Raw genomic sequence first — 113981 nt, 5'->3', positions numbered from 1 at the left:
ACCATTAATGTACACAGCAAAGGAGTGAAGTGGTGCTCTGTTTAGAGTTATTCTGCCACAAAGAATAACTCAATTTGGAGTTATTCTCTGCGGCACAAATGATTCTGTCAAGAGAAACACCTGTTAGCCCTGAAAAACACATTGTCTTTGTCTGGTTCCCTGCCGTTCTGTGTGGCAGAGCTACCCACAGTGCACAGCTCTTTAGCTCAACTGGAGAGCTAGTTTGAGTCTTTGGTGAATTATCTTTTGAGTTTTTTGTTCCTTCACACAAGAAGTCATTGGCTTTATTTAGTTTTAATTGTTAAAAGGTTAATATATTAAAAAACTGCTGAACGTAAACTTTGGTTTGCTAAAAGGATATGAAGCAAAGCACGACATTCTATCTTTGATGCATCATTTTGGAGCTGTTTTTCAACCTGGACTAAATGTTGAGAAAAGGCTGTAATATTTGTAATATTTACCGGGTAAAAAAAATTGTATTGCATCTTTATTATGAGTAAAACTGACTTCCAAAGATCATCCCATTATAGTATAAATAACTGATAAGCAGTCTTTATTCTTGGAGTCACTTGAAGCTTTATTATGAGTGAAGTGATAACAATCCTTCATGTGACTCACACAGCTCATTAAGGGATTATTGTCAGGGGAAATGCAAAGATAGGATTTTGCAATAAACACTAATGCTGCAAGGTGTTCCCTTGTTGAAGCCTGGAGTTATCTTCATTTGAATGTAAGAGGTAAATTGATTATCCACATCAGTGACTCTTTAAATAGACATATGGAATGAGAGTCCTGTGCAAATATTGGTATTAACACACATTTAATTTAGCAGATTTTCTGCTCCATATATTAAGGAAATGTTTATAAAATAACAGAGCATTGTGAGTTCTTTTTTTTCTCCCTTCTTTGAGCTCAAGTCAACTGAGAAAGCCCCTATAAGTTCACATTACTTACAACTTTCCTTAAAGGCCTTAATTACGTTTTAAGCATTTAAAAATGCATACGTCTGAGCTTATCTCTACTTTATCTCTTTTGATCAAAAACTACAACAAATGCATTGATCAATCAGAATAATTGTGAACAGTTTGCATTGATTTTGCAAACTGTGAAGAACTATTCACATGTAAAATATCTAATTAGTGGCACAATTAGTGGGATTATTTCAAACTATCATTCTGTTTCATTGGTTTAATGATATTTTACTCTCTCACTAATAAACATGAATTTACTCTCCATGAAAAATTGTCAATTAAACATCCAGAAATACAAGTTTATTATTATTATTATTGTTTGAATATGTTTGCTGTTAATGGAAAGATAAAGGAATGAACAGGAAAATGCCATGTACACAATTATGAATGTTTAACATCGACTAAATAAAGTTTTTGTTTTCATGTGTGTGTTTTTTAATATCTGTGTTTGAAGGTTTCATCAAATGAAATGAGAAACAGCAACGAGATTTGAAGCTGGTCCTGCTATTCTGTCATGATAAATCCTAATGGAAGCGCTAAGATAACGCATTCAGTTCCGTTTCCGTTTCACTTCAGTTTTATTAATATAGCAAAACATCACAGCATTCACTTTATATTGTAAAGAGTACAGAGAAAACCCCAAAGCAATTGGTGACAGAGGGAAGGAAAAACTCAATTTTAACAGGAAGAAACCACCAGCAGAACCGGGATCAGAGAGAGACTGCCATATAACGCGAATGGTTAAGGGTTAGACGAGTGAGACAAGAAAAAGGACATGCTATGAAAGTGAGCCAGAGAATAATGATAACTAAACACACAGAGCGAAAAGAGGTGAGTAAAGAAGAAACACTTCATCATGGGACGCCCCCAACAATGTGGGCCTACTGCAGCATGACTAAGGGAGGATTCAGTCACCTGATCCAGCCCTAACTATAAGCTTTATGTAACCCTTAGTGTGTAACAAACGATAGGTTTGATTCAAACCACTGCAGCCCAGTATGCTCTACTCTCTGTTATAAAATGTTATGGTAAACCAGTAAACCGTATCAACTATTGCACTGAGGTCTAGATTGCAACTAAGTTCATTTAAACCCCCTTTAAATCATTCAGTTCATCTTTTACTGCTGTGTTTACTGAATTTAAAAAAGTGCTTATATTGTTTACATGAATACACTAATGTGTTTTACAGTGCAGAACAGAAATCCAACAATTGACAGGAAAAGCAGTTAACTGCTTTGAATTTATGTGAGTTTTCCTCCTTCACCAGAGTCAGCACAGGTCAAGACTGTAGCTTGAGGCATGAGGCTCTCTCCCAGACAATTTCCAGCTGCCCTAGGACCAAAACACCCTGCGATACTCCTCAAAGTCTGAAATCTCACTAAGAACATGTGCCATCCACAAATAGTTATGTTTAAACAAATAATAGTATTGCATGCATGAAAAGATTAATTCATACATAATTTAACAGGCTGTGTTACACAAGTTTAATATGCAACACTTTTTTATGCAGTATATGTGTGGGGGTACCCATTTTTTTAAATCTTTTAGCAAAAGTGTCTTTAGCGTACTGCTAAAAGAGTACTGCAATAGATATTATGGCTTCAGAGCCATCAAAAATTGATTGGCATTTTAATAAACTGGAATTGTATTTCCAGTTCCCTTGTGCTGCAAACACCAGGAGATTTAAAAATCAACTTAATAACAAAGTGATTTGTGAGCAGCACTGCTGACATGCAGCAATCAGAAACAAAGTACATCACAGAGAGAAATTATCAGAAATCAATTTTTGGACTTTGCTGCAAAATTTGGTTTGGGCTAGGAATCGTGCTTGCTGCCTTGATATTTCAATCACCAGGAGTCTAATAAGTTGTGAAATGGGATAGAGTTATCGAAGACGTATTGAGATTTTTTGAGGAAAATGATTAATCCATTCATTATTAATTACTTCTAAGTACCAAAGAAAGTAATGTCCCTTAAATATGCAATATTCCTAATGAATTATAAAATATATTTCATAGAATAAAAAGACCCGATTTAATCATTGACTGTGTAGATATTCTTCTATGTACATCCAGCAATAAATATTTGATACTTGCATTTTGCAGCTGCTCTTGTTTCTTGCATCTTTGATCACACATCTACTGTAGTGAAATTGAAAATATCAGAATTTTAGCAGGAGCAACCTTACATATATCTTTACCTTCTTTTTCCTATTTTACCTTCATGCTAAACTTTTAGTGCCACTCATTGTTCAAGTTATGGGACCACTTCTATAGTTCAGGTCTTTGATCTCTGCTTTAACTCAGCTGCCACATCTATGCTGTCCAGCAGGTGTGTCCGCCTTGTCAGTGAACTGCTTTAATGCTTCTAAGATGGCATTGCTTCCTAGTACCTTCCCTTTGTTCTTTTATTTGTCAGTGGGTTCTTTATTGGGGAGAAAGGATCTTATCTTCAGGGATCTTTGCAAAAAATTCCATCATTGGTAACGTAACAGTCAGTTACCCCTTTGCGGTGCGCAAAGTTCTATTTTCTCCAGTTTAAATACTGCAGGGAATTTCAAAAGGATATAAAATGAGAATGTGTAGTAATATAGTTGTATAAAACTGGGACAGGCAAACAGAACTCCAAACATAAGTTGCACCTGGAGCCTACCTTGACATGAATCCTACCATGCCAAACTACGGTTAAAACAGTGAGCATGCAAAGTTTTACGCCTCACAGACAATATTTGTCTGTGAGTGTATTTTGCCTGTTTGCAAGTAGTTTTAATCAAGTTAACCAATGCTATCTATTGATAAAGCATAATAAGCACAAAGTGGTGTGGAGTAAAAGGGAGGAGAGGATGTCTGTGACGTAAAAGGGTAGCTGGTAGCATACATAGCTTTATCTGTGGCCTGTATCCCATGGTTACCATATGCCGAACGCCACTGGGAACCTGGGCCGGAGAAAGCAGGGTGACGCACTAGACACACACTCACACTGCAGGACAGCTGGCATCCAGCACAAATGCACGCAAATGCAAACGCACTTGTGTAATTTCACTGCACCTTAATCCAGCACTAATGTTGCTCACTCAGAGGGTGGTGTTTCTAATTCCATCTTGGGTTAGAGAGAACACAGAAGGCTAATATCTGCAGGATCTCCAACTGGGAGAGGTTATGCACCTCTATCCCCATGAGACCATCCTGACAGAGAAAGATAGAACGAGGGAAACCAGCAGAGAGAAAGAGATCCATGTAGAGAGAGACACAGACACACTGGGTAGGTGGGGGTTGGGGAACCGAGAGAGACCGAGTCAGAGACACAGGCAGACAGAACTGAGAAAAAGGTGGAAGAGAAAGCAGAGCATTATCTGTGTGCAGGGTCCTAGGAGGAACAGCCTGTTTGTAGAGTGATACCTATCAGCTCCCTGGCTGTCTTGGGAGATGTTACTGCACTGTGGTGTACTTTACCCAGATAAAGCATCCCTGTGTCGCTGATAGAAAGACTCAGACAGATAGTGGCAAGGTGAAAGGGAAAGACACAGAAAGACTGTCAGACAGATTGACAGACTAAAGATTGGTGCAGTAACAGACGGCCTCTTTTAAATTCACGTTTCCGGATAATGGACAAGATTCTGCTGGATATATAATTTGGAAAAATCCTTGCATCAACACTGACACTATATGACAGACAGTGCAGGCACTGCTAGCATCTGGTCCCAGAAGAAATCAAATATTTTTTGCTGTGTTGTACAGAACTTTAAAGTGTATTATTTGAAGTCTAAACCGGGTATGTGTACAAAGCATACAAGAAAATCCAAATGCATGGGATTAAGGATTTAAACACACATATTCTACATATACTGTGTGTTGCTTGTGTTTTTTTTCTGCTTGTGTAGTTGCCCTCACATAGAATCTTGACCCTGTTTTTCAGCAATGTGCAGCAGGCAAGGAGAATCTCATAATCAAATCAGAAAATGCACAGTTTTTTTTTTAAATATGGAAAGTCATTTTTGATGTGAAACCTCTGGGCATAAACCTGGAAGTTGGTTGTCACTTTGAGACTTTGTGATCTCCCAGACTATACTGTTTAATGTCCCCCAGCCTTTTCCCCCCTTCTGATGATTCACCCTGCTTCGTGTCTGCCTTCCTGCCTCTTGCTTGTCTGTCCCTTAGTCTGTCATGCTGCCTCCTGTGGTCCTGGTTGAATAACCCCAGATTAATATCAGCACAGCCACTGCCTTAGCAACTGATTTACCATATCCATTGATCCAAACCTTGAGATGTCCTGAAATTGCTGAATTAATGGCATGAAAGGCTTATGAAACTACATCATCTAAGCTTCACAATTTGTGTATGCTGGCAAAAAAAAACAAAAAAAAAAACAATGCTCAAGGCAAAACTTTTAAAATCTGTTATCTAACAGGGTGCATTTTTGATGGGTTTTTTTTTTTTTTGAGAATCAAGTAAACATGTGATGATATGATATAATAAATTAAAAAAAAAAAAACACTGAACTGGAACTTCTTATTCATTTAGTTAGGGCCTGGTCTTGTTAGGCCAAAAAGAAAATTCCCTGTGACTTTAGCAAAGACGACTGGGAAGTGTCAAGACTTGCTTATTGAGGGAAGCAGTTGCTAAGCAAAAATAGAGCCTTTGTCAGATTTCTCAATAAAAAATATGAAAGACAGTATCTGGATATTAGCTAACTTTTCTAAACACTGTTGTGTTGCCGCACTGATTTTGCCACTGTACAGTTTTAAAACATTTGTGATCACAATTATGAAAACTATGGATGCTTAACTGGTTCTAATGGTCCTGGTTATACAGACATTGTTGCTCTCCTTTCATTTCTACAGATATAATTAACACATTATTTAATGGCTCTAATGGCACTACTAATTTTAGTGTAGTGAAACTCTCCAACAACACTGTCACTGTCCATCTAGAACAAATCCAATCATTACGCCAATACAATTGGAAAGCTGCACACACAGACAAACACTAAAACATCAACCACCCCATAAATAAAATGACTTTTTTACACATTCAGCAGCACACAATCGCTGCAGTATTATTTCATGTTCCTTGTAAGTCTATTTTGGTTTCCACAAATTCTTTGGAGGGGTAGCTTCCTATTAGCTGCTAAATGCCTCATTGTTTTCATCGGTTGATGCTAATTTTATCAACTGTGTCAAACTGGAAAGGCGAGGAAGAGTGGAGCTAATTTGTTAAAAATCAAACTGAACACAGGTGAGAAGTAATAAAAACAAAGCTGTAGGTAGGCTGGAAACTGTAACACCAGGGCTACGTCCACATGTACCTGGGTCACTGAAAACTGAGATTTTTAAAAACTCCTCCCAGGGTGGAGATTTTCGAAAACTCCGTTTTACGTGTGGATGAGGAAAACTGAGAAAACGCAGCGTCAAAGGTGTGCGCCTTTTTTGACATCACACTGTGCGCCACGTTATTGTTTCGGTGAAATTAATTTCTACAATGGCGGACTTAGACAAAACACTGTTACTGTTAACTTTACTCTCTGCAGTGTTTAAATGCTTACATATACACACCCACTTTCTGTCACTCCACACATACAACTCAGTTCTGCTTCAAAGCGCCATCCTTGTTTACTCTTTCCCACCCAGGCTTCTAGACTTCTGATTGGCCAACATTTCTACACGGTTAGGAATATATCGCCACCTGTTGCTTTGGCATGTTCCTAGCAACGTTTTCCTTCGTTTTTGCGTTTACGTGTGGATGGGATTTTTTTTTTTTAAATGAAAACGGAAAATCACTGTTTTCAAAAATACCCGTGTACGTAGCCTAGGAAGAAATGCAGCATCAGGTTAAGGTTCTCTGTTCATTGCCACAAGTCATTCCTCTCAGATTACACATAATCATATTGTTGTTAATAAACGGTGTTGGGCTAGTTACTTTGAAAAAGTAATGAATTATAGTTACTAGTTACTTCTTCAAAAAAGTAACTGAGTTAGTAACTGAGTTACAATATTCTAAAAGTAATTAATTACTTGAAAAGTAACTATTGCGTTTCGTCATTTTGACATACTGTATTAACATAATTGATCTAAAATCAGACAAAAAACATAAAATCCAAGTAGAAAAAGTTATATTTTTACTGTAACAACCACAAACATTTTTCTGCTCTCTCTCTCTCGACGTCACTCTTTTTTTCTTTTTTTTTTGGCCTGTCCTGTTTGGCTCTTTTGCCATCAGAATTATTGTCTGAAGGCGAAGAAAGATGCCCAACGGATTTACTTTACCAAATGGACCATCCCAGCCTTACTGTAATGGCCTTGTAATCGTAAGGTTGCCGGTTTGAGCCCCGGCTCAGACAGTCTCGGTCGTTGTGTCCTTGGGCAAGACACTTCACCTACCGCCTACTGGTGTTGGCCAGAAGGGCCGATGGCGCGACATGGCAGCCTCGCTTCGGTCAGTCTGCCTCAGGGCAGCTGTGGCTACAACTGTAGCTTGCCTCAACCAGTGTGTGAATGGGTGGATGACTGGGTGTGTAAAGCGCTTTGAGGGTCCCTAGGCAGGACTAGTAAAAGCGCTATACAAATACAGGCCATTTACCTTTTATTGTTTATTTTATTTTATTTTCACTTGCTAAATACGGGACAGACTTGACTGGGGAAAAGAAAGGGGAGAAAGAAAAACAGCGGGGAAGAGGAAAGGTGATAAAGGGCAAACAACAAAAACCAACAAAATAAGCAGACAAAAAATACATATATCAATCACCTGGATCACCTGTTGAGAAAGAAAAAAGCGAAAACAAGCAGAAGAAAAAGAAAAGAGCAATATAATAAACAACATCACGATGATCTATGGGAATATAACAATAAATACTAAATATTAAACATTATTGTGCAGCACGTAAGATCGACAGCGCTTAGTGCTTTGAGGTAGGAGCCAAAAAGGCTAACAAGATTGTGTACTTGCTTTAAGAAGGAAAACACTTGAGAGAATAACACTTGACTAAATTGATTGAAAAATAATCTGCGCCTTCTTGTAGTTTGCTTGCTGCTACCTCTTCTCGCTCATTTTCAAACATTTCTACAATAAGATGTGAATCAAACAGTTATTCAGTCAGTGTCTAGAAGATCAGAAGCTGAGCTGATGTGGAGAGTTAATTTCATGGGCAATGTGTTCTGCTGTGTTTGCTGATTGTTTGTAGACCATTGTACCTGTCAGAATTTCTGGAAAACTCAATTGCATCCCATTTGTTATTGTTTCTTATATTATCTTCTTTTCTTTTTTTTTAAATGTGGGACTCATAACAATGGGAACTTTCCAGTTTTAGTAATTAAGTAAAAATTAGCTTTATTCAAATTTATTTGACAAAGATGTATTTGACTATTCGCTTTGCTATGTATGGCTGTCCAGTGTGGGTGCATTTGTGTGTTTTTTAACTGAACATACTATGAAAAGTATCAGGTGGAGTTGGTGTTGAGATGGAAAGGTGTGTCATTTTACAAGGTGAAATCCTGATAGGAGAAAGATACTTTTCAAAAGCTCGGATATGATCAGATTTCCTCTCTACACTCTTGTAAGCCTACACTTGGAAATCATAATAATCTGACAATTGGAAATGGGCACACACGCGCACGCGCGCACAAGCATACTCGAATACACACAGGTATAACAGAGGCCCAAAACCGACGACTCCACAGAGAGAAGTGAAAGTGCCTAAAAAGAGGTTAAATGACATTACAAAGACAACCCAATTAGATTATGAAAGATATTCTTAACTAAATCTGAAACATAATGATCTGTAATGGGAGTCTTGTGGCTTATAAAAGCCTTTCTCTGGAATAATCAGTCCCTCTCTCATTTTCCATCTTTCTCTTCTTGCCACTCCCTCTCTTTCATTTAGTCGCATACGTAACACACACATACAGAGGGATTGAGAAGCAGATCTCTGCCTGGAGTCGTCAGCCAACTGTGGCAGCATGTGAGACTATCCTGCTACTGTGTTTGAATTTCAATGGCCAGCCAGATAGAGAGAGATAAAAGTGTCTCATTTTACTCCTCAAGTTGTCACATCGCAGCACTGTCGACAACTAATCGTTGTTTGAAAATTGATTATTGCTCTTAATCATTTTCTTTACCCTATGTCTTGTAGACTGTGCTTCCATGCCAGGGTGAACAGCCGTGACACAAACCATGTTCAGTGGATCATAGTCATAGCCTCCTGCATGCTGTAGCACAGAGGGGGTGAGCGGAGAGGGGACCGGTGTCCTTGTGTTTATCTGCTCGTTTATATCTACATTTCCATGTCTTTCCGTTCACCCTGCTGACCTGCACATGAAAGCAAACTTCTTACACGTCATATTTCTTTGATACCGCTACAGTATGCATTATCACAGATACTGTACTGTCCCAGCCATAAGTGCGAGTGTGCGCGCGTGTGTCTGCGTGTGTTGTCTCAGCATCAGCAAGCAGCACACACCTTGCAACGGAAAGTGTCGATCCCAGTGCATTTTCTGCTTGCTCCATAAGTTTCTTAATACAGCATCAATGGATTCAGCGTTTAATCTCCAGCTCGCAGTAGCTGCTCTCTTTCACCTTTATGCGTTCTATTTCTAACACTCGCATTCACACGTATACTCTCGTGCCCCCTCATATTTATCTCACACTCCCACTCTATTAAACTCTGAATGTGGTGACACCAAAATTCGGCTATTTTGGTGTAGTGTTTTTATCAGGAACAGCTACGTGGCTGGAACCAGTGGTGTGTGTGGGTATATGCCACTTTGTGTGTGCAATTGAAAGTGAATGTGGCTGTATGGATTGTGTGTGTCTGAGTGTGTGTGTGTGAGAAAGAGGGAGAAAGAGAGATTAGCAAGATTACAAATTCGTCCTCATAGTCTCTATGCTACCATGGTGCCATCTTCTGGTAGTGAAATACAACAACCGACCTCTGTTCTATTAATTATGCAGCAAACTGACTGCAATTATGCACGTTTGCACTCAGAATGCAAAGAATGCAACATTTAAAACATGAAATTAAAATTCAATTCACAGATAAGTAGAAAAAGAGTTTAATATAATGACAGGCATCATTTGAAAATAATGCTGAAACTGGGTGTAACATTTCACGCTCATAGTAAATGCACTCAATACAATACACGTTTTATATTATAAGGCATTGCTGTACAGTCTGTGGAATATAGCAGCTTGCAGAATCTTTTAGTGTGCACACATTCACACGCGGACCATTTTTCTCACTCATGCAAAAATAATGTAGCTGTAAAGCCATCTCCATCACTGACACTGGGAAAAGAAGTGTGTCAAGTTGTTTCAAGGGCTGTTCAGTCATCACAGTGAAACCCATCACAGACAGTAATGTTAAAAAGACCACATCCCATCCACAAGAGTTGGAAACAGCAGACTCTGACACGCTAATATCTAGGGTGGAATTAAAATAAGCGTCTGCCAAGGTATGCGAGTGGGTTCGGTTCTGGCTTAAACGTGCACAGGCTCACAGGCAAAACTCACTCTCCCTCTGCACATACACAGACATAAAAAAACAAACATAAAAAACAGACATACCGATGACTATTCAACTTTTTTTTAAACGAAATATTATATTCTGTACAGAAAGAACTTTTGTGCACACATAAAAGGAAAAAAAATACATGTTTTTCAAATCCTGTGAAGACTGGGTAACCATACACTCATTTTTTTTTTACACAGAAAGAAAACAGCATCTTTCAGTCAGGTGTATTGTGTTAGGAGAAGAACACTGAAGATGCAGTTTATTTAGGTATTTCTGTTTATTTGACACCACAATGAAACAGAAATGTGGCTAAAAGCTAAAACACAGAGATAGCACACTTTATATCCACCGCAACATCTGAGTTCTCTTATAATAGATCTATAAGACCTAAATGAATTAAGAGTGTCACAAACACACTCATTAAAATAGTATGTACAGTAAGGACCACTTTATCAAAGCTCATTGTAGTGTCCTTAACGTTGCCCTACCACTGGATAGTTTTCTAAGTGGCCCATTGACGTACTCTACAAAAGCAGCTGCTGAACCACCGAATTTGGTATTTAAAATATTCAAGTAATGCCAGGAATCAAGAGTAACTACATACACACATACACAATTATGGTGGAACTGCTACCCAAAGGAAAATGTGAATTGGATAAAAAATATATATATACATATATGTGTATGTCTGTCTGTTCTGCTCCCAACTCAGTCAAAGCCATACTTTGTTGTTTCTTGACTTTCTTACCATATGTCTAAGATAAAACATCCACTCAACTGCCATCAGTGCCTTTTAGAATCAGAATATTCTTGTTGATACTTTAAATATTACATCATAGTGTAAGTACATCCTTGGATCAATTTCCTATTGATCTGGACTGTGTAAGTATGCAAAACATATAAACCAGGCATCCTGCGTGCACCACTGGCTCTTGGTCAGATTTAGTCCCCCAAACTTTTTTTCATTCTCGGTTACGTTTCTAGACGGTGTTGGGGTAATATTTGAAAACCTTGTAGATCCATTGCGTGTAGAAGGGCACGTTAATGAAGATGCTAGGCTGGTTGGCCCGAGCACAGCCTCTGCCATGTACACTTAATCCAACAATAACCCTGATATACCCATCCTGACACACCAGAGGGCCTCCATAATCCCTCTGCGAAAAAAAAGAAGAAAAAAAAAAGAAAGAAGAAATTTATAGCACATTTTTCTTTGTCCGTAGTTTTAAACAGCTAACGTCAATGTTTTACGTTTCTGACACTCAAATGAAATTGTTCTGTTATGGATACTATATCCAAACATGGGCAGCTCTTTTCTAAAGCCAGAAACCACAAAATCAAGTCTTTGATAGCTGATGAAATTTAGCGCAACAGTCTCCAGCTGCTCTATTTACAACTGACTGAATACTAAGCCCACGGATTCACATAACATTTGTTTGAGATTTAGATCAAACTGGGCTTTGGAAGCACTGTGTTAAACAAAGGCGCTAATACCCACGTAGATTCACACTGGGAACAATTACTTTATCCATAGGAGTAAAAGCCTGTTCTTGTTTACCAACACGGTTTGAGTGCACTGTATGAATTCTAGTGAGCACTTTTCCTTCTGATCACTAAAACAGTTATTTGCCCTGTGTGTAAATACCAAAACACTTCTTTAGGAAAACAATACAAACTGTTTACAACAGTTTACCTCACACACTCCCTCATTCCTTTTCCCTCCTGCACAGATCTTGTTGGTGGTGATGTGAAGGTTTCCTCTGTGCATTTCTCTACACCGGTCATTCCTGACAATGGGCAGTTCCACTGCCTTTAGCATATCTTCATAGCCAGTGCCTGAAAGAGTTAAAAATTGCACTTCATTGCCTGTGTTTTGTTGTAGTAAATATAATACAGTGCAACACAATGTTAAGAAAAACCCAGGGTTAACATATTGCAAGCATAAGAACCAGAAAATAGGTATGTATACTATAATCCAATATATAATATTAGTACCTTTGGTCTCTCCCCATCCATACATTTTACATATTGTTCCTTCTGGGATGCTGCACCCAGCCACAGGTAGCTGAATCGTATGGACATTGTCTGCAGGAAGGGCAGGCCTGAAAAACATATTTACAAAATATGATCAGCATCACAAGTACAGAAAAATATATCAATATATCACTGAGATTATTTTTCCAGGCACTCACTTAGAGAGCCTTAGGAGGGCTAAGCTGGAGCCCTCAGGGCCACATATTACATGGGCTATAGTGACTTCCTGCCTCTTAGACCAGTCAGGAGCGCCCTCTCGAATGTCAGAGACCCCCAGCCACACTCGATACTCGCTGAGGTTCGGAACACTGAACAGGCACAAGAAAAAGTTAATACAGTTGGAAATACTGCACAGTTATCATTCTTTGGGTCCTTTAACTTTTTACTACCCTACTCCAAAAACCAAAAAGGGAGACAACATTACCATGAGGAGAAGCACTCTCTGTCAGTAAGCACCCACTCGTCTCGTATTAGTGAGCCGCCACACCAGTGCATTGATCTGAGAACAGCACAAAACACAAATATTATATTGAGGTCAAATCTATGACATCCCACAGCATACATGACCTGAAACTGCGCCACTTTGGGGAGAAAATCTGTGGGGAAAAGCTTGTAATCATACTATGACAACCTGACAATACAATTAATAGAACCACATCACAAGCTCTTCTTCAATACATCTGAAACTTCACCAATATATAAGCACACAACTAATAATTATGTTCTAGACAGTCATTGTATTTAAGGAATCTGGCTTAATAGGCTAATCCTTATGTTGTTCAGAGAAATAAGAGTATTATAAGTGACCTTCTTACAGTGGTAAACTGTTTCTTTAACCCTGTTTCTTTTCTATATGTACATGTTGACTGATCAGAAATGTCAAGGATCAAAGCAAAAACAAACATATGTTGTACATAAATCCTAAATTTGCAGCAGTCGACAAGATAAAAAGAAAAAGAATAAGCAACCCTTCAGATTTTTTTAATCAATTCAAGAATACTCTGGGCAGGATCCTCCACTGTTCTTTAGTAGAGGAAAATGTATCGAATGCTAAATGCCATACCCTTTCTGTATGCTGACCATCCAGCTGCCTTCTGATATGCTCAGTGGACTTCCTCCTACGATCCTCGTTGTCTTATGGACAAAACAGCTCACAGAAGACTCCTCACCTAGAAAGTCAGAGCGCAAATAAAATATATATTAAATTTTTGCCGTCACAGACGCAATGACACTGTAGTTAACACGGACATATATTGTTTACATAGTCACAATACAAGAGGCACTCGAGCTGCCTAACGACGCAGCTCAATCATCATCATAAGAACATTAACTGATGAGGCCGATAATTAAGGTGATTACTGAAAATGTTAACAGAACCCATTTGTATTCTGAACTCTGTATGTCAAGAGAGCAGAGGATTCATCATTTGTTCTTCAATGACTATGTGCAAAAGAGTACAAAGTAACACAGAAAGACCAACAGAGACACACAGAAAGGGAAACAGATGCCACCACAACCTCATTATCTCATGCATCATTATAGCTGGACATAAAAAGCACCCCATCAAGTTCTGTAGCCTATCAAATACAGTTCAGCAACTGAGCCACTCGCACACACAGGCAGACAGATGAGCACAGAGAGACTCTCACCCAGCTGGATGGTGTTCTGTGAAGCATTACCTGCAGAGAGGCAAGGAGACGAGCAAGTGATCAGGGCGCATTAACTCATACAAGGTAAGAGCCAACCTCACACAGGGGTGTAAATTTCACAGTGAGCATAGAGCAACAGCTACCAGAGCCAATGAGTTTGTTTTCCATGTCATGTTTAATTGAAGGCAACACGCCTTAAAAGGGTTGCGGTGTGTCTGTAGGTTAAAGCTGCTTCCTAATTTTAGATTTTTAGATGTAACAGACGCCACAAGAGCACAACTGCTTATGTTTTATTTATATACTTTAAAGCACTTTTCTCATAGTTTTAAGGTCAGGAGTCATGAATTAATTTATATTCTCATAATCTGCTCATGTCAAGTAATCACACATGGATGCATTATTCACGCCATTAATGGAGGCTCGGCAAGATAACAGATGGCAAGGATAATATATTAAATAACATATCAGAATTGTAACACAGTTATTTACAAAACAGTAATCCTAAAACATGAAATACAACAAGGGTATGGTCTTGTAGTTAAAAGTTAAAAAAAAGTGTAAAAAAGAAGAAAAAGATTCATAAACTTTTATAAGCTAGTTGCAAGCATGATGCCTCTGGCTCCATAGAAAAACCCTCAGGCTTCCTGATGACTATGGATCTCCTGTGAGTATAGACAGACTTACCCACTCCAAATTATTCTCCCTCTCTCTCTCTCTCTGTGTGTGTGTGTGTTAGAGTGAGAGAGAAACAGAAGTGAAAACAAAAAAACACTAGCTCAGTCTTTTCTCTAGAACCACGATAAAGCTTCAATTACACATTATCTAAGTGACTTGTGTGTGTGTGTCAGTGCTCATATTGTATGGATTGACACTCACATGGTTTCACATGGCAATAGTCCCAGGGTATGGCAGAATTGTTGGTGTAACACCAGGGACCATGTTTGTCTTTATCAGGATTTCGACAGTAGTTTCCTTCCAGGCCAGCCGTCGGCATGCCCCTCTCACCACTGAGCAAACACAGAAACCCGAATGATCCCTTAACAAATCTTTCATCAACATTTATTAAGCCCCAAAGACAATGTGAAAACAAAAGAAACATCTCCCTTGCTTTCGTTCTTTCTTTTAGTTTAAGCAGATAATTTGTCTTGTTTTGACAGTTAAAAAAAGGATTTCTACTGATTTATAACTATGTGTAAAAAGCTGAATGAATTTAGCCAGATAGGATTTGGACCGTTAAATACACAGCTGTGTAGGCTCTCTCCCTCCAGACAAGATAATGAGGTGATTTGCAAAAGAATTACTCACTTAGACAGTATGCTCCCACCTACATTCACATATCTAATACTCGTGCAGACGTATCCCACACATGAAACATTCTCGCTACAATTTTAAAACCACAAACTAAATCCCTTCTCGCACCAAATTCCTTAACTAATAAGGTGGTGAAATCATAGCAATCAAGGGTTTAAAATTCATGTTTATTTATATTATCCTTCTGGTGCAGCCAGCTCTCCCTCTGACTTCCTAACCCCAGCTTTTGACCCATTAGAAAGAGCCATACAGTGGGGTTGAGTGGCTTTGAAGTGTTCCTGTAAAGGAGCGGATTTAGGGTCAAGGGTGAGTTGTAAAGAGTGCATCACCCAGCCAAGTTATCTCTGGGAGTCTTTCTTGCTCAGCTGGGTCATTTTCAGGAAAACGCGTCTCAAGCCATAAAAAAGCTGTAGGGGAGGCTAGGAGTTGTTTTCTCCTCTGAGAACAAGTGGCTTGCCTTGACTGACTAACAACAGCGAGACTTAAGTAGAGGTCACTTACAAAGTGCCTCCCTAAAACAACACCATGTTTCAGATTTGCACACATGGTTCTAGAAAACTCAGCTACACTTGCGTAGCAGGACTGTCGTGCACAAGGTCGTCTTCTGTTCAACATTTGTGTTTTCTTTCTTCTTCTTGTCTCACTGAGTGCCTTAAAATCTCCTACACTTTGTTGGGGTCTGTGGGTTAACATGTTGTGGACCGGTGTGACAATTTAAATGTCTATTTTAGCCAGTAGTGCTTGTCTACAGTTTTATTAATGGTGCAAGTCTGTTTTCTACATCATAGTGAAGTTTGGGAAAGTGATCAGGAAGTAGCAGAGATCCAGTGGGCCGACCTGTTGCTGTGGTCTCTCCAGGGAGCACAGGGCAGGTTTGATCTAGTCCTTGACTGCTGTCCTTGGTAATTTTCTCCAAATCTTTCATAGCAGTCTGGATTTGGACAAAATGAGATAGAAGAATTAGATAGGCTGTCTGGGCACATACTGCTTTAAACAAAAACATGCAAAACAGTCTCTATAAATGTACAATTATGCATGTGGTGCTGTTCAACTGAAAAGCTAGAGTAAAAAAAAAAAGTGAATTGTGTTCAAATATGAGCAAAAGAAAACACAACCCTTAGCTGAGCTATCGTAGTTGTTGTAGTGGTCCTACTTTATGCTTTGCTGGAATCACAAAAGTAATCCTTGACAATGATAAATGATAAAAATACTGCCGTTCATAATTTTTTTAGCTGTTTGTTACCCTTCATTTCATTTACAGTATATTGTATATGGGAATGTATTGAACTCTCAAGCGTAAACCACAAAATAGCCTCAGAGTGGTTTTATAATTCCAATTCAAACCCACTCAGTCTCGAAAGAATATCCGTTAAAATCCCTTAGGGAATCTGAATTTGCCTACTCAGCTATAGATCTGCATGTAGAACTTCTAAATCTACCTCGAAAAGAATCTCAAACAGCACTATTTTTCAGTGACCAGTAAGAACTGACCATCCTGAGTTGCTGTCAGATTTTATTTGTGTGATACATGGTGGTCAGTCCTTCCCACACTCTTACAGGGCAACAGCTTCCCGCTGGGATGTGTGTGGTTACAAGATCTCTCTCAGAATATGTGCATTTATCTGCTTCCGATGGAGAGAAAATTGTCTTTTCCCTTGCTCCTGTCAAAGCCAAATAAATCTGTTGAGTCTCTCACCGCTGACGAGCCTGTTTTGGGTGCCACACTGAGGGATATTAACGCAGGACATTGTGCGGACTCTTGGGTCTGTGGTGAAGCACCAGGGGAATTCCTGGCCATCTGGATTTCGACAGAAGTTCTCTCTCAGGTCCCTGGAAAACACAAGAGAAAGTCATGCTGTAATCTGCTAAAATGGAAGTGCAAGGGTGAGTGAGTGGATGGTTGTATCATGTAAGTTTCTGACTCACTTGCAGGGGTAGGCTTCAGGCAGGAATGTATGGTTATGGGGATACTGAGAGTCCCAGCGCTGGCAGGTAAGTCCAGTGGGCGTCATATCTACTGCTCCCCTGTAACCCTCTCCTCTGCCCTGGTAACACTCAGTTGTTTCCACCACATTACTTTTAGGAGGGGTTTCTTAAAAATATAGCCAAAAAATTTATAATAACACATGTTCTTAAACAAACCAAAAGGCAAACCAAAATATAGCAAGGATAGTATAGTATATAGAAAGCCTAGTAATTTAGGCTCAAGATCTTGTGCTCTTGCAACTTAAGATGTTTCAGCATAACCCCCAAAAGTCAATCTTTATTTACACATGTTAGATAAACAAATCCTCTTCGATATGAGGATCATCTCTGGTATATGAGGAGAATTAAACACTACCAACCACAACTAACTAACCCAACTCAGAAAATCTTGGTTGTTTCCCTCAACATACATAATGCTGAAACAAAATGCAATTAATGCATAAGGCAATATGAAATGCATATGAAAATTAATTTTAGATGCCTCAACTACAGTGTATAAAGGGGGCTAGTTTGAATCTGCTCAAATTTACCATTTATGATTGCACTAACATAGAAAAAAAGACAGTGTGAAAAGTTTGGCCACCTAATTTACACTGTGCACAGAGATGGTGAAGAACTGATAAAAGCTTATTTAGTTTAAATGGTGTATGAAGAAATTTTGAAAACAATTGCTGTGAGTTACAGATGAGTGAAATGAGGGCGGTAAGAGAAATTTTCCAAAGTGATGAAAACTGAATAAATTATGGTAACTTTGAACTATATAGAAAGTTGAAAAATGGATACTGCAAAACCCTCAGGAGGTTTTTTATTTGCCTGAAATTTGTATATCGTTCTCCATGAATGATTTTCCTGGAAGATGTTTGTAATTTGCATTTTCACACAAAACATAAACAAATGAGTCTACCAATATATCAAAAATATGTTAGTCTGAATGCCATCCTCTGCAAAATAAAATTGGTAACTATGAACTGAAGTCAAACAAAAAGTGTGTTTGTGTAACATTGGTGTGTAAAACATTAATATAATAGATAAAATTACACTGATTAGTGTTGCATGCTCTGCCATAAAAGTGTATGTATGTTCAGAAAAGTACAGCTTGCCAACGGGGCACTTTTTTGGGGGGTTGTGGGGTAAATTGCCTCCTGGTAAATTTAGACCCTCACTGTGCAGAATTCAGTCTCCCAACTGCCAACACCTACAATTCAGACTGCAAAAAAAATTTGCTCTGATGGCAGCCAAATTAGTTGGCCTAAAAATGACACTGTCCTCATCCCCAGGTTTTATCATTCCCCGATCTCAAGATACATCCACTTTGTATTAGTGCACAGTGATGCCAATAGTAGCAAACAGCCAGGATTATAGATGTATTCAGTGTGACAGTGTATTTGAAATGGTGCCAAATACCCTTAGTACACTGACTATCTGACATCAACAGAATAGCTGTTTAGCTAGGCTCAAAAAAGATTGGACAACCAAGGCACGAAATTGAGTCTGCTGTGCTTGTCTTCACGGAGATCCTCATTAGATAGTGCTACAAGTTCATTAACCTGAGCATTACACGACTGTACCCGAAAATGTACAAAGCGCCAGATCTTCAAGTCTCTAAAACAGAGATTTGCTGTGCATAGTAGATGCATAAAAATAGATTTGAACTAGTTTGACAGTAAACAAAAGAAGGGGCCTTATCAAATGAACACTTTATCTGGTTGTCTCTGTGTGCCTTGTTTTGATTAAGACTAACTGGGTCGTAAACTTGGTCTGTTCCCAAAAAGCTCCCATAATAGAGAAAGAGTGAGAGAAGGGTTGAATGCCCTGGGTAGAAGACAATTTTTAGAGAGGAGAAAATAAGGGGGAGAGAACAGTGAATCACTGGGTCCACATGGTGGAGTGCCATCTAGTAAACATGGAGCCAGGACTGCTGATGATTCTAGCAGGAAAGCAGGCCGGTCGCAGACTAAAGAGAATAAAGCAGAGTCCAACAACAACACCAGCTCTGTTTCTGTTTTATGTTCTTGAAGAATCCAGTGTCTGACTATGTGACTTGTCACTGATTGCAGGGTGAACTCCAAGCACGCAGCGTTTGCTGGTTTACTACAAGTGCAAAGACACACAAAGCCAAAGCCAGATGTGACGCACACACCGATCTCTTAAACATCAATCACGCCGTTTGCACTAAGTGTATGAGGTGTAAATGATCTGCTTGTAGTGTGTGTGACCCTGGTGTTGTGTCTGCGTGTGTAACACGAGGTTAATGTAGAGCAGTAATTCAGACCTGTGCAGTTTGACTACCACACATAAGAGCTGGCATAGAACAATAAACAGAAAGCCAGTGGTGCAGGGAAAAAAATAAACATTCTGGCTATCAGAGAAGACATAACAGAGAGCCAACCCTAAGAGGGAGGGGAGGGGGGCTCTGCATCTGTTTGTGTGGGTGGGTGAGTGTGTGTTTGTATATTCTTTAGCATTAGCCAAGAAGAGGGGAGGAATGGTAAAATGAAAGAAACAGGAAGCAGTAAATTTTGCTGCAGTCAGTCATACTTTGTCGACCCGCACTGAGCAGCAACACTGCCACTAACAGAAGGGCATAGATTCCTCCGTAACATGCATGACAAATGGTAATGGATTCAACCACACACAAACAAACATGAATATAGGCTCACCGCAAACTGTGATGTTGCAGTACTCCCAGGGTGTATTTGGGTCTGTGGTAAAGCACCAGGGTCTTTGGCGTCCATCTGGGTTTCTACAATAGTTATCATCCAGGCCTTTGTCAGGGTACCTAATACAAAACAGGCAGAAAAAACATGTAAGCAGAAACAAGACTCAAAAGCCTTGCAAATAAATAAAATATAAAACAACTATCACACACTTGGAGGACTCCTTGATGTTAACTGCCACTATATTCTAAAAGTTCAGAGGTCCCTGTCAAGAGATCCATGTTTCTATTTTCCTGCTGATTTACAAGCAGTGCGAAATAGTTGAGAGACAATTCACCATTGCATGTAACGACACACTAATAACTCTTCTGAGCTCAGGGGAGTGAGGAAGATAATGAGTTGCACCACTACAGGTGTTCTACAGTAAGTCATCCCAAAGTCCTACATCCCTCCAGGCCTGTAGCCACTAGGCATGAAGTATCAGGCTGTGGGACCCTCTCATTACATTAGTGCTATGAGCAGTCTGGGACCTCGTTTACATAAACAGTGGGATGATTAAGGATGTGTTAACGAGTCCCCACTAATCCAGACCACCTGCCATCCCACTAGCTGTCTTGACACAGATGCACACAGCTGACGTGTACGTGCACTTTTTGAAGATCGTGCAACGAATAATAATATAGATTAAAATATATGAAACCTTAAAACAGGTATAAATGAATAACAGCTTAGGCCCAAGTCTGAGAGTTTAAAGCAATTTCGGACAATTAAGTCAAAATGAAGAATTTTCCCAACATATTATTGTTAAATACACAAAAAAAACCCCACATAAACACACACTGGATTCCAATATTATTCCTTTGGGGAAGGTTTTCACTAACTGAATCCAAAACACTTCATCACCAGAGTAAGTGCAGCTAAACTACTTTGAATTACTTTATGAACCTTTTAAAACGTAATGTATTCTCATGATATAAGCATGCATGCAAGTAGATGTGATTGAGCTTGCACAAATTTTGTGCGCTGCAGAGGTAAGTGTGTATCTGTGTGTGTGCACTTGTGAGCATCACCTCTTGGGGTGGTACAGGTGTTTGTGTGGGTCATCCAAGTCCCACCGCTGGCATTCTTTTCCACTTTCTGTGTGGTCCATTGGTCCTCTGTAATCCTCGCCAATACAGTTGATACACTCAACTATACAGCAGAAAAACACATGCACGTATCTTAGAAAAACGCTAAGTTGATCAATGAAAAATCATATATCCAGAATACAAATGAGAGGTGTGTTTTTTTTTAGTAGGATAGCCATGGGCTGACAAAAGAATAGAGCTGAAGATCAAATTGAATACACTTTAGTGTTTAATATTAGATTCCCAAACTGTTAAGCAACATTTTGAAATAAACATTTTGATAACATAATACTTAAAGTGGTTGAAGCAACATTTTTTTGTTTGTTACACTAGACAAACAAGTCGTTAACAGCCTTTCACCATACTAGATTTTCAACTGGGCTGTCCAAGAACTGGATTTCTACACCTACTACAGTGGAACCCCGACTTACGAAATTAATTCGTTCCAGAGGGTCTTTCGTAAGTCGAAGTACCTTTTTCCATCGCCTTTTGAGTGAGGCGATGCTGGCTGGAGACGAAGTTCTTGGTGGAGGAAGAGGTGGCGTTTCGTTAAATGGGGTCTTCGTAAGCCGAGGTTCCACTGTATATCATAATGATCACTTTTGGCCAATCAAAGTACTTTATTTTTGCATACTTCAGCTTTAACGAAGACTCGTTATAAACAAAGACATTTAAAATATGGATGCTAACATTAAAAAGTTTCTTGGATAAAGACAAAGCCTGATTTTCTGCCTGGTGAGTAGAATACACTGTCTAGTGTGAACAACAGCAAGGATCCAGATTGGAAACAGATGTTTGTGAGTCCACAGGCTGCACATGTATTTGTGCTTGTACACGCCATGTTTGCGTGTCTGTGTGTATGTTTCCTATTAGGACCACTTAATTTCAGGAGAAACCCTCCCAGTCATTTTTTTTACTGAGAGAGCACGGGCTTTTTATCAAAATAAAATGTCATTATCTTTGTTGTACAACTTGTGTCAGTTAAAGAGCAAGAAGGATTCCCATTTTGTCCTACCCAACCACAACCTGGCGCCTCATTAAAGTGATCCAGTGCCATGCATGCTGAGGAAACAACCCCTCTGACAGCATGAATCCCCGAGGATTAGATAACAGAGGTCATTATCATCCCCTCCTTCAGTGCCTGACAGTAACATTGTGCGATATAACATAAAGGCTAAAACATGCTGAGGAGGCCCTCTTCTTTCATCACAACCACATGTATGCCACAGGGATGGATATAATGGCTAACAATTGATGTTGAGTAGACGACAGGGGGATTAATATCCCGTAACATTCCAACACCCGCTTCTTCAGGTTCAAACCCTTTACAAACCCTGAGCCTGATGGAATGAGAGAGGACAGTGTAAACCGAACCACACACCTGGAAACAGCTGCAGCTGGCCTCAGCAAGTAACACGCACACACGCACACACATAAATATATAGATAGATATATATCACAAGAGAGCACAGTTTAGGTGAACTTGCTTAGTCCAACTATATGATTGCCTAGTTTGCCGGAGCTCGTTTCAGGCTATCAAGCCTCAATTGATGAGATAATGCAGAGTGCAGAATGGGTATTATTTTAACATTAATATGTGCTCATATCAACACTGATATATTTCTGCAAACGTGTGTGCCTGTGTGTAAAACCCACCCTGTGAACACTGTGGTATGCCACACTCCTGATGCCTGAAGTGTGGCCGAGGGTCAGTGGTAAAGCACCATGGGCCAACAGCAGAGTTGTCTGGGTTGCGACAGTAGTTTTCTCGGAGGTCCGTCTTCCTGAACCTCTTAGACATGAATCTGTCAGAAGCAGAGCTGCAGTTACAAAACAAACACATGTACCAAGACCTGCTGCCAAATACAGCGTTTCGGCTCGCACGCAGAGCAACTTCTTTTTGAAAAACACCAAAAGGTCACAGTTTGTGGTCTCTGGTTTTAATCTCTGACAGAATGACTTCTCCTTGCTCATTTACAAGAGTGCTGCTCTGTAAACACCCCCGGTGGAAATTAACAAAAATAAAAGTTACTGACAACTATGCCAAAGGACTGAATCATCAGTGACACAGCAGTCTTTTTTTTTAGGGAAAACAGGTTAATACTTAAAAGCAAAGTTAGTTCTCCATGAGATTGGCGTTGGTGGACGTAACATAAACATACTGACAAATGACTCATATCTTTTACACCAGGGAAGCACATGGCTGTAGTCACCAGCTGTGATGATGGACACAGAAAGCATAGCTTGTTAGACAAGCGGTGTTTTTCCACATGATGGGGAAAAGATAAAGCTATGAAATAGTCCTTCACCAGATTTGGTAATGACAGGTACAAAAATGAGAAGTCTTTGGTGGGCAATCTATGGAGGGGAAACCTTACACTGATAAAAATGCTATTTGAACTTGTGTGTGTATGTGCGTGCATCCATCTGTGCTTGCGTGTATGTCAATTTCCCATGTCTGTAAGTGAACTGATAAAACATACAAAGTGCCTGGGTTTAATTACCTGATTTACAGAAAAGTTAATAACGGCCTGATAAAGCAGGTTCACTGGAGGTGCAAACGTACACTGCCGGCTTTGATTCGACACTACAAAGCCTTTCAAAGTCATTTTAAATCTCTGAGGAGAAAGGGCAGTGGGATTTTTCTTTTTTACTGAAGGTTCAACACTATTCATATGCTTTTTCTTTTGGAAATCAGGAAATTGGTGGCTATCTTTCAATCTTGGATTACCTTTAAATATGAAAGTGATAAAGAGAATAATGAACAGAATTCCAACAATGTGGAAAAAAGAAGAAAACAGTTTAAAAACAAAAGAGAGAGGAGGTAGCATAGGGTTCAGCGATAAAGTATGGCTAGTGTACAGTACAGTCGTCTTTGATGTTCAAGGAACCACATAGCTCTGTCTGCCGCTATTAAGTCTACAGTGGATCTTAGTCATATAGGCTTAGATTAATGTAACTATATTGTTGCTAACTGGGTAAAAATGATGTAACTGCACTGTGCAATGTAACCGAGATCAGTGCAAATTTCACTTTTGTCATTTTTTTACTGGCATCTTATTATTTTAACTTTTTTCTTACTTTGAAAAATATCTTATCAGCAAAAATAGATTTAGATATTTAGAACTTAAATTTAACCAAATGTGGCATATGCCAGTAAAACTAAAATACACACACTTGAATTCACACTACATACACATCTAGATAAACAGTAGGTCCACAGCAGGAAATGATCTGTGACTGTGTAAGGCGTTACAATGAGGTCAGATGTGATGAATGACTGCTCCCAGGAGCCTAATCAACCCCTAATATATCATACTCGTATATACATATGCACACATACAGACCAGCCTCTAGCTACTAGCTAATTGCATTACTAGCAGGCCAAAACTAACAGTAAGAAAGAGCTTATAACGCTATTTTGTTTGACATTGTGGTGTAAAGTACATCAGATTCTTACTTGTGCTCATGAGGAACAGGAGAAGCCCAGGCCTGGCACAGGATCCCACTCATGGTCACTGACCTCCGCCCCCTGTAACTCTGCCCTGTTCCTACAATGCATTCTCTAACATAGTCTGAAATAAGACAGACACAGAGAACGATCTTGTAAATGTGATAAGTGCTTTGCATACAGAGCCAGAACAGATAATAGAGAAAACAGACAGAAGGAGATTTTCATCTGAAACACTGAGCTTAACGGAGATGCGACAATGCCAAAAGTCAAATCTGTTTTCCTAATCATCTTTAAAATCTGGACTCAGGAAAAACTATGTTACACAGCCGGCATGTTCACAGTTCACAGTTGTGGTCAGTGTGATTGAAAACGGGTGGGAATTTCCATTATTTACATAAACACCGCTTAATGACAGAAAATGAACCATGATGTGGCCCAACCCAATAAACACGGCAATAGTCCTTGCCCTTCCTAGTCTTCCCCCCAGAGGGTTCCCATCATCACGGAGCTAAAATCACTCTAGCATAAATTGTTATGAAATGGATTTTTTTTTTCTAAAAAATGTAAATCCACAAAACCTCTACAGAAGCAGTGGTGTCTATTGAAAGAAAGGCTACCTCAAGGATGTGTTTTTTCTGAGAGTCAGAGACACTTGTTGTGTATGTGTCAGCTGGGTGAGCAAAAACATGGAAATGTAGAGCACCTTTCTTCTCATAGAGTTGGTAGTTCATGTTCTGCTGGCTCTGAACTCCTGGCGAGTTCCTGTCGAAGGACAGCCACTGGCATTTCCTGTTTTTATGATCATACACAAATGCTCTGGAGAATAAAGAGGATTGGAAAGGAGGAAGAGAAAACAGGAGGCAGAGTGACAATAATAATGGTCAGTTTTATGACATCTTGAAGTAAAAGGAAACCAGCAACACAGGGATTCTGTGAGTACACAAAGGAGAGGCATGCTAAACTAAACATCAAAATTCATGCATCATGCAAACATTAATTAAGTAAGACAAACTGAAAGCCATTCCCATGTTACCAAAGTAATATCCTGAAACTGAAAGGGTAATGACATTAGCACGGACAAACCTGCAGGTAAAGGGGAGCCTTTTGTTGCGGCTGCAGGCTTTAGCACACTTCGATAAGCTCAGCTTCCTGCTTTTGGTCAGGTGGGAAGAATCAGAATGGAACACCAGTTGAATGCTGTCAGTTTTCTGGTAGTCCTGGAGAGCATTTCTTCTGCCTTCTGATACACAATTACAAAATGTGGTCACAATCACTGAGTAGCATTCGTTTGACATTTTACATTATTAATGAGACTCAACTATAGGTAGAGAGAGCATCATTAGCAAGGGCCTGATGCTGTTGTGGTTGAACACAGACAGATAGCTTTAACACAGTCTACAGACTTGTCTGGCTCTACATCCATGACAAACGTAGTCTTAGTCTGCCCATTCTAAATTGTATATATTAACACAAGGGATACTAAATACTACTTCTAGTAATAATAATAATAAAATGATTTCACACAAAGTATTCTTTGTTGTCTGCTGATGAGACTGTCTAAAAAGCATCTCAAACACCTCATTTCTTTTTATTTTGCAAAGAGCCAGACTTTCATTTAATTTTAAGTGGTCTTAATTCTTCAGACTTTCTGCATATCTTTCAGTTTTTTTCTTTTTCAGTTATTTTCACTCCAGTCCTTGCTTGTGATCATTTTCTTTTTGTGTGTTTAGTCACTTAACAAACAAAAAAACTATGAATCATTCAACCATTAGAAAAAAAGCACCTACACTAAGCAATAAAACAGTATTGTGTCTACATGTAGCAGACAACTTAGCAAAACAATTTAAAAATGCATCTTGTGCACTTTGTAATAGTATTTTTGCACCAAGAAGATGATTCCCAAAAAGCTTTTGCATATCTGGCTTGATGTGCACTTTAAAACAAGCTGAGGAAACTGGACAGATGGAAGACAAAAGAAGAAGTCTTTTAAAAAAGCCATGGCCTTAGGGAATGGAAAAACAAAAACAACTGTAAAACTGCAAAAAAAACAAAACAAAAGAAAACTGACACAGGACCTGAGAGATGCATTTTGGCCCTTTAGCGGCTCTCTCTACTGCTCACCAAAGCCTCATCTGAAATAGCCTCAGTGGGAGGCTGGCTTTTAAAAGCCATATTTAAGGAAGGGAAACAAGGAGAAAATGCATAGGTAATGTGCAAGAACTGGACTGAAAATGAGTGACAAGAGAAATCAGATCCAAATAAATATGGAGGTCAGCAGAGACGTACATTAGTGAGTGTCTACAGCCATCTGTAAACAGAGTGGATGCTCTGTCAATGTTTGGAGCTGAATGAACGCATAAAAGTACCAACAGATTTCGGTCCACCATGGAAAGCATCTGAGTAACAGTAGTTTCATTTTTTAGCATGACAATGATCAAAACTACACTCCCAATGCAGTAAAAGTATACCTTGTAGAAAAACACCATGGAACACTATCAGTCATGGATTGGCCTCCCCAGAGAGGAAGAGAGGAAGCAGCATCCATAGAAGAGCTTTGAATGACCTACACGAAGCCTGGAGAACTATTCCTGAAGACTACTTGCAGAATTGCAAGACAGCTTGGCTAACCTTTATTCTGCGTTGAAGAATAAAGGTGTTCATACCAAATACTGACTTCAAGTTTCTAAGAATCGTGCAAACGCTGTTCTTGCTTTCAAAAACCATATTTCCATTTATGTTTGCAAACGTTTCAATAAATCACTGCACCTATTTCCCCATTTTCCTGCTAAAATATAAAGAAATGAGCAGTGACTCAAGCCTTTTGCACAATACTTTATGTGTGAAAAAGTCTGCTTTAACTGCGCATCCCATTAGGTCTACAGCGTCCAATGGGATGCACAGTCATTTGTCACTGGCCCCAAATGAAATCGAGGCTGACACACACACAAACACATAGAGAACATACAAACAAAAATCGTTGAATCACTTGAAGGGAAGACGTCACACATCAGAGTTGATTTCAGATTCAGTGTCTGGATAGTTTACGATGTGGTAAGCAAGCTGGGGATCACAGAGTACCAGAGGCCTAGTGTTTGTCCGCTCATCAGCTTGAGTTGACCGGCTGAGTGCCAAGAAGCAATGAACCGCGAATGTTGCACTCAGTTAGAGGGTGACTGCACGATTGATTGGATTTTAACAGGTCACTTTAGCTGACAGTGGGTTAGCGTATAAGCAGATGTTTTTTTCTTATCACTTACCCAGTGTTCATTCAGCTAAATTTCAAAGCGATACTGTAAAGTCCAATGAGCTCTGGTAGTGAGTTAGAATGAAAAAGCTCTGTAATGGCTCTTAGCAAAAGCATCTCTTTTCACTGAAGTCCAGTCTTAAAAAATACTGCCAGGGATGTGTTTTGACTCTAAGTAACGCTAACCCATAAATCGCGCACCCCCAGATTACATTAATAACACACCCATACAGAGTTTAACACAAGACGAATGTGTTATTATCCGAACATCGCAGCGACAGTAATAAAATCAAATGATTCAAGGCACTCCTAACTCGTGCTTGACAGTTTGTTGTGCAGGGAGCGCAAACCAGTGCGCTCACACGCTGGCTCTGGTGTCACACGTTGGGCAGCAACGCGAGCAGTTGTGAGTAGTTTTCGGCAAACTTACCAGAGCAAGAAATGACGAAAACGAATCCAAAAACGAGCTTGTAAATCCACATGGTCTCGTCACGCAACAACGGTTTCTGAAAACAAGTCGGAAAAGCTGCTCGCGTTGCTGTCGGACTGCAACCAGGAGATGTTGCTCCCACCACTGCACAGATGATGCGTCTTCTCTCTAAGTACTTCCCCGCGTCACCCCTCCCTCCCTCTCCTCCCCTCCTCTGTTCTCTCTCTCTCTTTCGATGTGTGAGTCTGCTTATCCCTCCACCCCTCTCTCTCTTTCTTTCTTTTCTCTCATTTCCTTTATTTTAACCACCACCAATTTTCAATTAGGTAAGCACACGCACACACATTGCCATCCCTTCCGTAACAACGTTGAATAACTGATCTTTATATGAGCAACGTGCATCTGCGTCTTCAGACCCGTGGTTTAGGAAATATTACATCCTCTCTTTCTTTTTCTTTCTTTTTCTTCCTTAACACCCTCCATCGAGAGTTACTTTCTTATAATTAAAAAAAAGTTTTAATGTCTAGAAGGAAGGAAACAATGATTCTGCTATTGTGGCAAATTTTGGGAAACCTTTTCTGCTGTAATCCATAAATTTCATAGACTATGAAGACCTCGAAATCTAATTGAAAAGCAGTGCTACCACAGTTATACATTTGAACAGACTGCAGTATGCGTTCCTACAAGTCTGCAAAAAAGAACATTATTTTAAATGTTTTGTTCTGCGGATTCTTTACCTATCTCACTCTCGCTCACCTTTTCCTACTCAGTCATCTTTTTGGACACTTTTCACTCTGCCTTTTTTACAACCTCACCAGGGAACACTGCGTCCAAAACAAAACAGATACCAGCAGGCACTTGTCAACAAAGATAAACCTAATGGGGATGCAAAGGACAGGGAGGTTGTTTATGCTACTTTACTTCTTTCTCTAAGTAGTGAAATTACTGGTGGGGGTGCATGAAGACATTGCATCCATCTCCTGAGTGACATGTCTATTTCCAGTGACGACAGCACAAGACAGCAGGCATGACACTTAGCTGGCTTTTCTCTAAATACCTTCAATGCAGCAGTCACAGAGCAGTCCTTGGATAGGAGCCTGATGAGAAGTGCAGTAAAGAGACATCATGTAAGTTATCACAAGGCAGGGGTTTACTGCATTATGGGAATTCCCGGTATTTTCGTTCAAATCATACCATGTGTGCAAAACAAAAACAGACCAATAGACGAATAAATGTCTAAGGGGAGACAGACTACATCGCTATCTTCTCTTTGGTGCAATGAGTAATACTCCTGTGGCTTCCTGAGAGGACTACAGTCATTTGCAATAATAAACAATCAGGCATGAGTCAGATACTTTCACTGGAGTAATGCTCAAGCTCCCTTTCTTTACTCTCTTTTATTGTGTACCATATCTCATCTACATCCACATATAACTAAACCACACACTGTATGCTTGAGGGAGATTGATTCCAACTTTTTTTCTCTCTCTCTTTTGTCTTTCCAGAACTCACATTCACACAGATTCAAAAACACGCATGTTCACACATAACGAGCAGCAGATGACTGGATAACCTTTACCAGTTTGAGTTTCCAACAGAAAGACTTCTTCGCCACAATCTCATTACTGACTTCTCTTAGCAAGAATCCAGTGGGTGTTTTCACTGACTCCAAGAGCAACAGCTTCTGCTAGAAGATGGAAATTAGAGCGACCCAGTAGCCCACCACTTTCCTCATAAGAGTGCTGTCACCATGCAAGACTCCTGACATCTGTGGCCAGTTATTGGCAGAAACTTATCTTCATCCTGCTGGCAATAGAAGGGGGAAGTTCAATAAGAGATGGAGATGATATAGAGAGTAAAGAAGTTGATATGATACGAGTATAAATGAAGAGTTATGTAAGAAAAACCAATTTCTTTATGAGGGAGGTACAATGCAGGGCTGGGTACTGACGGCTGGGCTGTCTTTGTGCATATTTGCGGAGTGTGTGGAGTATTAACAGACTTCCTGCAGATTTGTTTGGAAATTTTGTGTGCATTGTGTTGTGTACTATTATTTCCCCGCAAGTCCCATTATGTGGACATTTTCATCTGCAGCAAATTAGCTGACCTCTAATCATTCCAGCCTCTCTTCCAGATTACAGCCAGTCGGAATGAGAAATTAAAGGAGGGAATAGCGTACCAATGGGGTAATAGTTTGAGCAAGACAGAGAGCGACGTAAAGCAGAAAAGGACTCTGTATGAGGAAATGTGGGAGTGCAGAGGGGAGGTGGCTCAGGTATTTCAGTCTAATTAGAAAAGAGTCAAATTTAGGGGTTGTGTTAGCTCTGTTGGAGTTAGTGATGACAGTGCTGGGGCTAGACTCTGTAAACACAGATACTGTGTCAAGACACCCTCCTTTAAACAAACACACATTTCCTGTTGTCAGTGCATGCGATTATAGTCACTGCTCGTAATTGTGATCCACTGACAGTTACAGGCAGCACAAATAAACTGCACAAACACTTCTTGTACAAACAAATAAAAACACAGCGTGTGAGATGAAATGTGTGTGATGCCAGCCTCGCTGTCTGCCTTCAAGTTACATTTTCATTTGATTTTTATTTCTGACTCTCATTTCAAGGGAAATGCTGCAGAGTGGGCAGCTAACAGAAATGCAAACCTAGAGTTTTAACACATCAGTTCATTATCATGCACAACAGCAAACTGAGTCACCAACATATTCCTAAAAATAGCTTTAAAGAGGATCAGAAAACCATTACAGTTCTAAACCACTCAATACGCCATCGATTTTTCCTCTCAGATAATTCAACAGTGAACAAGTGCTTTTGTCATTGCCATGGACATACTGAAACTTATTGATCACAGAAAGCAGAGACCAAAATTTTACATATGACTCACCTTAAACTGCTGAGTCATTACTCAGGTTCATATCTGTAGATGCACCATGGAAATTGCACTTTTTTACTCTCTTTTATGGGGAAAAAGTGATGTTAAATTGAATCTTCAGTCGGTTTCTTGTTAGAAAGCTATTTTTCAAACTCAAAAACCTCTGCACTATAATTCCTGTACTGAGAAATATTACTTAAACAATTCAAGAGACCACACTCAGTTCAAGAGCACAGTTCTTGTAATGCCTTTTGTCTGTCACTTCTCCTGTGTTTATGGGTGGTGATGTGAACATTTGAGACTGAGCCTTGGAACAATTCATAAGCAAAATGGCCTTGTGAGTTTGTATATCCACAAAACCCCGAACTGTTTAAATGACACATCCTTTAGCATAGTACACAAGGAGCTTGTGACACAAACACATCAACATCCCACACTGAGTCTATTGTGCCGATCCTTTGACGGCGGATCACTCAAATGTGTGCAGCACAGAAACAAAGTGGGGGGGAAAAAAACACACAAATGGGTCATGTTTATGTGCTCAGCATTTATTGTAAAGGTCAAGCTATTTAATACAATTGTCATGCTCTTTCATACACATGGTTGTTTTTTTTAAAACAACCCTTTTGGTCAGATGTATCCATTTCTTCCCAGTGGAGCCTCGCTAATTAGATTACTCCGGAAGTGAACAAAGATCAAAATGAAATTTGTCACTAACCACAGAAAATGAATTTAATTCCCCAAGATCCAGTTTGATCGATGACGTGATTACAGTAAAAAGTAAAAACTAACTCCAGTTAAACAACAAGAGACTATCCAAAAAACACACAATAACACCAAACATCCACTCCGACCACTACAACAGAGAGTCAAAGTATCAAACTAATGACTTAGAATAGGGGACATTTGGAAGCAGGTCCTAAAATAGTGCCTAAACCTGTGCTTCCTTCTTTCTTAAACATCTGCAAACAGTCACCTCGTCTTGTCTGCTCCTCACTGCTAATTTACCCCCACGTGATTCGTATAGAACTGGAGACACACAGAGGAGGAAAGATGATCGGTTAAATTAAAGAACAGGCAGAAAAGCATCTCCAGGTCAGCAGGTACACTTATCCCACACGTGTCTGTGTCAGACCTGTACACATAGTCACTATGTTGTGACTGTCAACATGGCATAAAGTAGGGGAAATTGCAAGTGATCTGTAAGTCTCTTAGTACCTGCCTGAGTGATTTGCACACAAACACACATGCTGTACACACAAGCATCTTGAGATGTAAACATAATTCAAAAAGTTGAATGTTCACGCCAACTCTGTGAGGTCTCTTTGTACCACCTGCCAAAGTTCTACTGCTCCCCCGCTAAATTGTCGATGGGGCAACAATTACAACCAAGTGAACCAAATGACATTTTCCCTTCCTGTCTGTCTAGTATTTTTTTTTCATGTTTTTTAGTTTTGTGAGTGTTGTGCACACATTTTAGGCACGAGTTGAATGGAGGATACCTTTGCCATGATTGCAGTAGCAATATAGGCAAAAATCTATGAATTAAATCAAGCTGTGTTGAAGCAGCATTGCATTACATACGTTTTAAAGATACATGTTAGGTAGTACAAGTGTCTATGAGAACTTATCACGGAACTGCTGCAGGCTGTAGTCTGTCTCAGGGTAATCTATCTTTTTGTGTAATGCCAAACTGTCTTTGTGATGCTGAGCTCAAAGCTCTTTGGGACCAGTCAGTCTATTCCAGGAAATCCCATTCTTCTTTTGGCTGAACACCATCTGTAGCTGCATGCTTTAAGTTTGAAGCAGTGATGCAAATCTATCTTGTCATCTAAATCGAAAGATACTATGTTTCTGCTTTTTTATTAAACGGTGAAACTGAAAATTCACAGATAACAACAGTAATTATATTTTGACATTAAAAATATCATTTCAATTAAACTGATTGTGTGTACTGGTGGATTAGTTATTATTCATCTCTGGCTCTCTTCCACAGCGTGTCTTTGTTTGTCTTTGTCTGCCTCCCTTCACCTCAACACAGCATGTGGCCTGAGCCTGGTTCTGCTGGAGGTTTCTTCCTGTTAAAAGGGAGTTTTTCCTCCCCACTGTCACCATGACGCTTGCTCATAGGTGTCATATTATTGTTGGGATTTTTTCTGCTTTTTTGTATTATTATGGGGTCTTTACCTTACAATATTAAGCACCTTGAGGCAATGGTTATTGTGATTTGGTAAATAAATAACATTGAGTTTAAATGAATTAATTTTGATATTACAGAAACATAAGAAATGATTTTGATAACCAATACTGTTATTTACATTAGCCCAGTGCAGTCAGACAACTACCACTCTCCTGGCAACCTCCAAACCCAGACTCATCCATCAGATTTCCAGATGGAGAAACGTGATTCATCATCACTCTACAGAACATCTCTCGGCTGCTCTAGAGCCCAGCGGTGGCGTGCTTTACGCCACTGCATTTGAAGCTTTGTATTGTGCTTAGTGATGTAAGGCTTGGCCAAGGATGTTCATTCCAAGAAGATCTCTACATACTGTTCTTGAGCTAAACTGAAGGCCACATGAAATCTGCAGTACACTATGCACCTCAGCATCACCTCATCCCGCTCTGTGATTTTACTTGGCATACCACTTTGTGGCAGGATTGCTGTCGTTCCCAGTCCTTCCAAACAGGAATAATTAGTAGGGAGGAAATTTCATAACTATCATGGCACCATGCTGGAATTCACTGAGCTCCTGAGAGTGACTCATTCTTTCACAAATATTTGTAGAAGCAGTATGCGTGCCTAGGTGCTTGATTTTATAAACCTGGGGCCACCGAAGTGATTGGAATAACTGAATTCAATAATTTGAATGGCTGAGTGAATACTTTTGGCAGTTTAGTGTAGGCATGATACTTCATATCTTGAGCCTGAAGATGCACACGTACACCAACGAGTTCTACTCTCCTCCACCTTTGGCATATTACCTACACGATCTCTAGCCAGATATATAAAATGTAATCAGGTGTAACAGTGGTGTCCAGCTTGGCCACTGTATTCAAGATAGTGGAGCAACATGGCACCTTCCACAAAGTGGCGCCCTATTTTTAAATCAATTAATTCTAAGACTATGAGAATCAGTTTGTTTGAAGATCTAATTACACACTAATCAATCTATATTTATAAGTAAAATATTCTTTATTCAAATACTCAAATAGACCGAAAAAACGACTGTGTTATTTAATTAGTCCTGTATTGCTTGCAACCACCCCTTAAAGTGTGTTATTTTTTACCTTTATGTGGCAGCCTGCCTCACATCCCATTGCTTTACATCTAAGTACCCATATCTGCTGATCAGTAGAATAAAGGGAAACCAGTTGCAGAATCTGTTTTGAATGTGCAGAGTACAAGCAAAACAGGAATGAGCCTATAAAAACACTACTACACTGTGCTACTAGTGGCCACAAACTTAACAGGATACCTTTAAAAGTTGTACAGTTTCTATGTCATTCACAAAAATGTAAGTTTTTATGTTGAGAGACTTATAAAAATATCTGATCCCATGGAAAGAACCTCGGTGAATGCACATGGCCCCAACAAACTTAACACCTCATGTTACCAGTTATACTATATGTTAGGCCCCACTCTAAACACAGAGAAAATCCACAAATCAAGACTCAGTAGGGGCTAGAGTGGAATGTGTTATGTTAAGACCATTCACCTGGTTAGATTTTACCCGGGCTATGGCTACCAATTACATTCAGGACACACACATGCAGATATGTACTGTACCTACAACATGATTACAAACTGAGAGAAAAAAAACAAGGTAGGAAGAACAGACAAGTGTGTGGTCATGTTTATGGGTTTGGAAAAGACTGTGGCATTTCCTGAAAGTCCATGCCAAGTGTATGTTTGGTGTTCTGCCCGACCTTCAGGTTGTTTAACACATCTTTCTCACCGTGTTGCAAATATTGTTGAGGCTGTCTTTGATTGACTTTGCTGCCAGCCTGTGTGCAGGGGTTCACAAAAACAGGTGATTAAAAAAAAGTAAACTGCAACAGGAAAATGTTTAAAGAGTATTTGGGATCATTTCATGTGATTAACAACTTATTTGACACGTTCTCTCTTTTCCTTTTCCAGTCTGCTAAATCCTTTTGGACTTCCATAAACATAAAGATTTATATACAAATACTGTTTGATCCCAGCTTGGAGGGGGGAAGAGTGTGTCTCTCACAGGAAAATACACCATACACCATAAATATACCCAAGCAATCAGGGAGCATTTACAGAAGATACTGGAAATTTTTTTCTTACTACACTTCAAAACCTTAATGACCCCGATGCCCCTGCCTGGCTGAAGCCTTGTAGTGACGGAAAAACTGTGACCTCTATGTCACGGCTTACAGGAAGTGTACTTTTTTTAACAGTTAGAAAAAAAACAACAAACAGTGCCAATTAAAAATGTTGCAGCTAATGTAAACCACATTATATTAACCAGATTCAGGGAAGTTTATTCAGACGTGGGTTGACTGCCCCGGGAACCTCATGACCCAAAGGCTGCTGAGAGTGTTGGAGCTAAAATTAGAGTGCCATTAAGTTGCAACACCGTTCCAAAAAAAACAACCATTTGCCGGTAAAGGTCTGCGGAAATAGATGTTATATTACTATCACAAAAGAGTTAATGAACTTTGGAGGAGTGTACTTGATGACATGCTGATCCTTGCAGATCCAGTCATGGGTCATGATGTTGATGCAGCATTAGTCTAGTGTGCCACTTCCTGCAATTAGTGGAACAAACCTAAAAAGCCACTCTAAGATTTTAACTTAACCACAGATGAGTCATGGTCTTTCTTGGGGGATCTAATATTAATACTGTTTCTCAGAAATATTGAGTAATGAAAGAAAAGCAAAACAAAAAAGTTAAAGTGGATTTAAGCCACCTGATCTAAATCCTTAGAAGCAATGGGTTTAAGGTGTATTCCTTATATTATACCATGCTGTTGTTAATCTACATGTGTGGACCAGTTAGTAAGTTAAACCAGTAAAATGAGGGATCTTTTTGACTTTGAATACATTGTTACAGGTTTATTTTATTTTTTGTTAGAAGAAAGGTTTTTGATTTGTTAAGCATTAAACAGAGATGTCTAACTAGTTCCTGCTTTTCTTCTATGTCTGTAGGATTTTAAACCAGGCATGTTAAAGGGTATGACCTTGTGCCTATTTACAAGGGTGTCCCGTTACAACCTCCCTACTAGATCATTGCTGTGTAGCACACATACAAAGACCTCCCAGGTGGACACATCTCTAAGAAAAACAAATATTTTTAAAAGCTACTACTCCAAATTGTGGCCTTACACATTCTTATATTACGGTCAGATAAACACAAACCCCATCAGGTAAAGTGTAGATTATGCTCAACTGCTCACTGGTGTTAGCATCTGACATTTGATTGCTGCTTTAGGCAGGGGATAGCAGAGCTGTCTGTGTCAATAATGCTGCAACAGGCATCACAAAAATCAAAAACACTGAGGCCTCTGACAGTACTCAGTGGGGCACTCTCTGCCATTCTGTTTGACATCTTACATACAGCTAAGATTTCCACCCAGAGGAGCCACTGCCTTCCTCACCACAGAAATCATGTAAAAATGGATGTGTATGGTTTTATGTGTGTAGTTCAGGGAGTATGAAGGAAGAGGAACAAGAAAAAAATGTCTTAAATCCTGTCTTTTAAGGTAGCACTTAGACTTCTTTGAGTGGTTATTTGAACTGCACAATTACTGTATTTAACTTATGCTTGATCAAGTGTGTTTTCATGCTGAAGTAAATGAAGTGCTTTCAAAACAAGATTTAGACTTTACTTTGGAAGGAAAGATAAAATGAAATAAAGCTGCAAACGTTTACACATTTTAGCACACATCCGCCAGAACATTTAGGAAATAAATACCCACGACCATGGAAATATGATTTAAGCTATTACCTTCTTGTACTGATGTAGATAGGCTATTGGCTATGACAACACCCAACCGCAAATCCCACATATCAGAGATCTGGGGTGTGGTCAGACACAAACTAGGCATGATGTTTTTTAGCTGGCCAGGTGTTAAGCTGCACTTTCTTTCAGTAATTTGATAATTAGGCATTAATAAGACAACTGTAGTGTAAAGAACTACTTGACTAATCCCAAATCACCCACACCCTTCCTTCATATACCAACACGGACACAGTGAACCACAAATGCAGATGGTCTTTCTTTTTCAGCAGCTGTCTCTGTCAGCAGGAAGGATGACATGTTTGGTCTGCTCCCAGTGGAGCCAAAGCATCTGACCAGATGTGAGCAATAAGGAGAATCTCAGGTCATACTAATACAACGTTTTTTTGTGAATTTATTATATATGCACAATAACTAACACCATATTATAAACATTTTTTTCATTTCTTCCATTTTCTCTTTTTTACAGTAAATAGTATTAGTGTACAAATGTATACAAAATTTATTCAGGCTAGTGAAGATCCACAAAAGAGTATTTCATGTACGGTATTAAAGCACAATCAGATATCGGAGGGACACATACATGCCTGCACACAGACAGGGGACCCTCAGGGTAAAACACAAGTCAACACATAACTTTGCTAGACAGCATAACCTGATCACACCAGTATATCACCATGAAGGCGAGGTGGAGAGAACGTTACTTTTATTCTTAAAAAAAAAAACGAAACAGGGAAAAGATGAACTTATGTATGATCTTTATGACTTACTAAAACCTAAGACAAAGTAAGGCAATGGAAAATTATCATTGGTAAAAGAGTGCTCTCAAAGTTCTCTCCAGCTAACCCTGATGCTGATCGTAGGCATAGACAGAGTTCAAACACAGAACAAGCTCATCCCATGACATTGCAGCATTTCGACACTGAGCCTTCAGCGTCTGCTTCACAGCACTTATAGAGCAACACAAAGAGGAAACAAGCATAAAGAGAACAGCAAGAAAACAAAGAAACAGTCATTTTGATATGCTGATCTCATTCACAAGTCATCTTGGCTCCTGAGTCTGGCGATCCAGAAAGGAAACAGAAACAGGATTAATAAAGAGAGGTGTTGGAACCCAAGCTCAAGCCTGGCTTAGCTTTGTTTTGGCAAAAGAGGGGAATGATATTCCTCTCTCATCATCAAAGTCAACGGTTGTTTCCATCACCTATCTGTAAGCCAAAAAATTAGAGGAACTGCAGCAGATTTCGACTATTTCATAACAAATTACTGCAAGGGATACCCTCTCTGCTAAACTGCAGCAAGCGTTAGCATAGAAGCATACATGGTAAGAATACAAATCTGATGTGTTGCTTCATTCAAATACCAGACAGTTTGATTTACTACATAGGCACTGGGAATTTGATGCATCAAACTGAAGACAACCAAAGCTGTCACTTGAAGTACAAATATATTTGTAAAATTGCAATATCCTAATAGATTATCACATTGGATGCAACCTGACCTCACTTATCTCTTGGTGAAATATCTATAATATCTAGCTAATAATGTAGCTTGTTTACTGATGTACACCCACATTGGAGGAATATCTCGAATTAAGCTATTGTGCAGATTCTCTTTAGTAGGTTTGCGGTCATTGGTACTGTGTGGAGCTTTGGTGTCAAAAAGTCGGTGTTGTCTTTCGCTCTGTACTGAGCACATGCTGCTACAATACAACACCTAGCTAGACACAAAATGCTTACTGATTTTGAGTACAAAAGTGAAATGTAGATAGGTTGGTAAAGTACATTTAAAAACAAATCAAAAGGGATACTCTTAATACTTGCTCTGGTTGCCAAAATAAACGATCCTTACAGCATACTTATTCATACACAATGAATATAATAAGCAACAAACAATACCGACAACCACACAAATCAATGCTGTCAGTGAACATACAGGCTTCGAATGAGATTTAGTTGGCATAGTGGGAAAACGTCTTTCAACCTCCTCAAAATAAATCAGACACACAAGAGAAAATGAGGCAGAATTAAAGGGTTTGGTTAGCTCTTACTCTTGCACCATAGGAGAATATTAAGGAGTATATCATGAAAATGAGTGCAGCTGAGCACAGTAAATGTGTCTCTCTTCTTGGAAAATAATGAGGAGGTAATGAATGAGCACCCTTTGGCATTGGCAAATGGAAATGCTGATATTGGTCTTGAGAAAATAAAAATGTCTTGTTGCAAATATTCTGCATACATCCTGTATGGTGCAACTCGAGTGTCTTCTGGCCTCCAGCGAAATGACTCGATGATCAGTGTATGAGTGTATGTAATCGCGTGTAGGGGTCATGAGTGTTGCAAAGATGTGCTGAGCCACAACAGCAGCAGCTGAAACCCGAACACTGGCCAAAGGCTCGGTCTTAGACAAGTCCCTCCTCCACAATCAGAATCGTCTTCCTGTTGGACAGATCAAGTGTAAGTAAATTAGAAGCAGTCTTCTCTGACATTCAAAAGCTCTATCTCAACTGCTACCACCACTACTGCTGCTACTAACAGTAGTAAGCATTTTATGATTATACTATATCAAATTCAGTCATTCTGTAGTCTACTGTCGGTGTTGTATCAAGTCTACTTTTCACACTGAAGATTGACAGGTTTTTAGAGAACCATGTTTTCCCCCTTTCCCCTTGATACAACAACAACGTACATACCTGCCACATTATATCTGTTATAACTAGATGGAACCGGAGATAGTTAGCATAGCAGAAATACTCAAAACTGTGTGGCTTAATCCCAAGTTGACAAAAAACATCTACCCAGCACACTAAGTGCATACAGATTATTTATTTAGATATCATTCGTTTTACCCATACAGAACCTGAAGTGTAAAAACAACAGTTTATGGTGTTATCTCCTTGAGTGTTTCCTGGATAAGTGCAGCGAAAGGTTAGCTCTTTCTGTGGCTAAATAGCTATGCGGTCCAGTGTTATAATAAGCAGCGAGAGCGGTATCAACATATACACTTATGTTTTATTTAACTGTCAGCAAAAAGGCAAGCAAACACATTGCCAAAATGAAATATTAATTTAACAGCTCTGTTCAAATATTTAGAGGTGTTTTCAGACCTCAATCTTTGTGCAATGGCTTGCACCTGGTAGCTTCAGTGTGTAGCTGTGTTTTTTTTATTTAATGGGAGTATTCAGGATATCCGTGCATGCCAAAGGCCTAGGAGAAAGAGGTGGGGGTCTTCTGTATTCAAAGGGCAGGAAAGCCATGTGAAGCTTCCTTTGTTTACTCCAGTGACAAAATGGACTGGACTGGACACAAACTGTCTTCCTATGAGGAACTTAGCCAAAAGTAATGGGACAGAAGGGAGAGGAAAAGGACACGGCCTACATTTACTCCGTTCATCTACTTCCTACGTTATTCCTCCCCTCCCTTTCTGCTTCCCAGCATGGCCTCTTCATAATATAAACACCAAAAGGCACATGAATTGGTGGCCTGTTGTGTGTATGTTCTACTCCTTTATAGCACAATGAAAGGCAGAGTTCACAAAGATATGCCAGATATTTTTTTTTCCAAATATTTAGATGTCTTATAAATTGTTCACAGTTGGGTGGTGACTCAACGAGTTCACATATAATTTATCTGCTTTTCTCTTTTGTTTTACGGATTTAGCTGATATGATACATAAAGGTCCACTAGTAACTTTGTACAATACTTTAAACATTATTTTTTTTAAACAAAATTGTGCAAAATTATGTACAATATAAGATAGATGCAACATTCTGCGAGTAAGGGAATTATTCAACAAAGAAAAGATCTCACCTATTTATTAAGCTGTGTTATACTTCTTATTTTTTTTCTCATCAGCTATTTCCTTATTAAATTATTTTAGTGAGTATAATACCTCATGGAAATTAAAATCTTTACTGTTTATAAAACTTTTTAAATTGTAATAACCAACATATTACATATTACAACATAATGGAAAAGTGAAAAAAATAAATCAGCTTTAATTGAATGTCCATCATACTATCTGATTTACACTGCCCCTAAAAAGAACTTTGCAATCGCCAAGAAACTTTGAATATCATAGAAGTTAATATGTTAGGAATGAGCCTTCTGAAGCAGTGAGATGGCACTGACCCTGAAGCCAGAACCAGAAACAACAGTAAAGGTGTAGGGCTCATTGTAGAACCTTTGCTGACTGGGCACAAAGGTTCATCCTGTCAGACAAGAGCAGCAGCCATTGGGAAGCAGAAACATAAAAGAAGAACAAAAAATAATGAGAGACAAGAAGACAGAAAGGAATATAAACAAATGAGTGAATTGTCAATGAATATTAAAAACTGATAAATAACATGGAAACTGGATAGATAAATGAAAGATGAAGGAAGCTCAAAGGGCAGGTAATTTTCATTGCTTTAAATCTATGCAGAAAGCACATTGCTGATGAAAACCAGACAGAAACTGACAGAAGCCAACCGTTTAGTCTGGCTAATAGAGCTGTTTCCAGAAAATATTCTCTGCACAAGGGCACATATGTGACTGTGTCTTACATATTCATTGTTGTCAAAGCACACGTCCGGCCCTTTGCGATATCTGGCTTTATCAACCATGTCACATGGATCTGGACCTTCAGCTGGAAGGACACTCAGGAAAATTCAAATTGCAGTTGTGCACATTTTAACAATAAAAACTCAATAATGCGTCGTTATGTACTCAGAAACACTTCATTTTTATAGCACAAAATGACACCGCCAGTCACGCTGAGGTACTTTATATTGCAAACAGTGCATCATTATAGTTAGACAGACAACAATGATCCCTTATGACTAAGCACTGGAGCAACAGTGGAGAGAAAAAAACACATTTTAAAGAGAAAGAACTGCTGAAGTATGGATGGCAGCAATCTTCAAAGACCTAAATACGAATTACAAATTTTTACGAATTTTAATTTTTCACATCTAATAGAGATTAACAAACATTATTTAGTAATATTTGTTTTAAAAATAGCTATTTTATATGAAAACACTGGAGACTGTAAGATAAATTTTGATTATTGATATGACAAAAGGTAGCCTTGATCATTGATTATTGTTTATAAAATGTTTAATATTTTAATGTGCTGTGGCAGCAACATTTAGTGCTATTATTACCAAATGGACAGCTCTGTAGTGGCCCCCTGGTGACCTCTGGTGATGACACCTTTACTGTCCAATCAACAGAAACCTACATTAAAGACACATCTGTCAAACACATATCCAGAACACATACACACACCCTTCTCTTAATCTTAATTTAACCTGATGGCAACCTGTAGCCCAGATGAAGTTAAACATAGAAATTTAATCTAGACATAATGTGAGACCACCTTTCATATGCTGTGCATCTGGTTTACGGTTCACACATGAACACTGAGTGGGGACCCACTGCACACTTATTAGGTGTGTGTCCTCGTACTGACAGGTTAAAGTGCTGCTATATATGTGGTTTATGGAGGATTGAAGAGACAAAAGAAAGTACAGTTTTTAAGCCGAGTGAAAGGATACAGGGCTGTTCAGCCTGTCGCAGTGGTCTGGGGTCACATGACAAACATGTTGCTTTGGCATCAGTGATTAAAAACACAAGGTTGGTGTTTGGCAGCTTCTCAGCACGGTACATCCTAGAAAAAAGGAAAATAAAGCACGTATAACGTGGTACCAACGCAGCACACATGTACATGCAGGTATGTGTTCAGTTATGCACAAACAGTGCACTTCATACCACCTCCTTCCTCATGGGATTGACTTTTTATGGTAGTCATTAAAGTATCTGTGTCTACAGTTGTTAACTTTGGGGAGTAAAGCATCAGACACGTGGGACTCATAACACCCAGTAATTACAGCCATATTTAACCCTCTCAGACAGCCCAAAGTGATACAAACGTAGGTTACAGCAAAGCAAATGTGCAGCGGCCTGTAAATGTGTGTATTAGTGAGTTTGACATACAGCCAGAGTGTAAAGGAAGAAAAACAGATAAAAAAGGCTTTTTGTGCTTTCCTCTGCAATTCCGGGCTCTGACAGATCAAGGTAATCTGCGTGTGATCAGAACTCATCAGAAAGCAGCTGTCTGAAATCAGGCTGCAAAACAGAACGAAACCAGGAAACCAATTCCTTTCTGGATCAATCCCCACAGGCCATTAAACAGATGGACGCTCAGTAAGAAGCTGAAAATCTTCAACAACAGCCATTTAAAGTCATTCAGAGCATCAGTGGAAAGAGCCACTAAGCTGGAAGCATATGGGGAGTCTTGGGAACTAACACACACATACCTGGAACAGTTTCCACAGTCCAGGACACCTGAGTAGGATTTTTCGTCGTTGTCAAAGAAATATTGAGTCTGCTCTGTGATACAGCTTTCTTTAAACATGGCATCTGATATGTCGTCATCTGTCGACTCTGCTAGAAATAAGAGGGACGTTTAATAGAAAAGAGGATTAGTGAGAAATGCATGGATTAAAACGGGAGTGACAGACCTCTGTCTCTTCAAACTAAGGCTGATGGTTATGCACAGCTTATGTTACTTGCCTGCCTGTAGAAGGCTGGGGAACATGAGACCCAAGAAGAGCTGCTGAAGCACTGACCTAGGAAAAAACAATAAAAAGTAAAAACAAAAACAAAATGAGTCACATGTAGGAGGCAACAAGTCGCCTGAACAGCTTGTTTTTTAAAACTACGTTCGACCAATAGCTGTTTAGTAAAAGCAACACATCTGTCTAAAGTTAGAGTAACTGGTGATGTAAATGTCATGGGAAGTATCAGGCATTCTATTTTAAAAGCTGGTTATATTGCAGTTGGACAGCTAAGCAGAAAATGATGCGGTATCATGTTGTGTAACTGCCCTTGTCTTACACTGACCCAGCCAACTTCATCCTTCAACAGCATGCAAGTCCACTCCCGTACAAACTCCCACCCTGAAATACAAGTGTGCTCCCACTCTAACATGCACACGCAAATCAATGAAACATAGAAGCACAAGCACACAACCTCTACACTCACCAGGCAGCAGTGGATGCCCACCAGCCAATACTGAGAAAGTCTGCAATGGTAGGCTGTAGAAAGACAGGAAAAGCAATGCTAGTGAAAAAATAAGCACAAAAAAGCCTCCGACAAAGCTAGTAAGGCTTCATAAATCAAATTAACTAATAAATTCTGTTTTTTTACGTTAACATATTACTATTGCACAAATAGAAACCAAATAACATATACAGTAATGGTTTCAGTGAGGTTTCTAACCACATAGACGGAGCGGGGTCCAGCTGCTGCCTTGCTGTCTTTCTCTGGATCACAGACAGACTGATAGTCGTAAGTCTTGTTCAAGGAGTACAGGGAGGTGTTGACCAGGTTGGTCATCAGCACTGGATCCACCTCACCAAAAAACTGACCTATCTAGACAGGTTCACATATATACACACACACAGACACAAAACATAACAGAGAGTAAGAGCAGTGTAAAAGTAAGTCTTGTTTTGTTTTGTTTTTTTGTAAACAAAGCACCGAGTTGGGTCCTACTTACCTTAAAGTAGCATTGGTTGGAGTATAAGTAAATTAACAGAAAAGGCAGTGGCGCTATTAGGTAAGTGTTTTGCTTGCAGGGTTGAGGTACCCTTTTTATCCCTTTAGACGTATGGGTCATTAAAAAATCATTACAGCGCTGTTCTAAGTGATCTATCTTTATCCAGTGAGGAAAACATTTCTATTCTAATATCACTGCATTCTTACAGAATGACAACGCCTTATTCATAGGGCACAAGGGTTCAGCGAATGGTTTGATGAGTATGATAATGATGTAAATCATATGCTACAGTATGACCCTCACATAGCAGATATTAGCAGTTATTAAGTCAGCTGAAGACTTTTGAGAGGTTTTGCATCAAAATGTTAGTCCAACATAACTCTACCAACTTAAATAAGTAATCATTTAATCATTAGAGTTAAGGTTGTAGAATATATTCCATCATTGATCATCATCTTATATATATATATATATATATATATATATATATATATATATATATATATATATGAACCTCTTGTCTGAGGTTAATACCTTTTTTTCCCGTTAATTTTATTTATAAGTTAAATACCCTACAATAATACAGAGAAAATTCCAACAATCAAACAACCCCTTTAAGCAAGCACTTGGAAACACTGACAAGGAAAATCTTCCTTTTAGTAGGAAGAAATTTCTGACAGAACCAGGCTCAGGGAGAGGGGGCCATACTTTATCAAAAAGGGAGAGCGTTCAGCCTGATCTTAAAAGCAGAGAGGGTGTCTGTCTCCTGAATCCAAACTGAGAGCTGTTTCTTGGCCTGAAATCTGGCAGCTCTTCCTCCCATTCTACTTTTTCCCCATTCTACCTCGCATCTTGGGAACCACAAGTCACCCAGCAGTTGTAGAGCAAACTGCCTTATTGGAGTAGGGTACTATGAGGTCTTTAACGTAAGATGAAGCCTAATTATTCAAGACCTTGTATGTGCGAAGGATTCCAAACGACCAGGTCATATCCTGGTCAAAAACAACTCCAACTTTCCTCATAGTGTTACTGGAGGCCAAGGTAATGTCATCCAGAGTAAGTATTTGGTAGATGCTTTGTTTTAGTAAATAACCTCAGTTTTATTAAAATTTAGAAGCAGAAATGTAAAGGTCATCTACGTCTTTACATCTTTAAGACATTCCTGCAGTTTAGCCGATTGCTTTGTGTTATGTGGCCTTATGGATAAATAAAGCTGGATATCATCTGCATAGCAATAAAAATGTATGCTATGCTGTTGAATGATACTGCCTAAGTAAACGTTTGTAAATGGTATTGGGTATCTAGAAATATTATCTTGATAGCTATTGTAAAACTGAAAATGTTTTCTATGTTACAGTATACCTTTTTAAGCTTCCATAGAAAGTCGGGCAGATTGGCACTGGAGTCAAATAACTGCAACATGTACTATTATTTGTGTTCTATTTTGTTCACTAGTTAGCTTTAGGTACCAAAAGTACTTAAACAGTTTAGGAAACAAATGCAGTTTTGAATGAAAAATGTTAGCTGTAATGATAAAGTAAAAAAACTTTCCATACCATTAAATTATTAAAATTAAAATTTAATTTTATCACCTCATCTATATTCCATAAAATTACAATTTTCTATTATAAGAAACAACAACAAAAATAAATTTCAATTAAAATATTACACGTGCTCAGTGATCATCATCAGGTGTGAGTTAGTTTAACAATAACTGACAATGGACAGTATTTATTTAGCAGTATTTATTGCTGTTTTAAGTTATTTTAGTTATTTTTAGGTTAGTTACTGTGTAACCTATTTTTTTATAAATTGCAATTTTTTAATTTTAAATTGTATTATTTTTAGTATTTGATGCTTTAATATGTAGAGAGTTTCCATGGGAAAGATGCAAGTTCAAAAAAGGTATTAGAATACAAACACAGCACTTTGCAGAGGTAGATGAGCCACAGTTATACAAACATCGTAGTCTAAATAAACACATGTGCAACAAAGCGTCCTCATGACTGTTGTGATGGCAAATTTGACAAAACTGATAAACTTACGTCATTTCCTGTATATTTTTTAATTATGCAAATACGCAATATTGTTTCAATTAGGTTTTTTTTTCCAAATCAAACATTTTTCCCACAGCTAGCTTTAACTTTTCTTGTAGACTTAGTACAAAATCATAACTTTGCTTGGCAGGTGAGTCGTTCACAAAAATGTAGACCTTTCCACACAAACTTTGCTTCTCTTCTTCTTCTTCTGTTGTGGATTTGGGTTGTCTCAGAGCCTTCTGCCTCTTCATGTAAGCCCACACTGACTCAGTGATGTTGAGATCAGCACTCTGTGGGGCTTTGCCATCTGTTATGAGACTCTTTGTTTTACTTGTGGCTAAAAAGAGTTCTTTACAAAAGCATGTTTGTGGCTGTTATGCTGAAGGATGAGTTTGTGACCAATCAGACTGTACTATGTGAAGTACATGCACTGTATTGCTTTCCCATTCAAATTTTTCACAGAGGGCATATGATCTCGCTAGATAGAAAGTGGTGGAATCCTCCAGTCACCAATTACACATGTTGATGCTCGACTGAGGTCATTGTCACAGGACTTTTTCATGTTGACTTAACCCTGTGTATTAGGTTATTAAGCGGTTAATTTTTCTTTGTCATTGAAACACATCTTAGGCAATGCTATATATCTGAATCCATGGCCCAGAACAAGATTTTTAGTCTTAAGAATTCCACTTCTTCTATTATAGATTGGAAAAGATTCTAAGTGAAGAGGTGTACTGTTAAGCCTAATAAAGGGATCCTTTTTCTGGATCATAGAACTACTGCCACTGCATACATTTACTTTTCTTCAATAGCACAAAAGGTTTGGCATAGTCTCTGAAGACATCAATTGTTTCACAATGTGGAAAAGAATACTCAAAGACAGTAAACTGTATGTGTCAGATTTTGTGATGGTAGAATGGATCAAAGACAGCAGATGTCCTATCTTGACTGACATGAGATGTTTTTGAGCTCACAGTATATCCTACAACTGACAGGCTGGGGCTGAAGGCAGCCTAAAAGAGTGGAGTTAACACAGTTGAGCGGACTTCTCACATACACACGGGGAAACAGTTCAGTACAGCTTCCATGATTGACTAAGACCCATCGGAGCCTTCCCTTTGATCTTCGTCCAGAGTCTAGTGCTCTACTTTACCAGACACATGGGTCCACTGCTGTAGTAGAAAAGTAGGGCTAAAAGCAAACAGGCCATTCTTGTAAATGAGTCATAAGTCCTTTATTTGACCCGTATATATGATTGATGAATTTCTCTGTCAAAGGTAAGAGGAACTGAGTTTGTAGACAAGTAAAAAAATGAATAGAAAGGACAAGAAACATGACTGCTGGAAAAGTCGCCCCTTCTGAACATGTGGCCACACATTTTTATGATCACAATTTGTAGAGAGCAAAAGGAATGTTCCAAATTAGTGAAGCTTACATGTTTGCAATAATGTAAAGATTGCTGATGATAACTCACCAGGGTAATGTACTCATCCTTGTTGGACATGAGAAGAAATCCTCCATCATCCAGTATCACACAGTCCACATGCTGGAGGATAAAAAGTGTTAAACAACTGGAAAAGCGTTCAAAAAAAGTATTTAAATAAACTGGTAGTTTTTTATATGGTTATACCTTGTCATTCCTTAGACAGCCGCAAATCTCATCTTTGCACTAAAAGGAAATAAAGTGAGTGAGGCAATAAAAAGTTCAGTAAAATATACATTTCTTAGATATTTCAAAGAATAAAATGAACAGCTTACATTCAGTTTCAGTGTGGCATTCATGAAACTGTTCATCCAGAATGAGACATTGAGTTTCACTCCCACCACTACAGAACAAACCACAAAACAGGCAGAGGTCTTTTTATTTGTGTTTCATCACAAGAAGCAATCAGCGTGGTATTAGCAAGACTGACCTGCTGGTTTGAGCGTGACTTCATTAATGACAAGATCCACTGCTTTGCTCACCAGAATACCTGACTCAGACACAGACTCCCCACTCTCTGCTGCAATTTGGAAAAAGATGAAAGAAGGTTATATGATCTTTTATCATTGCAATTTAATTGAAATCATGTTTAGAAGTATGCGGCAGAGAGCAATTTCCACTCCCAGTGCAAAATTCCATACATTTTTATCTGCCGAAATTTACAAGAGCTGACCCTGTAAAGCTAACACGTGTTAATCTAGTCACGTGTACTGGAGCTTTAAGCATGGCTTCATCACTGCACTGATGTCTGTTAGAGTGATCAGCGGAGATGACAGGAAGTATACAGGACAGAAGGGAGGGAAGGTGGGGATGAGCACTTTAAGACACAGCGGGAAAAGAAGAAGGATAAAGAGAGTGATATCAGAGGGCTGAGAGCCTGATCTCTGCCAGTAGGGTTGGGATGGCGTCCAAAGGCAGAGAACAGAAAAGGCTCAGTGCCAGACCACACTGAAGATCCTCACACAAAGAAATGTGCATGCAAATCCAAACCTTTCAGAAAACTTGCCGTTGAAAGATGGAGCTGTGAAAATATAAATTTCATTGTCCAGGGTCCGCTTGTAGAAACTTGACTCATATGTCTCAGGATTCTCAGTCCACTCTTCCCCAGCGCTGAAAACATTAACAAAGGTGTGTAATATTATATGGGGTCTGTTACAGCCATAAAACACCAAGTAAATGTGTTTGATCTTTCTAAACAACTCATATTTTAATCGATAGCCAGTTGAAACTCATAAAAATAGGCTCACACCCTTTGTAGGGTGTGACGTCCTTATAATAAAAGCAATAACGAACTGTATATTGTGTTTTTGATTGTGAGAACAAAGACTATGTGCATTCAGTTTTAGTTGCAATGTTGCTGTATATTTGAAAAGTGGAACCCCTAAATGTTGTTCAGGCAATTGAGGAGAAATTGAGGAAAAACTGCTGTATTTGGCTGTGGTTTTTGTAGTTTTAACCCCTGTCCTATACTGGTCTGGCAAGCCCTGGGAGTTCAGCTGAAAGAGCTTAATCTTCCATGTTCTGTAAAATAGCCCAGTGAAGCAAGTGAGTAAAGCAGCCAAAACCATTCAACCTAAGAGTATTACAGTCTGTATCAATTTTCATTTTACACATTTTCACCAGAAGGTATTTGGGGAAAGAATGCAGTGATATTTCCCAATGCTAATGATAGCAATGTAAATGCAAAGAAAAAACTAAGAGTACCTTCTTGGATAGACTCTTGTGATTCCTCCATCTGTAGCTACAAACCTGGCCACTATCCCATCCCTGAGAACATGGAAAGCAACAGAAAATCAAACATCAAAGTCAATCACACTCACAATTACAGAAAAAGAGCTTTTGTGAACTGAGATCAGACTACAGACACAAACTGTTTTATACCCATTCGATTGTCTCTATATGTCATAATGTTAAACAGATACCCTTCAGTGTGTGTAAATGTGTGCTGGGATTATTTCAGACAAGGGGGCATACCATAAAAGCAAACACACTGACGTAATTATTTTATTTTCCCCTCAAAACAGCGTCTTGGCAAAGAACAATGTGGTTGGGTGTGATATGCATTTTATACTTTGCTTTCATCATATTTCACTCATAAGTTGTGATCAAATCATCCATGGCGGACAAGAAAGAAGTGAAACGTTGGCTCAGCCAATAAACTGTGCATGAAGTAATCATCAGCTAGGGTAGTTCAGAGCAGTGGTGTACAAACAGAACAAAGTTTTCCACTGCACAGTATTCTGTAATGTATATAATACTGTGCAAATGTCTTGAGTCACCCCTCATTTCTTTAAATTTTCCTTCCAACGAGCCACAAGACTTTGTAATTCTTTTAAGACATCACAATCACATTCCTTCAGGTCACGCTGTCATTTCGCAAGACAATGGAGTCTCCAGATGGGGCACCTTCCAGCACCCCAACTCAGGGATTCCCAGAAGGCCATTCCCTGACCCAGAGGTGCAGGGAAGCAACCGTCTCATCCACTGCGAAAACACCACCCTCTTCGTGGCGTTTGGGGGGGTGTACAAGTATACCCCTGGCTGGATTCAATCAGATGTTTGGCCAAAGTCCAATTAAATTTAGCCAGTATCACTAGGCCTCATCACTAGCACTATCTTAAGCTTCCTTTCCTACCAGAGCCATGGCATTCTATGTAACCAAAGCAGTTTCAGGGGATCGGACTGCCAAGGCCTCAGGCTTCAACCACCATCTGATTCATACTGCACCAGACTTCTACAGCGCCTCCTATGAGTGGTGGAATGATGTAGCTCATTCATCACCAAACTTTTGCCAGCAATGTCTCCGTGGGCCGGGCTCCAGGGTGGGGCCAGTAACCCCAATCTGGGTGAGGGGCCATGGTGCATAGTTTTTTTGTCCATAAGGGTTTTGTGACTCATACTTAATTTGGATGGGTGGATGGATGGATGAATGGATGGTGTTAGGCAGTACTTTCCCAGGTTTTCTAAAAGTCTTTCAAAGTTTTTCTTTAGACATTAGCTGCTTTTTCGCTCATTTTCAACTCTGAACCCTAACCCTCTAGTCCAGGGTGTCCGACTCCAGGCCTCAAGGGCCGGTGTGCTACAGCTAATGTCTGCAGGATCCATCACAGCTGATTTAAATGGCTAAATTACCTCCTCAACATGTCTTGAAGTTCTCGAGGCCTGGTAATGAACTAATCATTTGATTCAGGTGTGTTGACCCAGGGTGATATCTAAAACCTGCAGGACACCGGCACTTGAGGCTTGGAGTTGGAGACCCCTGCTCTAGTCCTTGTAGCTGAGCATTTTAAAATGAATGGCAGGGGTGTTTTTGGTTTGTTTTTTAAATCACTTTACACTGACATATGTCTCATTCAAGCATAAAAAACGGACCAAACTCATTGGATTAACCCGTTTCATCTCTACACAGACAACTTAGCAAATAACCTATTTTAAATTGTATCTTCAATCACATCATTACCAGCCTATTTAAAACAATACATAATTTGCCTTAACTTTTTTAGCTGAATATGAAAAATGGCTTGACAAAGATGAAATAGTATTTTTGCACCAAAAATATTTTCAAAGTGCTATTGATATGGCTTATCCCAGCACTATATGCAGTGTTTCATTAAAAAAAATGTTTTGAGGACAAAAAAAGACTTGAGAGACCTATAAAAAAAACTAGCTACAGCGGATAACTCTATCTGAAAGTCATGTAATTAGGAAACAGGAAACAATTCCAGCAAACACCTGCAACATCTAGTGTTTGCGGAAGCCTCATCAGATATGGTCTCAATGGGATGAAGCAAATCAAGATGGGAAGAAGGGAGAGAATAATACAAGAACTGGATTGAACATCTGTTGCAACAGGTCTCATGGAGTAATGAATCCAAATTTGAAATTTTTTATTCTAATCATCATCTTTTGCCTGAGTATCACCAAATAATATTGAAAATTGATTTAAATTCCCTATCACTATTTTATTGAAGTCCAGATTTTCAAATTTGTTTATTTGCATTGCTTTCAATACACAAGACCTAAAAGTTTTGGCACTCACACGGTCTGCTCGCTCCAAAGTTTAACCAGTTCAGCTGTCAAACCTGCATCCAGGATCAGTCGACTCACAAGGGACACATTACCTATAGATTAAAGACAATATTTATTTTACATATTCCAGGCAGTGAACCATAGCACAGCAACAGTGCGTGACAGGTGAATTATAGTAATGCAAAAAGCAGTCTCTTGTTTACAAATCTGGGCAGGTAACATTAATAACTTATGCTTTTGGAATGCGCACCAGTGAGCTGAAACCAATCAGATCTTCTCGTTTGCTAAAAGTTAAAATAAAACAAGTTGTCATGCAGGTGAAAGTCAGAGTCTGAAAAAAAGAGCAGGTGTATTCAGCCAATGTTCTTCTCGAAATAAATCAAGGAGAAATGACAGCTGTCCGAAAACCATCCAGCAGGGAGGCTTGTGTGGCTATTGCAATTCAGAAAGCAGGTGTACTTTGTGAAGGATTGACTGTTGTATATTTAGGAGGGAGATGATGCCAAGATGCTAAGTTTAAATCTCAAAAACGTGCTTTTCAAAATGAAATCATTCAAGCACGTTTCTCTATAGAGTTTCAACACAACATCTCCTGAGTGTTGTTTTAAATCATGTCCATAACATTTCACAATGACTCAACGTACTGCATAAACAACAGCAAAAAGAGAATTGATGCCAAAGTGCATGACTTGACCTTGGGTTAAAATGGATCATGGTACACTGATCCATTAGCTGGATGATGGTGGTAAGCCATACTCTGGGTGAGATCCATTAGGTGATGACAAACACTATGAGTCATTGTGCAGCATGACAGCATCAGACTTGTAGGAAACTCAGTCGATAATTCTGTTATCATCCTGCTTAGGATATAGTAATGATCCCAGTCATGCTCTGACCTTGAGATCACGATTTGCAAGTGGAAAATCTTTTAGACCATGATAAACTGTAAAATATGCAATGTACAAATACATACACACACATAGAAATGCAACATACCGTCTGCTGTTCTGGGTGGATATGCAATATGAGTACGAACAGTGCAGGAAACCAGCACAAATGTGAAATAACACTGAAAAAGATGCATGACTCACATGCATCTGGAGTGTTTCTATCAATGTACTGGTTGAAGTCGAGGAGAAATTGGGTGTTGTTGAGTGACAACTTCAGCTCTTTGCAGTACTCCCTGAAGAAACAGCATTGGTCAGTTAGAATCTCCTGTATAGTTTATAGAGGCTGTATAGTAAATGTGAGGACCACTCACCTTGGAGCAATGTAGGTATAACCAAATTCATCAAATCTCTCCTGCTGCATGGTCTCCATTGCTTTTGAAAAACAAAAAACAACCTTGTTTAGGCTCATATTATCAGATATTATATTATCCAAAAATATATATTTTTACAGATAAGTAGAATAGGAGCCAGCTGTGTGATGGCTATATGTGAAAGTATTCACTGTGAGATGACATGATAAGCAGACAAACAGAATTTATTTTGGTTGATACACACACACAGGAGTCCAAATTCCATGACAAGCTCCAAAATCCATAGCCACAAGAGAATTAGACAGATATGAGGTGATGGATTAAAGTAGAGAGTGTGAATGGAGTTAGAATGGGAACCTATGAGAGAATAACTGACTGAGAAATACTTGCCTTCTTGCCCTGTTGTGACCCCAGAGAAAAAGAGTAGGAGAGAGGGGAAAGCAGGAAAGACAAAGGGTGATAAAAGTGAGTTTGTCATCTGACGAATGATGTCATACCTGGGAAAATATGTTGAGATGTGTATATTCCCTACAGTAGGTAATGAAATACTATGCTGCACTGAAAGGATATTAGGACTAATAGACAAACCTTGAATATGTATATAACAGAGATTGATTGCACTTTGTAGAAAAGAACAGAACAGAACATAAAACAATGAAAGGTGGGGTAGACTGTGGGAATGCAAGGAAACAAGATGTAAATATAAAACAATATGAGAAAATTTTTCTTCCAGGGTGTTACTTGCTGCAAGTCTGGATTTTATTAAAAAAAAAAAAAAACAGTCTGGTAATTCTTATCATATAAATGACATGGCAGGCATCATTCTGTAGTCTCTTAAAATGAAGAGTTTTTTGGACATTGCCTTTAAAATATATTGACTCGTGCGGTGCAGTCTGCAAAAACAATTACTGAGCGCTGAGTTTCTTTGGGGTCATAGGATGAAACAATGTCCTTCACATATAAAACATAGCAAGCAGATTCATCGCTGCTGTGTCTCTATAGACTGGGAAGGGTGTCTTTATGTCTTTACTTTTCTCTCATCACTTCCTCTACCACAGTATTGGGTCACATCAACAAATATAAAGTTCTACTATATAGATAAAGAAAAAGTCCCACATATATTCATCCACAATACCCATTGCTTTAAGGACAATTTCTAATATCCTAGAGAACAAGTGAGTGAGTTCACTCGATAAGCTGGATTAAGGTGGTGTTCTGGTGGTCTGGCCCCAAATGGAAACTCAATATGGCTGTATGGAGAACTTTAGAGTCCAATCTTCCTATCAGTGCAGACTGTGGCACTGAGGCACAGCATGCTACTTTCTTTAACAGGCCTGTAAACGTTCTGACAGCATTTATGGCACAGTGACAAAGTCGTTACGGTAACCGAGGGAGCGATACAAAGGCTGAAAGAGTCAGTCAAGATCTCATCTGTTGGAATAGCTACACTATTGCTTATGCTTTGTGGTGTTTACATCAAAGTTAGCAAAAAATTAACTAAAGCCAGATATGCCAAATCCAGTACTTTTAACCCTTGACTAAAATGGCCCTCTGTGCTTTGATAAGATGATAAACATCTCAATGCAATAATGCAAACAATAAAGGACAAAAAGGTTTATGCAATGGAAGAGCATCACACAGCAAGAAGGAAACAGAGGACACAGAACAGTGAGTACTTGCCCCAAGAAGAAGCTGTAAAATCCCGGTTCAGAAGCAGGAGAAGAGACAGAAAAAGCTGCATCAGAATCAAAATGCAAGCAATTGTACAAAGAGTGGCGCACAGAATGTGTGCATGTTAGCGTGTGCCTGAGCTGTGTTTTCATGATTTATAAGCAACTATTACATTCGCTATGTACATTCGTTCTGAGGTGTTAAAAGAAGCAGCCAGTTTGCATTATACAGAGAGCTTTTGGAGCGCAGAGTGAAAAAATAAATAAATCGGCCAAAGAAAAAAACGAACATGGTGGTGGTGGGAGAGGGGTATCAAGAAGAATGAAGAGTGTGAGGTGAGGACAGGTTTATAGATAAGATAGAGAGACAGAGAAATAGGTTGAGAGTCAGGGAAAACAATCCAGGGTAAGGTACGTCTGCTTAAGGTAGGTCATCACCCTGTTAACAATTTAGGAAAGAAAAGTTGGACTTAACGACAGAAAGGAAGACATAATTGGCCAAAGAAATATTTTTAAAAGTGTAATGTCCAAAAAAAAAAAGAAAAAGGAAAAGAAAAACAACCAGTTTGGTAATGGAGATGATAATGAGGAGATGAGAGAAGCCCAAATGAAGGGAGTAAAGAAGGATGGAAGAGCAAAAAAAAAAAGAGATAAGATCAAAAGACCCAGTGCTTGGGCTGGGTATGTGAGAGGGAAAGCATGTGGAAGAGTTTGTGTGGGAGCGAAGGGTGACTGACCAGTGGGTTGCACTAGAAAAGAGAAACTCTGTAGGGATTTGGCAGTTTTGAGGAGTAAATACAAAGGAGTCGCTATGGTTCCAGCTATGAACAAGCAGTACAAAGCAAGTGGGGACACTCAAGAGAAAAACCCAAAGACAGTATGCATGGGGGTAATGATTTGTTTGCATGCTGGTTATCGTCGCTGTATATGTCATACTTACACATGGCTTGTTTAATATCATCCCCCAGTTTAGCTTGAATGAAGTGTTCACTGTATTTAGGCAACACAAGAGCCAGGCTGCAGAAAATATGATCACAGACAGACTCAAAGGTAGCATCATCTGAATAAAATTGTACAGTAAGTACGAAATTATACATTAAATATATAAAAAAAATAAATAAAGGATGCTTTCCAAAGAGTTGTTTTTCCGGAATACATTTATAATGGACTACACATGTGATCTCTTCAATGTATTTCTCATTCAACAGAGGCTGGTGTTAGAAACAAGAGAGTGACCCCTGTTGGCTTAGGTACAGCAGCATCTTCCAATATTTGATGTCTCAGTGCTAACTGGGTTTGAGCTTACATTAAACTGCTCGAGCATCCTTAAAAAAAAAAAATATATATATAATACAACATTTTTTGTAATATGTGTCACCTGTAGTCTGTTCCATTGACTGGTGCCCACGTGTAGGTCCTGATTCCACTATCTATATACCTCTGCAACACATGGTGCATACAAAAAAGAGAATTCAGAATTGTTCTGTAAATAGTAAAGTTATGTATCAAGCTCCCTTTTAGTTGTGGAAAAATAAATAAATTTGTTACAAAGAAACTATTTTCATCCCAAACCAGGAGCTCTGTCACATCATTAGCGCCTCACTTGTGGTGCAAAAATAGTCCAAAATATCCTGACGTAAAAGGACCTTCGTTATAGCAAGCAAGAACAAAAACTGTTTTCTTGTAGCAGGAGATAAAAATGTTTCTACATAAGTTGTAACTCTTTAAATGTTATAAATGTAAACATTTAAGAAAGCTTGAAATACATATTTATTCTGATGGCTGACTTAATATGTCAATATGGCTCAATCATTTTCAGTTACAGTAACTGTAGCTTTTCTCAGTGCCTCATTCATAAAGTTAATTATGAATGAGGGTGGCTGTAGCTCAGTTAGCAGAGCAGGTCAGCCACTAATCAGAAGCTCGGTGGTTCGATCCCAGCATGCCAAATATCCTTGGGCAAGATACTAACCCCATGTTTGCCTACTGGTGTTGGTCAGAGGGCCCGGTGGTGCCAGTGTCCGGCAGCCTCGCCTTTGTCAGTGCGCCCCAGGGCAGCTGTGGCTACAATGTAGCTTGCCATCACCAGTGTGTGAATGGGTGAATGACTGAATGCAGCGTAAAGCCCTTTGGGGTCCTTAGGGACTGAGTAAGGCGCTATACAAATGCAGGCCATTTACCATTTTAATATAATTTTGCATTGAAGATATAATGTAGCTTGTGGCTGGGTTTGTCGATTTTAAAAACTTCCACCAGTTACTGCACTGTAATATGTTAATCCCCTTCAGCATATTGCCTTACCTCATCCTGAGTTTTGACCAGAGTGTTAATGGTATGCTCTCCTGTTTCACCATCAATCATCATTCTCCTGATCTACACATCGAGACAAACAAACAGCACAGTTACACTTTTTAAAAAAAAAAAATCTGATTGACTGATAATAATAGATAATTTTAACAGTTTGTCTCATGGCTTCATATAAACAAGTTAGTCAGACAACCTGGAAAATCACTTGACGTGCTTCTATATACTACACCTCTATTTTGATGTCGTTCTCCAACTCAGCATCCAGAAAGTCCAGAGTAACAGGCTCCTGAAATTTAGGATTCTGTGGAAAGAATAATATTTCACTCAGAGAGAGGCGCAGTTTTAGATTAACTAAGGACAGCTTAATCGATCACACTGACAGGATCAGTGTAATCAAAACAAAAGAGAATTTTGATTTAACTATAGACTTTTGATTAGCTGAGCTCGAAATAATATATGAGTTTTGTAATATAAAATTCACTCAGACATATCAATTAATCTAAAGTCTACTGAGCTAATATAGAAAAATGTTCCAGGGGACCATTTTGCAGTTGTTATTCATCATCAGTCTACCACAGATTCCTCTGCATTTTGTAACTTGGATGGACAAGTAAGACAGTTTCATCTACATCAACCTTTTCAAAGTGTATCACTAAGAATAGTAAAGTCACCAAAAAGAATTATATTTTATTAATGCTGACATAAAATAAAACAGTAAAATCTGTCTTGTCTTATACACAGCTTTCTGCAATTTCCCAAAGAGTGACACGTATCAAACTAAAACAATTCTGCACAGTTATCATAGACAGTCTGCTTCACTTCATTATTTTCTGTTAATTTTCTTATGAGCAGTTTAGCTGAATAGGTTCATATTGTGTCGCTTCCCTTTGTTTAGCTTTTCTTAAAAGCTAATTTTATAGTTGTGAGCACTTCTGGTCTTCCATGTTTGAAATATGGCTCCCACAACTACTTATGTGTCTAAAGGGACTGGCTTGATGTGGTCAGAAAGGCTATACAACACATTATTCCATCATTTTAAAAGGTTTTATTCATATAAACGGCACAAAAAACCCTAACAAAAAATGTAAACATGTGCAAATATGCATTATTGTGTTTGTGTTTAGATACTTAAACAAGGAGACAACAACCTTAATTTTACCTTAATAACATTATTAACAAAAATGTGCTTTTTAGTAGTTTTGGGAACATTTTTAGAGCACGGTTAAAGATCTAAGATTTATGAAAAAACAGTTAAGGAGTAAACCCTTAAGTGGAAAAAGAAGATGGAATAACAGATGGTGTACTACAGTAATGGGTAGGTAGGCAGCAGATATGCATTTAGGTGTTACTAATACGAACGAGACATCAGTTATTTGAGATGTTCTTTTTGGGTCCGTTCATGAATTTTCCTCAACACATAAATCTAGTTAAATCTTGGGAATAAAAAATAAAGGCTAACATATGGTAGCAGTTTGACAGCATATCTGACATCAGACACAGCTAAATCAGATTTGATACAAAGTGACACTGAACTCTATGAATGTCCTCTCTTAAAAACCTTATACGTCTGAGTGGCTTTATGGTGGTATAAAATAGTAGCAGTAATCTTGTGCTTCTCTATAAAACAGCAGTACATGGAATCTGATACCAGCGTGTCCTTCATAGTTCTTCACTCAAAATAAAGGGTTGGGTGGTGAGAGCATAGCAGTGTTGAAGTGATGTTTTCTATATAGATTCTTGCACGGTGGTATACATTGTGCAAGCCGTACTGCAGCTCAAAACACACAGAATTTGACTGTAAAGTCGGCTATGGTGGATACAGAGGAATAACTTTGCTTTTTTTTAAGTTTTAAAATGAAGTATGATTTACTGTGGCAAATGCACATGGACAAGAAAAGCAACTAACTAGAATAATCATTTACACTAAAGGGCATCAGTCAAGGTTCTTACATGTAAGTGAAATAAATTGAAGCAACAAAGGAAGATGATGACGACGAAGCATCTCAGCATGAAAACGAGAAAAGAAAGAATAAAAGATCAAGAGGTACAACACTGGGTGATACAGAATGAAACATCAAACACGAGTTAGACAGGAAAGGAAATGAAGAGAAGGGAAATGGGAACGGTGGATGGTGGGAAAGGCAAAGAAAAAAAATCAAATGAGACGTAAGGAGTTAGAAAAGAAAGGATAACAAAGTAGGGGAGCGCTGTATGTCAACAATGTAGTGAGCAGAGATGGGGTGTGAGATCAGAATGAAAACACTCTAGCAGCAGGGTAGGTCTGCGTGATGAATATGAAATATGCACAAACATAATCAAATACAGAGAGAGCCGAGGCAGTGTGAAAGACAGAGAGAGAAAAAGAAAGAGAGGGCCCCATCAGTATTCATACAATCTCCCATTCAGACAATAAGCCTTACATACTGTATTTAAAAAGTGTGTGGTGGGCTGATGGGAAAATAGCTTGCTTGAATGCCACGTGAACATGAGGTCATTCAGAGAATAGCTTTGATGCTTATGTATGGTTGAGTACAGTATGTGTGTTATTACAGTAAGACTGCTTTAGGCTTTCATGCCTTTTTATACAGATTTGAAGAAATCTAAACTCATATCGTCACATTACTGATATAAAAAAGCAGAAAACAAGTAAAATGATAAAACAGTGTCTGCTTCTGTGTAGTTGTTAACCTCACGTATACAAGTACAAGCAGTCATGGAAATGTTGGAGAATAGCAAATGCAGCAAATACACTCTCTACAAAGATTAAAAAAATCATATGTCTAACTTTTTGGATTAACTTCACTGTATATTTTTATTAATCTAATGCTGCCATCTTTCAGTTTAACTAAAAATAGTGGCATACGGCATCTATATGTTTTAAACGACTAACTATTTTTCACTTTTGTCAGAACCAGCGTTGAGACAGAATAAACCCACACTGATGGATGGTGCATAATGGCAAAAACAAACAATATATATAGCAGCAGAGCAATAATCACAAGCAACAGAATAAAGTAGAGAATAAAGGCTTCCGTATAGGCGATTCAGACAGAATTGCAAACTACTAAAAGGAGCAGTAATACCCTCTGCAAAAGGTGATATTTACCTGTGGTTATTGCTTCTTCATCACTGAAATCTCTTCATCTACAGAAAATACTACATCTACTTCTGCAAACTACAGTGCATCTACTTTATCTCACCTCATGAAAAGTGACAGCATACTTATTATTGAGTCTGAGCTTCCTGTTACGGATTCTTTTCTAGGAAATTTATGAAAAAAGATACAGAGATACACTTTGATTTCTCTGACGTTTTTTGAGATGGAGGAATTATTTTTGTTGTTGAGACTAAAAAGAAAAAAGAAACATCCACAAGGTTGCAAAACAGATCAAACAAACACTATATAGCTTTGCAATAAGCACAATAACAGAAATACATCAAGATTCATAAAAATACTCAGTGCTGAGGTGGTATAACCTTTTTGAGCCCAGGGCTGCCTTATTTTTCTCATGTTTACTATTTAAAATAAGTGGCTCCATACATGTTTGTCTTAATGGAGCTGAGTGTGGACAGTGGATTGATAGCGCAAGTGCGTCTTAAAGGATTTAAGAGTTGCTTTTCTAAAGTTCTGGGCAGAATATTGCCCTTATGGAGGCTCTGAGTGTGTATTTGCCTCAGGCTGAAAGTAGTGAAATGCACAGAGATTTGCTGAAAAGTAGGCAGAGACCATCTGTGAGGTTATTGCTAACTCATAATGGGCCACATCTTAATACATGCCTGTGGCAAGAAGCACTAGTGCTTTTCTTTGAGGAATTGCAAGATGAATCGGAGCCTTTGACAGGTCAAAAAAAGCAGCTTGAAAGTTAGTATGCTCGGTGGCATCCTGGTTGCTTTATATGGAAGCGTTTCCTTCATATTTCAGCTTTAAATATATATTATCTAATTTTTTAAAACTAAAACATTAAATTATTTTTTTATTGAGACTGAATGCAGTAATTGCTACTCTTAAAAAATATTCTTTGCCAAGTCTATATATCTATTTAATCCCATAAGGGGAGAGTGACCTTCTAGCCAATATCTGAGGACTGATGATAGCAAGTCATACTCTAACAGAGGGATAGATTCTCTTTATGAAGACTGATGAGGTGACGTGGTGAACATGGGAAAGTTTGAAAGAAGACCGCACCATATGCTAACCAGAATAATATTTACTGAGTGCAAACAGTTACTATGAAACCATGATAAATAGATATAATTTAATGCTTTCAGATATGGACCTACTCAGCCACACAAAGTTATGTACAAGATCAGATGCCATACCTTTGGCTGGAGATTGGGGTGCAGCAGCACATATCCATTGGGATCTATGGCAAAGTAGTAACCATTTGGACCAATCTGATGAAAAAAAGAGGTACAGAGGAAAGGGAATATAATATGTGAGTCCATAAAATCCCGTGATTATGTTAGATTTTTGACATGTCAAGGCACTGTACAAAAGAGCAGCTCCACTGGTCCAAAAAACATGAGTACACCATGGAAAAAGGACCAGTAACTGATAACAAAAGCAGTCTTATCAGTGCGTGACCTTTTTTAAACAGACTTGAAAAGAACAAGCCATCTAATGAATCACATCACTCACTAATTGCTCCAGAGGGAAACATCCGAGCAAGTGCTTTACAACTGAGCAAGTCGTGTAAAGTTGCTCCTTTACAACAAACGCATTTGTCTCCATGCATGTGATCACACACGGGTATGGGTGGTACACTCACTGTGAAGCGTGGTGTGAGCTTCTTGATGTCATCAAGAGACACGTCAATCGCCATTACGCCAAGAATCAACTGATTCTGGTGCTAATGGGAAGTATGAGAGAAAAGATAAGGACAGATACGAGCCCTCACGTGATGTGTTCATGCATTCATTTACTATACCTCCTCGTTTCTTTTATCTATGGTCTTGGTTCTGTTGAAGACAGGTAGCGTTCCAGTGATGACGAGACCAAGCTCCTGATCGAGAATAAAGCAAAAGCCCTATTTAGCAATATTCTTGAGCAAATGGGACTGGGAGCAAAATGGGTGATTTAAAAATAATAATAATAATAATTTGTAACATAAATTGCAAAATACATACCAGAGCATCAAGGTATACGTTAGTCCACTGGACTTGTTTGGCCTGCTTGTCTGCTAGAACCATAGGTCTTCCCAGGACATCTAGATATTCCTAAATTGGACACATAACATCATTTAATACTGCAGATTCTTTCAAATAAAACATATTCGTTCATTGTTTAACATTAATTAATGTTAAACACAAAAAGAATCACCTGTGTGTTTATTCTGATGGCTCCAATGGATGGAATCTCATAGAAATAACCTGGATAGATGATTAGGAAACAATAGATAGTGTGTAGGTATGAATAAAACACCAAGTAGGAGTAAATGATGCAGGGTGTAAATCTGCAGTTTAATTTACTGCATCATAACATTTGATTGTGTCAGCTGAGTTACAAGACACAAATAAATAGATGAAATAACTGCCATCCAGATTTCTTGCTTGTGCAAGAAATCTCTGAAGAGATTGTTTACTGATTAGTCTCACAAGGCTCATTAAAGACAGCCATTCCTGTTAAGATTTCCGTCATCTGGCCAAGGATGTCCTGTGCTCATGCTGTGCCCTTTGAGCATTTCTAGCATGTTTTATGGTGTCCTTAAATATTCCAAGTTAATCATAGAAATAATTCTTCAGTAGAACATAATGTTATCTAATACTAAGAACAGATTAAGCACAGATGCATGCTGGGATCAGTGTTGTACCTTTGTTCGAGCAGGCCATCCACTGAATGGGTCCTTTGTCATAGTTGTGCTGTCCTACTGAGAAGGTGAAGATCCTAACCTGAAGCATAAGGTTAAAAAAAAATCTCTCCATGTTACCTCTTACAATGTTGAAAAACCAACAAAGAAAAATTGTTTTACAAAAAGTTAATGTAAATACTTGTAATTATTAATCAATTTAACACATTTAAAGCTGAACACAAAATAAAGGGGAAATCTGTTTTTGATCATGTGACTTTGAGCATCATATGTAATCTTTTTCCTGTTTTGACATGTTGAAATGTGATGCAACCTTGTGTAAATCCTTGTGTGAATAAATGAAATGAGTTACAGACCATTTAGAACCTGTATTTATTTGAAAATAGTACAAAAACAACATGTGAAATGATGAAACTCAAAGAATTTTGGAAAATGTGGGGACCAGGAGAGAATAAAATAAATAATTTGTCAGACCACAGGAAAGTTTTCCATGTTAAATGAGTTTGAGCTCAAAAAACGTTGAGTTTCAAGTTTTATTATCACAAATGCAATGATCTGGTTTTTGCATGTTAATCTAGGAGTTTACATTTTTAAGGAAGCATAAAGCAGGAAATGGAAATTTCATACTTTAGCCTGGTTCATTTGCAGAGGCATTCAGTTCTGCTTTTGTTCATATGTTGCACAGCTATTTCGGAAACTGTGTGAAGCCTTAGTTTCACACCCTCATCTGCCTTGTGAAGAAAATTTTCCATAAAGAGAATGTGCACACAGAAAACACAACCCAAAGGGAGTTCCAAGAGGTAGCACACACACAAGTTTGTTGGTGTGTGTGTTTGTATTGTTCATAATGTGTGTGTGATGTAAATCTATTTGCTCCCACTTCCACTGCTGAACATAAAGCAAGTCCCCAAAATGTTAATCCTTAAATTTCAAAGTATGGCAGAATTAGTTTGAGAAAGTAAGGAATTTATGCAAGTTAACTGTCCTCTATAATGATAGAAACGTGTGTGTATGTGTGTCTTTTGTATACCTTTTTGTCAGCATTATATTTCTCCAATATGGCCTGGGCTCTTTCCTCTCCTCCATCAGTGAACAGCATGATAATCTTGTTGCAGTTTGCTCTGCTCACATTAGTCTATCAAAGAAAATAAACCTGGAGATTAATTATTTGTCATGTTTTTAGCCACATATGCTGTGGGCACATGGATCAATTACTCTTTTGGAGAAAAATATACAGGCATTCACTAAAGCCTTTGCTTTGCATTGTTGCTTAGATAAGATTTTATCTAGCATTTCCATCAAAAACACCCATTTTGGATAATCAATACTCCACGCAACTTAAAAAAAATTGTTAACCCTCTCAAGGCAGGCGTTGCCGATTTGCAACAGTTAAAAACTAACAACCTGATTACCCCACATACATATTTTATGAGTTTTTTTTACTCAGAAGTACCACTGCAGGACTTGGTTGTGCATTAGCAACAAAAAGTTTAATTTGAGCCTGAGAGGGTTAAAGGCAATTTTCTTCTATCCCGGAGAAAGCCTGCATGTTTTTATACTGTTAGGAAGCCTGGGTATTGTAGGAGTCTCAGACAGCAGATTTAAGCCCAGGATCTTCTTCTTTTGTGAAGCAACAGTGTGAACCATTCCACCACAATGCAGCCTCTATCTATGAAGATGACATATATATATATATATATATATATGTATGTATGTATATATGTGTATATATATATATATATATATATATATATATATATATGTATGTATATATGTGTATATATATATATATATATATATATATATATATATATATATGTATATATATATAAATGAGTAGACAAATCCTACGTTTTTCGCCCAATAGATAAAACCTTTTGTTATGAAGATCCACCTGCTTTTCATATAGTGACATATATTTTTGCTTTGTCCAGCAGAAAAGGTTATGAACAGCTGCTTAGATTCATTGGCAGAAATTCTAAGCATCTTACTCAGAATCCTATCAAATATGCACTACTTCTAACCTCCTGCATTAATAGTATTCAGTAAAAAGTAAGGGATGGGATTGAATAGTCAATTTCAATTAGGAAAGTTCATAATTGAGGGAACTGTCCTGGAAGTTTCTGTGTGTTAGCTATAATAAGAGGTTTGAAATCTCTAATTACACTGAAATGTGCTTCAGTGCTTCCTTTATTAGCTCCTTTGGCACCGGATAAACTGAACCATCCTTTATGACAGGAAATGAGACAATAACATCCCAAAATTTATAGCATCAACAAACCTGACAAAGTGGCACAGATCATGAAAATGTTAATTAAAAGCGTTTTAAAAGCTATTTCACGCGACAACCTGCTGATAGGTTTTGAATTTTCAACAGCAGGCTGTTAAACCTACAGGTGGACTATGAACATTACACTGCTGCAATAAAATCTGCTTCTTGCCAACAATGCATGAAGAATGTAGATTTATACAGACTCAAATCGAGATTATGAGCTATAAAATTGATTGAGGTGCATTTAAGGTTGGAGCCAATTTTACTTTATTAGTAGAAATTCTAAACAAGGGGGAGAAAACGAGTTACACTGGATCACCAAGACGCACATTTTGTAGTCCATCTTATGGACTTTATAGTGTCACATTATTAAGGAGTCGGCAAAATTGCAGGTGCATTTGCATCTCTTTTCCTGAGTCGCTATAAATTCTCCTTCACACCTTTCTCTGACCTCATGGATTTTTCTATCAGATGAAGGAAATGTGTTCAGGAAATAGCAGTAGGAGGTAATATTTGGAAATGTTCAATCATTACTGAGGTTCTCATCAATCAAATGTAACATTGCATTATTTCTTTCACTGACCAGGCAGTTGAGGCAACACATTTAACCAGCAGATGGCAGTAAAACACAACAATCTGAAGCTGTCAACAAAAATGGAGGCAACACTCATTCAAAACTTGCTTTACAACTTGTGCACTCTCTCAGCCCAAAGTCAGACAAAATAACACGTTTTTCTTACCGCAGAGAGCTGCTTAAAAGCAAACTCAAAGCCCTTTGTGTAGTCTGTAATTCCTTTAGCGCTGATGTTCTGCACGGCATCCTTCAGCAGCTTTTTGTTCCTCACGTTGGCTTGAACCAGACGGTCGAAGCACGCCGTGTTTTTCACCAGTGTGTTAAACTGGGTAACAGACAGGACAGGAGTTATGACCTGAAATTTATTCATACAATTATAACGTGTGTGCAAATTCAACGCATCATACAAATGCAGCACACGCACACAGACACACAAACACTACCACCTGGCCTTGGCTGTTATCAGGCAGTGGTAAACAGACACATTCATCAAGCTCCACTAATTGCTTCACATCCTCAGAGCTCAACGATTTGGTACCCATGGAAACAAGATTCTGTTATATAGAAACGAGCTTAGGCAACCTCACCGTCTTTTTTTAAAGGTGAGACTTGCTTATTTCCACCTCACAGTGCACACATGCACAAATACTCCACCCCCCCCCCCCCCCAAAAAAAAGAGGTACGTTTGAGTTTGCTTCAGGAGTGCCTAGAAGTGAGGAGGAAAGGCATTTTAAAAGAACTCCCAATGGCAATAAGTAAAAAGACAGAATAAATTAAATACACAAAAAGAACTTCTAATGACAGCGCGGGAAGGGCATGGGACAGCAGAGCAGCCAGCTGTCCCATTCCCAGCACATCTATTGTGTAGCAGAACTCTTCTGAAACAATACTGCACCTCATCGATCTCAACTAATCAATGCATCTCTGTGAGATGGCCGATAGGGAGGCTGAAACACTGATGTACAAAGACAAGCAGGGAGGCAAAAAGAGCCCTGACTATATGTGTACCTTGATCAGTATGTGTGCATGTGTGTCTGTGTGCGTTTCCAGGGAACCAGGCAGCCTTGAAGTTCCTTTTAGAATGACAATAACAGACATACACATCTCTGCTGGACCGGAAAGCAATACAATATTGGCTATGGCACACGCACAACACAAAACACCAAAACACACAATGGAAGTTCACATGACTGACTGTGTAGAGCAGATGGGAATCTGTTATCACATAATCTATCTAAAGCAGAAGTGAAGAAGGTGGGTCTAGCATGTGGGATGGTGAGGAGCAGAAAGTGAGAGGAAGAGAACGTGTGTGTGTGGTGGTGGTGGTGGGGGGGTTAAGCACGAATGTGAGGTGTTTGCCTTTAGAGAATAATGATCCCATAAAGGGTACGTGACAGAGAATTATAGTTTTATCTGATTTAATTACTTTATTAAACAAAAATAAACACTGCTATACAGAGACCTGTGGAATGACTAAGAAAAAGCCATATTCTTTCATTGTAAGACTACATTTTTGGCCCTGCACATGAATGTGAACGCAGTCTACCGCAAATTCCACTATTCTGCCGTGATCCTATTACAACGGCTCTTATATGTGTGTGTGATGGTCCAGGCCTTGGGAATGGATTAGTGACGACACAAGAGAGAAGACTAATCTTCAAGCTCTAATCCCAGCGGACTGTCTTCTATTCTGGTTTACTACTCCGGCATGCTCACTGGACTGACGCTGGCTAAAAGATTGATGCCGGCAAAACATGGCTGAGCAGGCTGGATAAATGTGGTGGAGGCTTGTGGTGCGAGAGGTGTGGGAAAGAGAGAAGACAAGGGTAAAAAAACAGAAAGAGAGAGAGAGAGCAAAAAAGGAAAGGAAGAGAGGCAGCCATCAGCAATCGTCTGACCTGACCTGCTATGAAGAACGAGCGCGAGCATCTTCCGTGACCAAATGCCAACTTAGTCCCTGGGCTACTGATAATGAGGAGGGATTTGTGGGTAATATCAGACACTAATGATTTAGTGACAGGTAACAACACCCTGAAGACCAGACATCGGGCAGTGGATATGTGTATGCATGTGTGTGTGTGTATGTGTCCATGTGTGTGCATAAATGAGTGAATCAATGACAGAAAGAAATAGATATGGTGAGGGGTGACTGACAGAAGGAATAATGATTTTTGCTGAAACAGGAGGAAATTGACACTGACTTACCATTATGTAACTGATATATTGCAGCAGGAATATTATAAATCTATTTCATTTTGACTTTAGCTGTCTTGTTGTTTTTGATAACCTTCCTGTTTGTTATACTGACATTATGCTTAGCAAATAATATTGTTGACAGCTAAAAATACAAAACTGCTAAAAAATAGAAATGTAAAAAAAGACAGACTGGAACAATAAAAACAGGTAGCCGTATGATATTACAAGTTCCAAATAAGCCCTAAGAATTATTGTTAAAATTATCAACCAAACTTTAGTTATATATTTAGTTATATAAAATAGGTATACTGCTGGCTTGTTTGAGTTTTAATAGTTGTCTAAACTGCAACAAACCTAAATGAAGTTTTTAGTACCTTGATACAACCAGGCAAGTTCTTTGGACTATAGATTCATCATATCTCATGCACTGTACTTTTAAAGGGTTCAAGTTCAAAAGTCATAAAACTGAGTCAAAACTGAATTGGATTTTAGTGTCTCTACAAATCTCTCACCATCTCATTTTACACACACATGCACGCGCGCACACACACACACCAACAGTAGCCAATAATTGCACATCTTTGCAGAATCAAAAGTCCACCATGAAACCGAATACATTACGTCCAAGACAAAAGGTCCCTCGAGAGAGGAAAGAGAGTCAGAATGGCTGTCATTTGCAAGGAGAACGAAGACAGCTCCAATCTCTATAAAGACCTGTCTTAATAAACACCTCCACAGGCACCCATCTACGCATCACACAATCTCCTGATTGGCTCTATTCAAGTGTAATCACAAGTGTGGAAAGCTTAGAATAGATGGCCAGAGAATGAAAAGCTGTAGAGAAAGAATGTAACGGAAGTGATGGGTGGGCGAGAAAAGTAAAAATGAAGGTAAAAAACAGAAGGAATAGTGAGAAGAGGAATGTTTCTTGGCTGTGTATAGAAAAGTGAAGGCATACAGTGTAAAGGAAGGGCATTCATTGACACAAAGAGATGAATGGAGGTATATGGTGAAATGCTGACAGGAATTGCATGGCTCAGTGATGAAAAGAACAAATGATGGAGAGAACAAGAGGGTGATAAATGTTTCCTGGGGTTCACTTCAGTCAGAGGTGCAGCTTTAATTCCTTTAGGAGCGTTGGGAATGGACATACACAGCCACGGCCACATTTGAGGGCCTAGAGGTGGGGAGGGGCCATGTACTGCAGAGTTTTAATCCTGTACACCAAATAGAGCAGTGGGTATTTCATTAAAGGCCTGTTTCATGGTGGCCAGACCAGAGAGAAATCCATATTTCGTTACTGGTCATCCATCTCTCTGCCTCTCTTTTATTTGTGTGTATATGTGTGTGTCTGTGTATGGGCATTTGTTGTGTATGTGTAAAGATGTATGTGAATGGATACGAATTGGGTGTAAATTCTGAACCCCCCCCCGTCACATTCAATAAACAGACCACCCAACATTCAGCAAGTGGGCAGTCTAATAATACTCACACTGACTACGTTGACATAGTCATCGTCAGAAAGAGTCTCCAGCATCTCGCTGACAGAGGTCCTGATCAGTTTTAGCGTCAAGCCAGACACACTCCCACTCCTAAAAAAAAAAAAAGCAAGAAAGAAATACCTGACAGCTTCTCACAGCAATCTGTCTGCTCAGTTCTTGTCCTGTGAGATTTTACTCGATGTAATTAGAACTGCTTCTGCCTTGGGAAATACATTACACTATGTGGCAAAGCTAGAAAGGCATGCATTTCAATCAGGGGAAATCATGATGGATGCAGGAAGGTTATGGATCAGTAAGATTATCAAACAACTCACGCATCCACGAGAATTAGCATATCTTTCGGTGAGGCGGCTCCTTGAATGTACCTAGATGGTCATAAATGAATGCAAACACATTTCTGGACTGAGACACATACACTCTGAGGGCCAACCATTTGCATAATCATTTATGCTGAGAAAATACAATAACACTTAACACACTTGAGTCATATTTTCATTGTCATATTAATATAAGACTGAGCGATATGGATGGCATTATGTTAATAACTCAATGGCAATGATTTAAAGATGAAAAAAGGTCAAATCAGTAGCTATTCAAAGCAATCAACAATTAGCTGTTTTTACAAATTATTATTTTTAGAGCAATACAAAACTTTTTCACAAAAAAAAATCTTTATTCCTGTAGTGAATACAATTCGTCTGCTGTGTGAATGCACTCAAATTTATACAACCTGCATGGCACAATCAATTAAAGACTAAAAAATTGATTCTCCAAATTTGCACAGTAATAATAATCATAACAATATTCCACTGAAATGCAATAGGCATTATTTGATTGAATTATTTGACTGAATTAAAAAAAACCCTGCTTACATCTAATTAGCTCTACATGTAAGTTTTGTATTCTGACTAACACTGTTATCCTTGAGCCAGTTTTCTTACCATGGCCTCCTGCGCACATCGTAGAGATCTATTTTACTAGGGGTCTTACGAGCGTCCATCCAGGGAGAAGCTAAAAGACGAGATTTGAGATGTACTGAGTTTTCATCACAATTAAAGCAGAAAAACAAACAAAAAACAGCACACTAAATACTATTTTGGCTAAATTTCTAATATATTTGACTAATATGATAAAATCATACTGTATTTAGTGTCATATTCTACTCAGGAGCCGTTGTGTGCATAACTACATTCTGTGACATAATGACAGGCTTATTGGATCGATCAGTTATTTACACCACCTACATTATAACATGTTTTAAGATCACTAAAAATATTTATGAGGAGGGAAAACACACACAAATTATTTATCGGAGATGCACAGCTATTAGTGAAGGGCACCATAAAAACAAGGAAGTATACTGAGAGTGAGTGACTGCCTTCCATGCATGCTAAGAAGTAAAAGAAAGGATAAATCAAAGCCAATGCAAATTTATGAATATGAGACAAACTTTTGTCATAAAGCTATAGAGTCGATGATGACAGGGAATCTCATGAATAGAAATAGCTTGGCAAAGATAACACGCATACAAGAGGGAGCAGCAATAGACAAGTGCAGACGCACCTAAAGTCAATGTGAGCTTAATTATGCGGACAGCGGATCAGCTGGAGGCACAATCGAAGATTGCAGCGGTCCCAGATCCAGCTGTACACAGTGGAATATTCTCCCATGTTGCTTGTCTGTGTTTTATTGTGTTATGGTGTGTTAATATCTGTGCATTCCTGGATTATCCTTTTTTGTTACACACTTCAATGTTTTTTTTCCCTCGCTACCTAGCCTGACCTGTCTCCCCAATGTGATGTTTGTGTATTGTATGTACGGTCGGCAAGGTCTATCATCTCGGTTGTGGGCAACTGCAACTGACAAATAAAGGCTATCTAATCTCCTCTCATCTCAATTACTAAGCAGTGTGTATTTAAGCACATACAACTTCAGAATTATATGAACAGACACATAAAAACCTATTCAAAGGCAATGTTTGGGTTGTTGTCCCCCCCCCCCCCCCCCCCCCCCTTTGTTTCCTTACCTGGATAATAGCGAGCCAGGCCAGTGGCACTGCCAAACACCTGCCAGAGTAGGGTTGGGTCATCCTCTCTATTCTTTCTAAACACTTCCTTCAGTTCCTCCGTCCAGGTTAATTCATTCAGCACAATGGTGGCTGGATGAACAAATACACATGAAAAGCTCATTTATCAAAAGAAAGCATGCACATGAAAAAGAAATACGTCACGAACCCACCAACATAAGCAGAATTCAATACATTATACTCTAATTACATTTTGATTTTGTGTGCAGCTGTAAAATAAACATTTTCATGCCTTTGTGGGTTTTCTGCAATCATCTTTAGAAGGCTTAGCAAAGAGATATGGACAACACAGTTTAACACATTCATTAAGATTCACACACAGGCCTCACTGTCACCCCAGTTGCCCAGCAGAGCACGACCAAATATTTTTCCAGCACAAACAGAAAGCGCTTGCATTAGGCATCAATATCAAGGAATAGTACTCAGACAAGTAATGGCTTTGCACAGACACAATTAAACTGTTTTACCTAAAACCACCAAATAATCTGCATGATTGCATGTGCAGAAGTTTTGTGTGTGTGTGTGTGTGTGTGTGTGCATGCTTTTGACAGATAGTGTGTGCTGTGAGAGGCAACAGGCATTATGGATGTAATGACACAGCACCCAGACAGCTCAGAGCCACATTAAGACTGATGATGGATGGAGACACAACACATGCTGCCCCCAACTCTATCTGTCCTCTCTGCCGATCTTCTTTTTTTTTTTTACCATCTTCCACTTTTTTTGTACTTTGTGGCATTGCATATATATTTTTTATGGGACTCTGTACATCTTGACATGTGGCTAGAAGTATAGTGTGCATGTGTGTAGGACATATTGCTATCCTGTATTGAGCGTGACGTGTCTCATTGATGTGCAAAGCAAACAGTGTTCATTTGCATCTATTTCTCTAGAGTGAAGAGTTAATGAAGCCTCGGTTGCCAGGAGTGCATGTTTTTCATTATAGAAAGGGAGAGAGCATGAAGCGTGTGCACACACAGTAATATATTTCTCTCATTAATCATTGAATTTTAGAATTTTAAGGCAAGAGTCAAAAAAATACTACTGCACTTGTAAGATAATGATAAAACTTTTTTATTGAAGACTGATTACGTTAGGCCATTGGATAGACAGCACAAGCCATCTTGTTTTATCCAAACAGCTTGACTGTTAAATACAGCGAGATGATACTCACGTGTACTAGACTGTAAGATGAAATTATGGCACAAGGCAACCACAAGCCTCTAACTAGTAATTTGTTGCTTTTTAATGTCTCCACTGGTTGTGAATATCCCTGAGTTAGTCATAATCTTTAATAAGCTAAACTTCACTGCTGCTTCATAAGGGAAAGACTATCCTCGGGTTGCCCATGTTGCCAATGACACTAATGAATTCCCTGGATACACATGTATGCCACACTGAATCCACACCAAGTGATGACATAATCTCATTGGGACATCGTGGGTGCAGTATAATTCACAAAAATATGCAATATGGATTGGTGTATATTTTCCCTATTTTTTGACTGCTTTAATTATCAGTCTTTTCTTTATAGAAGCAACAGTTACACACTGTATAACAGTGAAAGCTAATAAGCAAAAATGTTCTATACAGCTACAGTACAACATGCTCAGTTAAACAGTTATTTATAGTTAATTTAACATAAGAGAGAGATAACTACAAGACATTAAATTTCCCATCATTACTAATTAAAAGAACAGTTGGATATTTGAAAGACTATAATGTATGTCACAAAATAACCTCTGATATGGGAATATTGCTGGCTAAATATCTAATCATTGGAGATAAAAACAGAGGGGCAAAAACAGTCTTTGTTTTTCTAAGCTGCACAAAATTTGCTCACCCGCTACATTTGTTTATGACTTACAAAAGCTATGATGAAAATTGCCTTGAAATGATAGGCAGCAAACTGGAGGGATTTTTGCATCTACTCAAATCTGGCACTTGAATTCCAATCACAAGCAGTATTGCCCCGAGTGTGAAAGGTGAAAGATGTCTGCTGAGCTCCCTGTGACACAAGATGACATTACAGTATGTGTGAATTTGTAAATTATGAATCATTTTTGCAGAAACAGACTTGTGTGAAATTGTTGAATAATAATAATAATAATAATAAAAAAAAACTTGTTCCACAGTCTTGGACAAGTTAATAACCCAACATGATTTATTATTCCAATTATATCAAATGCAATGATCTCGTATATATAATAAAAAAATAAATGTACCATTACACAAGAAACACCTGGAAACAGAAAGTGATGCGCTGATTTTGATGGATTATTTAAAGTTTACTTTAGGCTACATTTGTGCTGAGCTCACAAGAAATTCTTCTATTTGACTGGCATATAGCCAGGAGGCATTGGGGTGTTTTTATTAAAGATTAAACACATGTATGTTTAATATATATGATTAAAATAAAAGCAAATCGACTGAATATAAAAGATGGACATGGCCACTGACACGTCACTCATTGCTTAGTGAAGCATCTGTTGTAAAGTTTTAAGTGCTTTTTTCCATATTGGTGCTTTATAAATGGACTTAAATATCAAGCATGGATCTGACAGTGAAACCAAGGGACACTCCCTCCTAAGACTGTAGCGATCACATTGAGACCATCCATTCATTTTATTCTGCTCATTTGATTCAGAGTCACAGGTGGTGAGATCACAATTGCCATACGGCAAGAGGCTGGCCAGGTCACCAACCTGTCACAGTGCTAAAACATAGAGAACCAACCATTTACACACACCATTCAGCACTGTCCCTGGACACAGGCCACATAGACACGGGTAGAACATGGAAAGGACCGTTTAGGCGTGAGGTGCTAGCCACCACATCACTGTGCTGCCCTCTGCTAAGGACCATAATTTACCAAAAGAACATTATGTTACATTCAGCTTCACTTGAAACCAGTAAGGCCATGAACTCATCAGGAAAATAATTAGTGAGATCAGAGATCACATTAGACAAAGGGTCTTTTTTTTTTTGGATTTCTGCAGCTGAACTTCTTATTGTAACCAGCCTTGCCCCCTCTCACAAAGAATGCAGATGTAAGACAGTTAAACATTGGCTGGAAACTGGGTCTATCCTTCATATACAGTCTATATTCTATAGTGCTCTGAAAAAAAGATTTTGCCATCTTGCTGATTTCGTCTTTGCAATGCAATTGCAAATTGCATTACATCTGACATTAAACAATGTCAAACATGTTTATGATGATAATGATAAAATAGTGTAATAGTATGGGACTTCTTTGATGCTTCAGGCTCTGGACAACTTGCCAAAAAACCCTCCAGTGTGGCTGAATGAAAACAAGTCTGCAAAAAAGTTGGATGAAATTGGTCCAAAGCAATTTGATAGACTCGTTGCCATTCGCCAGCTGTCACAAACACTTGATTGTAGTTCTTGCCATAAAGCAGACCTTCCCAAAGTGTGGGGCCCGCCCCCTGGGGGGGGGGGGGGGGGGGGGGGGGGGGGGGGGACAAAACGTTTGGACACTGCTAGCACGGGGCGCCCACAGAAACGCAAAGCAGGAGATGAAGCATCACTGAATATGTTTCCAAACCAACTTCATTCCAAGCCAAAGACTAGAAAATATGGTGAAGCATATCTTCCCTTTGGTTTCACCTGCACAAGTGCTGAGGTAGGTCTCCCCTGCAGAATTGGTTTTCCCTTCGTGGGGAGCAGCGCTGGGCTGTTTAAATCACCGACAAACAGTATCCCACATTCGTGATTTTTAGTTCACAAACACTTCTTGTAATGACTAACTACTCCTGACATTTTGGAGATATACATACTATACTATACTTTATACAGTAAAGTTACAGTGGGATACAAATAATATCAGGCTGATCCCGCCGATTTGTTCCCCGGTTCAAATCCCGGACAAACAGCATCCCACAGCGGTTTATGTTTTTAAACCTATTTTGCACAGAGAGGCATTTTTTGAAAAATGTATTGATAGCAATGTTGAATATTACACAGGAAAAAAAACAACTACACGTAAAATAATCACACCGTGACGCCTCTGCCGTTGTAAATGGAGGGACAGTAACTGCGTGTGTATATGTAAGCGTGTAAAACCTGCAGATAGTCAGATTAACAGTATTTTGTCTCTATCTGCCATTCTGCAATTCATCCCACGTAAACAATAACGTGGTGCACAGCGTGACGTGAAAATAGGCACATACCTTTGACGTTGTGTGGCGAACTCTGTATTCCTCGTCCACACGTAAATGCAAAAAATATGGGTGTGTGTGGTTGGAGGATGTGTGCGTGCGTGTGAGCATGCTACTAGCTTAGCATGCTCTCTTTGCAATGTATAGTAACCCTACTAAATATCACAAAGAGATACTCCTTGAATATTTTTTTCACATCTCATATTGAATATCTAGAATTATAAATACATAAATTTTAAATTTTTATATTCAGCTTCCACTTGTATATTGAATTAAACTATTTTCTATTTTGTGTGATATACTTTTTTTTGGTACTATGTCCTTCAATGGACATTTTATGCTTTTGTGATCTTTCTGTCATGCCTGTATCCTTTCCAATACTGCCCTCACACACATGAGTCTGATTTCATAAACTTGTCACCCACTTTACCCAGAAAATCTAATTTTCTCCAGCTGAGCAAAGGCTATTCCGGGAACATTTATAGGGTGGAGATTAAATTGGAAAGTTGAAACCTCAATAACTATGAATCTTCTGACCTGGAATACCAAATACATACTCCATACTGTGTCCATATCTGACACAATATATGAGCCTGCGTATGCTCTCAGACATACGTTTTTCTCCATATTCGCAGTGCTTTTTTGAATACATTAGTTAATTTTAAATAATTTTCTTTAGCTAGATATTCCTAGAGTTTGAAATTTAAACTTAAATCTGAAAAACAAGTCTCAATCTCAAAACAAAATTGCATGGTCTGGTTCTTCATTTCCATACCTGAGATTGTTGTCCACAGTGTACTGCCAGGTTTGAGTCCTTCCTCGTAAACACACACACACACACCTAAAGTTTCTTTCATCTCGCTGGGTAGGTCCCAGAAGCTCAGCGTATCCATGCATACTCATTACAGGCTACCAATAAACAGCATCCTTGTGAGAGAAAGGCAGCGTGAGTAGCTGTGGCACCCAGCCCAGATTAAAGGCCAGATAGGGATCTCAGGGAAAAATTGACAAATTCACAGCAAGTTCAAAAGAAATGCTAATAAACTAGACTTTCCACCCACTGATAACAAAACCTGACAGCTTTCCATTCCAATCTACATTTCCCTTTTCTGCCCATGTGTCTGGGGTCAGCAACAAGGTGAAGCAGGTAACCTTGGGGCCAGACGGTTCCCCAGCAGGCTGAGGTCCATGCTGAGGAAGTCATTCCAACCTGCTGTCTCTCCAAGTCACTGCTGACGCATTACTTTCCACTGCACTGATTCCACTACACCAATTACTGAACATCTTACCACAAACACACAGATGTCTTTCTTCACAGAAACACAGATACAAACACACATCATTCAGTAATGCTGCTGCAAGATGGTTTAAAAAACCAGATTGTAATTAAACTGGAATCTTTCTGAAGTTCTTCGAGAACCAAGGCCTACTGTGGTGACCAGTGTTGGGACTAACGCGTTATTAAGTAACGCGTTACAGTAACTACGTTATTATTGTGGTAACGAGCACGGTAACTAGTTATTATGCCAAAATCAGGAACGCGTTAGTCGTTACTGGGATTTAGATAGGGTCGTTACTCGTTACTTCGTGTGGTGGCATCGCGGAGCTTCCACAGATTCTGTAACATTATCAAGTGGTGGAGGCAGCAGGTGGATGAGAGAAAGGGGACGCAGAAGGAAAATGACCCGAGGCGGCCGCCGGTCCAAGTGTGAACTGAACTTCAGGTAAGAAGTTATGACCTGCAGTCTATCCGAGTCAGATATAAACCAAGTTTAGGTGGAGTTTATTTTCGTTATGCTGACTTTTTCCGTACTGCGTACTAGCTAGCATGACGGAGTTTCTATACAGCTGGGTGGGTGCTATGATGTTAACGATGTTGAACTTTATTTTGTTCATAAGTTATTAGAGTTGCCAACCATCCCGTCTGGTATTCAGAGAAAATATTACACGTTTGTTATTGAGGTGAAAAGGAACAGTTTGTCCCGTAATTCAGCTACAATGAAAAAGGCACAAAGCTGGATTTATTCTGTGTCTTTGCTGCACAGCTGCCTCTTCTCCTCTCATTCTCCCCCCTCCCTCTCCTGTTTCTACTTCAATCATGAAACTGATCAATGATCAGCTGATCAGCTTTTCTCTCTTGTTTGTTTATCGCCCACTTTGCGCCAGAAAGAGGAAACCGGCGGATGTCGCGCTAAACAACAGCAGCAGGTTTAAGCTTGATCAGCTGTTGTTAGAATTTATTTAATATTAATTGCTAGTATCAGCTGATGTTTGCTGGAGCCACAGCTGTAAAGCTGCTGGTCATGATGTCGGTTTGGTTATCTGGTGAGAGGGAAACATGAAGATGAAACCAGGAGATGTCCTTACTGAATCATCAGAGCTGAACAGGTGATGGAGAGACAGGTTTACCTTTTAGGTGACATAAATGAGTCGAAGGGAAGTTATGAACTGTTTCTGAGAGACAGATAACCCCAGGATCCTTTTTAGGTAGTGGGCACAAAGAAATACTTTTCTTTCTTATTCTCATTTAAAATTTCTAGCTTTTAAAAAATAATTATCTGAATCTTACAACAAACGATTGATAGATTGATGCATATATACCATTAAAACAGTGTACATCACTGTCACAACAGCGTTTGTTTTCATTCAAAGGCTTTATGATTTTTCCTATAATGGTGGGCCGGTCTCTAGTCAAAATGCCCGGGCCGATTTTTTGTCCCAGTCCAGCCCTGAATGCAGCTCATCTGCAGTCTGGTGTTACCTACATCTTCCTATTCAGAAGACAGAATTTCTGAGTTCTGAGTACAATCAAAGCACCACGACTGCAGTTTTTGTGTTGGATGTAAAAAGCGCACATGACGCTGTGACGTAGGCTAGAATCATGGTCAACGACGGTCCAGGCGTGGGATTTCTCTCGTGGAAATATGCACATTATTATTATTTTTTCTATTGGTAGGTGGCACATTGCACTTGTGGCAAGTAAGCAAGCTAGAAGACTGGCAAAGTTATGGAAGCAACACATTAACAAGAGAATTCTGAGTAAAACCAAAGTTACTTTCCCTAATAACCAGTTACTTTGAAAGTAACGAGTAACTTGAAGTAACTGAGTTACTTTTGATAGAAGTAACTAGTAATGTAACTAAGTTACTATTTTAAAGTAACTTACCCAACACTGGTGGTGACACATACTTGAGCAAATCACCTAAGGCTTTATTCCTCTCATTGTAAGTCACACTATATTAAGGACATCACCCCACAAGTTGAAATCTAAAAAATAGAATAAAGGAAAAGCCACTTAAAAATATTACATAATTCAAACCACACTTAAGCTATTCAGCTAGGCACCCTTAAGTCACTGACATTCAACTTGAGCTGTGCTAATGTCAGGGAGACTCTCGAGATTTAAATTATGCTGTATCACTCAAGGTAAATGTCAGCACATGATGATGAAATGATCAGAAATGTACTTTTATAACAAAAGGAGCAAAAATATTCTTTAATAGGATATCTTCCAATCCATGTTACTAGATAATAATGAAATGATAATGAAAATTTGCGATAACGATATAACTGACGATATAATTGACACTAGACAAAATACTGTACAACTCCACAACTTTATTAGTGCAAAAAACCAACCAAAACCATCAATGTATTTTCACTTAAACAAGCAGCTGTTTTTTATGTGCATTAAAGTTATATAAAAATGTAACAGTGCAAATTCCTTGCTGACAGTTTAACCAAAAGGCATTTCCAGTGGAAATTGGCCGACATATCCTCAGCATAACCATGTATAATATCCACAAAACTTAAAAAAAAAAGCTTATACACACACAATATGGTAATATTATGTTGAAGCACAGTACGTATCACTCCGCGAGGCGCCTGCCTACGATAGACGTAATGCTCCGACAATCCATCAAGCGGTGCGGCTTCGTAGCTTAGCAAAGTCGCACTAAAACATTTGACAGATTTTCGAGCACCGTGTACCACATAAAATCGTTTCGAGGTCAGTAAACACAACCAGAATTCATACATAACGCACACGGGATTATAAAGGGCACTGTCGATTTTCAGAAAAATCAAAGGATTGATTTTAAGTGTGCGGTATTTTCCAAACAACACGGTAATAACGACGGCCCGCTAGCATGCTTTACCAAAAATAGTGCTTTTTTGTGTATCTGACGGATGAAAGCTAAACCAGTTCAACACCACTGAAGTTGCAGCATTTTTACAAACCAATTCTGGTTCATCTGTTTCATTTAACGATCCGCTTTCGCTCTTCTCATTCTGCGTCGCCGCCATGTGCGTATGTAAACAAAGGCACTGTGCATGCGCGTTTTACCCATATTCTATCGCGATATTTCATTTTCCTATTGTTGCCCAAAATTACACCGGTATTACCGTGAACAGTATGATATAGCCCAGCCCTAGGCTATACTATATTACCTGCCTATTACCTGTTATATTTTAAAACTGTTTCAAGTAAATATTGCACTCGCTTTGTAATATGAGCTGGCAGGCTAAAGACTTTTAACGTCCAATGTGACTGAAACAGCCACATCAAGTAAAGCCTGAATTTGGGATGGTATAAATAGATGAAAACAGCCATGACGTAAAGCTGCTTAGGTTTTAATTTTCCTGTATCCAGATCATGACAACCAAATGTTTATTCAACATGTTTAAGTTTTTAAGAGATTATCATTAATATTCTCCAGGGCTCGCAAAATTTCAAAATCCCTGGTAGCCCTTCGGGCAGGGACTCTTCAGTTTTTGGTAGCCCAAAATAAATTTAAGTAGCCCGAATAAAAAAGAGAGCAATTTTTTGATTGATGTTTTGTTTCCTGTTTTGATTCCTTTACAATATTATACATTAAAGCAGACCTTCCCAAAGTGTGGGGCCCGCCCCCTAGGGGGGGCGCAGAGCCATTGCAGGGGGGCGCGGAATGAAAAGGGGGGGAAAAAAACAAAACGCTTGCACACTGCTAGCACGGGGCGCCCACAGAAACGCAAAGCAGGAGATGAAGCATCGCTGAATATGTTTCCAAACCAACTTCATTCTAAGCCAAAGACTAGAAAATATGGTGAAGCATAACTTCCCTTTGGTTTTACCTGCACAAGTGCCGAGGTAGGTCTCCCTGCAGAATTGGTTTTCCAGCAGCGCTGGGCTCTTCAAATCACAGACCACAGTATCCCACAGTTGTTTATGTTTTTAAACCCATTTTGCACAGAGAGGCATTTTTTGAAAAATGTATTGATAGCAATGTTGAATATTATTACACAGGAAAAAAAAACAACTACACGTAAAATAAACACACCGTGACGCCTCTGCCTTTGTAAATGGAGGGACAGTAACTGCGTGTGTATGTAAGCGTGTAAAACCTGCAGATAGTCAGATTAACAGTATTTTGTCTCTATCTGCCATTCTGCAATTCATCTCATGTAAACAATAACGTGGCGCACAGCGTGACATGGAAGGCACATACCTTTGACGTTGCCTGACGAAGTCTGTATTCCTCGTCCACACGTAAACGCAAAAAAGGAGTTTTAAAAAAATCTCAGTTTTCGGTGATTCGAAACGCCATTTACGTGTGGACAAAACAGCTGCGTTGTCAAAAATACCCGTGTAGGTGTGGACGTAGCGTAAAAGAGTTAGTAGCTTCTTTTATTACTACCTGTAATTTATTGCAGATTACTTGTATTTTCTTAATTGTTTACTAAATGTTTGAGGTGTGAAATAAACCGCAATGGAGCAAAATATGGGTGTGTGTGGTTGGAGGACGTGTTCGTGCGTGTTCGTGCGTGTGCGCAAAGTAATTGCTTAAAGGAGCTTGCTTCTTCGACATCTTTAAGAGTTCTAAACAAATGTCTGTCCTCCTCCAGAAAATCTTATGTACGCAAACACGCGTTGCAACTTCTTATCTTGTGCACGTTTTTTATTTTGACAGCGAATGCGCACCTGTGGACCACTTATGTGCAGCCCTGGTTATTTAGCTCGTCATATTGCAGCCACAGAAATTCTTTTGTCCATGAAACCATAAAGCTGCACTTTATTTTTGCCTTATAGTCTGATTTGTCATAACGTTTCCATTTTGTGGTAAGCTTTTCTTTGGCTGTCACTTCTTCACCCTGAGCTGTCTTATTTGGCTCAGCAGAACTAAAATATATATCCTGCTGCTTTTACACACGCACTCACATAACGCTCAGCGATTCTCTGCGCGATCAACCTCTCACATGTTTAAGCTTGCTGCGGGAGATTTCACTTGTCATGTTTGCATAGTAAGCTAACGATTGATAAGACGATGTCAGAGGAATTGGTATTGACAGTGGCTCACCGATGCCAATGACATAATTACCCAGCTGCATTTCCGAAAGAATGCAAAAGCATTGACATATATTTTTCCTTCCTACGATAGCCCGACGGGCAGGGCAGAGATAGATTTTGGTAGCCCGACTGGAAAAATCGCTAGCCCCGGGACGTCGGGCTAGCGATTTTGCAAGCCCCATTCTCTATAATCTTGAGTATACATGATCCTATTTTTGTTTTTTCGTATTTTTATTTTGTTTTGTAGAAACTGACTACATGTTCAGTGAACATTCACCAACCTTTCACAAGTAGCAGGTGCAGTGAAATGAACCATTCTGTTCTTAAAAAATGCTGACAATGCAAATGTACTGATTGATATATTTCAACAGATGATATTATTGTTTCAGGATTTGCACACAATCCAGTGTATAGTGCAGTTCAGTTGCACATTGCATTCTTTTATGGGTAACAGTATAAAATACCTGTGCCAAGAATAAATATAAGTGTCCACTCAAGCAAAAATTGCATGCATATATCTATTATAGTCAATATCTATAATATAGTCTATAGATATACGTGTATTATAACTCTAAGGAGATATCTCCTATATCTATCTATTTATATCAATCTGTTCCTAAAGACATTCAATAGCTGCAATATTCATATGAATAATACATTTATGATTTATAATTTTAATAAATGGATACTTATCATTCTAGTTCTGGTTAAACAGAGTATTAAACTGAAAGCTGCATAACTACCAATAGCAAAAATCTTTCTAAACAAAAAAAGAAAACATACACACATAAATCCTTTCAGTTGTTGTGCCTCCTGTTCTTTTACATTCCAAGGGCAGGCAGCTTTGTTAAGTAACCGAGTACTACAGGAGAGCTTATTACATATATGAGGCTTTTTTGGTTAAACCCATCTTTTAGCTAAGGGCAACTTTGCTTGAGGCACAATCTGTAAACAACATTTCATAATGGGTTGGTGTGTCAGCCGTATCCATAGTAACCACTTTGGTATGTGTGCGTGTGTGTGTGACGATGCACTCACAGCCATCATAGATGTCAGTGGGAATGTGGACAGCCGTGTGGTTGTAGTCAGTCAAACGTTTAAACGAGGGGTCCTCTTGAAAGTCTGGTCGAATCCTGTTCTTTCTTCCCTCTGTCTCATTTGCATCCAGCTGTAAGGGGGAAAAAAGATTCAAAGCACTATCTATGGCTGTTCTCGTTATAGGTTTAAGAAATCATAGCAGACATCTTTATGTAAATTAATGAGGCACATTGCACATATATGACATGGTTTGTTGGTCTCCATAAAAACGAAAGACTTTACAACAGCCTGAACGCACATTCTCAACAGCTCATCGCTACCATAATAACAACGTTGCTGCACTTTTCACACCCTGCATGCTTTAAAAAAAAACCTGACTGTTTACGTGATGATGTCTGGCTTTTTTTCATTTTATCATCTTCATTTGGGAGGAGGAGCCGGAGACACTCAGATTGTTTATGCCCCTTGTGGAGATTTATAACTCCTGCCGTGCATTTGCCAATTTACATCAATGAGAGCAGTAGAGACAGGGAGGAAAAGATGAGATACCGATGAACGGAAGCAGGGTAGAGAGGGGCCGAGGTAGTGAGGTGGTGAGAGAGATAGAGGGGGAGGGAGAAATGGTGCGAACAGTTGCTTCCTAATAAAGCAAGAGCCTAGCCAGCTCATACATCTCATCTGTCAATTAGAGGAGAAACATGGCAGAGACCTCTTCACCTGAGAGAGGCTGGAAGGAGGGATGACAGAGAGGTAGCTACATGGGAAGAAAAGCTCCAAGAAGCAGCAAACTGTGGGCTGCAGTACAGAGCTAAGACGATAAGAGAAAGCAGGGGGTGAAAACAGACACAAATGTGGTGATTTTTGCAGGAGTAAAATGAGGGAGATGAGGGAATATGAGGCAATGAAGGCGGGGTGGGGATGCTGTGTAGCAAAAGCACATTCATGATGCATGTATGACCTATGTGTTTGCAGGGGCTCAAAGAGAAAGAGAATAAATTAACAGAGGAGGGCAAAAAATGCACACTCACATTGTCCTTTGCGTTGTAGTAGGCAATTTCATCATCCTGTAAACAAGTGACAAAGAAGCACAAAAAATGCTTTTTGGATGCTTCAGGGTGTTGCACAAAGAACCCTAACATTTATGCAACTATTAAATATTTGATCAATTTCAAAGCAGTTCTTTATTTTGCCATTTGTTCATTCTATTATTTAGTAAAAAAAAAAGATACTAGTCTGTGTTTTTGCTTAAACAAATAAGGTATGGTCATATTTCACCATGTCCCTCTGTCCCTGCAGCCATTTGCAATGCTCCAGGTAAGCATTTTTTGCCTGTGAGATAGCAATGTAATAACTGCCTCTGTGACAAGTATTTTTCCTGAGCATTGCTTTTTTCTCTTATATAATTGTTTGCCACCCGGGTTGTTAGAAGGCAAAGCATCTGTCATTGAAAATGAGGGGCATGTATCATAACACAGTGTATAATGAGCAATAAACCAGTTAACAAAAGGAACTGTACTCACTGCTAATGATGGATGCTGGAAACATGTAAAAACTATTCACACAATCAAATTAAGTCTAGCAAACTCAGACTACATGCATCACCATTTGTGTATCTGTGCATCTGTAGCTATACTATAAGTGCTAGAGGTAGGAACACAATATGATATTATCACAATAATTCACTCACAAAACAATAATGTTAGTATGATTTTTAACATTGTGCAATATGTAGAGTATTGCAGTAGTGATTAATCAACATCAGATTTTGTCCTCAAACTTTGTCACTATCAGATTTATCCAATAAGATAAATTGGATTTCACTTCAGATATTTTTTTTAATTTAATTTAATTTATTTATTTACATTTCTTTTGGGCAAAATGAGATTATAAAGCATGCCAACACTATCACTAAAGCCTGCGGTAAAATGTTGCCATAAGATGAAGTTAGTTATCTGCACCAAATCTGTTGATAAACCTGCATGCACGTCACATGCACTCCGTTTCTGGTAATGCACCAGTTAACTGTGATAAATCGTAGAAAATCACAAAATCTGTTGTTGTCTGCATAGACAGAAATTCACATTTAACCACTACACTTGCGCTCAGCAACCTTGCTGTTCTATAAATACAACCAGCTGGCAGCCAGTTGAGTCAAGTCCCCTCGAGTTGTGCTCACTGACAAAGACTCATTCAAACTGATGGCAATATGATGGCAATCTGTCTGCATTTATAAATTAGATGTGAATTATTTGAAAAACTTCAATCAAAACGGTCATTACTGTGCCACACCCTCAAGCTCTGGGCAACAATTAAGTCACCCTTAGTTGAAATCGGCAAAGGAATGTGAACAATTACCATACAATTACCAGGCAGCCATTAATTTTTGTTTGGTTGCTGCCCTATTTTTACTTGTATGGCTGAGTCATTAGCCTTTTCTGAATTAGGAGGTAGGTTTGTTGAGCTAAATGGTTTCAGTGTCCAGACAGTTTTTCACAACCTGTTAATGTAGGTTTGCTCAGCTAATGTTATCTCAGGATAATGGTGCATGAGACAAGTCGTCTTGTTTCCCAGACAGCTAGTATTCCCAGAGTATTTTAATTAATTTAATCAAATATAGATATTTAATGTCCCTGTATAGATATATTATCCCCATCCTAAATACAGCAGTACTATGCTGTATCATTTTTTCACCCATCCCTAATAGATAGCACATAAAAAACACATATAAATGTTTTTTTTTCTGTATTTTCTCTCTCTCTGTTACCTCGAAATCGTCCTTCCACTGATGCTTCATTTGGAACTCTTCAGCAGCTGTGGCCAGTTTCTGGGAAGTGAAATACGACAAAAGATTTAGGCTGGAACAGAGCAGGGCAATATGTATTTTCACTTAAACAAGCAGCTTTTTATGTGCATTAAAGTTATAGAAAAAATTAACAGTGCAAATGCAAATTCCTTGCTGACAGTTTAACCAAAAGGCATTTCCAGTGGAAATTGGCCGACATATCCTCAGCATAACCATGTATAATATCCACAAAACTTAAAAAGAGGTTATACACACACAATATGGTTAAGCACAGTATGTATCACTCCGCGAGGCGCCTGCCTACGATAGCTGTAATGCTCTGATAATCCATCAAGCGATACGGGTTCATAGTTTAGCAAAGTCATACTGAAACATTTGACAGATTTTGGAGCACCGTGTACCACATAAAATCGTTTCGAGGTCAGTAAACACAACCAGAATTCATACGTAAGGCACATGGGATTATAAGGGGCACTGTCGATTTTCAGAAAAATCAAAGGATTGATTTTAAGTGTGCTGTATTTTCCAAAAAACACGGTAATAACGACGGCCCGCTAGCATGCTTTACCAAAAATAGTGCTTTGTTGTGTATCTGACAGACGAAAGCCAAACCAGTTCCACACCACTGAAGTTGCAGCATTTTTACAAACCAATTCTGGTTCATCCGTTTCATTTAACGATCCACTTTTGCTCTTCTCGTTCTGCGTCGCCGCCATGTGTGTATGTAAACAAAGGCACTGCGCATGCGCGTTTTACCCATGTTCTATCGCGATATTTCATTTTCCTATCGTTGCCCAACATTACACCGGTATTACCGTGAACTGTATGATATGGCCCAGCCCTAGGCTGGAATATACACTGGGTGTCCTTCCTTCAAAACATCGCTCTCATTTGAGAAAACCTGAACAAAAGAGAGCACATTAGAAAACACAGTGGAGACCACCCTAGAGACAAGAGAGAAATGATTATGATCTCACTTGCAGAGCTCAAACCACAGGGCTATCAAGGTCTTGCAGCACTCACTGTCCGCTAAAGGCCACGCCACAGAGTATCAGAATGTCAAAATGAAAAGGTTGTTCTGTAAGAAAGTAGTGTGTGGGTGGGTGTGTGGCTGAATGTGTGAGCGAGTCAGAGAGTGTGAAACATAGAGCTAACTGAATAAAATAAGTTGGGTTCAGTACAGGAAGAAATGATGGATCAGTGAATAAAGTGAAGAACAAATAAATTACCCACTGAAAAAGCTATCAATCAAAAAGGAATTAAAGAAAGGAATATAAATGTAATTAACCACACTTGTATTATTATATGGTGTTTACCTGACAGTGTAAAGCACCTTAAGGTGACTTCTGTTGTTATTTGGCACTATATACATACAATTGAATTTAATTGAAAATGTAATTAATCTCACCTTTAATCTAGTCATCTCTCCTGCAATTGCACATATACATGCTGTTTTGTTACTTCTTGCAAGTACAAACTATAATAACAGCGCGTCTTCCATCTGGGAACAAACAAGTTCTGATGTGCATCCAGAGAAATAAACATCTATCCATGATCACAAGGTCGCAATTTAATATATATGTCCTGATACTGAAAAATCTTGAGATATTATTTTCCAGTTGTGCTATACAATTCAGGTGATGCTTACATTATAATTTAGCAAAGTGTAATTTCATCTTCTGAATTCTTTTTTTTTTAATGGAAAGGAAGGCAGGACTGAGAAATGTGCTAACAAAAGGGAAAAAATGGCTCAAAAAGGGGACAGAGTGATAGATACCTTATTTCTACATTTTTACTTTGATTTGTGGACTAATTTAACCACGAGGCCTGCATCAATTTTTAAAACATCTTGTTCCAAGTTTTATAACTAGTGCCATAGAAATGGAAAAGGTAAGAGGTTAGAACAAAAGTGCAATAAGAAATGAAAGCAAAGAGCAGGACAAAGAATCTTCCTTCACAACACCAAAGTTAAATCATGTTAGAATCAAATCTTTTTATATGATTACGAAAAACTGTTTTTATGGCTGCATCTTTGTCTGACAACCATCTGTTGGCTCGTGCAAGCATGTATAACAGGCATGCTAGATGGACACATCTTTGGATGAGATGCTTATATTATTTTGAATTGGTATTTTTACCGAGTATGTTTATGTGACCCTGTGTCTGCCGTCGGCAATCGTTCCATTTTGATCAACAGTTCCATTCCTTTGGCCTCCAGTCCTGGGCTCTGTTCCAGACCTCTCTCTAGCTCCCATGCACTGGATGTCAACTGCTAAATATACACCCTGCTGCAGCTATATACACACGCACACACTGACCAACCCAAAACAGTGAAAAAAATGTGAAATGATTACAAGCATTGTGACTGATGTACATTGTACATAAAAATAGCATATGCTAACAATGCATCAAGTGCTGAATTGTATTTACCAGTTAGTGGTAGCAAGCATCATAGTCAAACAGAGTCAGACACTCTTCCCTGCTACCACCAATCACTAAAGTGTTTAGATGTTGTCAGTGATTCCAACTGCATATCTAAATCAAAAGCTCTGTTAAAAGTTACAGTTTTTGGAGTAAAATGAAAACATGTCCAACTGGCAGTTGCACAATGCAGATAAACATGAGGTGTCTTGTTATTTATTTTAAGCATTCCCACATGGTACTGAAACCATTGCTATTTTTAAAACCATGTGTTGGTTAGGGAAGCCTAACTCTGCAGATCGGCATGTTCTACTTTATTTTAAAATGTTAAAGTTGGCCACTTATGCTCATTTCCAGCTTCATATTTCTTGTTCTTTGAATCTTTTTGACTCTACAGTGGTGTGAAAAAGTTTTTGCCCTCTTTCCGATTGCCTGTTTTTCTATATGTTTGTCACACTTAAATGTTTCAGATGAACCAAACAAATTTAAATATTAGACAAAGATAACACAAGTAAACACAAAATGCAGTTTCTAAATTAAGGTGTTTATTATTTAATGGAAAAAAAATCCTACCCTACATGGCCCTGTGTGAAAAAATGATTCCCCCCTAAACCTAATAACTGGTTTGGCCACCCTTAGCAGAAACAACTGCAATAAAGTGCTTGTGATAACTGGCAATGAGTCTTTTATAGAGCTGTGGAGGAATTGTGGCCCACTGTTTTTTGCTGAAATGTTGTAATTCAGCCACATTGGAAGGTTTTCGGGCATGAGTTGGCTTTTTAAGGTCATGCCACAGCATCTCAATCGGATTCGGGTCAGGACACGCCAAAGTTTTTATTTTGTTTTTCTTAAGACATTCAGAGGTGGACTTCCTGTTTTGGATCATTGTCCGGCTGTAGAACCCAAGTGTGCTTCAGCTTAGGGCTGGGTATCGTCACTGATTTCTAGAATCGATTCAATTCGATTCACAAGGTCCTGAATCGATTCGATTCCATTCGATTTGAATCTGGGAAATTTTGACAGTCAGAAATATTATAATTCAGATCAGTACATTTACATATTTTTGTATCTATAAAAAGGAAGCTGACATACGCAAGACTTTATCAAAGGTGTGAACATCACAGCAGATGCCTTTGTGTCAAAGTAGCTGAAGATAAAACACAGAAAAACATGAAGGCGATTTTCCTCTTCTGGGATTTTATAAAAATATTCTGCAGTACATCAAAAACTAAAGAAAACCATCAATTTATGAACGTTACCTCTGAAGTTACAGCGGTTTTATTAGAGACACGGCGTTTTGCATTTTGCATAATTTTAAAAAGTTTAAATTTGTTCAGTATTGAACGGCAGAAATTAGGTTTTCTTTTCAGAAGTATATAAAACGAAAAAAAAAAACCGTCGACGATAGCGCTGTAAACAACGGTAGACTTGTGCGTAACAAGCAAGCGAATAATGAAGAAAACAGATTTTTAGACGGTAAACTGTTCTTGAAGTACAGAGAGAGAGAGGGTGAGAGAGAGAGAGAGAGAGAGCTGTGCATCGTGGTCGAAGCAAAACAGTAAAAGTCAGAGTGAAGTCATGACGATGTTTATGTGAAGTGTAGTTTGGATCTTCTTTTGCTGCTGGTTCGGTCAATATTGTTTGGAGAGACATCAAACTAACAGCTTTAGAATCAGCGCATAAAAGGCGTGAACACAAAGCGCGGACCCGCCAACAGATCACAATCAGAATCTGTTGGCTTTCAGCCCCGATCGTCAGCTGAGAAAGGCGACATCTAACTGATTCTGATCCGCGGGTTGCGCTGTGTGTTTAAGTCTTTGTGCAGAATCCGTGTTCCTGCTCTCATTTACCGTCTTAGCTGTTTGGTGGTTGTTGAAATTTTGTGAGGTTTAACCTGAGATTCTGGCATTTCGGGCAAAATAAATTTATATTAAAAAATTGATTCAGGATTTTAATGAATCGATTTTACGTTATCCAAGCCAGAATCGATTTTAATCGATAAATCGATTATAAAAACCCACCCCTACTTCAGCTTGAGGTCACAAACAGGTGGCCGGACATTCTCCTTCAGGATGTTTTGGTAAACAGCAGAATTCATGGTTCCATTTACCACAGCAAGTCTTCCATGTCCTGAGGCAGCAGAACAGCCCTAGACCATCACACTACAACCACCATACTTAACTGTTTACTGTTTTCAGGTGGGGTTTTTTTTAGATCCTGTCATAATGTGTTGCTTTTTGAGATCTTTTAGCCTGCTTCACTTTATAAAACAGGTTCTATTTAAGTGATTTTTTTTATTCAACGGGTCTGCCAATAGTCAGGGCTGAGTGTGTTTGGTGAAACTGAGCTCAGGTTTCCAAAAAATGCAGTTTTTTGCAATTAATTCATTATTTTAATAAGAAGGGCAATTACTTTTTCAAACAGGACGAGGATAACTTTTCTCTCTTAATCAATGAAATCATCATTGTAACTTATCTTATCAAAATAAGTTTGATGATCTGAAACATTATGTGTGACAAATATGCAAAACACTCAGGAAGGGGCCAAACACTTTTTGACACCACTGTATGTGTCGGTCAGTGGAAGTTGATTCTAAACTGTGCCGATGCACTTGTAAAATCATCTTGAGGTCATAGATAAGTGTGACATTAGTGCCCCTGATAATGTTGCTTAGCAACAGGGAGATCCCAAAATGAGACCATCACTTATCAGAGAAACTTGACTCGGCTAAGTTTGACATAAATGCCTTCAGCAGATACGCTATGCAAAAAATAGAGCGTTTTTGATCTACTGGCGAGATTTGTGAGTTGTCAAATGTCAACAGTGTAGCATCACATCAACCCCAGTGCACTAACTGAGCTTCATCAGATAAACAGAAAACCAGGCTATTGCTCATAGAATGATAAGCCTGCATAATATCAGTGCAAAAAGATACAGGAACACATAATCAAGGTAGTCTAAAAACATATGGATAGACATTATCCATATGTTCCCTTGAGTTTCTCCTTCAGCAAAATATTGTATCAGAAATGATACGTGCATATAACCAACAGCTGTTCAACTCCTGATACATCATAGTTAAGCCATTAGTGTGACATTCATGAATTATATAAGACTTTGTGTGAAAAAAACACGTGTGAAAATCCCTTTTTTTTTCCTGACTGTATATGAACATGCACATGCAGAAACCACACATCTACACACGCTTCCTAAGAGACCAACAGGCATGTTAAAAATTCATGACAGGGCTTTGACGAGTCTCCACTACCCCCTGGGAGATATGGGGGAGGGTGAGAATGAGTGTGCGAGGAAAGATACCTAATTACCCTTCTATTTTGCTTGCATCCCTCTCTCTCTTTCTCTATTTTTTGTGTCAAGCACATACAAAGGTTATCAGTCTAGCCAAAGAAAGCAACAACACAATCAAATGTGCTTTGCACTGAGGGATCTAGATTTGAAGAGGCTACTCGGTGAGTGACAGCTAAACTCTCTGAATGAGCACAACAGTTCATTAGAGCTGCTGAAAACTGCTGTCTCTGCCAATTGATTAGAAGCCGCTGTTACTCCACTAAAATGCACAAATTTGCACTATAATGGGTTACACTGCAAAACGCCCGACCTAATGTTTTTTTTAGTCTCACTTTCACTAATTGTGAAAGTTGGACACCATGATGAGCTCACTCTTCCAGTTCATGACCACTGGAGACCTGAGAAGAACTATCACTCCTCTGCAATTGGCAACAGAGCGTAGCATGGGTACCAGGAGAGTGAGAATTGGGTATATGATTCTTGGGAAGAGAAGTTGTTTTCAGACTCGTACTGATAAAAAATTTTTACTGGTTAAAAGTTTAAAAGACATCTAAATATACCTAAAAACCGAGTTACATTTCATTCAACGTGGCATTGAAGTTGGGTCGTGTTCTCCGGGGGGCGAGGCGGTTTAGAGATTTCAGGGAGAACAGGGGGAACAAGAGAGAGTTCACAAGAATAATGCAGTCTGTGACAAAAATGTTCAATAAAATCTACAGGCAGCGCAACTGAAGCTAGTTAGTAGTGAGCTCTATCCTGTTTCCCAGATGAACATAAAAATGACCTCATGATGACTGACACAACGACTGCTGTGCAGATTAATATTCTAAGAGCCAAATAGGGCAGATACAGCTTTTAACTACTCACTTATGTATAGGATCATTGTTCTACTGCCGTTGAGAGCTGACCTGAGTGCTAGATAGTCCTGCTAGTCCCACAGAGAGATATTTCTGCCCTGCTCTCACCACTCTTAGTTGTCATTCTGCCAGGGCTGCCCAGCAGCCCACCATGCATTTAGTGAGAAAGCAGAGCACAGCTTAAAGGATAGAGAAGATGAGACAGGCTCTGCTAAACCTCACAGAGCATCCCAGACACCCTGTGTATGTGTGTGTGTGTGTGTGTGTGTGTCTCTATGTGTGTCTAAAGGCTCCAGACACTGAAATCAATAGGCTGTTCAGTGCACACTGCCCAACTCCCACAGACAACAAAGCAATACTTACAAGAGTAGTAACAGTCTAAATGATCATTAACACCCACATTCGCTCTTATTCTTACTCTTTCTCAGTTCTGATGTGTCCACACATCGTGTTTTTTACTTGCCATAATGAGCTCCGTCTCAAACGGATGGTAAAAAAGTAAAAGTGGGGGAGGTGTGAAAAAAGAAATAATAGAAAAGAAAGAGATGACTCTGAAAAGGGAAGAGGGAAGGACATAATTAACGAGCAGACGTATTAGCAGAAAGGACAGTCTAGAGAGAAGGAAAAAAAAACAATACTCTGACTCAGCATGATCACTGCCTTCAAAGTAAACTCATTATAACAAAGCTCATCAGAATGAACACTGGACTGAGTATAACATATAGCTGGGTGGCTTACGGATGATTTACTGAGCAACGGGTTGGTTTCCGTGTTTGGAAAAGGACAAACAAAAACACCTTCATCTAATAAATAAATACTTTACACATATGCAGGAATATACATAAAGGAGAACAAAAAGAGTAAGAAAATAAATGACTCATATCATGGGAAAGCAAGGCATAGAGAGCAGGGTAAAGGACAGACAGACAGGACAGTAGTAGTTTAAAATGAAAGCTGCATGGAGTAAGAAGAGACAGATGGCAGAAGAATAGAGTGAGTGATAAAGCAGTGAGAGATGTCAGATGAGATAGCCAAAAGGTTGATTTTAAATATCAGTTTGACAGAGAACTGTGACAAAAGGCCAGGATTTGAACAAAGGGCAGACAGCACTGGGTGTACTGGAACAGCGAGTTGACAGAAAAGGTGCAGGGATAGAAGTATCCACAGAGAAGAAGGTGAGATAGTAAAAGGAGGAAGAAAGCATGAGACAGAGTGACAGACCTGAGGTATCTGCAGCTGCGAGAGCCCATGGGAGAGCCTTGGTGATAGGAACAGTAAATGTACACCTGCTCCCCATTCCATTTAGTATTTTGGCTTTTTTGTTGTCATGCATGTATCTCAGAGATCTATTGCTAAGTGTAGCTATATCCCCTATGTGGACACCATGGATGGATAATTGGTATGAATATACTTCTTTCCGGTACACTTGGAGAATGCCATGTTCTTGTAGTATATCAGCTGTGTTCAAGGATATGCAGACACAACTGTTTGGACGGTCCCCCTGAAAGCCTCGCTTACAACCTCAAATTGTTATTATGATTTACAAACAGTCTGATCTAAAGAAACCTTGCATGCTTACCACTGCACAACATGGGAGTCAAGAATGGCTCTCTTCCACAGTGTGTACTTTGTCCTGTCTCCCTCCCCTCACCCCTAACCAATCATGGCAGATGGCTTCTACCTGAAGTCTAAAAGGGAGTTTTTCTTTCCCACTGTCACCAATCAAAAACTCCTATTGGGTGTCTAATTGTTGGGGTTTTCTCTCTGTTATTGCATGTGCTTTATCTTATAATATAGAGTTTCTGACATGGAGAGACTGTAGATTTAGGCGTGCTTACTGTACGCTTACTATTAAGATCTATAACATATATATATATACCTATTATTTATTTATCAATTTTGTCAATCATGAGTACACTGCTTACCATACTGTTACAAAAATCCTAGATTATTAATGTTCATTTAATTAACACTTGAGCTTTTATATCTTCTTGTTTTATGAATGTTTTCTATTCAAATCAGAGAAAACGTTATGTCCAAAACTGTGGCATAAGCATACAGAACACCGTAATATGTAGGAAAATATACATCATTGTCCTTTATACACCACTATCATATGTGGTGATAACTGCAGTATTTAATTTTTCCATGTTTCAAATCTACATTAAACAAATCTTAGTATTAAAAAAAAACATTTATTTCATGTTTTTTTCTACTCTTTGCGATTTTCTGACTGCTCAGTTTATCTCTGCTTGATTCCCGAGGAAAAACAATGATAAGGATTTACTATCCCTGGTTAGACTGATTCATTTTATTATTACGGAATATTATTATTTCACTGTCTATTGGTTAATTATAATTAGATTACAGACACTATATAACTATCTGTAAAAGAATTAACATGTGCAAAGGAAGCATAGATATACTGTTTGGTAGTAATCGCAGCTGAGAGCAGAACGGCAGAGAGACACTCATGCTAGTGTAAGAGCTGACCCTAATTACCTTGTTTCATCTCAATTATTGCAATAATTACAAAGTATGGAAATGCTGATTCTGAAAAATGCTACATGCCACATTTAATTGGCATTGATCAGTGTTTATTTTGAAGGAACAGTATCTTTAGACTACAAAAGGCTGTAATACATTTTGCAATCCACTGACACAGTTTGGATTTAATCTTGATTAGTGTATTAGGCTATCGTCCCTGGCCTACTAGAAGTCTAGTTAGAATTCCCTATTTGCAGTCCTTCCCCCCTTCTCTTTTCATTATCACACAAACAATAAATATAAATGTATGCTCACAGAAAAAGACACACACACACACACACACAAACACCGTTTACCTGCTTAATATGATCAGCGCAGTCGTGATGGGATGTAGAGTAACATCTGTTCTGGAGACTAGAATATCTCTGATTGTGTCATAGCTGCTACTCATTGCTGTACACTGGTACACACACACACACAGACACACACACACACACATAAATGCATCTTCTGCTCATTATTATAACATTGTGACAGCAGGTAGCAGATTAATAAAAATATGGTCCAACACCTGGGGTACAAAAAAGACTCCATTAAAGAGATCTACAAATACCACATTAAACACTTAACACACATCTCTAAACAGAGGGAACTGGATAACTGAACTTTGCAGCATTACCCTGGAAATCTTGAGAATGACACTTTTATAGATATGACTATGATTTTTTTCATTATTGATATGATTGTAATCTAAATGTTTTTATTACCATATCATGCTTACATTATAGGGAAATGTCTGAAAGACAGCTCGGACATTTCTTTCCTCCGTATATGCTTAATACGTAAAATATATAAATATGTATAAATATATAAAAATAGCACTCCAATGTTATAATATTGTGTTGTTTGTCTTGAACCATGCTTTGCATTTGTACTTACTTTTCCTCTTTTAAGTGAGGTAATCAATGAAAAATGGTAAATGGCTTGTATAGCGCTTTACTTAGTCCCTAAGGACCCCAAAGTGCTTTACACTACATTCAGTCATTCACCCATTCACACACTGGTGATGGCAAGCTACACTGTAGCCACAGCTGCCCTGGGGCGCACTGACAGAGGCGAGGCTACCGGACACTGGAGCCACCGGGCCCTCTGACCACCACCAGTAGGCAACTGGTGAAGTGTCAGAGTTGGAGCTCAAACCGGCAACTTTCCAATTACAAGACAAACTGCCAACTCTTGCACAATCCAGATTTACCTAATACCACATTTTTGGTAGTGAAGACTACCTGAAAAATATAACATTTTTACCGCTTTACTGTTTATTCTGTCTACTATAAATAAAGTTACAGAATGTCAAAGTAGTCAATGAGTCATTGATTTGCTTGTATTTTGGTCAGTCTGACAGTCAAATAACCAAGACAACTTTGTACCAGCTAGCATATCCAACAAGGTATATAATTAAAGACAGTGGGCTAATTGTGTTAGGAAATTCTAACAGCAAAGTTTTAATCAATGTATTAGATCACATCGACTGGGCCTCAGAATCAGGATTTTCTTTTTCTTTTTTCTTTAGATGAATTTTACACATAAGCTGCTAGTTAGCAGCTAGCTAACACTGATAACATACAAGTGAACACTTGATCATTTCAGTGTAACACAAACTTGGTTAAAATTCAGAGATCTTTTTAAAATCTTTCCAGTTGGAAAGCATAAACCATTGTGAATTAATCTGATGCAGAGTGACAACAGTTGCACTGCAAAGACAACAACAAGACAGCCCCAAAAGTGGAATGGTTTTGCAGGTGGTGGTCACAGACATGACCGATTCTTCCTCTGGTTTGTTTCTTATCTTTCTCTTCATGAGCGGAGGTTCACACTGAGCACATGTCACAGGCATGAAAGAGTCTGGAGATGTGGTGGAAAACGTTGCAATGCCTGCACTATCATCTGCAAAAGCAACTGCGACCAGTGGTGGACCTGCAAGCATTAATGTTATCTAGCATCCCAATCGAGCTGCATGAGCACAGGTCCCATTAAAGGATGCTGGCTCCTCATACCACCTTCAATGAGTCTGATTTTGACAGTTTGGTCAGAAACATGCACATGAGTAGTCTACTAGAGCTCACATTGTAGGGCTTGACAGTGCTCCTTCGGTTCCTTCTTGTTATTTCTATTTCATTTAGCCTTGAAAGGCCAGCAAGTAGTGTATGTGCCACACACTGTGGCTTTTTGATTTTCTTGTATCCGTCTGTAGACTGCATTAAATCGAAATAATAAAATAAATATTTAAAAAATTAAGTATTTTATCAACTTACTGCTAAATGCTATTCTGTAAGAGAGTTACATGATGTTGCCAACATTGTAAAATTAAGATTATTTAGCAAAGACACATTAATCTGCAAATATTCATGTACCAACACACCCCATTTTACAGCACAGAGTCTCACACACCACCACCTGTGTCCTGTAGACTTTCTTTCCTTTTTTGTGTGCTGCAGGCTGAGGGATTACTCTAAGTAATGCTGTGGAGTGGCTCATTAGTCACTGGATAGAGCCCTTCACCTCAGGAGAAAAGAAGAATTGTGCAGACACACACATACAGTACTGTAGACACCCACATTTACCCCATGCGGACTGTTCAAGTAAAAACAAATAACTGCGGCTGATATGTGGTTTCTGGATGTAGGGAACAACCCATTCAAAGAGCAAGTGTCTAAAAATATGCTAGTATATTATTTAGAGTGATAACTCACTTTTTGAGTTTTGCAACACCAAAACTCAACATCTGCTTTATGTTACATTCAGTTCAAGTGATGTTATCAATGAAGCAAACCTCACATGGACGTCCAAAAAAACTGTGGGACCCCACACAATCGCAGGGCACTTGTGTGGGCAGTAGGTATACTAAAGAGGGAGTTTGATGTGTGAGCATGCATCAGTGTCTTTCTTCAGTGTTTATTTAGTTTATCTTTTGTAGCACAAGTTTAGCTGTATCAATAATTGAGCCTTTAATTACAGTGTACTTAGGCATTCAGGGAAACAGATAACAAGCTGAAGATGTAGGAGGGAGAGATGTGTTGTGAATAAACTCATCTCTCCAAGATGTGTTGACTCAAGCCAAGAGAGTCTCACACAGTTTCGCCGAGTGGTCAACCGTATTTGACATCAAGATTTTCATTATGATACCACCCTAAGCAGAATTATTTACTCTAATGACCCTTTCACAGCTTCATACTGTTTTTTATGAAGGTGTGATAGCCATTTATTCAGCGTAAGTTGCAAGAATTTTCTTGCTTGAGATAAACCCATTATAATGGAAATCTGTTTAAGCATATGGACTATGCTCTCTGTATTATAATAATAATAATAAAAGTAACAAGAATAAAAATAAGATGGAAATCAACAGTAAGTGGTCTGAATTTAAAGATACAAATATGCATTCATTAGAATTTATTATAAATTTATAGAGGAGTTTTCGGTACTTTGGCCCTTTGGCTCATGCGTGTGTAGGTGGCTAGATTTCAGTGCCCAAGCTCTATCAAACAACTGTCTGCCAATATCCCCTATTGAGTTTTTTATGTAGCAAATGATGTATAGTGGGTGGATCAGTGAGTGGGCAGGTGGACAGTCCAAACGGTGAATGTTTCCATGTTTAAATGTGTGAGTGTTCCCCACTGGGCTTCGAGCCACAGTATCCATTGTAAAACCTTTGATAAAGTGATCTCTCCTAGCAGTGTGCAGCCAAGTACATATTAATAATGCATGCTACATTCTGCCTCACACTTATTTATGAAAGCATGAATAGGCACACATAAATGGACACTTATTTCACACATCTGTGGCTAGGTAAGCTGCTGCCTTTGGAAGGTCATCCATCACGCGGAGTTAGATATCAGATAAAGAGAGACAGACAAGACACAAGAAAGAGAAAGACAAAAGCCAACGGGAGGATGAAAGTTTGAAAGCACTTGTCAAGTAAGTGAAAATGGCTTGAGTGCCTTGGGCAATCTCCAATTATATTGACATTGCGAGTCACTTCCAACCTTATATCAAAAGCACTGAGCGAAAAAGGAAGTCCCAGTTGCAATGAAGATTCGCTTCCTGCATTTTGCCTAATAAAGTTTAGAGCAAAAAGCCCTCCTTTGACTTAGAAGATTGGTCAGCAAAAATCTCAAAGCACAACTGAAATCTAGTGGGACAGTTTTCTTCCTGTATACCATCTTCTGGTTTGAGTTTGCTGGTGTTTATTTTCACTCCTACTGTATGCGGTCTGCAAGTATTAGAAAGACTATACCCAAAAGGGAAACCAATCGCACTATTCGCTAAAAGCCTTCTTTATTTCCTCAGCTGCTCTCACTATGATCCTTTGCTCACTGTCTATCTGTCCATCAGTCCACATAGCCATTATTTTCATGTTGACCTGCCTCTCTTTCCCAGCATGCATTTATCATTTATCTTCTCATCTATACATCTCATGACAGAGAATCCAATATCAGTGTGCCTTGAGGTTACTCATAAAAGAAGATGAGGCATAATAAAGAGTGAGACGTGATCGATGTGTGGAGGTTGGATCAACTGTCAACATAAAGTTGACGTCCCACCCACCGCCTACCCTTATGAACTTTTCACATAGAAAAGACACCGTAACATTGCCCAGTTTTGCAGCCATTTCTCTCTTCTACTGCTTTTCCATGCAGTAGAGCCAATACTCACTTTGCTGCTGATGCATCTCGTGGCACCAGCACTCGGAAAATTGATGAAAACATGACTACCTTTACTTAACAAACAAAAGACAGAGACTTCGCAGGACACATGTTTATGGACATTCATAAACACTCCCTTTCCATTAATAATTAGACAACAACTGCAAGGCCTTAAAAAGGCAATGTAAGGCAATTTGCTATTCAGACTCCTAGTGGAGATGAAAATCTCTACCCTAAAAATATATTTTAAAAAAAAAGAAAGAAAGAAATTGGGGGGAAGAACATCCCGAGGCTCGAGGCTCTCATTATCACATTCAGTCCAAAAGAAGAAAGATCTCAGTCCCTGCTTTCTACTCTTTTAAGTATATGCTTCACTCACTGTTCCTTTAGCATACAGCATCTATCCTCTACTATGGAGCCAAATTAGATTTATAAATCGTCACACACACATACCTTTATAACAGAAACATTAGTTGGCTATAAAATGTCCATCAAAAGTAATACGCACTCCTCGGGTTTAGACTGTGATAACATACAGACCTCCTAAAGGTTGTTCTGAACAACTGTTGGGTAGTTGTGTTCTTTAAAACGACTAGGAGATCCTGTTACTAAACCACTCTAAAATGTTTTGAATGATACTCTATTTAAAGGCTTTGGACTTCAACCAAAGAAAAAACAACCACATGTGGAAAACTAAGCCAGAAAAATATGCAAACAAACAGATAATGCGCAGATGGTGGTGTTAATGCAGAATGTGTTACGTTTTGGGCAATAACTTGTGAATTACTCAACTTAACTATTCATGCTTCACACAATAATGCTGTTACAGTTATATGTTGTGTCCTACTTAAGGAAAAGCAATCATTCAGTTTGGCATAAAAATATAGTTTCTCCCCATTTACAACTGCTGTGCTGGTAGGTGTGATTGTTGGATATTCAACTAAACTTCATTTTACTGTATGTGGATGTAGATCAATGTATGTGAAGATTTAAATCTCCAGTCAGATGCATACAGCATATGCATCAATATTAGAGTTCCACATAATTCAGCTACTTTTATTACATTTGCATGCTATATAGAGACTGAATTTTCTTTAACTTTTTTGTTGCCTTTAATAACACATAATCATGACTTTGCAAGTTTGTCTGTGACAGATGCAGCTCAGAAGACAGAAGGCTTTTGTATCTAATTGCTTTTAGTTTTGTGACTGTCACAAAGTCTACACATAGCACAGGGTGCCGTGCTTGTTCAACACAAATCAAACATAAAAGCAACTTAATTTTTTATCATCTTTTTCAAATTGCTTTTATCCGTGTTGGCAGTTTTCATCCCTGGTCTGAAATGAATTAAATGTACCCAAAGTGAATTCCTGATGCGATTTTCACTTGAATGAGAAATCGGTTCATCTGCTGTTATTTGTATTACTTTTACAATGACTAAATACCACAAATATCCCCGTGTCACCAAAACCTAATGCGCTCCAGTTTATCTTTAGGTTTTTACAATCACACTCTGATTATTTAATATCCATGGTGGAGTCTTAGAGAAGAACAGATGGAAAACTGGTCGCTGTCATGGCACTTGAAGTGTTTGTCCTGCGCAGCATCAAAAGCTACAAACAAACTGCAAACTGACAGTTGGTTCCTTTGAGAGGAGTGAATTTTACCTCCAATGCAGCAGACCTCTTGTGTAGCAGCTGCTCTATGTTCCTGGCTGCTCTGGCCACTAGCTCCTCCGCGTCGTTTTGCTCCACAGTGTAGAGGTGCTGGTTGCTCAGAAAAATCTACATGGAGAAAGACAAATGTAATTGCCGTTTTAATACAAAAAAGACTTTTTGTACACACATTCATTTGTTTAAATTATTGTTAAAACTAAATATAATTTTCACAGGAAATTAAGAGTTTAAACATTTAGGGGAAAATATACAAGGGGTTGACTTAAATTTTAAGAAAGGAATAGGATTATCGTCTGATTTTATGCATGTCTGTGTATATTCTGGTGTTTATACCTGAGTGAGGCTCTTCCCAGCTGCGGCTGTGTCTGCCAGGGTAACAAGGTCTTTCTGCATCTGATCAACCCATTCTTTAATCCTATGGGACAAAGAAATGCACACAACCAATCCTGTAGCTCAGATATAACCAGTTTAGAAGAGACGTTGCATGCATTTCAGTTAAACTGTCTTTCAATCTACCTTATATCAATCATCTAAAAAGACCAACCAAGTCACTTGACGCAAAAACAAACAAGGTCAAAGAGAATCACTCTTGTGGGTCGGGCAAAATGTCAACCAATCAAACCCAGATCACCAGAAACAAACACAATGTCATCTAATAAAGCTTGTGTCACTGCATGTCAACTAATACAATTGCTTTCAGAGAGTTCAAACATGAAGTCAACCAATCAGATAAGTGCCAGCTATTGTTGTGACTAGTGACAGTGATGTGAGTGGACAGGTAGGAGGTGGGCTGTAGCTAAGACCAACATGCGTTTCTATACCTCAAAGAGCTTTAATCATTTCCAGCCTGCTGGTGCCATTGATGTACGAATAATAGCAACCAAACAACAGACGCAATGCTGGTACCCATTCGCTTGAGTGAAAATTGCTCACCTGATGCTTGCCTTTTATTTATTTATTTATTTTTTCTGTGTCATCGTGGTACATCAGTCACTGTGCCACACACTGGTTTATACCTTAGTCTCATCCTCCTCCATTACTCACTATGTACCACTTGAACAAAGTGGCCATGGATGATCATTGGGAAGAGTAGAACCTAAGACATTATGCACGATATGAGACAGTGGCTTGTTAGGATAATCACATGTTGTCACTCTACACATGTTGTCAGGTGATGTGAAGTTGTAATGAATGAATGAATTTGCTGATAGTAAATTATCCTTAATACTGTTCAGAATATCATCAGGTATATTGAAAATGAGTAGGTGTAAGTGTAGCCGAGATATTAAATAAGAAAATGTAACCTATGCATTGATTCTAATAACAGACCTCACTGAGAACCTCTACAGAGTCTGACCTTGGTATGTGTGGGTGTGTGTGTATGTGTGTGTCGTGCAGGGTAAGGGTGAAAGTGACACACAGGAGCCACCAGTCTATGAATGTCTGACTTTTTTGATAAAAAACTATGATTTAATAAAAAGAAGTTGTATTAAAAAAATGATTGACAAACACAGTTTTTAAAAGAAAGTAAAAGAAAGTATTCCTCGGTATTTGAATTAAAAAGGGATTATGTTACAACGAATGTGAGAATCTGCTAAAGACAAATCTAACTGAAGTAGAATTACATAAACTGAATGAAACATGAAGTGAATTATATCAATATGTGACTGAATGTTTAAATGTGATGGGGTTTCTGTGTTAACAATGACAAAGGAAATGTAATGAAGTGATTTTAAACTTTAAACTTTAAACTTTGCGTTAAATCACGTAAGTCAGATAGATAAGATGTGGGTGGACATCAGGTGATTAGATGTTAATGCTGGGCCCACGTCCTCATTTTAAGTTTGACAGCGTTTTAGTAGGTAAAGGTGAAAGCTTAGACATGAATTGAGCTGTGGTGTGGGAAAGGCCTCGAAGGAGACTGGCGACGGCTCCCGGGCCTGGCAGATCCCCACGTAGTAAATAGGAGTGAAGAAGTTAAAGAATTGAGAACAAGGAGGGAGGGAGGGTGAGGCACGTAAACGAGAATGAACAGCTTGCAGAACTGGGGGAACCTATGTAGATGACAACCGGGAGGAGTGTGTTTGGAGGCGTAGTCCTGCTCCTGAAATTCCGATACATAATCTCCAATAATATGACTAGATGTCCCTAGTTAGAGGTCGTCTCAGAAGATGTGACATCCAGTAAGAGAGGGGAGGAAGGGTGAACGTGAAAAGTTAAGCGAAGAAGAGATACAGGGTTCTTCCCCTTTGTCTTCTGTGAGATGAGCAGCTCAGAAGATTGGATCTGAGATGTTCACAGTTGGAAATTACAGCGGAGACGCTAGAGGGACTGACCCAGCCCGACCTGTGGACCTGCAAAATGGTTGTATATTTTTGGCTTTCCTCTCTGCTCATTGTGTGTGTGTGTGTGTGTGTGTGTGTGTGTGTGTGTGTGTGTACAACATACTTCCACTAAATTCCCAAGGGATACTCATTTCCTGTTGGGTGATTATCATCAACTCGCAACACGGGGATAAGTGCATCGTTAGGCCTGGTTGTGCTCACCCTTTCTCCAACCTCTCCTCACGGAAGATAAGAATAAAATCAGCATTAGCTCAGAGTCAGTTAATAAGATAATTATAGTTCAGGTGATTTGATTGTTGTTTTGTGATTATTACTATTTGATTGTGCTTTGCTCCTGCTAAATTGCTTTAATAACATTTCCTGCAATTAGTCTAAATAGCAGACATTCACTTTTTAACCTTTTGTGAAACAGTATTGGTAAAAATCTGAGTATCGTTCTTTACTAGTCCAAATAACTCTTACAGGTTACTCTAGTCATTTGAATACAACACTCCCTTGGGGCCTATTGTCTTGGCTTTTAAAATCAACCCAGTTATTAACAAGTGCCCAACTAAGAGGGAAGCTGCCGTTTAGTAATGAGTGGTGGTGATAAGGCCGATCCTGCAAGGCTACTGAGGCATTTTTCTTATCAGATGACGACAGTGGAGGACATGATGATTATTACAAGGCAGTCAGAGGGGTGAGTCCCCTCACATATATCGGCTCCAGCTGAACTCTGCATTACTTACTGTGTAAGAGACATATAGAATCAGAGTTTAGGACTTTTTAATCAGAGAGCTGAAACTGATTTCCCATATAGGGGTCATGGACCCTGCAGATCAATGATGTAGAAACTTTTTTTGCCATGTATACTGTATGAGAATGATGAAAAGTTTATATAGCATAGAGAGGTTCTCATTAACATCCATTTCACAACTCGGCTGCCTTGAAGCAACATGCACACACACACACAGACACACACACACACACACAGGAAGAAACATTGAATATCAGATATTCATACTCAGAAAATACTTTCAAAAACTGTCATTGCAGCAGAGTGTTGAAAGTCATTCAATTTACTACGTGAAAAACATCGACCGTGACATTTAGTACAGCTGAGGGGGTTGGCAAGACAGAAAGGTTCAGAAGATCAAAAAGCAAGGAAAAAATGCATCAGGGATACAAAATCCACAGTGAATGAGGAACATTCAAAGCAAGCACACTTGTGGAGAAAGATGAGACACTTTGCAAGCTAGGGAATACCACAGGGAATAGTGAATGTGAAATACAGTAGTTTAGGGAAAGCTTTACTAGTGTAAGTCAGGAGATTTTAATCTTTGCTTCTCAATCTCCAACTTGAAAAAAGTACAGCTTCTTAAACTCCATAGTGATTTGAGGAAAGTTGAACTCTGCAAATATTATTACCCGTCACATGTAGGCTGCTTATTTCCACTGAACCTATGGCCTATTGCCTAATACAGATTATAAGTGTTATGCTGATGGGCCTGTTACCCATATTTTGTGTTGATCTATTGCTGTCATAAGTTGTTAATTTTTTCATAATAATCATTGTCAACTTGACAACATTACCAAGAGAATAATATTTTTCTCTGCCTTGTAAATTTAGCAGTATAGGCCAGGGTTTGCATGACTTTAAGTATTTTGTGACCCTTTTTAATATCCTGTTGTTCACTGGGTATAACAAAACTCTGTACTGTTTACACACTGTGTGTGTTTATGTGGACCTTAGCTCTTGAAGCCTGAAGCACAGACAAGTCAACTGTGATTTAGAGTGTATGTGTGCTTCCTGGAATTTGGCATTCAGAAAGGCAGAGGCACTTTCACCTGACTTCCTGAGTTTAGCTTCTGTGGAATCTTATCAGAGTAAATTTCTGGTTGTAATAGTTGAGATAAGCAGGGTATGTGTGCATGTGCTCTTCTTCAAGTAAAATATGGGTGCGTGGAAATTTTTTGTTACTCACTTTGTTTGGAAATCTATATGAAAAGCTCATTTGTTTTATGTATACACCGAAACCAAGCACTGCAACATGCAAGGGAATTGGTCTTAGTAGTACAGACCTCACTAGACTCCTTCAGCAGAGGAAAATAGTATAGAACAATACTACACCCCAAAGCCATATCTGTCAGTTTATATGCATATTTGAAATCAAATATTCTTTTTAATTAGGATTTACTGCAAATCAATACAAAGTTGTTCAGATTGATCACCCTTTCCCTATGATAAAGTATATCTATCCTGACTGAAGTAATCTTGTCTTAGATGACAATGCACCAGCCTTGGGGCACAAGGTGTCACTGAATGCTATGAAATTGGTGTAAATCATATTTTATTACCTTTGCTGCTTCAACCCAGTCTCACAAATGGGAAGTTTTGAATTGATGTTTTCAACAGCATTCTCCATCACCATCATTAAATGAGGGTACGTCTTTTGAAATAATGGTGTTGCATCCATCCAGTAGACTTTCAGACACTTGTAGAATCAGTGCAGAGTCACAGTGAAGCTGTAGTGGTTGAACATGGTGTCCTTGCACCTTACTAATAAATATATATATATATATATATTTCTTTCTCATATTCACCATCCATCTGGTTTAATTTGATCTATTCTATTTCTAGACTAAAAAGGCAAAGTACTCTGATCTGTGTCATTTTATCATCTTTCACAGCACTAGCACTCTAGCACTCATCATAAGGTGGGCTGTTATCAATGGCTAAATCAAAAAGGTGATCCAGAGTTGTCTGTAATAAACATTAATAAAGTCGATGTTGTTAAGCTGAGGTAGCAACATTTTTCTACTCTGGTTTCTGGGCTTTGATTACTGTAGCCTGTGGTGCAATGCTGGATAATTAAACACACATACGCAGACACAAATGCATATACCAATGGCAACTGGGTCAGGCACTGCCCTACATTGTTTTACAGACACAAGAAGAGCAAATGAGAGCAAAAAAACAGATAGAGAGGAAGAGAAACAAGGCAGGAAAGAGAGAGACAGATGTTGTGGTACAATCACTTTGGAACTAGAGAGAGTAATGAGCTGGCCCATGATGTGTATCTCGGTAGGCGGCTGTATTAAACCACAGTCTAATTACGCATCATTATAGAGGCAAAGACTGAAGCAGGTCCAGTCCAGACAGAAAAGCAGAATGAGGCATGGAAACACCAGCTGCACCAAAACAACCTGCAGTGCCTGCCCTCACTCTGAAGCCTCTGACACCCAGGTGGCCAATTCAGTTCCTGTTCAACATGACCTAGATAATAAACGTTGCTTTAATGTGAAGTTAAGGGTTTGAACATCAAAATTACTTGACCACCTCATGACCCTTAATCTGTTTTTTTTTGGGGGGGGGGGGGTTGTTGTTTTTTTCTACAACCGTGGGACAAACAGTAGAACTGTGATATATTCCTACCACAGCTGACATGGGTTCACAGTAATAGATTCAAAAACTCCCATGCGATGTCTTTAAAGTAAGCTTTTGCCCCAGTTTTATTTTCTGTTAACTTTAAATAGTTGCTGAAGAGAACTAAGGTAATGTAAGATGTTTTGTCTCCAGAGTTGCTACTTTAACAACAGAGCTATTTAGGATTGTCAAGAGACAGAAGAGCAGGTGTTTACAGTTTGCCAGAACAGCTTATCCATAATGAAAATGTTTTCTCTCCATCCATTTGATCGGTGTAATCCAGGAGGATGCACTTAATAAAACAGAGTGTAAAATACAGTTAATTTTAATATCTCTTTTGCTCACGATGCCTATGTTCAATAATTCTATTATATCTCGTTAGCTTGCACAATATAACAATTTTTTTTAAAGGAAGAAAGAAACTTCTTTAGTTTCTCTTCTTTCTGGAACTATTTTCATTCATCAGTTATTTCTCACAAATATCCTCGTTGGTATTGTGCCGTGCAGAAAAGCATGCAAGGACAGTCATGTTTTTACTGATCACTTTCATGCTTACTGTTTGTTAGTTCATTTGGCTAGAAAGAAGTATGAAGAACAAGGACTATCTGGTTGACAATTTGTGCTCTTCATTCAAAAATGAATCCCCATAGCATCCTCCACTTCTAAGCAAAATGTTTTTCAAGTATACAAAAAAAGAGGAAGGGACATTAAGATACAAAGGTGGTGAAACTGAATCATTTAATATAGTTTAATACAGATGGAGAATCTATTTGTGGTGGGGAGGGAGAGAAACAAACAAATAAATAAATAAATCATATGCCATCTCCACTCAGTCTCCAGCTCCACCATCTCCACCAGCAGTTCTTCACCTGCTGTTGATTGTGGTTAGAGTGGCCCTCGAGCTCTCAGTACATCTGAGCCAAAGGAAGACTGCTGCTGTTCAAGAAGGTGGAGCTGGAGTCTCATCCTCTTTTCTATTGACAGCATGAGCTCTTTTCTGCAGATGAAGAACAAGCTTGTCACAGAGAAGAAGCTGAATGAAACTGAGGATCGCTACAATTGAAACCTGGCCAGTTTGCCAGCAGGTCTAAAGAACACAAGACAGAAAGAGTATGGGTTAGCAGTAAATGAAGTTTACAAATAAGAGCGAGGAGATTATCCACAAGCAAATCAAATGCAGAAAGCATCTTGAAAAAAATGCTTCTTTTTTTTAAACTACACAAAAAAAGTGTAGAACATCTCAGTAAGTCTGTTTCAAATAAAATGGCTTCTGGATTTTCTGGGCGCTTGTTGTGGGCGCACTGATCAGTCTTCCAAAGTAAACAGTGCAGCATTACTATAATCTAAACAGACCAGAGCAGTTTAGGCCAGTGAACATTTCAGCAACAGTTTCATCTTTTCTGATACTGTTTACATTTTGATAAAGAAGAAATGTTTCCTTTCCATCTATGAGTCAGAATCTTGTCTTGTGGTTGTGGATAAGCGTATGATTATTATTAGTTCAGTATTATATGCTCTGGCAGCAATGCAATACTGAATTTGAACAGCTTTTGAAAAAAGACTTGGAATTATTGAGATATACTTTTTTCCTCCATATTTGGCTATTTTATTACTAGGGTAAACTGGTTTAAGAGCCCCCATCCCCCCACCTCTCTACACCCCCACCACGGAAATTTCCTTTCTGACAAGTATATTGACTCATTCACGTTTTATCTTTCCTTAGAAGATGGTGGCCTGGTCATGTTTGAATAGCGCAAATATATTTAATATAACAAAACAAATATATAATCTAGTTTAATATCAAACAACAATATTTTTTTGCAGTAAGCGAAAGTTTGCATTTTTAAGATATGAAGGAAAATTAATGTCTCTGAGACGCCTTTCCCTCTTGTGAGAAAAGAAGCACCTTTTACAAGATTTATATTATATATTTATAATAAATTATCAATTACAGTTTAAGCATTTTTTTACATATTATGTTGATAATCCAAAAAATATTCTAAAAGAAAATAGGGGCGTTTTACTCCAGTTTACAATATGAGGAACAAACCTGGTTCTTGGCCAATGAGGGTCCCCAGAAAAACGCCAACTTTTATCATTTATTATTGGCTAAAGCAGCAGGACCGAGCAAAGCCACTCTCCTCTAGGCTACAACTTCATAGAAGAGCTGTCACGGCTCGCCAAGCCACCGGTGACAAACTGCTGATTACGGTAACCAACATTAATCAGCGTAACAACGCGAGCAGGCAGAGGTCTGAAAAAAAGCTGTCTTTATCAAAATGACCACCGCATGAATGAAATGACCTGCCCACCCTACTCTCACACCCACGCACACCGTGAAGCCTATACACCCGTGAGTGTTTCATTAGAGAGAGAGAATAAAAAAAAAAGAGAAAGCAAAAAAGCTCCCTGAAACAAGGTCCCTGCAAACCAGAACATCAATTGATCGAAACAGGATTACAAGAGCTGTAGCCTACTTACATGAGCTGTGTCGGAAACTGCGAAGCCCAACAACCGTCCTGCCACAGCAGGAACAGAAACACCCAGGCTCGTACCCCGCAGGAATCCATTGTAAAAAAAAAAAAAAAAAAAGAGGGGGAGAAAAAGAGGGGAAATTCCCCGATGGACGTCAATATAGAATCTGCTCCACTCCCCTCTACCGCCGCTGAATGAAACGACGGGCGAAAGCAGCGCGTGTAGCCGCCTGTCGCTCCCTCACAGATTAACGAACACTGACACCTCTAATCTGATCACTCGGCCATCCAGCGCTCTAACAGGTACTGGAGCTGAATGCGATGCCAGACTCTCTCTCTCTCTCTCTCTCTCTCTCTATCGCTATCTCTCTCTCTCTCTCACTCTCTCTCTCTCACTCTCTCTCTCTTTCTCGCTGTTCCCGCTCTTTTTGTCTGTCCCTTAATTAACCGGATGCAATTACGACAAACAGTAGTTGTGTAGGCAATAAAAAGAAAAGGTATAATTATGGTGTCACAAATGATTACTAAAAAGCATAACTTTAATTGCTGCTTTTAATCATTAGTTATCGTTAATCTCTGGCTCTCTTTCACAGCGTGTTTTTGTCCTGTCACTCTTTCTCCCCTTTAACAGGTTTCTTCCTTTTAAAAGGGAGTTTTTCCTTACCACTGTTGCCAAGTGCTTGCTCAGTTTGACTGTTTTTCTGTATTATTGTATTAGGGTCTCTGGCTTACACAATAAAGCACTATATAGATAAAGTGAATTGAATTGAGTTGAACTGAAATGAATAACTTTTGTGGTCTTTTGAAATAAATTTTGATAACTTTTTTTTCTTCAAACAGGCACCATGTGTGCTTGCTCTCAGGTGGGCAGCTTAAGTAGCAAATATGTCATTTTTCTGTTCTTTTTATAACATCAGTTAGAAAAACAAAACAATAGAAGGGACTAACTGGCATACCACCCACACAACATATGCAGTCAAATATATACAGGTTCAGGGCTTTCTCTTTAAAATACTTCAAAACCTCTCATCATTGCCTACAATGTGGAGATAGGGGAGAATTTACTGCCTTTGACTGCACAATCTTTACCAGTTATGCTAGACAGCAAGCAGACTAACTGTCCCACATGAGAATGAATGAGAATAGTAGGCTGGCAGCTGCATTGATTTCACACATATAGTGCACGAGTGAAATTACCAGCAAAGTACAGTATTAGAGCCCAATAAATCTCAGTACCATCCATCATGTTTTATAAAATTGCATTTCTAAAGATGTGCTGCACATCGTATCGAATTTTAAAAGTTGCAATATAAATTCAAAGTCTGGCACAACTGCAGTAATGTTTTTGTTGATATTTTAAGTTATTAGTATCATCACCCTGTGAATAATTGAATAATTAAAGCAAAACCATTAAACCTAATCTATCAAAGTGCCTGTGTGTGCTTGTGCATGTGTCTGTTTGTACATGTGTGTGTGTGTGTAATTCAAGCCTGGAGGGAGGGTAGGGCGGCACAAGCACGGTGCTTGGGGATTTGGTTATCAATTGTTGCTTGGCAACCACACACCATCTCTCTTGTCCTCTCACCCTCCCCTCCTCCCATTTTCCCCTTTCTCTCTTTGTTTCTCCCTCCCCACCTATCCATTGCTCTTACTGTACTACACTGTTGCGCTGACCCTTCAGTTTTTCCACTGTTCTCATCCTTCACACCTTGTGACATCACCTTTCCCAAATTCTCCCCCTACACCTTTTTCCACCCTCATTTCTCTTAAGAGAGGAAAAGAAGCAGATGCGCCTGATGATGGGATAGGAACGAATAGTGAGAACTGGACAGGAGAAAAGAGCAGCGCAGAGAGGGAGAAGGAGATGGAGAGATGGTGGCCTCTTCTGCAGAAAATCCCATTCAGTACTTCAAGGATCTCACAGTGCACCCTGAAAAGGAGTCACTGCTACATACCTTCTCATATAGTCTAAGAAATGATCACTGGAAAAAGACCAGAATAAAATCTTCTGGCATCAGTCAGACAGGCCGTAGAAGTCAGTTTTTCTCTATCCGTGTACTAATGTACTGTATTCCATATAATGTAGTTAGATGATTAGATTGATTAACATATATTCCGTAACAGGAATACATATAATAAATAATTTGCCTTAAAAATGTATTTTTGTATGGGTTTTTTCTTACTCCATATGAGGAATTTACTGAAAATATCTGCACAGAGTACAGAATATTTATTTTGAATATTAACCTCAAAGTTAATACTGACATCCAAGAGCAACCTGGAGATTTATATTATGAGTATAAGTGAATAATGTGTTGAACCATAATTGGTTAAAGAGCAGCTGTATTGGGTTTATTTGGCAGAGGATACTGCCACCTATAGGTAATCTACAAAAATTACTGGAAACATTAAAGAACAAACCAGCTTCAATACAGTCTTTGTTTTTTCTCTCCTGTCTTTTCTTTTCTTTTTTCTGCATCTATGCAGTAGCGTGCAGATATCATAACGGCTGTGTTTAATATATGTGTTCATACCCATGCACATTTAAATTTGAACATGGATGTAGTATCTGACCACCTGGGAGAACACCATGATGCATTTCATCAATTACATTCCGTCATTTTTAAGTGAACAGCTAAATGATACACTGGATCTTGATAAATGAAATATTCAAAATGGAAATATTTACATATGTAATGTAATTTAGTGAGAAATAACGAAGAAAGATAAAGTGAAATAAATGCAATCTTAGTTTTAATATTTGTTCAAAATGAGGATAAGCAGTGGATGGGTGAATAGACACATTTAAAATATTTAAAAACAATTATTTTGACCTCACTAAAAATTATAAAAAAATAAAAAGCAAAAGCAGGTTCATTTGGCTAAATGACATATTTATAATAATACAATTCATAATAAGTTAAACTAATGATTAAAATAATGATTAAAATAATGAAATAAAATAACTCAAAAATATATACTCCTCTGTACTGTTTCAGTATTATTATAAAAAATAACCTTGTATAAAAAAATATTATATAAGTTTATTTTTCTAGCTTTCAGAATTGTATTTACTTCATTTTGTAAACGAGTAATTCTGTATTTCTATTTGCAGAGTAAAACTAAATTGGAGTTTGTTTCCTAAGACCTATTTACTCTTCTTTCAACTTGATGGTCATGACCCAAGAACATACATTTCTTTTGTACCATGACTGAGACTCATTCTAAGAATGGTTCAGGTGTTATTGAAGGGCAAAATCAGAGGGGCTAAGGACAATTACAGGAGAAAGCTGGAATGGAAACTCCAGCTTGGTGTGGAGCGGCATGAAGACAATCGCTGGATTCAGTCCATTCAACAGCAGAGGAGCTGGGAGCAGTGAGGACAGAGCCAATGAGTTGAATGTGTTTTTCAGCAGATTTGACACTGCAGTGAATGCTCTCCCCCCTAGTGACTTACCTGTAGTCAGCCTGCAATCCACAGTCACGTCACTCTCTTCCACCTCTGTGGAAGTCCTGACACCCCTTCCCCCCTTTGTCACTTTCACTCATGACCAGGTTCAGAGACAAATGAGAAGTCTCCACTCAGGGAAGTTTGTTGGTCCAGACAGGGTGTGGTCCTATGTCCTCATGGCCTGTGTCCCCAGGTTTGTGGAGTATTTCATAAACTGTTCATAATGAATCTAAGTCTTTGGAGGGTCCTAGTGGTGTGGACGATGTCATGTCTCATTCCTGTACCAAAGACACCATGTCCCAATGGCCCCCAAGGTTACAGGCCTGTGGCACTGACCTTCCATGTCATGAAAACCCTGGAAAGACTCATCCTTTCCTGTCTCCAACCTATTGTCAGGCCACGTCAGGATACTTTTCAGTTCTTATACCAGCCTCGCCTCAGAGCTGAGGATGCCATCATCTACCAGCTCAGTTCTGTCTATGCACATATGGACCAGCCGGCAA

At 38.8% G+C, this 113981-nt stretch overlaps 2 protein-coding genes across 9 annotated transcripts; both read right to left on the bottom strand.

Moving 5' to 3' along the window:
* Positions 1 to 9998: 9998 nt before the first annotated feature.
* hgfb (hepatocyte growth factor b) lies at positions 9999 to 28540 on the bottom strand. The gene is made up of 18 exons (XM_085164504.1): positions 28362 to 28540; positions 25771 to 25927; positions 25391 to 25503; positions 24694 to 24808; positions 22890 to 23038; positions 21177 to 21297; positions 20110 to 20228; positions 17390 to 17555; positions 17160 to 17293; positions 16301 to 16394; positions 15029 to 15159; positions 14153 to 14182; positions 13567 to 13672; positions 12928 to 13002; positions 12662 to 12811; positions 12465 to 12571; positions 12163 to 12305; positions 9999 to 11626 (listed from the first exon to the last, which is right to left on the bottom strand). The coding sequence occupies exons 1-18, from the start codon at positions 28411 to 28413 to the stop codon at positions 11453 to 11455; spliced, it is 2136 nt and encodes a 711-aa protein (XP_085020630.1). The 5' UTR covers positions 28414 to 28540; the 3' UTR covers positions 9999 to 11452.
* Positions 28541 to 32671: 4131 nt separating this feature from the next.
* LOC146515618 (voltage-dependent calcium channel subunit alpha-2/delta-1) lies at positions 32672 to 110373 on the bottom strand. 8 transcript variants are annotated; one of them, XM_085164498.1, is made up of 40 exons: positions 110035 to 110371; positions 102136 to 102217; positions 101794 to 101910; positions 86311 to 86370; positions 84575 to 84610; positions 83547 to 83676; positions 71946 to 72077; positions 70861 to 70930; positions 70234 to 70284; positions 69910 to 70009; positions 66388 to 66546; positions 64406 to 64510; positions 63379 to 63457; positions 62889 to 62938; positions 62696 to 62785; positions 62497 to 62571; positions 62338 to 62418; positions 61889 to 61963; positions 60769 to 60828; positions 57798 to 57854; positions 57563 to 57634; positions 56640 to 56701; positions 56202 to 56278; positions 53592 to 53652; positions 53422 to 53513; positions 52341 to 52422; positions 50006 to 50068; positions 49308 to 49411; positions 48732 to 48821; positions 48577 to 48644; positions 48449 to 48487; positions 48293 to 48364; positions 44500 to 44652; positions 44263 to 44315; positions 43792 to 43847; positions 43536 to 43662; positions 42774 to 42886; positions 41781 to 41863; positions 41368 to 41447; positions 32672 to 39675 (listed from the first exon to the last, which is right to left on the bottom strand). In XM_085164498.1, exons 1-40 carry the CDS (start codon positions 110121 to 110123, stop codon positions 39639 to 39641), a joined length of 3282 nt encoding a protein of 1093 aa, XP_085020624.1. In that variant the 5' UTR covers positions 110124 to 110371; the 3' UTR covers positions 32672 to 39638. The 8 variants fall into 8 exon arrangements, with proteins under 8 accessions (XP_085020624.1, XP_085020622.1, XP_085020626.1 ...); XM_085164496.1 differs by having other exon boundaries at positions 32672 to 41447; positions 110035 to 110372; XM_085164500.1 differs by lacking the exon at positions 41368 to 41447.
* Positions 110374 to 113981: the final 3608 nt, after the last annotated feature.

The sequence above is a fragment of the Neolamprologus multifasciatus genome, chromosome 7 (assembly GCF_963576455.1).
Source record: "Neolamprologus multifasciatus chromosome 7, fNeoMul1.2, whole genome shotgun sequence".
Lineage (NCBI taxonomy): Eukaryota > Metazoa > Chordata > Actinopteri > Cichliformes > Cichlidae > Neolamprologus > Neolamprologus multifasciatus.
The sequence above is the reverse complement of the archived record's forward strand: the minus strand, read 5'-3'. Positions and strand labels throughout refer to the sequence as shown.

Excerpts from the sequence above, each read along its gene's own strand:
- LOC146515618 (XM_085164496.1), bottom strand. The coding sequence starts at position 110,123 with ATGGATTCCTGCGGGGTACGAGCCTGGGTGTTTCTGTTCCTGCTGTGG. Across the intron at positions 72,078-83,546 it reads CACTGACATCTATGATGGCT|CCACCATTGTGCTGAATGAA; the intron begins GTGAGTGCATCG and ends TTGTTCATCCAG. Across the intron at positions 64,511-66,387 it reads CTTTTAAGCAGCTCTCTGCG|ACTAATGTGAGCAGAGCAAA; the intron begins GTAAGAAAAACG and ends TTTCTTTGATAG.
- hgfb (XM_085164504.1), bottom strand. The coding sequence starts at position 28,413 with ATGTGGATTTACAAGCTCGTTTTTGGATTCGTTTTCGTCATTTCTTGC. Across the intron at positions 25,928-28,361 it reads TTTCGTCATTTCTTGCTCTG|AAGGCAGAAGAAATGCTCTC; the intron begins GTAAGTTTGCCG and ends ATTGTGTATCAG. Across the intron at positions 25,504-25,770 it reads AGGCTCCCCTTTACCTGCAG|AGCATTTGTGTATGATCATA; the intron begins GTTTGTCCGTGC and ends TTTATTCTCCAG.